Here is a 144179-nt window from a genome sequence, read left to right as displayed (position 1 = left end):
TGATTTTGAGACCCACGCGGACAACACTCACCTCCGGTGATAGACATTGTTGTGGTTAAACGCAGGGCCACGTATTATCTGCCTAGTTAGGTAGCTGATTGCACTTGAGATGGAAGTTTAGCACAGAACGGTTCCTGAACCGAAGTAACGTAATATTACACAGTAAAGTGTGACAGTGAACAATTATTACATTTGAACACTAAACTCAGAGACAGAGAGTGTACAAATGGATACAATAACAGGATTTTACTGTTTATAACATAATCACTATAAGAAGTATACAAAGGTGGAACAAAAGTGCAAGGTCATAAAAAGTGCTGGAAACACGTCAAACAGCATCTAAGATGTAAGTGCATGATGAAAAGCATGCAGTTTCTCCTGATGCCTTTTTAGTTAGACTGAAGGCATTCATTCATTTGCAGTGTCGTCGAGATACAGTACAACATAATACAACATTTTCAAAGCAATAAAGCCAAAGACAATTCCCCACCTTAGGTAGCAATATTTTCAGATGGGGGTCCGCTGCCAAATATATTATCAATTTGGGGGTCCTCGTCTTTAAAAAGTTTGAGAACCACTGATATAAATGATGAGAGAAAAGCCTGTGCTCTGAGCTCACAGACATGCATACAGTAGGTATACTGTACCATAAGCTTCACACAAAGTCATACAATATGCATGTACATTAAGCGTGTTTAGTACGGTAATAAATGTGCTTGTGTGCATATCTGCATAACTGTCAGATCGAATAGCCTTTCAGATAATTCACTATTAAAATAAGTGTCTAAACGCACTATGGATTTCATACCACATTCTGGGAGACGTTTCATAATGTGAATTAATGTTTGGCAGCATTTCTTTAAACATGTATTCAAATTTATTGAAACTATCTCTCCATCACAAATGCCAATATGCTCATTCCCGCCCCTCGTATTAAATATGAATGCGTAAAAACATGACCTATGTGTTGATGTTTAAATAAATTAACAAAAGAGTGCTTGAAAACCCCTCTAAAATGGCAGGCATGGCGATCCAGGTGGGTGAATTTCGAGAAAATACATCGAGTCATCTTCAAATCGACCAACGCAGGAACCCTTCGTGAGACTCTTCACGGTGGTTTAGCGTGCGATTGGAAAAAATTAGATTTGCAAAGTTTAATCACACCCTATTACAAGGCTGCTGTCATCATTGCCTGCCAATGCACAAGTGCTTGTACGCCACTGTCTTAACTAGTTCATTACAGACACTTGTGCTCCTGCGCCACTCATCTGCTGTGTAATTGCATTGGTAGCTTTTCCCCCATAGCTTCCTACACACTCTGGTGCAAATTATTTCCAATACCGGTTTCCCTTCAAGAGCTATATTGCAATTACAGGAATCTGAAAAGAGTGGTAATTTCGTCACACACTTTTCTCATCTGTTGAGAAATGCCGCAACTCTCAGGACCTTTGTTCATGGGAATTGTTCAAAACAAACTTTCCACCCACAAAACGGGTATACTGTATAGAGTGACAGGTGCCGAGTGAAAACAATTAAATGTACACTATAAATGAGTGTTTATCTAACTGAAGAGTGTAGAAATGGAACCATATGGGTCAATTCTTACACTCCAGAGGTCCTTATATACACCAAGAGCGATTATTTTGTGCGCTTAATTCAGATTAATTTAAACTGCTGTTTGTGTCATGAGTAGCCTATACATCTACACAGAACGAGAATTATTATGTGATGAATGAAGTGATACATTTGTTTTTTAAATCAGATAGATTTTTCACCTAAATATAAGCATCAACTTAGTTTGACGAGAAACATTCACCGGCAAATATTCATACAGGCCTTTAGTCGCGGTACGGAAGTTCCCAAAAATAAACCTTGTTCCTAATAAGAATGACGTTTCTTTATCGCCACATTAATATTCAGTTTCTACTCATGACACTATCATTGTCGTGGGGCAGAAACCTTGTAACCCCATAAATGAATTCCCTACTACGTCACACAAAAGTAGTAAAGATAGATAACGTGTGTGCGCTTGTAGATCTGCCATTTTTTGCCAGTGTTGAAAGGTACAATGGTTACGTCTGTCTGTGGATTTCCATAAATATTGAACCAATGAAAGATATTAACAAGCTTGTGACTAAATGATAACTACTTTGGATCCATTGGAACACGCCGACCGTTCCTTTTTCAATTTCCTGAAAACAACTGTTTTGGACATACAAGGTTTCCACCCGACAGCGGCGCTATATTCAGGTGAATTAAATCGCACATAAATGCCCGCCGGTGTGACCTTTACAAACATTTAGAGTTAACCGTTGATCACACACGAAATCGTCACCATAGATGTGTGTTACTACACTTTGCGAACTCAAACATTCCCATGTTCACAGACGTTCAGTATATTGACGGGACATTAATCTCCATACGCCATCTTTTGGCTGGGAAATTCAATTCATAAACAAACATGATGAGAACAAAACAAAAGCCTGATTGTTTTTTTTTTTTCCTCCACCTTTTTGGCTACTGATGATCACCATGATGGATTTATCCATCATTATCCAAGTCTATATCATTTATTTTTCCTCAGCAATCACTCATTGATATTGAAGAAGAAATGGGTATTACTCGAGATATTTTTCAAAAATGGCTAGCCACCCTCCCCCCCCGGCCCTCACACACACACACACACACACACACACACACACACACACACACACACACACACACACACACACACACACACACACACACACACACACACACACACACACACACACACACACACACACACACACACACACACACACACACACACACACACACACACACACACACACACACACACAAATACACACCCACCCGCCCACCAACAAGCCACACCGGCTGCCAATAATTTATCCATTTAGACAGCAACTTCAGAGCCTCTACAAATAGCCAGCTCCTGTGCCTTTGTGTGCGCCTCCATTCATTAACAGCACAAAGCGCTTGATGTGGCTCCTCTGTGCCTTTTCAGCGCTAAGCACCGCGCGCCGTGCGCGGAACCACCCTGTCCATTACAGGCCTCTCTGACACATGCATCCTGGGAGAGAGCCAAGCATGGCAGTGAGGAATGTCAGCGACGAAGAGTTCAATTAGCTAAATCTGTGTGGAACCTGTTGCCCAGCATCTCTGGCAGCAAGGTACAGATGCCATGTGTCGGCCTGGCCCGATATATCCATCGGGAGTCGGGACGATTAATCCGACACTTTTTTACAACATCGGTCAGTATCAATTATGCAGCCGATGTGTAGTTTCTTAAATCTTTAAAAGAAATAACAGATTTCACAAACTTTTAGATTTTGGAATAGGGCTTAACTGGTTAATGTGTACATTAAAAAATAGCAGATGTAAGCTATACGCGTTTGCTTGTCCATTGTATAATGAAAGTTAAAAGGTTATTTGAATTAATTTTACTTAAAGCAGCACTTTTGTGAATAAAATAATAATTTTGTCCAATCTGTATGGTAGAATACGTTAATACTATATTATTTACTTTTGCCTCCTTGGTCTACTATTGACCGAGACATTTAGATTGTGTCAATGGTCATTTCTCACCTAGACACAGGATATGACATGAAGTTTGACCGGATGGTCCAGCTTCAATTCAGCCCTTGAGCAAGCGTTGTGTTTATTTGCTTGCTTATAAGGTAAATGATCAAATGAAGGTTTTTCAAATAGAAATTTTGAATGTTGCATCGGTAATAATCAGTGGTCTAGGTCAGGACTTCAAAATCAAGATCGGACAAAAGGTTCTCTGGCAACAACGGTGTGATTATTTGTGCCATCTTATCCATTCCTTAGAGAGATGTTGTAGAATCTAGAATGCCTTTATCCCCCCCGGCTGGCTAGTGGCTTTGCCTCCATGAATCAGCTGATCGGTGTGGTCAGGTTACGGCCAAAAGGAACTGAAACAGCTGCTTCTCAAATATGCAATTATAGGAACACCACTGGGTCGACTGTGATTCAGAAGACCCAACTCCGCTGGGTCAGCTGTGATTCATACGTTTTATTACAGGGTTCCGATTTAGCGAGAGAAATAAGCAACCTGCGTCTATGGAAACAAGCCTAAAAAGAAGCGAGATAATTGTGAGCTTGTAGATCTGCTATATATATTATTTTTTTATGTGGGGAAAAAGATGGGGATACGCGGACAATTACATATTAATGTGTGACATGAAAATGTTTCAGAACCACTGGTTTAAACAACATTTAGGAAGCAACTACTCTTTAGAAACAAGCCTAAAAAACTGCAACCATCAAGCGACAGAAAAACAAGCCCAAAGTCGCACCACCCCCCATTTAAACAGGGCAGGAGTCTTGCCTAAATGGGGGATTATAAATTGGTCAATGAGAAAAGTGTCTGTGATGGGAAACGTTGTGAGCTTGTAATCAGCTGGTTCTTCTATTATATCGGAACAATTTTGAACAATTCGGAAAGTATAAAATAGGGCTTAAAGTGATTAACACTTATCCATATCGCAATATTACGATATCCAAAATGCCAGATGATATCTAATCTAATTTTACAATATCGATATAATATCGATATATTGCCCAGTGCTATATGTTCTGTGAAATAGGTTACCAACAGGAGAAATTTAGATAAGCAACGTAAGTGAAATGAACTCCCTTTCCCTTTAGCCCTCCCTTTCTCTCCCTCTCTCGATCCATACAAATTGAATGAAGCCGGGCACCGCGGTCTAAGAATATAGTCCCATAATTAATAAATTACAGCCACTCTACTCAATCATTCTCCACTTTGGGGACACGCAGACCTCCCACTCTCTCCACAGAGTAATTGACGAAGTAAGCCCACAGAAAAACACACTTTGTGGCTTGCGTGGTGGCTTCAAGTGCACACATCTGGTGGTCCTCGCATATAAACAGATGCCCAGAGAGAGAGAGAGAAACTGTAGGTCATATCACAGCTCTTCTGGCCCTGTGTGTTTACAACGCAACAAATCAAAGGCATGCCTTATTTCTAGGCTCTGAAAATGTGCCTGGGGAGCGATCCGGTTTCCTCTCACACCATCAATGCTTCCCCAAGGCAGCTGCTGTACACACTGGCTAAGAGCTATTCTTTTACCAAGACGGAATGAGTAGACGAGCCTTAAGGGATGTAAAGAAATATATACAAATTGTCGGCTATTACAAATCCAATAGCCTAATGGAAATTAAGTGCTCCTTCATTCTTTCCTGATAATTATCAATCTCCACAACCGCTTAACAACTTTAAACCTATATGTGTCCCATGAAGCTCATAACGCATTGCTATAGTGGAGATGAGCTGAGAGGTATACAGAACATTGAATTCATAGAACAGTCACAGAACAGTGTTTTGCTCCATGATAGAAGGTGCCTCCATTTACAAACATAATTTATTTGAGAATAATATATTTCGTGTCTCCTTTGGGCCCGACCAGGGCCCGCTTGGAGACTGTCTTAATGACTGTTCAGTCACGGATCGAATATACGGGCAGCTGGAGGGGGGCGATGACCACAGCGGAGTGTCGGGGGGGGCCAGGCAGGCGGGTGGCTGCACTAGAGCCTGTGTGGAGCTGGAGCATGCAAGGGAAGCACCACCAGCTAGGCTTAACATTTAGGTGAGGAGGAGGCTCTGAGGGTGGGTGGGTTTCAATCTGTAATGGATGCTGTGGTTGGGTAATTCCCACTGCGCCGTTAAGGAGGCTGACCTCTTGTCTACGTCTGCTTTCGTTTTTTTTTGTTGCAAGAAGACAAATGTGAGTGGCAGTCATTCCGAATCTGCACCGTAAAGCAGCAGGGGGTAAAAAAAACGAGCCACCACATTTGGGAGTGATAGAATGTGCTTTAACCAGTTAACCGTGTGAAGTGAGGGGCACTCTTATCAACATATACATCACATTCCGTGCTCAGCCAATCAACTCATCACCAATGTCATTCCGGCCAATCACAATTTGTGTCTTCACTTTTCTGTCCTCATTTTTGTCTTCAATTCTTGTGTTTACACAAACACGGAAAACTGGGCTATAGTGCCCCTCAAAGTAATAGAGCTACAAGCTCATAGCGCAGCACAAAATCCAAAACGATTTTCTAGATTTGCACAATTTCTTGTTGTACTACTTGCAGCACATCCTATCAGGCCATGGCACATTTGTATAATGCTTCTTGACATATTTTCCCAAGACTCAAAGCATCGGGGCAGATGTTATTGTCCATACATGTTTAATAATTAGTGAACTAATTAGTGAAGTGCTTCATTTTCAGGTGCATCAATAAAAGTGTTGATAATCAGATTTGGTCTACTCTACTGGCACCTGGAGAGGAAACCTCCAGCACAATCTTGTTCGACCAATTAATTACCATTACCATGCACTAAAACAGCCCACTCTAAATCCCAAACACCAGCCAATTAAAAATAAAAGGTGAATGGGCGCAAATGCTGCTTTTAGACAGCGCTTATGTGCAATAACCTGCCTATTCAATTCATTCAAACGGCCCATGAATGCACATAATGAGCATTTTGCGACCGCATGCAATACTCTTACCTCAATAAGAAACTGGAGGCTTGGAGGGGCTAAGGGAGTCATTCATGCTCAGCGTGCAAATACTAATGGAAGTGATCTGAAGCAGGTACTGTAAGGTAAGCTATAATAAATCATCCACGACCATAAATGTTTGACCAAAGATGTTTGCAGATCAAACTAGATAAAGTGCCCCTCGGGCACATGCAGGTCTTCACCAGGGCAAGTCAGGTTGTGGCCTCCTGGTGGCGCTATAATAGGCCAATGTGAAAAGGGTGCCATTTCTTCTTACGCCTTGGATGGCAATTGGATGATTTGAGGCATTTTGTTCCAAAGATGTGTTTTGCAATAATCCACGTGTTGGTGGCGCTATAACAGGCCAATGTGAAAAGGGTGGGATATATTCCTCAGCCTAGTAGGAAAGTCTGTGAAAGATTTGACATAAATTGCACGCTGCATTCATGATTTGAGTCCTTTTGTTCAAAACGGGCCTATCCTGCAAACTTTGAAAGCCAATGTTAGCCAATTAGGATGAAATATGGAATATCGGACAGATGAACACATGACTATAGAGATAGTGTGTAACGATTTGCAGGATCTTTGGACAGAATCTGGAGGAGTAATATTTAAAAAAAATCAAAAAGAATTGGGGCAGAGGTTCATTGTTGGCATCCATTCCAGGGAGTGTGTGCAAAATTTGGCACACACACACATGGACGGACTCACACACACACACACACACACGGACGGTGTGCAAAACATACCCTCTCCCCATGTTTTCAGCCTGATGGAAACAATAAATTAAACTTCCTAAGTTCCTATCACTAAGTCTTGGTGTCAGACGTGAGGACCGGTAGCTCAGTGATGAAATAACTTCTTTTCTCACTGAGTTGCTGCTCCTCAATCATGTACCACACTCTAGTTCTCGACTATACAGGGTAGTAAAGTCACTATTAATGCATTAAGGAACATCCAGAGAGGTAAACAAGACAAGACAATAAATTGTGAATGATTTGGGATGGGTCGATGCCTGTAACAATTAAGATCACTAAATTCAGTGAGACTCAAATTCCATTTCATTAAAGTGAATTTCTCAAAACTTACAGCACTACTGCCACCTGCTGGTGTTCAGAGCAAATGTAAACCAGGCTTTTTTTCCCCCCAGTGAAGCTGCCTGCCTGCAATATGCTACCCCTTAACCCCCCCTCTAACCATGTCGCTGTTTTGGGCATATCGACCAAAACAAATTAATGTGCTACAGTATAGCACAGGGTTAGCGTGAGCTTGTAGATCTGCTATTTTTGAAACATCATGGACATTTGTTTATATATTTGTTGAATATTTTAAGTCTGGTCCCTGGTCCACAATATTTTGAGATGGGGAGGGGGTCCGTGGCCAAATGCTTATCATTTTGGGGGTCCTTGACATGAAAAGGGCTGATCACCACTGATATAGCGGAGAACAAGCATGAACATCGACTCACTGAGAAACAGGTGCGGGCCGAGGTTAGAACTAATAAAGAACGCTCCAAAACTTAAAAGGTTTTATCAATGTTTCCTTTTTTACACCATGGACGTTAGACTCGCCCTCAGGTCTTTATTGATTAAGGTCATGCGCCACGTCAGAACGCTTCCCGGTGCCAATGAGTGCGTTGTTCGGCGTCAATGATCATGTTGTACAGTAATTTGTACACCATGCATGGGCAACTGGCGGCCCGGGGGCCACATGCAGCCCCCTCCTTGACTTAATGCGGCCCCCAGGTTAATAGCCGAATACTGATAATATTATTCATTTCAGCTGTTACAATTCAAAACTCATGTTTTTATGTCCAATTAATTCAGGATTCCAATTCAAATATATCAGATCTACAAGCTCAAAACGCGTCGCTGTGAGCTTGTAGATCAGCTATTGTTGCTACATTTGTGTGGCATTACAAAAAACAAATCAGCGAAAAAGAGGTTTCTGACCGACGGTATTATTATTATCCAATGTGGCCCTCTGGAGTGTCCCTCTCCATCATCACAGTTTCCCCACCCCTGATCATGTACGCAGCACGAACAACCATCCATTTCTCTCTTATAGGTGCGTGGTGGTGCAGTGGACCAACCCACCTGAGGCGCGTGGCCCAGCAGGGCCCACAGCGTGTCGGCGGACAGGGCCTTGACCCTGGAGAACTCCAGCGTGTCCGTCTCCCGGCGGTCCAGGGCCACATACTGGCAGCTCTGGAAGTCCCCCTTCAGCTGCTCGCCGCCGCGTAGCTTCACCAGGTCCCACGTGCCCACCCTGCTCAGGACGTCCCGCACCGCCTCCATCTGCCTGTAGGACAGGTGGCCTGCCGTGGATGGAGAGACACACAGTTTGGTGGAAAAAGGTACTCACATTTTTTGAGGGGCGCTAGGGGCTCCTATATACACAAACATTAACTTCCCATTGACAATGAATGGAGCATTTTACATCATGATGATGTACGATAAGACCGTCCCTCACTTTTTTTTGTCTATACTTCAGTAATAAAAGTATCAATACTACAAGACAAAAATGAACTTGAGTAAAAGTACAATCCTGAAAATTCCTAAACGGTGGCTCACCAGACAGCCAGGAAGGCGTGAGTGCATCCGACATCCAGGCTACGTAGCCTTCTCTGAAAGAGGCGAGGAACGTGTCCATCTGTCCGTGGGAGACCAGCTCCCTCCTCTTCTTCAGCTCGTCACCAAGCTCACACTCTGGGGAGAGGAAGATGACCTTGGGGAAGAAGAGGTTCTGGCGTATCGCCACTCCATTCCTCTTCAAATACTGACACAGGTCAGCCGTCTTGGTCTGGAGGGGGAGAAGGAGAAGGTGTGATTCATAGTTTAAGTATACTTTGTTGCCGGTGTCGCACACCAGGAAAAGCCGATCTACAAGCTCACAACGGTGTGTGACGCAAGTATGAATCAGACAAGCCGCGCTATTTTTTGGCGCGGTAACAAACCATGGGACTATTTTCAGGGGGATTGTCATGGATCAAAGGCACAAATACTTTGGTGTATGCTCCAAAGGTAATTAAACAATACCGGCAGTGACCGTTGCTTGTTATATTAGGCTATAACGCACAGAATGTGTTAACACAATGTTTGTGTGTGCACAAACCCTCAAAGCTGGACATAGGAGGGGCTAGCGCCCCTCAAAAAAATGGTTTCAGAGACTATGTTGTGTTATTCAGTAAACCTGTCAGTAGTATGAGGTCCACAAAGCTTTACTTTTCAAATTGGATTTCAACATCAGCTGCAATAGGTTCAAGTAGATGAGCAATGTAAATAATAAGGATGATTTTTAAATGATTAAATAAACATATCCGCTGGAGCGGCTATATCCACAACCCGACTCCGATAAGCGGACAAAGAGAGATGGATGGATGGATGCTAGAATGTGTGGCGTATTCTCCTCAGTTGGCCGATTTCTCTGGCCTGACCTGTACCGTGGCACTAAAGGTGCCAAATTACTATTATCTGTACTCTATAATGTCAATCGTATAGAATAGAAGCTGGGCTTTCTATCAGTCAAGTCTGCCGAACTGCAGTGCTGGCCTTGTGCTAAATTCATGATCTATATACCGTACAGTGATGGAAATGTGTGACTCCTCCTAACACACTCAGTCACTTATGGTTAACAGCTACAGGGCACCTGTCTACTTTACTTTGTGTGTTAACATAATAGCCATTCAAATCAAGAGCCCCCATTTCGGAAAGGCTGGCAAGCCTCACTTCCGTGTTTGTATAATGTTATTTCCATATAAAATTGTCTGCGCAACTCGACATCTTTCTTTAGCACAGCCAGAAGCAAATCTAATGAAAACAACTGCACTTTGCAACTACCTTGGAAACAAAACTGTTTGCTTTTGAGTGGCTTCGAATGCCGTTTTGAGCAAAAGTGTGTCATTTTACCGTGATAGCTTTGAGAGGGTCCTCCACCTGCTCGATCGAAGTGTTAAATGTTTGGTCCTGTTCTCGTTGCTCCACATGCCAGCTGAGGCCTTGTGCAGACACTCTGCCTTGCCAGGGCTTCGCATCTATGCAGAACACACCCTGGCCTTCGGGAAAATATAGACAGACAGACAGGAATTTAAAAACAAAACTGTGAAGATATAACTTCTAACCACTTTCAACCAGGCTATTTTTGTCACGTCATCATGATCTACAAGCTCACAACGTGTCGCATCGTGATGCATTATGAGCTGGTAAAACTGTTATTTTTGCTATTTCTAAGTATATAGGGCTTAAGTGATCAATGGATTTCTGATTTATTTAGACAGCAAAGGTGTTAATGTAAAGGTCAAGGTTATTGACCTGAAGTATGTCCATGCCATTCTGACACCAACCTGTGAGAATAACAACACTGATGTCATCTTTGGTTGGTTGAAGCTGGTTAGGAATGCGCAGGTTGAGGAAAACATTTTCCTTTTTCACCCCGGTGAATTGCCTTGAATATACAGTACATACAAGAGGCAACACATGAAAAAAAGTTACAAACAATAGTTCTGAAACCGTATTTACGAGATAGAAGGTTGTCTTTACATACAACAGACTCTTCTGACAACATACCTGACATATTTCATAAAGTCATGTAGGCCTAGTGTTTGTGCAGGCTGCGGGCTCTGCAGTCCTTGGGATATTTGCTGGGCCCCTGAGCCTAAATGAAACTGGGCAAGCCGGCTTCCAAGCTGAAGCATTCTAGGCTATATTTGGAGCAACAAGAACAAAGTAGAAGGGGCAAGGGGATGACAAAGATGTTTGTTAAAGGCTTGATTAAGTTGATTCTGACTTTGAGTTACATAAAGTGTCAATTCAGTTTAAAAATAAAAGTCAGTTTAATACCTAGGTCCTAGGATATGCCAGTACATTGGAAATTGGTATGAATTGAATGCATTTATTATTATAGAAATAATTCGTTTATTTTTCTGCCCCCTATCTCTGGCACTCAGTTTACACAGCTAGGCCTGTAAAAATATATGTTCATGTAGGCCTATGCATTTTTTTTTGTATACAAACTTGAATCAATTATCAGTAAATATATCAATCAAGCAATACAGCACGTCCACTTTAGATGCAGTATCAAGCATGATCATATCCGGTCAATGGCGTTGTTGTTGCTTCGTTTGTTCGTGTCAAACTACTACTGGGCTACATGAAGCTACATGAAGCTGAAAAACAAACCCCTTTTTGGGAAACTCAAAGCTCAAGGCAAAGAAGAACGCCCAGGGCATCAACGGTCCTGCATGCCAAACTCGAAGTAAGCTTTTTTTATCATGTTTTGTTTATCCTTCATCTCACGATGCTGTCGCTGCCGCTGGCCGAAAAGAACAGACCAACAAGCTAAAAATCGCGACACGTTGTTAGCTCTTAGATCAGCTCTTTTCGGCAAGCGACACCGCCGTGAAACGGATTATAAAACAGATTGTTTTTAGAACAAAGAAAAGCATACATACATCGAGTTATTCTGGTAAGAAAATGTTGGCGCGACGATCAAGAAGAAGTCAGCACTTTGACATTTCCCCTGCGCTCAAATGCGGTCCACACTAGAGGATTATTGTTGTTATTTTTCCGTATGATGAGCAGCAAACAAACAGCAATGTACTGTAACTCTAACCAGGAACGCTGTTTCACAATTCCACTATTTTCAGGTCAGCAGAGTGCCCCTCCCCCGCCATCCGACAACACAACACGCTCTCCTGGAAGAAGTAAACAACAGACCACGTGGAGCATCAGATTTCTCCCACGGAACGGCTACGTCACCGACTGGGGAGGCAAGTACCATAAGACTCTTATTTGTTTGAATCTTTTACCAAAAAAGAAAAAAATGGTGTTGCTTTAAATAAGTATCAACTACTGCACTGTATTGGTCCAGAATTCAACATTTTATTTAATTAATTTAAAAGTATTGGCATCAAAATATACTTTAAAGTACCAAAAGTAAAAGTAGCCATTATGCAGAATATCCCATTTCACAGGTTTCAAATTGATCACATTTCATTTTATTTACTGGTTGCCTGTCTGATCATGTACCAGAGCAGCCACGATACAGTGATGCAAGCAGTCATATTATCTTTCGTGTCCAGATATAATTAGCCCAATTCCACAACATGACTGATCTCCGAGCCTAACTCATTATACCCTGTATTAAGTAATTTGGCAGGACAACTGGTCAACAAAAACACCTTTAAGACCTTAACAACAGGAGCCCTCGTACAAGGTTTCTTCGACTATGCATGCACCTCTTAGTACCACAGCACCTCAAAGGCCCTTAAAACAAGGCTCCAGACTTCTGGGTCTACAAGATTCAATACACCACCAAGATGTCTAAGTACTTCCTAAATGTTAACGAAGTCCACACCCACTATACCAGAGGGAGTTCAACAAACCATGTGCAACCCAGATTCGGCACAAACATGGGACTAAATTCATTTTGCTCCTATGCCACAAAAATGTGGAACACCCTACCAACTGTCATTAAGACATGTGAATCCCTTCACTCCTTCAAAACCACTCTCAAAGGGCACCTACCGGCGGCCTGCAATTGGAAACTGGCCCCCGTAAAATGTTCATCCCCCACCCACCCCTTTTTCCATTTACTGTATATGTTTTCCCCCATTTCTACCTCCTTTACAATGATTTCCAGTTTTTGGCTATATAGAAGTGTATGTTTGTAGTACGTTTCTAAATGTTATGATGAATTGAAAACGGTGGACCCTCTTCTAAACAAGTGTAATGCTTTATGGTGTCGTCCACTCACAGTTAACAGTTTTTGTATTGAGTTGTGCTTGAATGTACTGTAATTCTGCAAACTGTTAATACATCAATCAATAAATCAATCAATCACATAAGGTTCTATTAAGTGAGAAACAAACATCATTTAATTCATGTTGCTGGCTAGCACTGAAACGCGTATGGTTACAAAGTAGTCTATTATGTAAGTACACTAGGCAGGCATTACAATTATTGTGGCAGGATGCAAGTCTATCAGCAAATCTATCATGACAATAAATGTCAGCACAGACAAAGCTGCAGCAGGACTTACTGTATGTTCAAGTTCTCAGTCTTCTCGCGGTAGTAAATGGCAAGGGCAAAATGACTTTGTGTTCATAAATCTACAGCACATTGTGTAGCACTATAGTGTTCAGGACTTTAACGCTGAGCTATAGCATGTTAAAATGAATATGCTTCCTTATACAAAGGAGAGCCCAATGATTCCCATTAAATCATTTATATTGGCCCTTAAAACATAAAGTGTCCTGTTTTCACACCACAATAGTAAAGATGAAAGGCCTTTCCTTCTTTGGGAGACACAAAATGATTGAATGGTGCCTCACTGCATTTGCTGGGAAAAGCTCTAATGAAAAATGGTGTATTTGTTGTTTCTGTTTGTAGATAGTCTGTATATAATTTGCCTGTGTGTGTGCAACCAACAGGATACATGCACCTCGCTCTGGCCTGCTAGGGAGGATATTAGAAAAGTGATGAAGATTATTTAATTCCACAGTAAAAACACAGTGAATATCTCAATGTAGCGATAAACAATATCCGGATAACACAAAATGCTATGAAAGAGCTTAATATCATGAGCAGATAGCCAAATCAGCTCGTGCAGGCTCAATGAAAGCCAATAAACAGAGACACTCTGGTGCTTCTGACCTTCACTTCTGGTTTAGATGGGACAGATAAAAGCAGGCACAACCTCAATAAAACCCCAACAATGGAGTCAAATAAATGGATATCAAATTAAAGCAGCGGCGATATTGGCTGAACTGCCACAGGAACTCATGAACGAAAGCTTCTTTGTGAAATTTAATATGGTCTACAATCACCTTGTGATACAGCGCTCGCAATCGTTTTCATCTCTTGGCTCGACATATCAACACGTACAATCATCTTGTATTGGAACTTGCAAATGACTCGCATTAGAACAGAGCCACGTTTATATGAAATTTGATCTGTGCTCCTAGTTTGGCCTTGTCTGTGTGTGGACTTTAATATCAAATCTTGGTTTGGTTCTGAACTTGTGACTTCTGATTCAGTCGTTACGTCAATGAATTCCTCCGGGTATAAAACAGAGTTAAACAATTTAAATTGGGACTGACATTTCAAATTGTAAATGCAGCTTTGGCCTCTATGCCCTCTGTACCCTGACAAACTACCTAAAAAAAGTGAGCGACTCCCAGAGCCACAATACAAGAGGAAGCGAGAACAACGATCTGGTACCACCCACTTTCAATACAAACTCGACAGCAAATTCTCTTTCTACAGCACTGCCTGGCTTTAAAACAGGCCTGAAAATCCACCGCCAAAGGGAGAGGAAATGATTACCCCCCCCCCCCCCCGCCTAGTCTAGTGACTACCCCCACCTCCTTATAACCCCTTCTTTGTACCCCAACCTGTACTTTTTCTGTTTGCATAGAATAGACGCTTGAGTTCGACAAAGCCGGACGTACCGTGGTGGATTCGAACCCACAACCTCTGCGGTGGTGGGCAGGCACCTTACCACTGTGCCACTTCTGATAAAAAACTTTACATAAACCACATTTGATGCTTTATTTGTGACAGATACTGGAATAGAGAGACAGGAAAGTGGAGTGACATGCATGCAGTAAACTGTGCATCGGGTTGAATTCTAACCAAGGTCAGCTGTACAGAAGGACTATATAGCTTAATTTATATATGTGCTCTTACTCTGCGACCCACTGGGTTGCCCTGTCATGTCTTTAAATGTTGTTCCTTATAAGTTTTGTAGGTTGGGCATTATCTATCTCCTCACATGCCACCGCTAATTGCCGATGACTTTACATAACACTCTTCCTATTCCCGGGCTGTTTCCCATAGCTTCGTTTGATTGTCTCATTATTGAGGATTTGTCTCTCACTTCTTTTCACTGTCCACATTACAGAGAAAAGCTTTTCTTTATTTTTTTTTAGATTCTTTTATATTTATATTTATATCTTCAATCCCTCAAATCACAATTCTCATTTGCAGAAGTAATGACCCCATGACATCACTGATGTTGTGCTCACTAATTTCTGCTCATTTCCTTTGAATTATTGATGTGAGAGATTCGCCATATGCTCTCTGGAGATCGTCGTCTATTCATATCAGAAAGAATTATCCATTTTACAGTGAAGGGCATAAAGAGCTTAACTGCCCCAATCAAACAGCGCGATTTAAATCATGTCCAATCTGTTTAAAATGGGGTTGCAGGGTTGCAGCTGGCTGACCTGAAATAAATGGTCTGCCTGGGTCTCAATCCTATAATTGGCACAATTTCACCTGAAAAAAGGCTTTGTTACTATAAGAGACTGCAGACAGAAGCATAACCAAATCATGTGACACAAGTTCACACAACATCATGCATGTAAACATGCTGAATTCAAAATGATTCACAAAACTGAACACTAGTAGCTTTCTCACCTTTCTCATATCCCCTGCAAACGTAAACATTTTCAGTGGAAGTGTGTGGAAAGCAGTTTCAGTATCTTTCAACCTGGTGTCCCCTATTTGTATTATTCTACGTTTAATATTCTTCTACACGCTCCATAAGCACACACTCTACTGTACAAGTTCCACACTGCGGTTTTAGATCGGCTATTTTAGCAATTTTTTGAAATGGGGCTTACTGTAAGTGGCTAATTGTGACTGGCCTGCCTCATTAATTAGTTATGCCATATGAAGAGGTAATTTGTATGCTAAGGTTTAATTGTTCAATTATAACTGACCATGAGTGAAGGCCTTTGTGGCGTTTCATTACGTGTGAGAATAGTACTGAGCCCGCCTGTAATAGTTGACAATTACAGAGAGAGCCCTTGTACTAAGTTGTTTGATGTGCACTGGCCCACTCAGTGCACATGTGTGAACCACTATGCTGTAAAATCCTTAGTATTGATTCAATTCTGAGAATGCACTTCTAATTGAACCAACTGGACCCATTTGGTTCCATTTGTACACGCTCAGAGTTACGAATGGATTCGTGAACACTGATTTATATTATAAATAATCAGATGTATACATGTTGAAGATTGAAGAAGGATTTAAATTATTCAAATCAAGAGTAATCTCTATCTCTATACATCCTCCAAATAATTCCCATATTGTTCTCAGGCTATATATTACATGCCATATGATTCAGGCTGATCCAGTACTTTGGCATTCATTGCATTCACCTGTGATGTTTTTGGATATTCATAGCATTTGATTAATTTCTATCCAGTCGTCACTACTACTGAAATTATAAAAGCTTACTGACAGAGAGCATACATTTGGGATTAAGCAACCTACATTGCCCTTGGTGCAAATTGGTGGTATTCTGCGATTATTAGCTCATGCACTCAGATATGTCTGTGTTTATGCCGATTTGAACTGGAACACATACTGTAAGTGTATCGGTTACCTTTCAAGCCGGGAACACCTCTGCGTGTAGTTGTTGCTATATAGTATATACAGTAAGTAACAACATTCTCTTAGTTTTTTTTATTTATTTTTTGAATACAAATTTAAAACCTCCGGCCTCAAGTCTAAATGAGTTATTGTAAGCTTTCAAGCATAAAAACCTTGCAGGAATTCACTGAGCAAAAGCCTATAATGGAAGCTCTTTTCTCAATGTACTAGTAGCCTATTTAATTCCAGTAGGCCTATAGCTATGCCACAAACCTGGATGAGCAGTCTGTTTTTCCTTAGTTGAATTATGGGATTCTTTATTGTATTATGGGCAATAGGCCTATATATGATTATGAAGTACTTGCATTTTGTCACTAGGACAAAACAAATAGTGCTGTTTTTGTTGTTCAGAATTAAAAATAATAATAACACCAGTGTGAATTGAGGGGCGCTCTTAACATTATAAATCATCATACATCATCTCATTCTGGCCAATCACAATTTGCGTCCTCACTTTTGTCTTCAATGTTTGTGTTTACACACTTTTGACTTGACCCTCAGAAACATCCAAGACAAAGCATGCTGGCAAAACAAGTTATTGCCTTGTTATATTCATTTTATTTCATGACTACAAGAAGTAGAATAAATTAGAATTGTAAACATGCAAAGGAGATGTTGCCACCTAGAGGCCCATATTAGCCAAAACATTTTTATCCAGTACAAAAAAGACAAATGGCATCTCCTTTCAGGCAGAAAGCATGCATGATATCAATCATGTACAATTGTACATGTACACCAAGCCCAAGGAACTCCGACCGGGGTCTCCCAGGGGTCTATACTTGATTCGCTCAGTTTCCCTCCCCCCCCCTCTACACCAAATCTCTGCCAAAACTAGTCGGTGCAACACACCGTGTTGTGACTTGTGAGCTTGTAGATCCCCATCAGGTCATGATGTGATGGCGATCCACAACAGGATCAAAACTAGTAAGGCAGACTAATAATATAGAAGTATTTTGTACCTATTCTGGTGTGCGGGCTCTATCCATCTGTAAACAAGCGCGCCGACTCCGCTCCTATTGAAAAGCATTGTCAGAATCCAGTTTGGCGTGACCGCACTCGTACACCTGTAAAACTGAGATGTGAGTGTGACAATAAAGTTGATTCTGATCTACTATGTTGGCAGTGTGCAGAATAGGGACACTATTGCTCATGTCTTTCAACATAGTCTAAAGCCCAAACCACACCAAAGGGTCGGGTTGGGACAAAACAGTTTTTAAGGTAAACCACACCAATGCAACTCATTGGTTTTGTCCCAACCTGACCCTTTGGTGTGGTTTGGGCTTTAGTCTCAAGCAATGGGTTAAACTAAAGAGAGATGATCAGATGATTACACAGTAAAAGTATCAGTGTCCATTTAGCCATTTATAACTCTGAGAGTTCAGTTAAATCTGAAGATTTGGCAGTGTACAAGGCTCGCTGATACTGTAGTAGGACATTAGGGCATATGCTATTTTCTTTTAGGGAACACAGCATTGGATTAAAACCCTCTTGCATGCCCATTTTCACTATCTATTATCTCCCGTCACCTAGGCACTGCAGGGAGAGATGGTATATGTGTAATAAAGATATTTATCATGCAATTACAGCTCCAGAATCCGTTTCTGATGACCTGAGATGATGACCAATGATTATGGTCCATTGTACGCCTCTCGAGGGCCCAGATGGGGATCTAGTAGACAAAAGGAGACCCCCATTTCCTTCAGCATGGCAGCTTTTCAAGATCCTCATTAGTGTCACAAATTGAACCATATGTGTCCAGTGTCTAATTAGCTCCATTGCATGAGAGGTGAAATGTCATTAATTGAATGATGGACCACCCTCTTGAAAAACAGAAATATGGAGGTGCTGAAATTGTAACATGGATTTTGTGTTGGCTGAACCATGTTGCGGTGTACATGGTTCACATAGACAGGTGCATGAATTGTAATTCCTTTTATTAAAACATTGCTAGGAGTCGGACAATTTCCATAACATTTACATTTATAAACAATACAATATATTTTATTATCCGGATTTGATTGAATGCAGTAGTTTGACCAAGATTTAAGCCAGTTAAAAGCCAGTATCAAAAACGTTGCATGCATTCATGGAGTCTATAAAGTCACCACAGGTCAGGGGGTATCTTCTGCATGATATGAAAGTGACCCAGTGGATGCCATGGGGGAGAATAAGGGACAAATGATGAACAGGTGCGCTCTAAATGGCCACCGTGTATAATTCATGTTTTGTACCCCAAGAAACAGACAAGTCATAGAGATCATGCCTCCTAGGAGAATTGGAGGCACACACTGGAAGAATAGGACATACTCGATGTCAAAAGCCAATAAAATGTAAGAAAATGCCCGTCAGTGTGATGAGGTACAGGGGGGCCCCTTGGCTTGACTTTGGTGGACATAAATAACTGCCGACTCCCAAACGAACTGCCTGTTCCAGCTGGTCTTTGTAGCGAACAGCCAAAGCAGGAAACGCACTCAACTTGAGCTGGGTCGAGTTCAGCTGTGTTTTTGTTCCTCCGGGTCATGTTAGACCCCCAATGGAGCTCACAGACCGTCTGGATAGCTCAGACGGCCTTGTTGTACATTCTCTCAGATTAAAGAAGTGCTCATTCTGGCCCGAGGGAGAGGAACCGCTCAGCTGCAAGAGGGGGGGTATATAGTCTATGAATGGGCACCTTGTCAAACACTCCGACAGGTATAGTAGGCAGTGCAGAGTTCCCCACCTCCCCCACCCTTCTATTTTAGGGGCCTGTGAGAGGTGGCCTGATAGGGTTGCATACTGCCCTTGTCCGTTTGAACTATAGGCTGGTCTCAAAGCAAAGGGCAATGTGGAAAGGTGTAGTGTAGCTCTTTAGCTGTATGTTCAACACACAGTAGGCTACACCTTTTTGAACCCTAGCCTTCCAATTCCATGACATAATAGGCAAACGTTCAGCGAAAATGTAGTTTGCATTAGAAAAATAATTATGTTGAATGCAATGAGGCAGTGTACTGTTTGGCAACTATTATTAGTAAGATGACTTTGACTATCATTTGTAGTTCTGTTCCATAACAATATTGTTCTCAAGTTCAACAACATAGAAACACTGCAGATTTAAATAATAAAAGAACCTTAACCGTTTCATGGGTGCCTTGTAAAAAGAAATGACTCTTTCATGTTTGTCCAACTTCATACGCACAATCTGAGACAAGGGTACAATTGTGGTTGTCACCAAACACTGACATTTTTTCTTTCTTTCCCTCTCTAAATTCCCCATATCATTTCTACACAGAGGAGCAATTTGTCTGTCATGGGCTGTGGGGCATCAGCCCCGCTTTGGGGCTTATTACATTGACAGCACTGTTATTAGCGGTAAGCAGAGCCCGTGGCCAATGAATCTGCCCACTGTTCGGCAGGCAAGGGCCTTTTTCAGTGATTAATTTGATAAATATATTAATTATGAATCTGGTTGACAGTACAATCAGATTGTCGAGCTTCCAGACGGGGGCCTTTTGTGATAAGTCCGCTTTGAGATGGGCCCCGCTCGGGTTTCAGGAGCTGTCATCCCCGGGACTCAGCCTCTTATCAGCACCTGACCCATTCACCCGGTAATTTCCTGTGTGTTGTAATTAAATGGAGGCTTTCTGATTGCAAGTGACTCTCTTTAAGAGGTGCTTCTTGGGTTTCAGGTGACGCTCAATGGCTCAACTGTCTCTCCTGCCCTCTGCAGGACGTCATAAGCATGGACTGTTCTTAACATTATGGCACCATGGATGTGGCCTGCTCTGCCTGCGCACATGCCTTTCTGTAATGTGGCCTGCTCTGCCTGCGCACATGCCTTTCTGTAATGTGGCCTGCTCTGCCTGCGCACATGCCTTTCTGTAATGTGGCCTGCTCTGCCTGCGCACACGCCTTTCTGTAATGTGGCCTGCTCTGCCTGCGCACATGCCTTTCTGTAATGTGGGCTGCTCTGCCTGCGCACATGCCTTTCTGTAATGTGGCCTGCTCTGCCTGCGCACATGCCTTTCTGTAACTTGAAAGACATGAAGATTTGTCTTAATGGCAGCCGGCAGGGCATGGCCATATCCAATAAACAAAGTAAAATTATAGTTTAGGGCCCCCGTGATTGGTTTGGGGGCCACTCACTCCAAGATGATATATTTCCCAGATATTATTTACTTTTTTTTAACCACATCAACTCTATCGTCCAACTCTATCGTCCTCATCCCTATTCTGGGAACCACATTTGGCAAAAATCGATCGGCTAGATCCGTTATTTTTCAGTACAGTCTATAAAGAGCCCTGTCACACCGGTCAACAAAGTACTGTATACAGGTGTACATAATAGGGTTTAAGTGGTTGTGTGAAATATTAAGATTTTAACCCATTCTGACCTGAGATCAGATTCATACGAGGTTTCCACGGGACACACACTGGTCTGATTAACCCATTCTGACCTGAGATCAGATTCTAAAAATGTCAGTCGTTCTTCGAATTTTTCAAAAATAGCAGACCTACAAGCTCGTATCGCGCCACTCGGTGGCGCGATATGAGCTTGTAGATCTGCTATTTTTCAATAGCTAAAGCATAACATGATGCCAACACCAAAATGGGTGCCCGGTCAGAATGGGTTAATACTGTGTCGGACTATCTGTTCTACCATTTTAATATCGTGCAACATGTTAGTATTGCATGCTACCTTTTCATTAATCATAATAGATTCCTCTGCATATTGGTGTCAAATTCACTGAAACGGAGGTCCCCATAATATACTGTAGGTTTTTGGTCTAAGGCTGGCTCTGCCTAATGGCCTGTGCCAGAGGACATATCAGTCCAAATCTGAGGTGAGTACTTGTTGCAGCTTTGTGTGTCTGTCAAGCTGCGTCACTCATTACAGCCACAGGAATGAGAAATATTCAAGCTCACTTTGAAAGCAGTCCCGGCTTAAAAGCGGCATCAAGATTCGGCTGCACCTGAATAATGACGATACAGTACAGTTCTGCACATACGGTAATAACTCCAATATACAGGCAACAAACTGGCGAAACTGGTTTTATAAACAAGTTATTTGAGCTTTCTCTGTCTTGTTGTTGCACATATCCCATTATTAACCCATTTTGACCTGAGATCAGATTCTAAAAATGTCTTCTACATCCTGAAAGTTTTCTGAAACGGCTATGTCAGTGGTTCTTCGATTTTTCAGACCTATAAGCTCGTAGCGCGCCACTCGGTGGCACGCTATGAGCTTGTAGATCTGCTATTTTTCAATAGCTAAAGCATAACATAATGCTAACATTCTAAAGAACGCCTTTCGAGTGCATGCAAGTAAGTGTATAAATAATATACATTTGTACACTCTCAGAGCAAAATTTAGACTCAAGGCCTGTTCATTCCCGCAGTAAGTGACTGGTTTGTTTACTCTGGGACATTGTTTGCCACTAATCCTTCTGCTGCCATGCACCTGTAACTGGGACAAATCAGAGGAGGTGTTGATGGCTTCCTCTATCTGTCAATCCCCACTTGGATATTGTTACACAATTGGCAGTTGGACATCTATGGCTGCCACCTGGGTATGGTCAGTCAGTGAGCCATTATTTACATTTGACCTTTCGTGTACACGCAGTAACACACGTGTGTGTGTGTGTGTGTGTGTGTGTGTGTGTGTGTGTGTGTGTGTTCTTCAACATACTCCTCTCTTGGCTGACAACCAAATCATATCAAATCAATTATTATTTACATTTGACCTTTCGTGTACACGCAGTAACACGTGTGTGTGTGTGTGTGTGTGTGTGTGTGTGTGTGTGTGTGTGTGTGTGTGTGTGTGTGTGTGTGTGTGTGTGTGTGTGTGTGTGTGTGTGTGTGTGTGTGTGTGTGTGTGTGTGTGTGTGTGTGTGTGTGTGTGTGTGTGTGTGTGTGTGTGTGTGTGTGTGTGTGTGTGTGTGTGCGCGCGCGCATGCGTGTTCTTCAACATACTCCTCTCTTGGCTGACAACCAAATCATATCAAATCAAATTGTTCAGTTGAAAGTCTTGTTCACCAAGGTGAACGTAAGTCCATATTTCCAGCTTCTAGTCCGTTTAGCAGCTCAAAAGGTGAACACTTACTGATTTGTTGTGCATTAATACGATGCGGTAGACCCCCAAAACATCGTACCAGTGTTGTTTTTGGCAATAGTTTTCATTTAGTTTTAGTCACATTTTAGTCACCTGGAATGTTTTAGTGTTAGTATAGTTTTAGTCGACTAAATATCATAAGAGTTTAGTCGACTAAATCTACAGTTATCTTAGTTTTAGTCATCATAGCTTAGTTTTTATTTTGTTTCCATTTAGTTTTCGTCAGTGGACAAAGGTAGTCGACGAACATTCTTCGTCTTAGTTTTAGTCGACGAAATCAACAAAGTAGCCAAATAGCCTTGACCTGCATGGGTGTTGCCAAATGACCAGTACATTTCTGGCCCAAGAGGCTGCACATTTGTCATTGGTTTTGTTTTGTCGTTCTCAGCTGGAGGGAACCTGTGTTGTGTTTGTTTAAATTTAAGGGTGTCTTGTCTGTGATTGTCCATTCCCCCCCCGTCCCCCTCCCCCAGTGTACCAGCAAGCCGTGGGCAATATAGCGGCAAATTCACACGCGTGCACAAATTGGCGTGATGCGGCAACGGTGTGTGTTGTGAATGGACGTCAGTCCAGAGCTCAGTCAGCCATTCATAAAATGCTGCATGCCCGTCAGACCCAAACATGCCAGAGTCAGACTGGAGATACGAGCGAGTTACAGGGAGATATACAGCTACAGAACAGAGTGAGAGACTCTCCAACTTATGGCCCAATTACTGGGGAGCCTTGCACTCCAGCCAGTCATGGTGGAAAAGGAGCCATTTGAAAAGGTTTACCACGTGGGCTCGGTGATCGGCTGCGGACGCTTCGGCACCATATATGCAGGCAGCAGGACTGCTGACAGTGCACTTGTCGCGGTGAAACACATTGCCAAGGATAGGGTGGAAAATTGGGGAACAGTCAACGGCGTCATGGTGCCTCTGGAGATCGTGCTTCTGAAGAAGATCGGCGGAACGACGTTCGGCGGGGTCATCCGCCTGCTGGACTATTACGAGCAGCCGGATGGCTGGCTTCTCATCATGGAGCGCCCGGAGCTAGCCAAGAACCTGCTGGACTTCATCATCGAGAAGGGCTCCCTGGACGAGGAGATGGCCCGGGACTTCTTCCGGCAGGTGCTGGAGGCGGTCCGCCACTGCTACGCCTGTGGCGTGCTGCACAGGGACATCAAGGACGCCAACCTTCTACTAGACCTCCGCACGGGGGAGCTCAAGCTCATCGACTTTGGTTCGGGTTCCATTCTCAAGAACACGGTCTACACCGATGTCAGCGGTACGCGCTTGTACAGCCCGCCCGAGTGGATCCGCTTCCGTAGATACTATGGCCGCTCGGCGACGGTGTGGTCGCTCGGCGTGCTGCTGTACTCCATGGTGTGCGGGGAAATCCCTTTCGAACAGGACGAGGAGATCCTGGCAGGAAACCTCCACTTCAGGAAGAGGCTTTCTCCCGAGTGCCAGCAGTTGGTCAAGTGGTGCCTGTCCCCGCGGCCATCGGACCGGCCCACGCTGGAGCAGATATTCGACCACACCTGGATGCGGGCCCTCACCGTTGGTCAGCAGCCCGTCACGGCGGAAAAGGAGCCCTTCGAGAAGGTTTACCAGGTGGGCTCTGTGATTGGCAGCGGGCGATTCAGCATGGTGTACGCAGGCAGCAGGATAGCTGACTGCACACTCGTCGCAGTGAAACACATCACCAAGGAATGTGTGGAGAACTGGGGCACGATCAACGGCTCCATGGTGCCCCTGGAGATCCTGCTCCTGAAGAAGGTGAGCTGCGGAGCATACTGCGCGGTCATCCGCCTGCTGGACTACTACCAGCAGGCGGACGGCTGGCTCCTCGTCATGGAGCGCCCGGAGCTAGCCAAGAACCTGTTAGACTTCATCATCGAGAAGGGCTCCCTCGACGAGGAGATGGCCCGGAACTTCTTCCGGCAGGTGCTGCAGGCGGTACAGCACTGCTACGCCTGTGGCGTGCTGCACAGGGACATCAAGGACGAGAATCTCCTGCTAGATCTCCGCACGGGGGAGCTCAAGCTCATCGACTTTGGCTCTGGGTCGATTCTCAAGGACACGGTCTACACCGACGTCAACGGCGGTACGCCGCTGTACAGCCCTCCCGAGTGGATCCGCTCCCACAGATACCACGGCCGCTCGGCCACAGTGTGGTCGCTAGGCGTGCTGCTGTACGCCATGGTGTGCGGAGAAATCCCCTTTGAACAGGAAAAGGAGATCCTCACGGGACACCTCTACTTCAGGAAGAGGCTTTCTCCCGGGTGCCAGCAGTTGATCGAGTGGTGCCTGTCCCTGCGGCCTTCGGACCGGCCCACGCTGGAGCAGATCTACGAACATTCCTGGATGCAGGCCCGCGCCGTCGGTCAGCCCCAGCCACTCATGGTGGGAAAGGAGCCCAGCACAGGGGTCTTGGTCGGAGACACCCGCCGTTGGACCATCTGACTGGACCCCTCCCTCGTCCAGCACAAGCTCCAGCAAGGAAGAGCCTCTGAGGATTCAGAGATACAAACTGAAGAAGCCCCTCCTCCCCGTACCGCGACCCTATAAAATTAGACCACTGTGTATTTTAATCAATCAATCAATTTTATTTAGTCCTTCCTTGTTTTATTTGATTATTAATGGGCTCTGTCTTTTGAGAGAGCCCATTTATGTTATTTAGACTTTACCACAATTCTTTAGGTATTATTTAGATTATTAGATTTGTTTATTTAGCATGTCATTTATAGACAGATGCTAGGTTTGCATCCTAGGTTCATTGAAGGACTACCTTGTTCTATTTGCACTCTACGTATGCTATTTAATCTGATTTGTAAGTCGTTCTGGAGAGGAGCGTCTGCTAAATGCCTAAGTAGTAACTTGTAAATTGTAAACTGACTTCAAGTCCTCCATAGAGAGTGGGCTGAATAGCAACTTGACCAAAATATCAATGTGGTTCCGTTCACAGTACTCATGTTGTTCTTTGCTATTTTACTTGTCTAGCATGTTGAAATTATTTTGATTTTATTTGTATGTATGTCTCTGCTACCCCAACACATGGCACTCAGTTTACATATGCATTTGCACTCAAAGGATCACAATGAAAATACTGTAAGCTCTCAAGCTTTTTTGTGTGACAGATGTATTAAAATATATGGTCATGTATCATATAATATTTTGTCAATATTAACAATAAATCAACCAATAAACCAACCAATCAATCAATTAAACCATTTGCATTATTTATCATTATTTAATTTATTATTATTATTTGTTTTGTACATTTTAAAAATGTCTCCTTACCTCAACTTTGGTACGCTCTAGCTCTGCCATACTTTCACCTAGAAGCTTTCAAACTTCAAAATGTTTGTCTCATTGTGGGACTTTTTGGATTCCTTTGAAACATTTGATACTTCTTTTTAAGAAACTTTTAAGACATTTTATTTTAGACCATGAGGTTTTCACATGGAACATCTGGCCTACACCTTTTCACCAGGAAAAGTACCCATCTAGTTTTATTTAACACACACACATTTTTTGACTTTTATTTTATTGTTTCCTAACAGGGAACTCTGATCTCTTACTACATGACTACTACATGACATGCGTTAGGTTAACTGTATTTCAATCAGTTATTCTCATTTTTAATATCAAGGACATCCAGTTTGATATGCATTATGCATTTGATGATCTCTGGGGGGGGCGGGAACCCAATATTCACTGTAGAATCCTCAGTGTTAATTTCACAATTGGTCACCCAGAGCCGATGTTGAGAAACCGTGATCTACATGATTGAACATATAGGCCGAACATATAGCCTTCATCTCCCGCTCTGTCTTCCTCTTTTCCTCCTGCCTTGTGAAATTTGTCCTGTATTTAATATTACTGTTGTACTACTACTACTACTACTACTACTGCTGTTACTTTTATTTTCATTATGTTCTGTCTCAATGCCTATTTTCCGTTTTCAGATTCTGCTTTTGTTCTTGGGTGTTGAAATGTGTATTGACTTTCAATGAGGAAAGCACTCTGAAAGGCTTCTCAACTTCCTTCTCTTAATTCCTTCCCTTTCCATTGTTTCTCAATTTTATACTTGCTTTATATTGGGCAAATCATCTAAACTAAACTACACTACATTAAACTAATCAACTAAACTACACTAAAACAAAATAAGATAAAATATACTACTACTCTGTTACTAGCCTACTACTACTACTACTACTATTTGCCCACCTACTACAAGCCTTAAATCAATTAGATATACTGTTAAGTTCTCCATATAATCATAATTTAGTTTAGTTGTAGCAGGTAGCCATGTTGTTTTTGTTATTTTAGTTGTCTTTTACATTGGAATTGTGATAACACACACACACACACACACACACACACACACACACACACACACACACATATACATACTTCTACTACTAATAATAATACTTTGCTTGTATCGCCCACTCTTTTCATTTCTTTACAATATGATGTATCATCTCTCGGTAAATCAAAATAAATATAAAATAAACTTGAACTCTTGAACATTAACAGTAAACTATATATACAGTAATTCTCTCAAACTTAGCTTAGCTTATGGAAAGTAATAATATTCAAGAAAAGGGGATAAGAAAGTCATTTAAAATGGCCAGCTACAGGCACTCAGGGTAGGTAAGTGGAAGGCCTTTAATTCAATGGAATAGATTAAATATATCAACGAGTTTCACCCTGAGGAAACACGTTGGTGTAGTTTAATACATTAATGGCCTTTTGCACTTTTGCGCTTTTCAAACATGTAGCCTTTTATGGCTTTCAGATCATAACTTTTATTTATTTTTTCTCGTTTTATATTTTTGGACTATGGTTATTATAATTTTGAATTCCAATAGTTAGCTTTAAATTTCTATTTAGTTTTGACTTCACCTTCATCAATTGCAATACGTTTTCATTTGTTTTTACAGCAAGTTTGCTAGTTTCGTTTTTTTATTTTGGTGGTGATGATAATAAACTTTATTTTGTTTGTGTGTGTGCTGTGTTATAGTTTCAGCATCCTGTCCACAGCTCCGTGTGCGTATATAGTTCTAAGCCTGTCTGAGGGGAGGGTGGTGAAAAAGGAGTGACTTCTAGGGACTATTGGAGGTGTCTTGAGGTGTTAGAGCCCTGTTTGTGGAGAAGTGGATGCCTCTCAGGTTTGGGAGTGGGAGGCCGACGAGCCACTGAGCACTGTTTCGAACATGATGTGCTGCAGGTATTTGCTGCAGGTGCAACTAGAGTACCAGTCTTGTATAGCACCAGGAAGCTGTCATTAGTGCTGTGGTAGAACTTGAAGAACAGTTATTGCGGAAATGTTGGTTCCACACCCTTAGGAAGGACACAATTAAATAACATCACGAGACAGGCCCCAATAATCAGACAGGGAAAGAGGAAACGGGGTATAGGCAGAGTAACACCTGGAGACATTCCACTCTGTAAGACCTAAGAACATTGGAATGAGCTGGCAGGAAGCAAAAGCCCAAACCCAGAGGAGAGTGAGATGGAGAGCTCTGGTGAACGCCCTATGCCCCTCAACAGGGTAAAGAGGATTAAGTGAAGTTGGTTCCACCTCAGGTTCCTCAGAAAGAAGAGGCGATGATGAGCCTTCTCGACCAGATGGGAGGAGTTCAGGACCCACGGGAACTTGAACCTGGCGGTCAGCCTTCTCCCCCTGTTGATCAACCGTCTAGTGGGCTTAGTATGAGTGTGTTTGGAGCTACTCCCCTGCCAGAGAGACCACCTGCAAACAATCACCAGCGGGAATCAAGCCAGCATTTGCCAGCTTGTCTTGTTTCATGCCAAGCTCTGAAGGCATTTGCCTTTTGCCAAGCCTTATTTTTGTGAATTGATACTGACCGTTGCTTTGTTTTCATATAATGAAGATTTTGTCAAGCCTTTGTCTGTACCTCTGTCTTTCTGTCTGACTTTTCTTTTTTTCAATCTTCGCCAGGGCGGAACGACTGGGAATATGTTTTAGCTCCTTCCTGTCTGTGAGAAGTTAATCTCGCACTACTAGATAGATCGGAGTAAAACTTTGCATGTATACTCAGTAGGCCAAGGAAGATTTGTTTTAAATCAACCTCATGGTGGTGCTATAACAGGCCACCTCACATTTTGGCCCCTATAACTCATACAAGCAAATATCTTTTTCCCCCTGAATTCCTTATGGCACAATTACTGTCAATATAGGCCAGACCCATTCCCGCCTATCAAAGATTTTCTACCATTTTGTGTTTTCTTCTAAACACACTTTTTGCAACTACACTACACAGGTTTTGTTTTGTTCACGTTCTCTCTGGAGTCATGTGATCAAAGTGATCAAAATGGCACAAATCACGAACCCGCCAGTTTCTGATCTGGCCCAAAACACACATTGAGGCGGGGGCTCTATGAGGACAGTCTGACAGGTGTGAGGTGCGCAGTAGGAATGATGGATCGGTTCGAGGTGGGTTTTCGTCAAGGATACGCCCGGCAGAGCCCTTTCTTTATCGTACTAGTAATGGACCATTACTAGCCATTGTGGACTGATGTTTACGGATGACATTGTGAAATGTAGTGAGAGGGCGGAAGAGAGTCTGGAAAGAGTAGAGCAATACAAATCAGCAGGAATAACTTAACACTGTGTGTGGATGAGAAAGGAGGACAGAGGAACACTTGAGTATGCAGGGAGTGGAGGTGGTGAAGTTGAAGCACTTTAAATTGGGGTCAAATGTCCAAAGTAATGGGGAGTGCCTAAGAGACTAAGAGAGACAGCGTAGTGTAGGCACCGTGGAACAGATTGGGAAAAATGTCAGGAGTGATTTGTGACAGAAGGCGAAGGGTACGCATCAGCAAGAGTGAAACAGAAGGTGTGTATAAGACGGTAGAGAGAACAGCTATGCTGTACGGTTTGGAAATAGTGACTCAGGAACAGATGGAAACGGATGATGGAAATGTACCAAAAGAAAAAGATCTCTGGGTAGTTATTGTGTTTTCCCCCTTTTCTTTCAAATGAGTCAATGACAACCAGACCTATGTTATTTTTTGTTAATTACTAATGATAATGACAGAACAATTGTCCCTCAGACTATGACATACACATCCCGCCGGGCTATGGACCAGAACAAGTCAGTCAATGGGACTGTCCAAAGTGTCCATCCAGCTTATAGGATGTACAACACTACTAGCCAATTACAACACTCCTGTCCCTCCGGTTCATGGTGCAGTATGTACTAGCTGTCAATCACAGACATGACATCGGCTGTCGCCTGTCGGTGTCCAGACTGAAATGCCAACTCATCACAGAACTTTGCATTGTAGTTGATATCATGTTTGTCCTAATGATGACAACATGCCACAGTACTAGTCGATGTGTTCACTGTCCAAAGCTTTCTCTCCTATAGCCTGTCTACTCTGGTTGCACTGACTGCATGATTTAACAACAAGCCTGCATTAGTTTAGTAGAACAGCCGGATGGCACCCACGAGGTTCCCAGTTCCATCCCGGGCTCCCCCAGAGTTAGTGTCGAAGTGTCCTTGAGCAAGACTCAGAACCCCGTTGGTGTGTGAATATGGGAAGTGAGGATGCTGGCGTTGACTGTTTACCGCTTCACCTCTGAATTTATGAATGAATGGACCATTGTAAAGCGCTTTGAGTAAGCACTCTGTGCCTAGAATAGTGCTATAAAAATGCAATCCATTATTAGAATGAAAATGTGTCATTTAAATCTAATAATGGAGGCTCTCTGTGGCTCCTCTCCCCGTTTACAATACAAACAATGCTTTATCCCTTTGCACTCGTGGCTTGAGCAAAGAAAGAAACCCACTGAGGAAGGGCAGGCCTCCTGGCAGAGATTTGTGTTCTACTGTGTAGGCACCTTTCTAGGGACTGTTATTTCCATTCTGACACACCAGCGGTAAAACCCCATCTACTCCAATGTGAGGCCTTCGGAAAGCTACAATTAACTGTGCAGTGCAGTCTCGGGAGTGGCTTGGCAGTAAAATCTGGAACGTTCATTTGACTCTGACGCTGTCAAGAAATAAGATGGACATTTGTGGGTCAGTTCTTCCACTTTCTCGGTTAGATTAACAACACATGTTCAAAAGGCTTATCCTCTCATTCATAATAAAAAATGTATTTTTTCATGTGCTAACTAACTAAACCATTAATTCAGAGAGAGGAGCCGTTTATAATATATAGAGCCCCTGGCTCTATATATGGGGGGGGGGGGTTGGCTGTTCAACACTAATGGCCCCCTGTGTGTGTGCCATCCCATGCAGCCATTAATCTCAACGAGGAGCAAAGTGGCTCAAGCCCAGGTGCATTCTCAATGTCCCCCCTATGTTTTACACAGATTAATAGAGTTCTGTCTTTGTGGGCACCGGGCACTTCACTCTAACCTCTTTGGTATTTAAATGGCTCATAACAATGCACTCACCTTTGCTTTGACATTGCTTGATTTCTATCATCACGAATGAGGCATCATTTTGAAATGCACTTTTGCCTTCCCACTCTAAATACTGTCATTTTCTAAAGGGGTCACTTTTTTTTTGTGACTGCACATATATCACATTAGACATTAGTGACACAGTGTGAGTTTTTATATCAAATTTCGGTTTCTCAAGCCAAATGGGGAAAGTCTTGTATTCAAAGATGTCAAACGAATCCAGTTTTATCTTTTATAAAGTAATAGTGTGTAAACATTTTACAGATGCCTTTGTTTAAGCAGCATGGATAATGGATAGTAATGTCAACAGCACTGCTCTTGCTTTGCCACAAGGAGGAACCATTGAGTACAATTTGACTTAGCCCATTGATTATGAAGAATCACAAGTATGGCACAACGGCTTTTGAGCCTTTTATCATTTTGTAACAATTGCACTAGATGGCGCAAGTGCACAATCCTGTAATCACCCACTTTAGAGACTCCATACTTCAAGAGCCAAGTGACTGAACCAAATGAAAGTATCCACTCATATCTTAGTTAAAAGCACCACACAACAGTTGCTACATTACTGTAACTCACATTTCCTTTTAGTCAAACACACATTAGACCGGTTGCTGTGGGCCAAAATCCCAGGTAAACATCAACATGGCCTCGCATTCATTATCACCTAATCAGTTATGCTTATGTAACCAATTGTGCATTGTGTTCAATGCCTCATATGTTTTATTTATGCATCATATCCTCATACTGAGATAATTTAATGTGGAGGGGGGGGGGGGGGGGGTGCACTGACTACAGTACAGGTTCATTGCCGTCTGTGGCAGCCAGACAGGACAATTTCACATAAACAGGGGAACAATAACAAACTCTTTATCATTTAATCGCATTGTTATTCAATCATTTTTTGAAAAGACTGTGCCTTCTTGTCACAATGTACATGCCTAGCCCTCGAGTGTACGCACGCACGAGCGCACACACACACACACACACACACACACACACACACACACACACACACACTCTCTCTCTTTACACTTTAAGGGTTTCTAATTAACATTCCACTCACAGGTGAATGGGGACACTGACGGCATTTCGGGATCTATTAAATTACCCTGAAATCACATTAAACAGAGAGAATTAATCCCTCCGACTGAAATAGATCAGTGGATAAGAAAATTCTCTTTTAAACAAAGAGCTGTGGATTTAGCGGACAGCACTGGGTAATGGGTAATGGTCACTGAAGAATGGGCATACTCACCCTGATACTGATACTGAATGAGTGTAGCTGTGCACATCTAAAATGTGACATCAATAAATTACACTTCAAATCCTTTTTTTTTTGTTGCTACAGGGGAGCCAGCCACATTTTTTTTGTGATAGGATATTCTTTTTTCACATTTACCACTTGAATCCTAGCATCCCTATATTCTGAGGGGAACTTTAGCCAAACATTGCCGATCCATGCAAGCTTGTAGATCGTCTATTTTTGTTTGGTGTAGAGGTAAAAAAAAGGAGCAGACCAAGTACAGAGTGAAAGGTCAGGTTTACTGCAGTAAGTATTTACTGTGTTTACTGTAAGCGACTAGATGTCTGAAAATACCCAATAAACACAATACACTAGGGCAGTGGTTCCCAAAGTGGGGTCCGGGGACCCCCAGGGGTACCTGAGGGAGTTCCAGGGGGGACCCATCTATTTTGTTCATGTTCATAAAGTGCTAAAGTGTTTAAAGCAGTGGTTCCCAAACTTTTTCATGTCAAGGACCCCCAAATTGACACTACTTAGCCCGTGGACCCCCATTTGAAAAGATATGCCAGGGACCCCCATAAGAGAAGACGTACACATTTAGACGTCTACATTTAGACGTACACATTTAGACGTCTACATTTAGACGTCTGTATACATTTAGATGTCTACATTTAGACATTCCTGCAGGAAACACTGCTTGTGGTTGTAAATATATTGTTATCCGTGTTGCGAGGATGAGGGGGTACCTGGAAAAATATCTACCCCAAAAGGGGTACCTGGTCCAAAAAAGTTTGGGAACACCTGCACTAGGGCATTAAGCAACTAGTCGACTAGTTTACTAGTCGACTAGTAAATCCACTAGTCGACCTTGCTGGTACTAGTTGACTAGTAGGCCTCAAAATCAGGTAGATTATAGTTATAGTAACCAATGTACACAGTTTTTAAATGTACAAATATTTATTTCCAAATAATTTACATAGGCCTATTAGTAGTTAACCCATTCTGACCGGGCACCCATTTTGGTGTTAGCATCACGTTATGCTTTAGCTATTGAAAAATAGCAGATCTACAAGCTCATAGCGCGCCACCGAGTGGCGCGCTACGAGCTTGTAGCTCTGCTATTTTTGAAAAAATCGAAGAACGACTGACATTTTTAGAATCTGATCTCAGGTCAGAATGGGTTAATCAGACCAGTGTGTGTCCCAGTGGAAACCTCGTATGAATCTGATCTCGGGTCAGAATGGGTTAAACATTATTCTTGCTGAAAAACGAGAATGAATGGAGAAGATGTGGGATCAAGACATGCTGCAGCATCCGAAGTGTCTGTGATTTGCTAGAGTGAACGCTAAAGAGAAAAAGATCAATACGTTGCAAATTGTGTGTGGCTTCACCGTTTGATGTAGCGCAGACTTCAAAGAGCATCTGCTGACACACCATTGTCAAATCATCTGTGAGAAATTAGAGATGAAAGACACAGCCTAATATTTGAGTTAACAGCGTTTGATTTAGAGATGGTCACCTTCAAAGGTATACGCACAAAAACCTCTGTCTTTTCTTTTGTCGTCTTTTTTTTCTTGCGCTGAAACGTGCCACCAAGAGTTCAACAGATTTTAGTCACTCATGCCCTGAATTTGAGCACAACCATAATATCAATGAGAGAGCAGATGACCATCATTACTGAAGCTATAGCCTTTTCAGAGTCATATGCATGCATAATTAAGAACGGCAAATATTAGCAGAATCGTGCCCAGCCTTAAGATAAGGATCTCAATCAGTTAGCTTTAAGATAATCTGAATATTAATGGACATGTCTGTCAGCAGGCAATATATTGCCAGCATCATTGAACTGATAGTATAGGCCTACTTAAAGGATTCTTTATACAGATCTGTGCTGTGGACAGTTCAGAAACCCATGACATAATCGATGTGGAATCCAAGCTAATAGAAACGGCAGGCTTTAAATTCATGGAAAGTTAGCATGCATGGAAGAAAATAAATGATTTGAAATTGTTTGAAATCTCCAAACTTGCCTATACCGATGATGTCAACGATAGGTGGGTATCTGAATTGTCCACAGCCCTCCTCTGAAACAGAGTGAGTAGACAAAATTGTTATTATAGTTATTATAGCATTAGTGAGTAGATTGAGTCCCAATCTTAAAAAAAAAAAGATTTATATCATTTTGACTACCAAATCCTGCTGGGTCCATAATGAAAAAGCTCTATATAGGTCTACTCCATTGTGGCCTGTCTTTATTAACAATGTGCCTGATTACAAATTGCTGTGAGCTATCTTGGGCTGTGCGCTGGGTTTCCCTGACCTCGACAGAACTAATGTGGAAAGACAGGCTATCAGATTGTTCATCAGTGTTTGGGTGGATGGCTGCCCAGCCAGGCAGAGTTGGCTATAGGCTAGGGAACCAGACATCCCTTATCACCAAGGCTCCGTCTGTAATAAACCTAATGTCTTCTTAACTAGGGTTGGCGGGCAGATAATGGGTTTAAAAGTGTTTCAACTGGTCAGCCAAATGAGATATCGGCAAATAATGGGATATTATTACACTAATTGTAAATATGTTCTTGTTCCAATTGTCACCACAAAGGTTAATTTGACGTTTGGGATACACAAATAAGTCTGTGTGGCCAAAAGCACAAATCTTCTACATGGCAAGGCATAAATTACTACCTAGAAATATTCAGAAATTGTTCATGGAAAGGGAGGGGAGATGTGAACTATGAAGGGAGCAAAATTTCAAACGGCTTGGCACCACTCTGAAGAGCATGTGCATATCTGTCATACTCCGCTGTAAAGCTGTGGAATGGTTTACCAGAGAATGTCCAGCATGTGTAATAATTTAATTCCATTTAAGAAAAAGTACAAGATGTTGCTACTGAAAAAATAGTACTCATTGTGCAGATTTGCAGAATGTACTCAAAGGTATAAAACATCTTTTGAAAATAGCTCAAGCTTATAGATCTGCTATTTTTGAATGGCCAAAAATATAAGTCTGAAGTGGTTATTCTGGTTAATGTAGGCTATGTTTTGTAATAGCCTAATAATGGAAATCTACAAGTAGTGGAGTAAAAGTACAATATTTTAGATGTAGTGTATAGGCCTAAAAATATTGAGTTACTTATAGTAAAAAATACCTCAACGTTTAACTTACAATAAGCGCAGTACTTGAGTATGTGTGCTACTAATGTCTTCATCAATATTTCTTAGCCGTCCAATATTCGATGCGATCAAATAGGTGACAACTATGTAGCGATAGAGAAGGTCCACACGCAGTCTTAATGCTTCCAAAGTTATCTATTTATTAAAGTGGTAAAAACAATGTCTCGGCCACTGCGGCCTTCATCACGTGACCTTCTCCTTTTCTGCATTAATATTACCAGTAAGACTAATGGGCCTTAAATTGGCCACAAGGCCAGTAGAGAAAACATAGCTACTATATGTTTTTCTTTTTTATTCCCTCAGTGCACAACAGTGACCCCAGCTGGAGAGCTGGACCCTGACCTTGGCAAACAGGTACACAGGGTCACCCAGTACAAGTCACTGTCGTCTACTGGGTGGCCATTGGTGAAATGATGCACGCATCTACATGACTTCCCATTGTTGAAGCACAAACCTGTTTGCCCGACTCCCCATTGCTGAATCATGCATGATTTATGTGTTCCTTAGGGCTGGCCTAACACTGGCCTAGGGCTTTACACTTTTTACACGCCAATTGCTCTCATTTCACATGCTTTTTTGGTTAAATCTTTGTTAGCCATGGATGTGTGTGTTTTTACAACACCAACATGCTGTTCCCTTGTTCCAATACCTTAAGTCTACCTCTCTAAAGATTTCAGTTCAGTCCTCACAGCTCTTCATCCCCCCACCCCCACAGACTCTATCCTTGTTAACTACATTAACAAAAAATAAGTCTAGCAACAAAATTAAATGTGAATATACAGTAATTGTCAGTATCTCTTATAATGATATTGGATTAACTGGACTGTGCATATATTCACGCAAGACTAAGTAAAACAAGTCAAAACCATACAGCTGAACCGTTATGTGATATTGCTTACCGTCAGTGGCATTTAGTCGAGGGGAAGTGGCTCAGGGGTATAGCGTGGTCGCTTGGTATTCTATGTAAACGCTTTGGATGAAAGCGCACTATAGCACTTTGAGATTCCGAGGAATGTAAAGTGCATTAGAAATAAAATCCATTATTATTATTATTATTATTATATAAATGCATCACTTACCATTTTACCTGGAAGAATGGTATTCAAAAAGTATTCAAGTTTCTGGTCATTTTGTTCCTTTGAACATACACTTGTGCAAGTACACTTTTTCGTATGGATGACATTAACATTTACCAGAGTACACTGTATGCTATAAGATATAGGAATATAGGACTATATGCAGTGTGTACTGGTAGACAAACGGAGAACAGCTATCCGATGCAAATCCAATGTGGATGCTGATTTGCAATATCTGTCTGGGCTTTTGTGGAAATATGAGATTAACACACTGTGATATACCGATCGATAAGTGTACCTATATAATCCTCTTTGGAGTGAGTATCCTGCCACTTTCAATTACAATTACAAGTGTAACAGACTTCCCCAAGTTCCCATACCACCACTAAATTATCTCCTGAGCTCTTTTTATAGATTAACACTGATACTGATTTTATTTATTTAATTCTCATAATGTGTCACACGCTGTTGATTTAGTAGACTAGGACGAAAAACGACCTTTTTTCACTGTAAAAAAAAGGTAGAACTAAATGACAAGTAATTTTATGTTTGGTTGCGCTCTGGTGAAAATAGCAGATATACAAGCTCAGCGCAACGCGTTGTGAGCTTGTAGATCGGCTATTTTCAGCATGCAACCAAGTGTAGAATCACATTTAAAACTAAACTAAAACATTTCAGATGACTAAATATGACTGAAACTAAATTAGTGAGCCAATTAGTAAATTGGCACACACACACAGAGTGTGCCAAAGTTGGCCTTCGGCTGAATGCCAAGAAAACTGAGGTGATCATATAACCAAACATCCACCTCTCACAACAACAGGAGGCACTGCTCTGAAGGAGGACTTCAAGTACCTGGGCTCATGGGTCAACTCAATAGAGCAAGATCTAAAAGTGAGGAAGGCACTTGCATGGAGGGCCCTGAATAGCATGGCCAGTGTATGGAACTCCAACCTCCCCCACAAATCAAACTCAGCTTCTTCTATGCAACGGTTGAATCTGTTCTCCTATATGGCAGTGAATGCTGGACCCTGAAGCCAACTCTGCAGAAGGCTCTAGACGGGTGCTACACCAGAATGTTACGTGTAGTGCTCAACATCAGCAATAGTACTACGATAATCTGTATGCTGGAATATTCAGGGTGAGTGACAAAATAGCAGCCAGGATAATGAGACTTGCAGGACACTGCCAAAGACACCAGGAGCTGCCAGCCAGCACACTAGTGCTGTGGGAACCAACACATGGGCACCGGTCACGAGGGCGTCCGTCCCATACTAACATAATATGTTCCTGCATCTCTCTTGAGTACATCCACATATTATGTGGATGTACTCAAGAGAGATGCAGGAGCGCAAAGCACCAACAAGCTGGCCGGATGTATGGAGAACCGGGATGACTGGAAGCGACGATGGGAAGGCTCGTTTGAGGACGACCTAGAGAGAAAGAGAAACTAAACTAAATCAAAAGTTGCTGTCAAAACACTGGTGTCACACTTAAATAGTCTTAATGTGTAACTGACGCCTCTTTTTCAAGGCAAATGAGTCTTCTGTCGTATGTCCTTAGACCTTCAGCTCCGTTGCAGCAAGCCAGTCCAGTGTGTCATTGTCTAGGTCAATTAACCCACGATCACCATTCGGTGGCCGGTATATGCGGTGCAGCTGGTCAGCACGTGTTCCACAGTCTGTAATGGATCCCCACATTTGCAGTGGGCACTGTCTGTGAGACCCCATTTCTGCATGGCTGCAGTAAAACGTCAGACACCTGTCCTCAGGCGGTTGAGGGTTGTCCACTCCTTGCGCTCCTTACCCTCCCGCTCACTCAGATCAGCCAACGCAGGGAAGCTGGAAGTACCCTCACTAAAAACGCCGGGACAACACTCCACACGTCCCAAACTCTTCTCCCTTCTGGCTCCAAAACTGTGGAATGCACTTCCCATTGCAGTCAGAACTGCAGCATCACTCCCAATCTTCCGCCGTAGTCTGAAAACCCACCTTTTCAGACTCCATCATGGCCCATAGCACTTACCCCACCCCCTTAGATAGCAATTCTGTAGACTTAGATAGCATTTGATACAGACTTATAGCATGTTATGTAGACAGCATAAGTGCATTGTATGTAGTCATAGCACGTCATAGTACATATGTGTAGCATAGTAGTATAGATGTATAGTTTCATTATAGATATTCCACTGTTACTTTCTTAGCTTACGCATGTTTCATGATAAATGTCTTTATGTGATGTATTCCCATGCTTTTTTGTTCTTGCTTAATGTAAATCGCTCTGGATTAAGAGCGTCTGCTAAATGCCTAAATTGTAAATTGTAAATTGCGGGGCAAGGACACATGTGGGATCCTCGATGTAGTGGTGAAGCCTGGATGGTTCTGCTGCCTTCCACTGGTCCCTCCATCTCGCCTTCACCCAGGAAGCCTTGGAGGTGTCGGCTGGTGTTGTGCGGAGCAGTTCCTGGGCCTGTGTGGCAAAAGGGCCTTGAGGCGCGTGCGCTGTGGTGTCTCCGTGACGACCTTGTGGAGGAGGTGGGATTCGCTCAACCGTGCCTTCTGAGCAAGGGCTAGTGTGGCCGCCTCTCGCCTGACCTCTGCAGGGGCGATTCCAGCAAGTACTGGCAACTGCAAATGAGTAAAATTTGTATAACTACAAAGCGTACAAAGTGTACAAAGCTTGTACACTACATCTATGCTTAAAATCAGACTCTAGCCTGCCAATCTGAGGGAAGTCAAGTGTGGGATTAGAACTGGCAGAAATTTCTAATCCACCCACTGTCACAGCAAAAAAAAAAAAAAGGGGGGCATGCTTCAGGCTCTCTCTTTCTCTAGCTCACTGCCACTTCCCTCAGTATAGTCATGTACTGGTTAAGTCTTCTGACAAGAGGTGTTATCTTCAAAGGTAGATCTGAAGTCTTGTAAGATCTTGTCTCACAGATAGTAAACAGAACATTACTCAAAGCAGTCAAATTTTAGATTATATCACAAGTGCCTGGCCGCATATGAAACGGCCATGAAAAATCAACGACGGCGATGATACAGAGAATTTGGCAAATATTATAACTTCACCAAAGGCATGCATCTCTACGCCTACGGCATGAGCAGAATTGCCTTTTAGGTGAATTATAATTTCTGTTCCTCATTCTCATGATGAATATATATATCTTTTCATCAAGAGAATGGGGAAAATAAATTATATATATATATATTACAACCCACGGCAGCAATAAGCTACTCATGGTTACAATAAGCAAACCTACAACTGTCATATAAGCAACATACGGTTGTCAAATCATATAAAAATCATAATCATTTTCAGAATGTGGCAGAAAGGGGGTTTATTCGATAGTATGGGATGCTATTAGAATTTCTTACAGGAATTTCATAATCCTATAGAAATTCTATTGGAACTTTGGAAAATCCTATAGGATACTATTAGAAAGTGTGTGTGTGTGTGTGTGTGTGTGTGTGTGTGTGTGTGTGTGTGTGTGTGTGTGTGTGTGTGTGTGTGTGTGTGTGTGTGTGTGTGTGTGTGTGTGTGTGTGTGTGTGTGTGTGTGTGTGTGTGTGTGTGTGTGTGTGTGTGTGTGTGTGTGTGTGTGTGTGTGTGAGTGTGAGTGTGTGTGTGTGTGTGTGAGTGTGAGTGTATTTTTACTTTGGCGGTATGGCTTTTATTTATTATTTATTTACTATTGGGGATGCTCCGTGCAGCATACCATGAAGTACACAGCACATGATAACAAACAAGCACAGAGCATTGCATGCATAGCCACCTCCATAGGGATTAATTTACAACTGAAACCCATTCATGTGGATCAGACTAAAGCCTAAACCTTTAGTTTTTTATCTTTGGCAGTCTAGCTACGGGCCTACGGCATGTGCACAAGTCGGTTGTGAGGGGCCTACAAATGGCCGGCCTCTCCAAAAGGAGGGCCAAGCGGTCAGCAAAAGGTACTGCTCAGTATCAGCCATTGCTCAATTTGGAGGAGGCGCTGTTTCCTTTATCCATGATTTAGTTCTGCTGTCTGAGCAGTATGTCAACTATACTCATGTACGTAACAATGTTTTGCCTTCTATGCACTTTGTAACTGGCTGTTCTCCTATTGTCTGACTGCCCTGGCAGTTGTGATGTCCTTTGTATACAATAAGTATTCCTGTACGTCTGATTATGCGGACATAAATTAACATTTCAAATGTCCGTGTAATTGTTTGCTTATGACAGTAGTAGGCTATATTTTGACTTTGGCAGTATGGTTTTACCATTGGTGAGGCTCTGTGCAGCATACCATGAAGTACACAGCACATGATAAAACATGCACAGAGCATTGCATGCATAGCCACCTCAGTAGGGATTAATTTACAACTGAAACCTATTCACGTGGATCAGACCAAAGCGGGTGGAGACTAGGGTGGAGGAGTTTGTGCAAACATCAGTGGCAGCAAACTGCTGCAGTTTCATTACACACATCAGCATATATAGTGTGACTGTGAATGTGTGAAGGCCTCTTGAATTGGCCGCCAAACAGTTCGCTGACGGCCTGACGCAGCATAGCATATGAGCGTTGTGTCAGAACTAGGTTATAGAGCTACTGTAGTTATAAGGTTAGGTTAGAGAAGTAGGATTGTTTATCTTTAAGGTCAAGGTGAGGATCTGGGAGATCAATAATTTATTCCGGATTCGGGTGCAGGTGTCCAGTAGTTCAGCTGGTTTGTGCACATGTCTACAGCTGTGTCATTCGAGAGGACCTGAGTTCATTTCTGACTCTCTGCATGTCTCATATGACTCCATACTCGCTGACCTTGGTTTCCTGTCCCTTTACTACACTACAGCAAAAATAGCAAAAAATAATAATAAAGAAAAAAACTGAAGTAACAGAGAGAGAGAGCGAAGCGACTACTGCATAAATAAAAAATACCAGAGTCAAAATTAACAATGTTGACTGTGAAGATATTTTAAACTTTCTCCACACACATTGCACGCACGCATGCACTCAAATGCATAACATGAATGCACAATTTAGGCATTTAGTAGACACTGGTATCTGGAGTGACTTTTGCACGGCTTTGCATTTGGGAGCAGGTGTTGCGAGTCATGGGCATTTTTGTTCTTGCCTAATGTAAGTCGCTCTGAGTCTGGATTAAGAGCGTCTGCTAAATGCCTAAATTGTAAATTGTAGAAATTATCTCAACAGACAGAATACTTAGAATACTTTTAGCTCAGACACACGCACATGGATGCATGCACTACAGTATACTGCATGGGCAGTCCCCACATGCACACACACGCTCCATCAAATCATGTGCTTCAATATTCCTGATTATCGTGCAGCTTGTTGCACTATTGTTTTGCTTTTAAATCACACCTGTGTGAACTGAGCGGTGGCACTATATATTTATTGTTGCAACCGTAGGTCGCATTTACTATGAAAACATGCATCTCCCGTCCGTCCGTCCGTCTGTTACCCATGCCTCCATATATAGTCATGCCTCATGACATCATGTCTCCATATATGGTCACGCCTCGTGACATCACGTCTCCATATATGGTCACGCCTCGTGACCCTTAGATCTCATACATGGTGCCTTGTGACACATCACGCCACCATATATCCATAACCGTTGAGAAGACTGGATCATCACCTAGAATAGATCTTCATATACTCTATGGAGCCGGCCAGTAACTCTACAGTACATCTGAACTCAAACCCTCTCTTAGAACAGCTGACCTGTTCTGACATTCCATATGTTGATCCTCCCCACCAGTCCTTCCTGTTCTGACATTCCATATGTTGATCTGACCTCATCAGATACGCTCCATATATGCCCATGCCACAGGGCACAGTACTGCACTTTACTGTGCTCTGTACTGTACTGTAGTGTAGTGTACTTTGCTTTGATTATTTTTGGAATTTTATTATTTTAGGCACGTGCCCAGGGTGCCGTGTCCAAAACGGTCGAGAAATGACAGAGTTTCGTTGTGGGGGTCGACTCACCGGGGGGTCCCCGGATCATCCAGACCCCCAGGAACGCGACCAGGGCTCGTACTGACACTGTAGTGTACTCTGTGCCACTTTACTCTGAGAGAGTAAAGGAGACAGACACACATATACTGTACACAAATAGTTGCGTATTGGAGCGGAGGTACCACTCAAAAAGCGAAGCAATTATGCTTTAGTGTTCAAGTTGAATGACACTATGAGAACAACTGGTGTATCCGAAGAACTTAGGGTTTAGACATCGGTGTGCAAATTAAAGACCCCCCCCCCCCCCCCCCCGGCTGCCTCACAGAAGAGGACAGCATGGACAGCTATATTATAGCTCCGGTGTGCATGCACCTTTTATCCGAAGGGCGATTGCTTCCTCATGTGAAACACAATAATGTGGGAGATTGCAGCGGCCACAGCCCCAGCCCTGACAAAGCCTCACACGGGCCCATGCAGGGGTAGTACTGCCTGTCCACTTGGAAATAATAGCCGGCAGCTGGCACGGCTGTCTGTCTGTGTCCAGCAGCCTCCCATTGCTTATAAATACACAATAAAAACCTCGGTGTTAATTACTCAGAGTTTAAAAATGGACCCAATAGAATAACTATCAGCCCCTGATGCACGTGGTTCGAATTACAGGGGGATTATAGGTTTGTTTGGGGCCTGACTCCTCTAATTAAGATTTGGGTGGGGGGAAAAGAGGTCAAAACAACAGGTTAGGGTTAGGGGATGGTCAAAACATATCCTTCCTACTTTTCTGTCATCCCTAAAATGGACCATGCCGTTTCTTAAAATAGACAGTCATTTTCAACCTTATCCAACCCTATTAAAATTGGCTTGGGAGGGCCGGCGGGCATACCTCTGACTCAGCCACGACCATATAAGGAGTTCCCAATTCAGTGTGTTGAAGTGTGTTGCCTAACCTCTATGTGTCTGTGCCTCTCGTTGCTCAAGCCCGCCAGAGCCTCTGAAACTGTAACTGTTCTTTTTGGTTTTTTTGCCCAAGTACTGTAGTCTTTTCTCACCAAGTGGGCAGTGGCATAAAAAGGGCATTAAACTATGCCTAAACCTAGCCTTAAAATAAACACTGCGCTCAGAAGGATTCAATCCCGAGGCACTGGGGTTGAAAGTCTAATGCTTAACGGCGACGCCACAGTGCCATCTGATTTAGCAGGGGTTTTTGGGTGTTATATAATGCGGTCCACTCATGTGATAATGAAAGGCATTTTTATAGCACTTTTCCAAGTGCTCAAAGCGCTTTACAATGGTTCATTCATTCATACATTGGGAGGTGAACCGGCGAACAGTCAACGCCAGCGTCCTCACTTCCCACATTCACACACCAATGGTGGCAAGCTCACCGACCGACTCATTGGAGGCAATGTAGGGTTCAGTGTCTTGCCCAAGGACACCTCGACATGTGGACAGGAGGAGCCGGGATTCAAACCACCGACCCACGGATCATTGGACGACCTGCTCTACCTCCTGAGCCACAGCTGCAGGCAGTTCCGCGTAGGTCACAGAAGAGGGGTGTCGCCAGTTGTGTGTGAGATCAGGGAGGAAAGGTGCGTTCGTGACAGATACAGAGGTACACAGACAGACGCGTACTGTACAACGGGTACTCCCGTAGCCCCCAACACTATATATGACTCAGACATATTGGTCGATTGGGTAGTGCAATGTAGGTGTGAAGGCCGCGGAGGGGCCCGAACTCGGACTAGTCTTCGTATAATTGGTCAGCATTGATGCTCATTATAAGATGGTACCATCTCTGTCTACTTGCTTCGGGTCTTATTATGTCCAAAACCACTGCAGCTGCGCCGCTGCCTTCTTTAGTAACTATCTGTCTGACGAGGAGCAAGAGCAGCCAATTATACAAATAAACGCCAGTAAACTGGGTGAAAAGCTGACATTTCACATATGCGTGTGGGCACACACAAGCGCACACACAGAAGTGCACGCACACACACACACACACACACACACACACACACACACAAGGGATGGGATGTTTTCAATATAGGAGCCATATGTTTTTCACTTCTGATTTAATGGAAAAGATAGGAGTCACTCTAGGCTTTTTTATCCTATGGATGAACGGGTTTTATCTAATCCATTCATTCTGGTATATGTGGACCAGTACCGGATCTCTACAATTGGGATTAAGTGGAATGTGTGTGTGTGTGTGTGTGTGTCTGTGTGTGTGTGTGTGTGTGTGTGTGTGTGTGTGTGTGTGTGTGTGTGTGTGTGTGTGTGTGTGTGTGTGTGTGTGTGTGTGTGTGTGTGTGTGTGTGTGTGTGTGTGTGACTGTGTGTGTGCGTGCACCTGTTTGTTTTTTTTGTCTAACCACGGCAAACTTCACAAACCACTCAGTGCCAAGTTTCTTGTGCATGCTGCCAGTAGGATGTAAATCCCCAGATATTTTTCACATTTATGAATATTATTTTGTGCCCTTGTGAATTTTTTTCATATTTTGTGAAGCTATCTTCTCAGGCCTGTCAAACCGCAATCCCTCCATATTCAGGCAAGTCTGTCTGTATCTTATATCTTTCTTTTAGACTATTTTAAGAACACGGTTCAGGCACAGGCCATGTTGTATGGTAGTAACACATCTGCCTACCTAGAGAGAGAACAAACAGGTGCTCAGTGGAGATGAATGTTGAGTTAAAAACGTAGATTGGTGCTTATAGGATCAACGGAAACCAGAACTTCAGAGATCTGAGCACTCGAAAAAGAATGGAGGAGGGCATAAAATCATTGTACTTCAAATCATGCAAAAGCCTGCCTACCTCTTTGACATGTTAATAGTGTCTTTGGTTCATTGTGTGGGTCTGTGTTTGAGCAGAAATGATGAAGGTACAGTCATCTAGGATCATTAGTAATCTAAGAATCATCCATCTAACACGTAGAATATCCTTACATATACGGTGGAGTCTGAAGAGGTGAGTTTTCAGATTACGGTGGAAGATTGGGAGTGAGTCTGCAGTTCTAATTGCAATGGGGAGTTCATTCCATAGTTTTGGAGCCAGAAGGGAGAAGAGTCTGGGACATGTGGAGCGTTGTCCTGGATAACTCACACTTTTGTAAAACTGCCTTTCTTGTACTGCATGAAAGGCAGTAGAAAAGTCGCAATATTGAAAAATTGCAAAGTGTAGTTTCCGCAGTCACTTACATATAGGCAACTCCCACTAATATTGTCAGCCAATTACAATGTCTATGATTGTAAAACATAGATTGGTTACGTAACCAACAACAACCGTACAAACATTATGCAAAGCTCGGCCAATCACAGCGGAAGTTAGGTAGGTTACTCCGGAAGAAGAACAATTTAAAAAGTGTGACAATTTTTCATGAATATATTTGTATTGCTGTCAAATCTTGCTGATGGCGACTTGGGGGTAGTTTTCGACTTAAACAGAGGGCCCCATATATAGATTAATGTGTTTGACCTCATGGGCCAGCGCTATTGTGAGGGTCTGACTATAGAATACTTTGTTGTGTGGTACAATTATAATATGTTATCAATCATCATCATCATTACGTTGAGGGGCACGCCCTCGTTTTCAATGTAGTCGAACATGTGCCCAACACAAGCAAAATTCTAAGATTCCCTTTACGTCCTGAGGAAAAGTTGAGCCCTCCATTTGTCATTGTATCATAGTCTCCTGATGCGCACACATCATGCACACGCTTCATGTAACATCACGTGATTGCCGATGGCTTCTAAAAGAGCCTTCCCAGTATATGTTTATTTCAGTGTAATATTTTGAAATGTTTAAGCACTAAAACTGAGGAAATATATAGCCGAGGACTACTACAGCTCTGCATTATACTGTATATGTGTGAGTTACCAGAAACAATATATGGCTCATCATGACACACGCACACATGTACGCACGCACGCCGGCCTACACAGTACAATCCTAGGCGTTCGTTTGACTCACATAGTCCTAGTTAACCCATTCTGACCGGGCACCCATTTTGGTGTTGGCATCATGTTATGCTTTAGCTATTGAAAAATAGCAGATCTACAAGCTCGTATCGCGCCACTCGGTGGCGCGATACGAGCTTGTAGGTCTGCTATTTTTGAAAAATTCGAAGAACGACTGACATTTTTAGAATCTGATCTCAGGTCAGAATGGGTTAATCAGACCAGTGTGTGTCCCGTGGAAACCTCGTATGAATCTGATCTCAGGTCAGAATGGGTTAAATGAACATTTCACAGTGTGTGTGTATATTCCACCCCCACCCTGTCATCGCCTGACACGAATACAGCGACACATTAAGATCGATGCGCGGCGCGTCAGAGGAAGATGCAGTGTGACTCGGGGAGAATCCTGCACAGGGTGAGGAAGTCAACGCTCCAGATTATGTTGCTTTTGTGCCAGACGAAGCACGTTATCAGTGGTGTGTAATTTAAAGTAACTAAGTACATTTACTTAAGTACTGTACTTAAAGGACCACTTCATCACTTTTCAACTTATCTTCAGATAATTGGTCCTCATGTTCATAATAAAATACCACAATTCTTTTCATACTCAGTTTGTGTCTTATAGGAGGGCTGTGGACAGTTCAGAAACCCGTCCAGCAGGCCCTATGAGACACAGGCCGAGTAGAAAAAAATGGTGGCATTTTATCATGAACATACATTTTCCAATTTCCACTACTTACTTCTCTACTACATCTCAGAGGCAAATATTGACATTTTACTCCACTACAATAATTTGAAGTCTTTAGTTACTTTGTAGATTTTTTTTATTATTACAAAACACACTTCAGCCCTATATAGGCTAGGCCTATATATACATTTCGACCATTTGCAAATAGGTGTTCTACAAGCCCACAATGCGTTGCGATGGCACACATTGTGAGCTTGTAGATCTGCTATTTTCAAAATGTATTTTGTATAATGAAACTTGAAACGGGACATTCTGCACAGTGAGTATACTTTCTAGTGTTGGTACTTTAAGTATACATTTTGATGCCAATATACTTTTGTACTTTCACTCAAGTACTTTTACTTGTAACGGAGTACAGTTCTACATTGCAGTATTGATACTTTTACTTAAGTAAATAATGAGTACTTTTTTTTCCCCACCACTGCACGTTATAGGCTATAATGCAAACATCCAACCAAGTCAAGCATCGTTGAATGAAAAAGAGAAAAGCACTGTCTTGTCTACCATTGGTGGAAAAAGTACTCAATTGTTCTACTTAAGTAAAAGTATCAATAGGCCTATACTGCAATGTATAGAACTACTTTCTTGCAAGTACAAGTATACTTTATGTTACTTTACATGCACTGCTACAGTCTGAAGCACGAAGAACAGGCAGCATTATAAGCGTCACTCTGTAGATCCTCGGAAACCCAGACGTTCCAAACTTTTTCAAGTCAAGGACCCCCAAATTGACACTTATTAGCCTGTGGACCACCTTTTGAAAATGTATGGCAAGGACCCCACATAAGAGAAGGTTTTTATACGGCTCTATAGCAGTGATTCTCAACCACTTTCATTTCAAGGATCCCTGCAGGCTTGACCTATACGGCCCCCCCATTTAATGGCAGTGTACGAAATGGCAAGTTAATTTAACTCTGAGAGTGTACAAATGGAATCAAATATAGATCCATTTCGTACACTCTGAGTTACGGACCCATATGGGTCCATTTGGTTCCAAATGATCATTTAGCTGGGGACCCCCTGCAGGAACTCTCTCAAGGACCCCTATAGGGGTCCACGAACCCCACTTTGGGAACCACTGTGTTAGATTATTATAATGTCTTCTAAAGTTTGGCATTATGATTAGCACCAGCAGGCAATCAGAAAAACAAAAGCATCAATTTGCAGATAATGCAAGGCAAGCAGCTGGCATTATTTCCATCAACACTTTATAAATCAGCCTATGCATTCTAATCACAAGTGGTGAGCTGGAATGTTAGAGAAAATAGGCTCTTTTCCAAATGTAGCATTTTGTTTTACACGTCAGTAATTGATACTAATTTGCTCTGATGATGATGATGACAGCGGCATAATTTGATAGGTATAGGCCTATAACTCGGGGGACCAAGACCATGCCCTGCAGCAGGAAGAACGCGCAGGTCTTTTAAAACCCGGTCAACTATATATTAAATCCAATGAAAGCCCATCTTCTTGACTCCTATTAATATGCTCTTCACATTGCTCTGGAGGAGCGCGGGGCACAAAGCCCCACAGAGTGGAGAGGAGAGCGCGCGCATCACAAAGGCTTCATCTGCACGGCAAGACGCAGCGTCGGGGTAGATTCTCTCTCTCTCTCTCTCTCTCTCTCTCTCTCTCTCTCTCTCTCTCTCTCTCTCTCTCTCTCTCTCTCTCTCGCACTTTGAGGGGGGGGGGGGGCTGAGGTTACTTCTTTCTAATCTCTCCCACGCTGCACGCACGCACCCTGATACTTCTTATCATGTGGGAATCATTGTAAACCCCACATAAACATAATTTATGTTGGCTCCTGCTGCTGCTGCTGCTGCTTTGGCGAAGATCGAGGAGCGCGGATGCGCAGCTTCAGTGGATCTTCGTGGGGGGATGCGTGGACAAACTGGACATGGTTATACGCGGGCGAAATGTGACAGGTAAAGTAATGTCATTTTTGCAACTGCAAAAAGAGCCTGGATTATCTGGATATACGCCTATATACGCACGGAAAGTGGGAATAACTGAGTGAGTGAGTGGTTTTTTTTTGGAGGGGGGGGGGAAGCCGCGGGGGACACAGACACGCACGATGGACACTGCGGAGGTGCTTGTCTGCGCGCTGGTGGTAGTGATCATCGTGGTGTCGTTGCTGTCCAACGTGCTGGTGCTGATCTGCTTCCTCTACAACCCGGAGATCAGGCGCCAGGTGCCGGGCGTGTTCACCCTGAACCTCACCCTCTGCAACCTGATGCTGACCGTGTCCAACATGCCGCTGACGCTGGCGGGACTCGTCGGCCAGGGCCAGCCGGGCGGCGACGCCTTCTGCCGCGCGGTGGGCTTCCTGGAGACCTTCCTGTCCACCAACTCCATGTTGAGCATGGCGGCGCTGAGCATCGACAGGTGGATCGCCGTGGTGTTCCCCCTGCGCTACCACTCCAAGATGCGCCACCGGGACGCGGCGTTCGTGCTCGGCTACACGTGGGCGCACTCCGTGTCGTTCTCCACGGTGGCCACCTGCCTCTCCTGGGTGGGATATCACCAGCTGTACGCGTCGTGCACGCTGGTGGCCACGAACAACGCCATGAGGGACAGGGCGAGCAGCGGCGGCAGCCGCACTCCGTTTGTCATCTTCACCGTGTTCTTCCACTCCTTCACGTTTCTGCTCTCTTTTATAGTGCTGTGCGTCACGTACCTCAAAGTGCTCAAAGTGGCGAGGTTCCACTGCAAGCGGATAGACGTTATCACCATGCAGACCCTGGTGCTGCTGGTGGATATTCACCCGAGGTGAGGTGGTTGGAATATATATGTTGATTGTGTGTGTGTGTGTGTGTGTGTGTGTGTGTGTGTGTGACTGTGTGTGTGTGTGTGTGTGTGTGTGTGTGTGTGTGTGTCTCTGTCTGTCTGTCTGTCTGTCTGTCTGGTTTTCAAACCTTTTAATTTCAAGGGCCCCCTACCTATCTATCTATCTATCTATCTATCTATCTATCTATCTATCTATCTATCTATCTATCTATCTATCTATCTACGTCCCATGCATGCTGTTCTGCATGCAATAATATGAAAATGAAATAATGGCTGCTTAGTTGTGTTCCAATTAGCATTCACTGTGCCTGCACACAGCCCTTCATAAAATGGATAATCATGTTGTAAGCAACAAAATCTCAAAAGGCTATACGACAAAACAATCGCAAACATTTATATTGAATGCCTCACCCTGAATACTCAAAGAGGCTTTGCCCCTGGGCCTGCTCCCTCTCCAATACAGTAACAGTGCAGTTTCAACCCTTTTCATGTCAAAGTCCATCATTTATTCTGCATTTGAGACCATTTGAGACCATTTGATGAGATTTAGGGCCGATTCATACTCCTATTTTACCCGCTGTTTCGGCGCTGTAGTGCCGAAATGATTTCGGCTCGTCAGAAATTTTCAGTAGCACCGAAGAGCCGACTTTAGGACGGTACCCGCCCCCCCGAACCTCAAATGACGTCAAATTGTAGGCTCTACAGCGGCGAACCGACTTTTATTCGGCTCTAAAATAGGAGTATGAATCGGCCCTTAGCCTCTCAGAGCCAATACTTGGAATATGTTGTCGTCGGATAAGATTTTGTCCATGCACAATTCCCTGCTGTATTGATGTTCAAGGTTCAAGGGTCATGTTTATTTAGTGTCTCCGAAGGGCAAATTGGGTTGCAGCATATAGACGGTACATTAAACAACGAAGCAGTACAAATAAACAAACAGTTCACATAGCAGATACCAAAGTACAAAGGTGCACATAACCATTAAAGTGCTATGCGATAGGTCATAAAAAGTGCATGTGCATATAGACATACTGTATAGGCACCAGATGTGGTACCCTAGGAGAGACTCGAGAGAACATAGGCAAACATTGATCAAAGTAATTATTCTTACATTCTCTAATTGTGTGTAGACTTCTTGTTAATTAGGTAATGCAGATGTTTAACCCATTCCGGGTGGGAACCCATTTTGGTATTGGCACTATATGTTATGCTTTAGCTATTGAAAAATATCAGATCTACAAGCTGCAAGCGGGCTTGTAGGTCTGCTATTTTAGAAAAATCGAAGAGCGACTGACATAGAAGACATTTTTTTAGAATCTGACCTCAGGTCAGAATGAAAACTGTCAGGATGTAGAAGACATTTTTAGAATCTGATCTCAGGTCAGAATGGGTTAACAATAATTTAACTCTTGAGAGCATAAAATGAAACCAAATGGGTCCAACTGTCCATTTATATACCTGGGGACCACCTGGAGCCCCCCCACAAGGGCCACTGGTTGAGAAGCACTATAGTTCAGAATGCTATAGTGCCATGCAGACATTTGAATAGCACTCATGCTACTAGTATTGGCGAGGGATTCCTGGAATCTGATTGTGTTGAAATGCTGCTGTGCCACAGACACAGCAGTAAAAGGCTTCCTGATTAGCACATTACACGTAATTCAATAAAGACCGTGCAACATTATAACATTGCAGAGAGAAATATGTGTTGGTTTGCATTTGCCCAAACGTCGTCGTTATATTGGGGAAGCGTTTGGCAAGTTAATGTATGATATAAACGCAGTGGTGTAAAGTAACTAAGTACATTTACTTAAGTACTGTACTTAAGGACAATTTGGAGGTATTTGTACTTTACTTGAGTATTTCCAATTTGCAATACTTTTATTTCTACTACACCTCAGAGGCAAATATTGTACTCTTTCTCCACTACATTTATTTGAAAACTTGAGTTATACTTATTATAAAAAAACATACATTAACCACTTCAGCCCTATACATTTCAGTCAGCTCTTGCACAAACTGTTGACCATTAATGTCATGCCACAACATATATGAAGTGACTATAACTTAGTGTAGATTTTTTTTTTAAGTCCCCCCCTTTTTTTTAGCCTAGAACTGGAGGTCTAGAACGTGGGGTCATGTGATCAGTGACCATCACGTTGGTGTACTCTTTGGCCCATATAGACATATAAACATAGACGCCTCTCCCGGTTCTGGGCATCTGTATCTCAACGGAAGGCAACAAGGAGGCAACGGCGATATTGGCTGTATAGCTTTCCCAAGATTCCTTGCGAAGCATAGCGGAAGCAAAACGGAAGAACGGAAGGGGACGTTCGGTAGGCCAATCAGAGGCGAGACTCCCTCTTTCTCAGCAGCACTTACTTGCCTTCAGGATTCCACTTGACTTCCTCCTCCCGTTGGAGACAGGTCGCTCCAACGAACTGCAGCGACCAATGAGACATCTATATTTTTTAATATCTGCTTTGGCCTGCAGAGTACACAGATGTGATGTCACTGATCACATGCCCCCAAGTTCTAGACCTCCAGTTCTAAACAGAAGGGGGACACTTGTAGCCTATTATTATTTCCACACAACTCTAAGGTACGCGCAGACAAATGTATGCATGGGCACACACGTTCAAAGACACAAATATGTGATGATAGACAAATGCGCATATTCTCTCTCGTGCGCTCTCTCTGTCTCTCCCTCACAGAAACACAGGCATGCATGCACGCACACAAATGGATGCATACACATGTTGTACAAATAATGAGACATACATGCACATTTCACATCTCTCTCGCACGCACGCACGCACGCACAGTTGTAATCCTGGAAGGTGGGTGGCAGCTTTCATCTGATCAAAGTTGATCATTCATTCTACCCAGCATATAGTTCTATAGACCTCAGAAATCAGCTCTGCCACGTCCTTCCTAATTTACCCCCAGCACACAGCACATAGCCTTTCACATAACATCCACGCACACATGCGCACACACATACTGTACATGCACACACGCACGCACGCACAGTGTGGAGTCTCCTGTGATCTCTGTGGCTGTCAAACCTAGCACATTACAAAGACACCAGGGCTGCTGTACTGTACTGTACTGTACTGTACTGTACTGTACTGTACTGTACTGTACTGTACTGTACTGTACTGTACTGTACTGTACTGTACTGTACTGTACTGTACTGTACTGTACTGTACTGTACTGCAGGGGTATAGGCAACATTTGGCACCGGTGCCAACATTGGCAGCAAGGATGGTGATCAGTCGAGTTATTGCTCTGACTCTAATGATCATTATAACAATGTGAGACAAGTTAGACAACATTTGTAAAAGGAAGGGAAAGGGTTATACTTGTGGACAATCAAAATTACCGGTAGTTGCAATTTTCTGTGTGGTGTCATTAAAATGAACACATGGCAGTGGCACACTGCCTTTAGAAAATACAAACATGGCACTTTGTTTCACTGTACTTTCTGCTGTGCACTTGGCAGTGTTCGACAGCGCTGCTTGGAGGAACAGAAGAGGAGACGGCAGAGGGCCACGAGGAAGATCAGCACCTTCATCGGGACCTTCATGATCTGCTTTGCTCCGTACGTGATCACCAGGTGAGTCGAGGAGACAGAGAGGCCCTCCGGGAGCGTGAGAGGAACAAAGGGAGAGGGAGACCTCAGTGGAACACTGCGGCAAGTCCTTTTGTTGCTGCTGGCATCCCCAACCCTCCCCCCGACACACACACACACACACACACACACACACATATACAGTACACACACGTGCGCACGCAAGCATACACACAACCCCTCTGCCCCCCCCCCCCCCCCCTTGCTCGCTTCACCCAAGTCCAGAGCTGGGAGATGAGATTGGCTGACCTTGTGATAAGTAATATGCCGCCACTCTGCTGTTGCTTGCATTAGCACTTTTGCCGACCCGCCACCCCACCCCCCACCCCCCCAACCCCCCCTCTGGTCCGAGAGATGCACCACTGTAAAGCCTGATTCATGCTCTGGTGTCACACGCCAAAAACATCTGGTCTACAAGAGACACGTTGTGAGCTCGTAGATATAGGCTGGTTTTGGTGACTCTGGTCAGTTTGGTAGAAATCAGGCATAAGTCAGTTGGCGCTCCTCACCTCCCATCAATCTATCCCTGAGCTGATAGAGCAGCTGTCAACCCAGCCAGACACACAAGGGATACATACTTAATTTTTTTTTAACTTTTAGCCTATTGGCCTATATAACCATGCAGTAGGAATTTCCTGTAAAACAACCGTAAGCCCTCTCAATCAGAAGCATTCTCACTCACAATATTGATGCTTGGTCAACCTACAGTACTTTTCACAAAGTTGCGATCATTTAATATCCTCTGCATATATCGGTATGCAAGTAAAACGGTGCTGCGTTGGCAGAAGCTGCCTGGAGTCCTATGAGTTGTGCCCAAGAGAGGCGCCAGTGCAAGCAAGCCATGCGACCCTGACCCTGTTTTAAGCTTCGAGTTCTGTTTGTTTGCATGTAGTTGATGCTGTTTTTGGTGGCGTTTTCAACGTTGAGTGCACATTATGTGTCATGTGACACAGACTACTCTGAACATTTAAAAGTGTCTCTAAGGGGTTACCCAGTGCATTGATCCATGGCGCAAGTGGGTCCTGACCAAGCTTCAGTACATGTCCCGTGTTGGGAGTGAGAATTTACATTACTTATGACCCACTAGAGTTGTGTGTGTGTGTCTGTATATGTACAGAGAGAGACCCTTCCTTGTACCCCCGTTTTCTTATCCTACTTTGATCGGTGCGTTTGACATCGACCTGCGGGCAGTAAGTGTGATTGAGGCGGAGGAGGAGTGTCCGACCTTGTATGTTGTGTTCACAAACCACAAGTGACTACTAGTTTCTTACTCCGGTAAGAAACTAGGCAGTTTGCCAGTTTCTTAACGGATTTACTGTAATACACTAAAAGCACCCGGCGTAGGGTCTCTCCACCGGCGGCTGGCCAGTTTTAAGACTCACACAGTGTGTGGCCGTGTATAGTAAAAGCTTTACTGCGTGGCGATTGGTGAAGGAGCTGACTTATTAACCTCCAACGCTGTGTGTGCATGTGTGTACGCGTGTGTGTGTGTGTGTGTGTGTGTGTGTGTGTGACTGTGTGTGTGCGTGTGTGTGAGTGAGTGAGCGTCTATACTGTATGCGTGTTCAGCCGAGGGTGATGGCTGCTGCTGGGTTGCGTACTGTAGTATAGTATAGCCGACCTTCGTGCTGACACAGCTTGATTGCAGTCAGTGTAATCACACAGAGTGGATATACAGGAAGGTAATGGACAGATTTTACCGCTTCCATGACACCACATAAGTAATAGTATAGCGCTATATTAATGAGGCTAATAATAGGGAAGTAGGAGGGAATGTAATTGGTATTCATTTGCAACATCATACAGATTTTTTAACTGTCTTGTTGATCAAGACTGTAACTATTTTCATACTTTTAGTTTTGAGTGTATACTGTGTGTGAAAGCCAAAAGACGTCTTATTTAAGTTGATCATGATGAAGTAGATAAAAGTCAGATGAATGTAGCGAATAATTTTGTCAGCGTGTTGGCACATTAATATGTCGTTGTCGCTGGCCCATTGTCTTCATCTGTTTTTATTCCTGAGTCACGTATACCGTGCTAACTGGTAAATGATAATTGGTTGCCTCACCCTCTCCACTGCTTCGACGTGTTTGTTCTAGTGTTTGTTCTCCCAACGGGACTGACTCGTTCTTTTCTGACGGAGAAAAAAAAGAATTCTGCTGCAGCAGAAACGGCTGCAACCGGAGAAATGGGAGCAGGGGAGCTTCGGTGCAGATGAAGAACAGCCTCATAAGCCAAAAAAAATTATATATCAGTCAGACGGTCAGGGAGAAGACGGCCCCACAGGGGACAGCTGCCTACCTTCTGTCCAAAGAGTATTGATGTATTGTAGCCTAAAGCTCTAGTGGTTAAAGGGATAGTCTTTTCAGGATATTAAATGAGGAAGGACAGAACTGATTCTAGGAACTTTGGGGGCTGGGAGGGGGGAGGGGGGGGGGCTACAGAAGGTCCCATGTGGCCCTTCTGACCCACCTCGTCACCACAAACTAAAACTTGGACTCAACAATCAATCAACACACTTAGAATAGCACGGTGATGGCTCAGGACTGAGATGCTTGGAGAACTCTTGTAGACAGCCCAAGCCCCAGAAGGGGTAATATAGGCATAGGTAGGTAGGTAAGTAAGTAAGTAAGTAAGTAAGTAAGTAAGTAGAGGGTTTATGTGGTTAAACTGAAGTGATATTGATGATAAATTCCAAATTTTATCAAAGTATTCTGCGGCACCCCTGGACTTGCGTCATGGCTACCTAGGGTGCCACGTGGTGAGAGACTCTGATCTTGTGGATCTTGTCTTATTGAAACCAAGAGAAGCCCATTGTTTGTTTGTTTTACTTTATAATTTTTATCCCACGATTTTGCAACACATTCTTTCACCCAGTGTCAATTATCTAATGTAATCCTGGGCGCTACACTTCCTCTGCCTGTCCTCATGCTTCCTTCTATGCATGAGGAGTCCAAGCCACTTCTTTTCTGGCCAGGGAGAGGTAGTTTAGAGACCAGGATTACTGCATGTTTTTTGTGAGGAGACACGAGGAGAACATGCAAACTCCACACAGAAAGGCCCTCGCTTCTGCAATTTTATTTTAATAGCCACAGTGTGAAATCCTGAGTGAATACAGCGAAAATTATATTATTTTAACAAATCTGTATGCCAGCTAGAGTACGTTTTTTTAAAATGTATTACATAGCTTGGTTGAATGCTTGATTCTGATTGGTCAATCGCTGAATTCAGCGGTGTGTTACTTCTTGATAACAGACCGCTCCGCTCTATAACAGAACACTGCCTAATCAAACCTTCAGAGCACCAGCTGCGCCCCACTTGATTTAATGCAGCCATAACACACACACACACACACACACACACACACACACACACACACACACACACACACACACACACACACTGACACCATTACAGCTAAACATTGCTCTCAAAAATGTTTTTGAAAACATTTGAGCTAGAAATAGACTAGCTGTACCCGAAAATGGATTCTATTTGATCAACTCACTTCCTTGTTTTCCAACAGTGCTCCAGCCCTGCAGCTGGGCAGACACAGCCAGCACGAATACTTTTTGTTGTGTTTTGGATCAATTTATGTTAGGTAGCCATGTAATAATCTGGATAATAGATAGATAGATAGATAGATAGATAGATAGATAGATAGATAGATAGATAATTCACAGACAGGGAGTTTAACCACAGAGGCGAAGCCTAGCCAGATATTATCCCTTACATAACGAGCACATCTGTAGTGGTTGGAAGTGGTCTCCCTGCCCATTGAGAAATTTCGATTTGGTAATATCGATAAAGTTTTGTGAAACACACAGCTCACCAGATCAGATGCACTATATGATCTTTATTGCAGTTCGGACATCGTTGCAATTACCTCTATCCGCTGGGAGAGGAGACAATGGAAATGGGAAAAATAAAACATATGGCTTTAAGCCCTTCCTAGGAGTGGAAACAGAAAATAATTATCTTTCATTGCCACACAGTGAAGTGGGTGATAAAACACTTCAGACATCGCACATGCTTAGGGTACTACTGAGGGGAGAAAGCGCAATACAAATCCAAAGTGTCATTCATTCAAGCACACACTTAAACATTCACGTCACATTCGTAGTTAAATTGCAAAAACAGCCCATTAAACACATCATTGCAAACAAAGGGATTGAAGAAATCAATTGCCCTAGAAGAACCTAAATTAAAATAGCAGACAAAGAAGCAGAACATTGGACTGCATCATTAAAATGAGAGAAGAAGCGGCTTTGACAGGTCAGACGCTCTTTAATTCTTGCGTGAGCTCCAGCTCTGGGTTTTCCCCCAGCCCGGGGCCGTTGGTGGAGAGTCATGTTTAGCATACAGTCAATACAGAGATATTTTGTAGGGTGAAATGTTGCCCTTCAGGGGCCAGGTGATAACATGTGCCTCTGAGGATAGACATATTTAATTATACCAAGAGTCAAGGTACTTTTGGGGAGCACGGTGGCGCTGTCGTTTGGGGACACTGGGGGGCGCTGGGGGTGTGTTCTCTTCTCATCAGTCATCAGTGCCCATACCCTAGGTGGGGTTGGCATGTTCTCCCCGTGTCCCCAAGGGTAGGTACCCTCACAAAAAACATGCAGTAATCTTGGTCTCTAAACTGCTTCCCCCAGGCCTGATGGAGGGGAAAGGAACTGGTTGGAATAACGTGTTCCTTCCACGTGCTATGTCCGGCCGGGGAAACTCCCCCCCGTCAGGTGAAAAGAAGCGGCTTGGATGCTCATGCATTGGATGAGGTCAGTCCGTTGCTCTCCCCAGGTTGGCGAAGCGAGTGTAGAGTCCAGGATTGCATTAGATAATTGACACTGGGGGCTGTATTTTGCGTGTCTTAAGTACCAGGTCTTATTCCCTAACTTGAGTAAACTAAAGACCTGGAGGCGTGATCAATGCCATTTGGCTATTCTGAGTGGCCAAAGAGCATTGATCACGCCTCCAGGTCTTTAGTTTACTCAAGTTAGGGAATAAGACCTGGTACTTAAGACACGCAAAATACAGCCCTAGGTGACAAAACGGGTTACAAAATCGTGGAAAAAAATAATAATTAAGGTAAAGAAGTAAACAGGTGCAACAAGGCCCAGACCGCTGGCGTAGAGGTCCCGTCACAATGTAGCCTGACCCACATTGCAGGTTCGAGTCCCACTTCCGATGGCTTTTGCTGCGTGTCACTCCCCATTTCTCTCTCTCCATTTCCTGTCAGCCTACTGTCCTATCAATAAAGCCATAAAAATCCCCAAAGAATATTTAAAAAAGGAGAAAAAAAGGTGAAACTTGATTGTGTTAAATGGGAAAAAATAGGTGCAACTTGATGGTGTTAACTTGAAAAATAAATCAACGTTAAGTTGTCATGTCCACTGCCAGGGTTATTCTTGTCTTTTACAGCATTTTGATTTGTCTCTCTGCTTCTGCTTGCCTGCAGGATCGTGGAGTTATTCCCGTCCGTGCCTATCAACCCTCACTGGGGAATCGTCTCCAAGTGTTTGGCCTACAGCAAGGCAGCATGTGACCCCTTCGTGTACTCCCTGCTCCGATACCAGTACAGGAAGACGTGCAGCGACATCATCAACCGGGTACTGAAGCGTAGCTCCTGGAACGCCTCTGGACGCGGGCATGAGAACCCAGGGAACAGCATCCAGGCAGTGGAGTGACAGAGTGCTCAGCGGTGGGATATGGTCTGAGGGTTGACATGGCAGCTGTCATGATGAAGGGGTTTGTGACTACTAGTCTACTACTGACTACTCCAGTGAAGAAGGTATACATACGAGCTGTTCCCACGAAAGCCCAGTACAACTTTGCTTGGACAGCACTGTTGTCGATTCCTATACATATAGGAATATTAGCTGTGCTTTGTCTGTGTGGTGGTGTGTGCACGGAACGGATCGTGCACAGAACAGATCGCGCACAGAACAGATCGGTGCAGTGAACTTGTTGCGAGGTGGTATAGCTTGGAGAGACAGATGGTGTCAGAAGAACAGCAAACTTGTGAGCTCATTATTGTAATTAGGGTAGCTCTTCAGGTTTGTAGCAGTCTGTTTATGTTGTGGTACCTCTATAGTTATTTTAATGCACTGTGTGTTCTTGCTGTACATCTGAAAAGGAACAGGTGCTGTTTTACCACGGAGCATATTGTCCATGGCGGACAAATAATTTAACTGTGGTGTATTGAAAAGGTAGCATTGAAAAGTAGCATAAGTTCAACTTGATACAAACTTGAAGTCAGTCCATTAATTATAATAATAATAATGCAGATAGAGATCTGGTATTGAGGAACGCTACTATACTGAAGAGCATGCCTCAGAAGAACTTAATTGTCAGTTTCATTTGACAAAAAGTTGGTGGTATGTCGTGACTATTTTACACAAGGCCTACCAACCATGGAGCATGGAAGTGATTATTTTCGAGTCTTTCACCAATGAGCCGTGTGTGTGTGTGTGTGTGTGTGTGTGTGTGTGTGTGTGTGTGTGCGTGTGTGTGTGCGTGTGTTACTGTGCGCGTACGCACATGCGCTCTCTGTGTCCAGCTGAAGGTCTTATCCGTTGGTCCGTTGGTCCAGTGCACTTTTAATGGGAAAATATGGTCCATCAAACCAGCTCTGCCATGCTGTCGTGACTGACGTGACGTGTGCCCCTCAGGTTGTTTGGTCAAGTGGAGCTTAATTGACAGCACTTGCCTTGGCTTTTGCTCCACCGGGAGGACAGATCAACAAGAACGACTCCTCTGTATTTCTCGCCGTCTTGGCTACACTGAGGAAAATGTACTTTTTGTTCTCATTCGCTGTCTCCTTTGCCTCCATAGGGTAACCAGTGCCACATGTGTAACTAATGCTTGTAATATGAAATTCTTTGTCGCGTGAAGCCTGATTTATGCTTCGTCTTATGGATCGGCTCATTTCGGTGCGCACCACCTTACATGCGATTAATTAGGGATCGCTGTCTTGCGCTCCACCGCCGTGAGATGAATTATAAATCAGGCTTAATGGAGCCAGGTGGCCCCCCACAAAGGAAACTTCAATCAACACTAACATGTTTGGTATCATTACTGTAGCGTTATTAATTTAATGCATAATCTGGTCATTATGCAGCTTTTAATTAGACATAGCCTCCCGATGCTGCCTCTCAACTCTAATTCTCATAATGAACGCATACTTTGTACATATTTATTTAGCTCAATTAGTTGTACAGTACTTTACAAACATTCCTTGGAGACAGCTAAGTCTACGCTATAAGCATCTGATGATTGACAAGGTTTAATCCTACCCACATCATGCCACTTCTGTTTTATTGCTCTTTCAGTTTCTGCGACAGAGGAGGCGGCCATGTCTCCATATCAAAGGGCTTTGTGATTGGGCTTTGATTGTTAAATAGTTGATTTGAATAGAGTGGGTGTTTTAGAATATTCACAGCCTTTATTTAAGCCTTGAGAAATCAATATGCAGAATATATCTGCCAATATTTTCATTTCTCACCTACCTGCTTTTCGGTTTAGACACACTGGGCCCTATTTTGTCTTAATTTCAAGGTCTTATGACTTAACTTAAGACCTGGAGGTGTGGCCAAGCAATGCCACCCATTGACTGCCACGACTGTTCAGGCCCTGTCCATTCATGTGCCAAGGGGGTATTTTAAAGTGAGGTGCCTTATTCAAGGGCCAAAAATGACCCCAATGTATTACCAATTATTAATTGGATGTATGGGCTGTCAATGGGAAATTGCGGCCAGTTACCACCTTGCTGGCAAGATGGCCGTGGTGCGCATATATGGTCAATGGCAGTGAACCGATGGATTTGAAAAGACGGAGATCTCCGTCTATGGCAGTCGGTGGTTAAGTTATACGACCTGGTACTTAAGTCACACAAAATAGGGCCCACTGAGTGGCACTGGGATAATAGTACGGGAATACGTTATACGTCGGAATGCATTAAAATTGTCAAGACAGTCAATTATTTTTACAGATTCAACATGCAACGTGCCAAAGTAATTTTCACAACACTAATTCCACAGTAAAGCTATAAGGATCAGTAGCTACAATACAGGAATGTGGCATCATGATTCATGATGATTTCCACAGTGCTCAAAACCGAATAATAAATCCACATAATGGTATATGTCTTACATTAGTTTGGATCCTCCTTGTACTATAGGGATGAGTTCAACAGTAGGCTACTACTGTACAGTATAACCATCCAAGACAATTAAAATGCCTTAAGTTATGTTATAGCAGTACCATTTTCATTCAGAGATGAATTGAAATGGGGAGAAATGGCGGGGGAAATCTATATTGAAATCCTTACAGACAATGAGTTCAGAGATTACAGTAGATATAGAGCCTGTCATTGCCTTATTAAGTTCCCTTCATTATAGCATTGAACAGAATCTGTTTTCTCTTTTCACATTCTGCTTTCCATGGCAACTTCTTGCTGATGTTTTGCACTGATATAGAATAGAATTATTTTTCTCATTAGCGATAAATATAGTTACTAATGTGTCAATAGTTAGTGAAAACAAATACAACATATGGAAACTAAAACAAACTCACAAAAAGTGGAGAAAGATTTAGGTAAAATATGTGATTAAAGTATTTTTGTGTCTTTTGATATACATGTAATTTATGACAATAATGTATTTGTTAAGGTGTCGAAGAATGTGCTGCTTCTAATGCATTACAGTATTACACTTTAATTATTGTTGATAGTTGACACTGGATTGAGTGGTATTTATATACCTCATTTTATTACAGATGTTGACTTTATGCTTCAAAGAGGTTGATTTTCTTTAGTTTTTGTTTAATTTATTTATGTACCGGTACATCTTTATTTATTCTACCTGGTTGGCTTGATACTGCTGCTGATGCTGCTATGATGAGGACTATGGTGTTCCAACCGAGTTGGCGATGATAATGATGATTATCATAATCCCGCTGATGGTACAATGAAGCATTGGAGAGGTGATTTTAAGAGTGATTATGAAGAGGAAAGGTTATAATGATGATTAAAATACTGTTTTTGTGCTTTTATCTGAATAGTCCAATGCTGTCTTTACTACATATTTAAAATACTTACAGTAACATCAAAGCTGCTTCTTATTACTCTCTGTAATAAAAGCCCCTTAAACATTTGTTTGTTATGTTTGCCACTTACGATAGCCCAGAATTCACCTCTGCAGTGTATCCATGGTGACACCGGAGAAAGCATAATTATGCCTTTTCCCTCAAAAATACATTTTCTTTCCCCCTCAGGAAATATATGTGGAATGGTAAGTGAAGAGTGTGGGTGGGGGGTATGAGAGCCTCAGCCTTGCCCAGCCATTCAGGTTGTATTTTCTAGATATGCTTTGTGCAAAAGAAAAGCTTCCCCCCCCCCCCCCCCGCCCGGTTCACACCACGACAATGCAGGTGGTAATGAAACCTCTGACTGTGGCTGGCTTAGGAAGGCATTGCTGCAAATTACTGTGATTTTTAACACCGAGAGGCTGGAGATTTCCCTTCAGGGGCCACTGGCCACAAGTCATATGGCTTAATCACTTTAGATGCTACCTGTGTGGCTGGAACAGTTGTTGTTTTTCAACCTGCGGGGTCGACCGACCCGGCCCCATAGGTGTGAAACAACTTCAACTACACCTCAGAGAGGAAAGCAAATGTCAATAAATAAACCCTTTGCGACTCAACAAGCAATGGATTGAATGGCATTCATAACAGTTCTCAAAAACAATGAGTGCCTTTCAATATTTCTTTATACTTTGTCGTATAACAAATAACATATCAGCTCTACAAGCTCACATCGTATCAATCACGTTGTAATGTATTGTGATTGTGAACTTGTAAATCTGCTACTTTTGGAAAATGTTCGAAAATCTTGGATTTTGTTTGTCTGTCTTAAATATATAGTTTATAAAAAAGAAGGAAAGAAAATAAAACAATTGAAAAAAGCCTATAATGAGTTGATATGTGCCCCAAATAGGCAAGCCAGGATGAAAGTGGTTAAAACAGATCTATTTTCCATTGCAAGATGAGACACACTATTCATGGCTAAATTATTCGGTTCACGCTTATGCTTTCTGTTGTGAAGTGATTTCAAGAGCCAGTTTAAGAATACAATTCTTTTGAGACACATGGAAAGGCTTATATATAGAAAAATTAATTATGAAATAACCAGACACATAAAACCAATGGGGGACACATTCAATGGAGAAAAGTTCTCTTTTGGCAGTTGGCATTCAGCAAAAACACCAATTTCAACTGCCCACAGAGACGAGCTGTCTAAAAACAGCTTTTTCCACAGATAAACATGTTTTCGAAATGTTAATGTGACTTCTCCCTCAGCATCTCCCAACAAATAGCTTCAGGGCTTAAAAATCTCCAACAACTCTGCATTTAAATGACATGGACAATTACATATTCTATGGCATTTGTGATTCCAATTTTCCAGCACAGAGCACACTTAACCCATTCTGACCGGGCACCCATTTTGGTGTTGGCATCATGTTATGCTTTAGCTATTGAAAAATAGCAGATCTACAAGCTCATATCGCGCCACCGAGTGGCGCGATACGAGCTTGTAGGTCTGCTATTTTTGAAAAATCGAAGAACGACTGACATTTTTTTAGAATCTGATCTCAGGTCAGAATGGGTTAATCAGACCAGTGTGTGTCCAGCGGAAACCTTGTATGAATCTGATCTCAGGTCAGAATGGGTTAACAAAGTTATGTCTATTTCAATGTCCTCGAGTCTATATGCTATATAAGACGTGCCTTTTACAAGAGCTTTCAAAGTAAAAGTACTTTTCAAAGAATAACTTTTTTCTCACCATGCAGCAGCCACCAGACCACAGTAGCATACTGATCACCAAACATGCCTCTTCGCCTCAGCAGAGTTTTCTCTCTGATTGCTTGGTCAGGCAATCAGAATGATTGTAGTGCTTTTCTATATGTGGACCCATGCATGGTTCATCACGTTGTCCTTGAGCTGTTGTGCTGAAGTGTCCTCAAATGCTCATTGTACACTGTATACAAATGACAGCGCTTCAGCAGTTGTTTGGGGTGCCTACCGTGCCTGAGGTGTTATATTTCACCGCTGTCATTCAAAGAACCCTAACATCCATATTTTGGACATTGGTCACGTGAACATCGTAGCCGGAGATTATGGGATGTCTGAATTATGGGCAGCCCCCCCCCACACCACACGTGAGCTTCTAGATCGGCTATTTTCAGCAAAGGAGACCCGGTACAGAACCCTGGGGGATCCTGGTCAATGAAGTATGTAAGGGTTTAAGTGCTTAAGCCCCCGTATGGTTCTTTGGATGTTTTCGGTTCTTCTTATAGGACACATTTGCATTGCACTGCATTCATGTCTCGTAAGTGAACGTGTATATTGTGGCAGTGAATCTGACACCCCCCCCACCCCCCTGTGACGTCATGTGGCAGCCACAGTGGGCGCCCCCGGGCCCTCACTTCACACAAGTGTGATTTTTACATGAATACAATACTCGTTTGGGCCTGAGAGCATGCAACATGCACATATGGATTATCACGCTTGCAATATTCCACGTATAGGATATGATTACACAACGTTTTTCCCCAAGAGCGTCCTTCCCTCTGTTTGTTGATCTGTCCCCTTTGATGTCCTTCAAGTCTACCCGAGCCCCACCATGAGCCTAATCTGCCTTAGCAGCTCAGCAGCGCTGGTGGAAGCTGGGAGGTTAAGAAGAGCTGCTTGAACGCTGCTTCTTGCCACTCCGCTCCTCCGATATCCAGACAGACCATGCGTGCTCACACTTCAAAGGTTGGGACAGACTTCTGAGGAAGAGGCTGGCCTTTGAACCGCAGGCAGGGGTCAGCTGTTCCCTGTGTCTTTTTGCACATGCAGCTATATACAGCAGACACGCTGCATGGGGTTTCATGCAGCATCCTCATCCTCATCCTCTGCCACCAGCCAGCCATCCACGGCACACGCTGCACCTCCCTCCGGGAATCTTATGCAACCCAATGTGGGAGAGAAGGCTGCAGCTCAAGCTGGAGCGTAGAGATTCCTGCATGCCCGGTGATGAGACTTAATTGGGTCCAATAGTTTAGGAAAATCATTAGTTGATTACTCATGTTGATTAGGTGATGTAATGGCGATGTAAAACAAACGGTGACAAAACAATTAATGGCAATTAATGTTTGTGTTAGGGACAAGATGACGTAAATTTTCCCTTCATTGTCAATGGCGTTTTTAAAACAAACATTAAACCTGTATATATAGGAGGGGCTATAGCCCCCCTCAACAACATGCCAGAGAGTTTAGACTCTGGCTCGCCCTGATTTGTTAAAACCCTTCAATCTGGTATTCCATAAAGTATATCTACAATATAAAGTGGCACATCTGTGGCAGCCTGCGGGCGTGCAGATATGGCCATACTGTATATGGACTTCACTTACTTTACATTTGCTCGTTGTCAACGCAATAGCCCGGGCAAAGATGGGCAGGCTAATGGATTGTGAAGCGCTGTGTTATCTAAAAACCCATTATCAACACATGCCTAGTACAGTTTGATGCAGTGCATTACACATGCAGTGTAATGTCACATGCCTCTTTCACAGCTCTTGGGAAGGTCATAATGAGTGTAAAGTTTCACTGTATCCTAACAGTAAGCCTATACTAAAAAGAAGATGCATGTTTGAGAATCATTTAAACCAGGGGTCTTCAACGTCTTTCATCTCAAGGACCCCCTAGCTGAAAGAGAGATGAAGCAGCGACCCCCACTACATAGCCTATTGTATAAAACTGTGTTGCAGATAAATGTTTTCGTGAATTTCATACTGTAGCCTATGTTTTCATACATTTCATACTGTAGATTCATAGATCGTCTCCACCTACAGGAAATGTGTTGCCTGCGACCATGAGACCCGTTTCTGAATCGGTCAATACTCTAAGGTCTCTGAGGACCCCTACGGGTCCCAGATTGAAGACCCATGATTTAAACCAATGCATTACACTAGTACTATACTTGTGTCAGGCTATACTCTCCAAGTTTGGAATCTGGGATTCTATATATCATTCTAATGATTCTAATAATCTGACCATGAATAAAATAATAAAGTTTCCTATGCTATGCCACCATAGTTTGAAGGTTGATAAAATTGGTAGCCTATCCTAGCCTGAAAATGCATTTTCTCTTTTTTTAATAAAGAGTTTGATTGATTGATTGAAATATTTATTAACAGTTTGTAGAATTACAGTACATTTCAAGCACAGACTCAATACAAAGACTGTTAACTGTGAGTGGACGACCCAATTAAGCATTACACTTGTTTAGAACAGGGTCCACCATGTTCAATTCATCAAAACATTTAGAGACGTACAAATAGACATGTAGACTCTATAGCAATGTAGGCATACTATCAGAATATATAGCTATATAAACATTTTAATTAAAGAAAATAACCTTTACCTTTAATATTTGGGCAATAATAGTGGACAAAACTGTGAGTTGAGAAACAAAATAATGTGTTATTGTCAGATACTCCCTGGTGGTTATTTGTAGACACTCCCTATTAAGCAAGCTTCACGCGGGCCCACTACCTCCAGTTGCTCCGCCCCCTACTCCTAAACGCAGTGCAGCCGCGCAAACAGACGATTTGTCACAACTCACAACAAACAAACAATGCTCCATAATGTTTAAACTAAAACTAGAGAACTTGTAATGTAATGTTCCGCCTCATGGAACTTAAGTTGAATAGAGTTGTCAGTGTCGTCTGGAAGTGTATACTGCCGCTGAGTCACTCACACACTCACTGTGACAGCTGAAAGACATTAATTTGCAACTATTCACCATGGTGAGTTATATAATGCAATAGACATCCTCCTGTGTGTATAATGGCGCACTTTCTATTTAATCTCTCAATGTATTTCAAGGCATGTCAGTGTAGCTCTTTTATAATGTGCATGTTTTAACAACAAAACTGAAAACTAAACTATAGGAAAAAGAAGAAACGTATGCTAGGGGAGATGTTTTCTTCTTTTCCTTTACTATTATACCATTTATTTGTTTGATTAGCATTAGCAATGTTTCTGAGCTGTAAGAAGCATCATTTACATCCCATTTCACTTGACTTGTCTATTGAAGGAAAAGAGGCTATAATATCTACACCAGTGGTTCCCAAACGTTTTCATGTCAAGGACCCCCAAATCGACACTCATCAGTTATCACCTTGCAGACCCCCATTTGAAAAGGTATTTTAAGGACCTGGTTGAGCCTCTAGCAGTGATTCTCAACCATTTTAATTTCAATGACCCCCAGTTTGAACTGAATTAGGCTACAGCCTCCAATTGAATGGCATTTCAATCTCTGGGACCACAATGTATAATTGTAAAATCAATGTTAATTTAACTATTGAGTGTACAAATGGTTCCATTTATACACTCTGAGTTACAGACCCATAAGGGTCCATTTGGTTCCTAACTATCATTTAGCTGGGGACCCCCTGGAGCTCCCTCAAGGACCCCCTAGGAGTAGGACCCCACTTTGGGAACCACTGATCTACACTACATAGCCTACAGTATGTCTACTAGAGGCCTAGAGGCTTATATAAAAAGTAGTCTGCTCTGCTCAATCTAGGCAGGCATTATCATTTTCTTTGGTAAGTGCTGTTCTACCAGTATTCTGTATAAAGTATTACACAATTTACAGTAATACAAGCATAAGATTTAAGAATACTATATTGATATAGTATATATAATATTCAAAATAATCTATGAGAAATATAAAGGGTGTGCTATATACATCCCTCTGCCCAAGTTTGTCGGGTGTCAATATCTCATTTGGTTTAGAAGCAATTGAAAATACAAATGACAAAGGGATTTTTTTTCACCAGAGGAAAAGTATTCTCAATGAGGCAATTCTCTGGGCATTATCGTTAGAAGGTGCAGTGGAGTAACTAAAAGTATTTCTTTTCTGGTGGGAAAAAAAAAAGTCGAGAGTAACATAGCTCTAAATGCATCGCATTAGAGCCATGGACCAGAGCTACAAAAGGCCATAGAAATATGACTCCTCAAAACAAAGTTGTTGAGCCACATTTTATATATTGTTTTACATCCCAGTTAGACTACTGCAACAGCAACCTCCATGGCATCACTTCCAACGCCCTCAATAAACTCCCAATATGTTCAAAACTCTGCTGCCTGCGGCAGGCGTGACACTGATAATGGTCTCTGGAGCGGTGAGCAGTGGGCTCAGTGGGCTCAGCGGTGGGCCTGCCCGCCCACGGCCACCACTCCAGAGACCATATATGACACCCAGTCCTGCACGACCTCCACTGGCCGCCTGTCCAACAAAGAATACACTTTAAAATGCTGCTCACCACCTACAGTATAAGGCACTCCACAACATACCTACAGTATAAGGCACTCCACAACATGGCTCTCCCTATACCTCTCTGACCTCCTCAAGTCCCGTTCCCTCAGGTCCAGTGATGCTGGCCTCCTGCAGATCCCCCAAGCCAAGGCTCTGAACCTGGGGCGACATGGCCTTCTCTGTGGCTGTCGCCTCTCTCTGGAGGCCTGAAAACCCACCTGTCAGAATTGCCTTTCCGAGTTGACTTTGATTTCAACTTGCTTTTAGTGTTTTATTGCTTTTTAATTCTCATCTCATTTGCTTATCTGAGTTATTTTCCTAATACGGTTGTTCTCTTTTTTTCCCCCTCTCCCCTTGGCCCCACACATACATGTAAAGCGACTTAGAAAAGCGCTACCGGTATATTAATTCCAAGTGTTGTTATGATTACTGCCATTGTCTCCCGGAACTCCCAGTAGGCGAGGAAAGCACCAGCGAGCCAGATGTATGGATGGAGGATTGACGTGACTGGAGAGACCGGTGGAGGGTTCATTGATCCAGGGAGGAACTATGGAGCGATTCTACTGTATTTCTCTATCCATATGGGTTCCAAAGCCAAATAGAAGACGACTCGAGGTAGGAACCTTTTTTTGCTGCTACTTGTGTTTTATGCTGTGTATACTGTGATTCAAGCTGTTGTACTATTGCTTTTTCTTTTAACCCAATGGCTGGGTGTCAATGAAAAATGCAGTAACTGTTTCTGAGGAGGACCCCTACGGGTCCCAGACAACCCCCCTGTTGAAGACCCATAATTTAAACCAATGCATTACACTAGTACTATACTTGTGTCAGGCCTACTCTCCAAGTTTGGAATCTGGGATTCTATTTATCATTCTAATGATTCTAATAATCTGACCATGAATAAAATAATAAAGTTTCCTATGCTATGCCACCTTTGAAGGTTGATAAAATTGGTAGCCTATCCTAGCCTGAAAATGAGGAAAAAGAAGAAACGTATGCTAGGGGAGATGTTTTTTATACTATACTATATACTATTTATTTGTTTGATTAAATTAATGCATTTACCATTAATGACTTTGTCAAAATCTGCAATTGATAACAAATAGAAGGAATCGATTTTATCAATGTTTCTGAGCTGTAAGAAGCATGATTTTACATCCCATTTGGGCCATTTCACTTCACTTGACTATTGAAGGAAAAGTGATATACTGCATAGGCTATATATGTTATCTACACCAGTGGTTCCCAAACTTTTTCATGTCAAGGACCCCCAAATCGACACTTATCACCCTGCAGATCCCCATTTGAAAAGGTATGACAAGGACCCCCATAAGTGAAGACTTTTACAGCTCCAGCAGTGATTCTCAAACATTTTAATTTCAATGACCCTCAGTTTGAACTGAATTAGGCTATAGCCCCCAATTTAATGGCATTTCTCTCTGGGACCACAATGTGTAAAATCAATGTTAATTTAACTATTGAGTGTACAAATGGTTCCATTTATACACTCTGAGTTACAGACCCATAAGGGTCCATTTGGTTCCTAACAATAATTTAGCTGGGGACCCCTGGAAATCCCTCAAGGACCCCACTTTGGGAACCACTGATCTACACTACATAGCCTTTGTCTACTAGAGGCCTAGAGGCTTATATAAAAAGTAGTCTCCTCTGCTCAATCTAGGCAGACATTATCATTTTCTTTGGTAAGTGCTGTTCTACCAGTATTCTATAAAGTATTACACAATTTACAGTAATACAAGCATAAGATTTAAGAATACTACATTGATATAGTATATATAATATTCAAAATACTTTATGAGAAATATAAAGGGTGTGCTATATACATCCCTCTGCCCAAGTTTGTTGAGTGTCAATATCTCATTTGGTTTAGAAGCAATTGAAAATACAAATGACAACATTTGTAGCCTACTTTGTGGTTGAATATCCGTCAGCTATCCAAAATACAACTGAGTTTACCGCTGCCTTTTTCAGTGTATCTGGCTCTGGGATACTGTGACTCCTTTTCCACCGGTTCAGTTCATTTGGTTGCCCGAAAATTGGAACGTTATGAATTGAGTGGGCTCTCCCTATACCTCTCTGACCTCCTCAAGTCCCGTTCCCTCAGGTCCAGTGATGCTGGCCAAGCCAAGGCTCCGAACCTGGGGCGACATGGCCTTCTCTGTGGCTGTCTCCTCTCTCTGGAGGCCTGAAAACCCACCTGTCAGAATTGCCTTTCCGAGTTGACTTTGATTTCAACTTGCTTTTAGTGTTTTATTGCTTTTAATTCTCATCTCATTTACTTATCTGAGTTATTTTCCTAATACGGTTGTTCTCTTTTTTTCCCCCTCTCCCCTTGGCCCCACACATACATGTAAAGCGACTTAGAAAAGCGCTACCGGTATATTAATTCCAAGTGTTGTTATGATTACTGCCATTAACTCCCGGAACTCCCAGCAGGCGAGGAAAGCACCGGCGAGATGGATGGAGGATTGACGTGACTGGAGAGACCGGTGGGCCGTTCATTGATCCAGGGAGGAACTATGGAGCCATTCTACTGTATTTCTCTATCCATGGGTTCCAAAGCCAAATAGAAGACGACTCGAGGTAGGAACCTTTTTTTGCTGCTGCTGTTGCTTGTGTGAATGAAAATTGCAGTAACTGTTTCTGACTCTGGAATTTAATCCTGATGTGAATGTACGGTTTCAGTTTGTATGTTGTGTTGTGTTTGGCATTGACGGTATACTAGTGAGTTGTATAACGGGGAACAGTATTTGCATGTGGCTCTTGGTCACTTGAATTATCCTATGTGTGTGTGTGTGTGTTTTCGGTTTCGGTTTGAAGTTCAAGCTAGAGGTTTTGACATAAAGCGGCTGTTGAAAGTCGTGATCCGTGGCGTTTCGTGGCTGTATTGATTCAGGACTGGCTTGGGGGATACACCTCTGTTGGGCTGTTTACGGTGCGTGGTATTGGCTGTGTTTGGAAGACTGGCTATATATGGGCTATACGAGTGGCCAGAGAGTCCCCTCAACCGGAAGGGATCAATCACTGAAACCCAGCAACGGTTCATGGACTATAAGAAGGTTGTGGAATTATGAACGAGTACAGGTCTCTTGATAGCCCTTCAATCCTCCTCCCTGTAAGAGAGAAGCTCCAGAAAGTTGGGAGTGTTTATTGCTTATGAGAAGTGTCTGGTCATCTTTTATATTTATATAAATTTTATATTTGTATTTTATAATGATTTAGTACCGGTATCTGCCTTTTCACCGACTGCACGTTTACTGACAAACTATATCCATACTTCAATACCGGTCTTAATGATGGTGAAAACTTTGCTGGAGGGGCAGGCAAACTCCTTCTCTTAATTATAGTGAACACGTATGGTGGCACTGGGATAGCAATTCATCATATTAAATGATAACAATTCATTGTTTCAAGTTGTAATGTTACTGTAAGGAATTATATGTTCTGCTCTGTTCTAGATGGGTTCTGTGCGTGGTCAATATGCCACCATAGAGAAGACACTTATTGCACTGGATGTTGATGTAAACAGTGATGGCATAATTGGAAACATTTAATTAAATGTTATTCATGAAAATGTTAGGCTACACATTCCAATGACAGAAGTTATTACACACAAGTGACACACACACACACACACACACACACACACACACACACACACACACACACACACACACACACACACACACACACACACACACACACACACACACACACACACACACAGAGAGATAACTGACAAATTGCTATTCATGGCTGCAGGCAGGGATATTCTGTATTTGCAGCACTTCATTTTGTAAAGAGAGCCTTGACTGCCTGTTAAAGAAGTCCATTCAGACAAACGGAAAAACAATTATGGTTTATTAAATAATTTGCAAAAAGTAATGTGTTGTATAAAAACCACAAATCGGAGACATTAATGTCACTGAGTCAATAAGTAAATAAGTACTGCTGCCATTAAAAAAGGTCTTGTAACCGCTTGTAAGTTTATATAAAGGTCATTCTCTTCTGTTTTTTTTAGAGGGATTTTTACTTTGATATTCAAAGAGTTCAGTTGAAAGAGTATGGTATTAGTATCTGAATTCAGTGGACAAGACCAGGGTGTGCGTGAGTATGAGTATCAATGGAAAAATAGGACACATTATTAATAGTATACATAATGGCCCTTGAGTGAAACAAAGTCAGACAGCAAATAAGAAAACCAGGTACTTGCGTAACCAGAACACTCCCCCTAAAACACACTCGACCCCATCTCTTCGCCGACTGCTCGCCCCCATGGCTTGTATTAGTTTTACTGAGGTTAAGGTTACAGGAATAAGTTTCAGTTTTGGCATAGTTTCACTGAGGTTAGGTTTTTGGAATAAGGTCAGGTTCATGCATAGTTTTACTGAGGTTACATTTAGGAATACCTGGTGGCTACTGTTTCGAGGCCGCCAGATTTGACCCTGGGCGAGTGCGTTTTGCAGCGAGCGTTATTGTATTCCTTACAGTCACAGAGATTGTGTGCCATGGCAAAACCAAACCAAAGAACAAGCATCTCGTTTTTAAAACCACATAAACCCTAGAGTACCTGTTCTGGTCATGTCATAAGTGAGCATTCACTAATAATGGCAAATCTACAAGCTTACAACTAAGCTTGTAGATCAGCTACTTTTGGCAAAAGGATTTCGTGTAGAGGTGGCCTAGAACAGACCCAATAGACTATTATTCACACGGCGTGCCGTGTTGGCATTTTGCATTGGAAAAAGCGGGGTGGCAAACTGGCAACGGCGTGGCATTTCATTAACTTAATGGCAAGATGGCCGCCGTGCAGGGCTTGACTGGGACAGAAATTCGGCCCGGGCATTTTCGCGTGAATTTGGCCCAGACCGGCCCACCACAACCAGCGTGCAGATAGTCGCGGCACACAAACAAACAAGACCTAATACCACCACTTTTACAGAACAACATAGGCCTAAATGATACAAACCAACAGACAACTGTCCAATTGTTTTATTATTATTATTTTTCTAAATCATGGCGGCCCCCTACGGTCGCGGCCCACCGGGCGCCAGTCCAGCCCTGCCGCTGTGTGAATAATATGGTGAATGGGGGACCCCAGTCAACAAAGAATTCAGGGTTTAAGTGGTTTTTAAGCAGCAGCCAATCTCTGAATGTGTTGCCTGCCTGTAAACGGCAACTCCGTCAAGAGTCTGTATATGCATCGGCTCCCATCCCAGGCTATGAGTCTTGATCACAGCCCAATATGATGAGAGCAGAGAACCTCGTCTGCCCTCATCCCATCCGGTCCCTATGTCCCCGTACGTCTTTGTCTGCCAGTTTGGAGCTGCGCCGGCTGCCTCCCGGGCAATCTGAGTGGCTGCTTGTTGAATCTTTCCATGATCTCCTTGATACGCGATAGGTTCGTCCGGTTAATGGTGAAGTCACACCGCGTGGCCCCTATCTCGTAGTCCACCTCACACTTCTTAATGGAAGAGCTGTAGCCGTCTGCCCTGGCCGTGACTCGGTACTCTCCGGGGTTCAGCAGGCGCCAGTAGTCACCATCAGCCGCTGAGACACAGAGACGCACGCACACACGCACACATGCAGAAGCGTGTGTGTGTGTGTGTGTGTGCACCCACACGAACACACGGCATACAGAAATACAGTGTCAGAGCAAGTTCATGAGAAAGAGAAAGGAGGTGTGTGTGATATGGAGTTGATTTATTATTGTTTATAGGTGACTAAGCCTACATGTATGCGCCAATAATCACAGGCGCATTATTGAGTCGGACTGTTTCCCCTTTTTTAAAGTTAGTATGAACTGAAGTCATGCAGGCAAAAGAAAACATGGTTTCCGGTCTACTCCACAGTATTTGCTGTAAAGAAGTATCCAGTGAGTGATAATCAGATGACAAAACAAACACAATATGATCTACAAATAACCCAGAGCTATAACTAAACTAACTAAATAAAGTATTGCGTTTAACCGTGTAAACATAGACAAAAGCTTGCACCTATAGGGCAGTCAAAACAAACGAATACAATACAATTTGAGTTCTATTTTGCAGAAGTATAATATTTATATATGTCTCTGCTTCGTCTCATTGGATTGACGCAGAGCTTATCTTTGCCCAGCATGTTGTGTGGGAGTCGCTGAGTGAACTTGTGAACTGTGATCCATCGATTCACTCGTGAAAATGACAGCTATACCTCCCCCCAATCAGCGCTTCGCCCACACCGCGCCTCGGCACAACCGCTGAGCCCAATGACATACGATGGCAGTCATGTCAGTGCCGTTGACGTACGGCTTTGCCCCCCGCCCCGACGGCAACACGTGCACACATCTGCATTTGCATCAGTCAGTCGCCTTCCGGAGGCAGAAGGGGGGAAAGCTATACCGTAATTGGTTGCTGTAAACGAGCCAATATAAAATGCTAATGAGTTGTAATTCCGAGCAGAGTCTGGGAAAACATCCTTCAGCATATCGACGTGCATCATTCTCGCCACACTCCCTCGCTGTCTCCTCTCTGTTCAGTGTCTGCTAATGATTCATTTGGAGTGAGAGGCCACTAGTCATATTTCTTTATGCGCGGTCGGGGGCGTTTCTTTCTGGAGGTACGAAGGTAAATACAATGGCGTGCGTACCTTGCTTCCCACACAAAGCCATGCCTCCGTTTTATTGTAGGGAGGCAGTTGGAAATGAGATGCATTTTTAAGAATTCAAAATGTTCTCTTCGTTGGCCGAAGGGGGTAATAAACGATCTCCAGGAAGGAAACGGTGATTCACGCAAAGTTCCAGGAATAATACGGGTCCTGGAAGTCCTGCTGGCCATTCGATTTCACGCTCTTAAGTACAAAAACATTTTGACTTTGAAGGCATGCAGCATTTATTTACTTCTTTTTTTTTTTTTTTTTTTATGAATTGGCAACGACAACCTTGAGGCTATACATTTGATGGCTGGCAAGACTTGGGAGGGTGAGAGGGTTTGCCCGTATAAAGTCAGTTTGATGCCAACAACCTCGAAGTGTTGTTAAGTGCTCTATCTTATGCTGTTCCATACAGTATCCTAGGAATCAGTGGTGATTGGGTTTTCTGAAAAACCCATGTTTCTATGTCAGTCGTTCTCAAGCGTTTTCATGTCAAGTTGCAGTACCCTCAAAAATTGTCTGTATTTGGCCACCGACCCCCATCTGAAAATATGTTGTTCCAGGGACCCCCCCCCCCCCCCCCCAGAAGCAAATATATGAGTTAAAAATGTTGGCTCTGAAAGAATATATATTCAAAGATTTGAAACCAAAAAAAAATCAAAAATAGCAGACCTACAAGCTCATAGCGCGCCACTCGGTGGCGTGCTATGAGCTTGTAGATCTGCTATTTTTCAATGGCTAAAGCATAACATATAATGCTTAGTCAAAACACCAAAGGGGTTTCCCACCAAGAATGGGTTAAGTACAATTTTGAGGTATAGTAATTCCAATTTTCCAATACTTTTACTTCTTCTCACTCTACATTTCAGAAAATATTATACCCCCACATTCTGATGAAGACTGTCTCGAAATGTTAATCTATAAATAATAAAGCCTTGACTACTGGGAGCTTTACAGTGTTACTTCTATCTGTTATATTGCCTTTAACCCATTCTGACCGGGCACCCATTTTGGTGTCAGCATCATGTTATGCTTTAGCTATTGAAAAATAGCAGATCTACAAGCTCATAGCGCGCCACCGAGTGGCGCGCTACGAGCTTGTAGGTTCTGCTATTTTTGAAGAACGACTGACATTTTTAGAATCTGATCTCAGGTCAGAATGGGTTAATCAGACCAGTGTCCCCCCAGTGGAAACCTCGTGTGAATCTGATCTCAGGTCAGAATGGGTTAATATCCACTGTTTGGTCCTGCTGCACCTGCCATCCAGTGGATGTGACAGTTATTATAGTCTTCCTCTAATGGATCCCTCACATCCCCCGAGCAATGCATTTGCATCAACTTGTTATGTGTTAAGTGCTACTATATGTATGCTGCTCCTTATAGTAGGCTACCCTATATAAATGCTCTGTTGGTTGCTGCCTGGAGTTGAAAGTGACTCATCCAGAGGAAATAAGCTCAAATGAAGAGCCGAGGGAATCACTTAAGCCCCGGGGTGCTGTAGCTCTCGCTGCTTTCATTGCAAAAAAAAAAAGAAGCTTACTCACATAACTTTTCACAGACACAAGACAAATAACATTCGCAAGCATACTAGTGCATACTGGACATTGTTAGGTTGAATATGTTTTTTTGCTGTGAACACATTTTGTTCATGCTGTTCTTTGCATAAATTAAACGGGGAATGTCTGCTGAATGAAATATGTATTAATCCATATCGCATAGAGAGTAACACAGCTTCTTATGGTGTAGCGCCTAAGGGGCGAGCCAAGATGTATCCGTATGTTCCATCCGTAAGTCCATCCTTCAGTGTTTGGCCACATGCTAATCGCGCAAAACATTTCTCGTGCAATTTATTGACTGTTGTAATTCCATGACGTCATCAATATGATAATGTGACGTCAGAGATTCACAGGGAAACCAATGAGCCGTTAAGGGTTTAATAACAGCGTCCTGTGGCTGATAGTGATGTGATGAAGTGAAAGTATACCTGTGCGTATATCATGGTTGATTCCCTCGACAGAGATGATGGCGTTGGGAACACCACGACCCTGCAGGTCCCTCACAACACCTTTGATCCCACGGTGCACCTGGCGTACATGGAAAGCAGTATGCCTCATCTATCTATCACCAAGCTGTTTAACATAACTTCGGCTCAGTGGAAAAGGATGAGCATGTACAGTCACAGTATATATGTTATGGTATGCATGTTGTGGTACATGTATAGAAAATGTGGTGGATTTCCCACATCTCCCGATATGCTTGGAAATTAAGGAGAATTCAATATGCTACAATCCCCCTGCAGTACAGTATAGGTCTCACAATAATGGTGTTTTCACTTTGGTCAACAAGCTTAACCTGTTCTGAATCATGTTTAAAACAACACAGGGAGGAATCTGGTCATGTCAACGACTGTTTGTGTGTGTGTGTGTGTGCGTGTGCGCATTTTTTAAACAAGTGACAGTCTATTCTATCCAGCACGGCTTGCCAATCCGGACATCGACACAGTTTTCTGCACCACGAAGGTAGTGACTTTAGCCCTATAGTTTTAGACCGCGACGGATGGCGTGTTCGTCGATGCGCGAGGCCATCGGCTGCTCGGCACGGGCACGCACTCACTCACTCGCCTAGCTGCCCACTCGGGCGTGCCTCACAAGCCTGCGTAGCCTCGATGTTGGCGCGCACATGCCTTGTCTTCCAGTGTGTGAAACAAAGTGAGCACCTCATCCCGCCGGCCCATCCAATCTAGCACTAACCGCCTGAGAGCATTCTGACTGACTGGTGGGCAGTAGTTTTTTTTACTTTGACATGTACCGGTATATATGATGTGTATGTACTGTACAGTATGATGAAGACTTGTGATTTATTAACGTATATCTCAGCAGAACATGTGACAATTCATCAAGATGGTCCCTCATCGAGCGTTAAAATGTAAACACCTGACAGTCAAAGGCACTTTCACTTCAGGGATTTATTTCCAAATGTCAAGAAGGACATTAGTTTACAATAAATCAGCAGCGTCGTGAGGCTTCAAGGAAAGATGCTTGAGCACTCCACAGATAAGAATGCCTCCAGTATTAGAAGTTGGAGCGATAATGCAGTACTTTACACAAAACAAGATTCCAGGTCAGAAAGTGAAGTCACATTTCCTTCCTAAATATAGTTACAAGATGAGACGCAAGCGTGCGTGCGTGTGTGTATGCGTGCACAGCGTGCACGCTGTGTGTGCGTACCTGCTCCATGAACACAAGCAGTGATTCACGATTGTTTTCCCACTCCTCCGGCAGTTCACTCTCATGAGGAAATTTGTCACAGCCCACGTACATCGACAACTCAAAACAGTTGGTGTGCAAGTAGCTGAAATCATTTATACCTGCCAAAAGAAAAGACAATGAATGACCTGTTGGCAAACAACCAAGTTAAGATTCTTGAAATACTTTGTTAATATGTAAGTCATTCAAGAGTTAAAAGATAGACCCATATTTAACCACTTAAATCCTATATACTTGAACAGTTTCCCCCAGGGCTCTGGTCCGCTTCCTTTTTTCTCTCTATAACAAATGTCTTTGTTGAAAATAGCTGAGCTCGCAAGCCGAGCCCAAGCCAAGTCATAACGACGCAGAACTTTGATTGTCTTATTTTCAGTTCAAGTTCAACCCCAGAATAGAGACACTAGGGTTCATGAGGTTCGTTTAACCCATTCTAAACGGGAACCCATTTTGGTGTTCAGCATCATGTTATGCTTTAGCTATTGAAAAATAGCAGATCTACAAGCTCATAGCGCGCCACCGAGTGGCGCGCTACGAGCTTGTAGGTCTGCTATTTTTGAAAAATCGAAGAACGACTGACATTTTTAGAATCTGATCTCAGGTCAGAATGGGGTTAATCAGACCAGTGTGTGTCCAGTGGAAACCTCGTATGAATCTGATCTCAGGTCAGAATGGGTTAAGCAATAACTCACAAGATGCCAGGGTATAGTTGTATATCGCTAATGATGCCCCATATTAGCTGTGATGTATTGCGACATTACTGTACACCGATGCTTGTAGTGGGTTATTGCTTCTATAAAAATGCTTACCAAATAAGGCCAATTAAAACTGGCCTTAATGAATAGTTTAATAACGATGTCATTAATTATTTCATTTTCTACAATAAAGCAGTCCCCGACTGCTGGTCGCTATATGCAAAGTTTACATTTAGAATTTCCTTTAAGTTTGACTATTTTTGAGTGGTGCAACCACTCCTACAACCAGCAATGTCCGTGTACACCTATGTACCCATGTGTGTGGTACAGTATGTACTGTACCTATGTGGTCATGAGCACCAGTATATGACTATAGGGTACCAGTAGGGGGTGTCAGAAACAGAGAGAGGGTTAGTGCTGCAATGTTGCCTGCTAATGAGAGAGGGAGAGAGAGAGAGAGAGGAGCTGCACCACTCAGTTCACACGGGTGTGATTTTTTTCTCTACGCAGAACTATAGAAGTGGTTAAGAAAAAAGTCCCTGCCCTCTGCTTCATTTTATTTTCCAAACAAACCGAACCCTGCAGAGGAACGCTTTTTAACACCCATGTTGGCTGGAAGCGAGCCAGAAACCCGGGTAATACGGTCAGGGTGCCAAAACGGAACGCTAACTAACTGCCTGCCGCCGTGTGCCAGACCGCCCCGTTGATGGTGCCGTCCTCCTTGGCGAAGTCCTCCGTGTGGCAGACGCGCCGGCTGGCGTCGGTCATCAGCCGGTGGGTGGAGGCGTAGGAGAAGGCCAGCCAGCGGAAGACGTGGTCGTCCGGCGTGGGCGTCTGCTCCCGGGTCACGCCCTGGGAGCGCGTGCGGTCGTAGGGGAAGGTCACCACCAGCTCGCCTCCCTGGAGGTTCCCGCCCAGCACGAAGGGTATCTTCTCCATCCATGCCACCAGCGCTCGCGTCTCCATGGCAACCTAGGGGTGTGTGTGTGGGGGGGGGGGGAGGTGGGGAGATAGTAATTTGTGTGAGTACTGAGCCTGGTTTAATTAACTCCGGGGCATTGAAAACAACTTGTTGCTGTCAGGTAGAAACCTTGTATCTCCGTATTTCAAACTTTCTTTTATGTTATCATCACTGCTGTGGTTTCATAAATGAATGCCCTGCTGCGTGATACTACAGTATACCTTCTATTGATTAATGCGCCACGTCTCTGTGTGTCTGTAATCTGTGAAACTCGAGAAACGTTCGCCCCATGCACCGACTTCAAAATTTGACACACGTTCCACACCACCACAGGGAGTGCAGTGCCCGCGGTGTCGAGTCCATTGGATAGCCGGTTGACAATTAGGGATCACCCCTAGATCTCCATAAATACTGTACCCCTAGATCTCCATATATGGAGCTGGCCTGCCTGACAAAGATTCTCTCTCTCTCTCTCTCTCTCTCTCTCTCTCTCGCTCTCTCTCTGTATGTATATAATATGAGCCTATAAGGGACACAGACATAATAACTGGGTGGGTCATGCATTTCCAACTTGCATCGTTCCAAGTAGGCCAGTGCCCAACGGGCACCGCTCTAGTCACACAAAAGTAGAAAAAGAAATCGATCTATAGTACAAGCGCAACGCTAAGCCATTTTTTTTAATATTCTCGAACGTGAAAGTGTTTTAACAGCCTGTGGGTTTTATAAATGTGGAACCAATGAAAAGTATTAACATAAAGAAAGTTAAGACTATAACTACATGGGAACACAGGTTCTCTTTTTCTCCATTTCTTGGAAAGTAACGGTTTTGGACATACGAGGTTTTGCACCCGACAGTGACAGATTGCAATTACCTTGCATTGCGATCTCAAGGGGGGGGGGGCAGGGGTGGGAGTCAGAGCAGTGACATACAATGTTATGGTATCAAACGGGCATGCAGCCATTTTGCCATGAGCACAGTTTAAAAATAAACAAAGCCTCAAAAGTTAAAGACCCCCCATATAGAAAATACCCTGGTGTTCAATCTAAAAAGAGAACAAATAATCTCCAGCAGCCATTGGCAAGCCCTGCATCATCCAGCTCCATATTTGCATTTATATGCGAGCTATAATTAGAAAACAGGATGGGGATATTGCCCGCTTTCTCTGTTATGCGCTCACATTGTTTATACCAGCTGTACTATCTCTAAAGCCCTGGCTGGCTGGCAGACGAACGAGGGCGTTATTTTTTTCACGGCTTCCTGAGCACAGATGAGCATCCCAGAAGCTTTTCATGTCCCCGCAGCTGCAGCAGCTATTCCTGCAGGCTGTGCGCGTGACTCTGCTGCTGCCGTCGTGCTCTCGGCACAACGTCAAACTCACCCGCGAGGGGCGAGTCTTTTAATAGGCCTCTAGGCTTGAATTAGTTCACTGCCGCGAGCTCCGTCGAAAAATACCCCCATCTCTCCAGAAATAGATCACGCTTGAATGACTCAACGCGGCATGCTTTGTTTAACCCCCCCCAAGAGGCGCCAGCACTGTCTTAGTCTGTGTTTGTTGCATTTCTAAAAGGATTATAGTCAATTAAAGCACACATGATTATCAATTACCACACCTGTGTCTTTGCACAGTGAGAGAAATGGCATTCAATTCAATTCAATTCAATTCAATTCAATTCATTCTTTAGTTTTATTTGAATGCTGTGGTTGTTACAGTCATTTTTATACAGCCGTATTCTTTATGGCTCCCCCCTGGCCATTATGTTTTCGGATGGTCTGTCCATCATGCTTTATGGTACGTCCGTCCGTCCGTCTGCAAGTCCCGTTCTTGTGGAGCAATGCAGTATCCTCCTTGAGGGAATTTGATTAGATTTCGCACAAACGTCCTTTTGGACTCAAGGATGAACTGATTATCATTTGGTGGTGATTCAAGGCCACTGTGTGTCCACACACAACATGTTCATGAAATCCCTATAAAGTCTTCACTACACACATATGCTACTGATGAGTCTGGACAGACATGAATGAAAACTGCAAGTGGTTGCAATTATATTACTATATATATACTGCAAGCTTTAATTTGAGCAATGTGCAAATGTGGTATGGCATTGAGATTGTGTATTCAAAGGCCTTGAAGGATTGTGGATACACGCCTGATACAGATCATCAATTTGTCTGTCATCGAAGCAAAAAAATTAAGATTACAAACCACAGCTTGACAGGGTATCAAACTCTTAAGGAGTGAACTACTAACTATACTAATTCGTACCCATTATTAATATAAGTTTTTATCCCACGATTTTGCAACCCATTTTTTCACCCAGTGTCAATTATCTAATGTAGCGCTACACTTCCTCTGCCAACCTGGGGGGGGGGTTACTTCATGCTTCATGTTTTGAAAAATCTTGTTTTTAATGGATTAAACAAAATCAGTGCACAGCCTGCCGGACTGACCGTGGCGTTCTTGGACTGGTACCATTCAGGGATGGGCACGTGGTGGTTCCGCATCCTCCGCGGGATCCATTTCTTGGCCTCGGCCTCCCACAGGATGGAGTTGAGGTCCGGGAAGTTGTGGTGGATATCCATTCCGTCCTGGCTCCATCGCCCCAGGGACCAACCGCTGAGCTCAGAGCCCTGCGGGAGGGACCCAGCCAGCGGCATGCAAACATATGTTGACAACAACAACATCCAAGAGGATGGGGAATGCCAAGCAACTGCGCAAACTGCACTAGTAGTACACTGTAAAAACCCTTGGTGTAAATTTGGGTCCATGTGGTGGTTACATTTGCACCCCCCTTGGAGTTACGGATGGATTAATTTACTGTTGACACAGCAGGCCTTAAAGTGACTTGCTGTCTTTCGATGTGCAGACGTGCTTTTAATCATGGGTTGCTCATTCTTCATCACTGCACTGAAGCATCTCATCACACGGTGATGAGGTTAATTTAGGTTTAATTTATGCATGCAAGTCTGCGCCTGTGTTTTTATATCGGTTCATGTCCTGATGGTTTTCAGCATGATTCTATTACAATGTGTGCAAATGCACTGATTGCACAGTTAATTCTTCAGAGGGGCGTGCATGCGTGCGTGCGTGTAAACCCTGACGAACATGGGTTCTGTGGCAAATAAAGGTTTATAACGCTTACACATGTGCATGTCTTGTTTAGCAAGATAATCTTCACAAATGAGCACCATTTTTAAGTGGTGCAAACCACTTCCTTAAGTGAACTGTGTGTGTGGGTCCCTGCCTGGCTGGGTGGGCGGCTGGGTATGTGATGTGTGAGCACGAAAACACTACGGCATGGTTGTAACTGTCATTTCTCAACCGTTTCGGACGCGGGGCGTCGCGCAGGAATCGGGCCGGCACCCTGGGTGCATTCCTGTGGATCTGGAACCCCCCCCACCCCCCCCCCCCCCCCCTATAAACTGACTAAACCAGGACCTCAACATCATCATCACCACTAATGCTCCGTGTTTGACGTGGTGACATTTAATGTCCCCGACAAGTGGTCTCATTTAGCTGTTGTTCTGGAGACGTTTAAAGCTTTAAAATCCACATGAAGTGGGGTTTTCGCAGACATATTTTTATGTCGTAGAACAAGATGTTAACATCGCTGAAACTCATGTTTAATCCCAGAACCTATAATTCAGGCATTGAAAAAAAGTGCAAAAACTTTCTGGGTTTTTGGACTTAGAAATGAGGCATTATATTATTACACGGTAGTATATTAAATTATGTAAAGTACAGTATATCTTCAACAGAATATATTCATTATTCTGATCCATTTTCATGCAGACACCTGCCATATATACTGTAAATATAGCTACATATAAATTCATAGAGTAACCGTAAGCACATAGGGTTGTGTTTTCCCCCCAAGTACAGTACAGTATAGGTCAGTGATGCCCAGCCGGGGGTCCGTAAGGGTCAGGGTTGTGTTTTCCCCATAAGTACATGCAGTATACAGTAGGTCAGTGATGCCCAGCCGGGGGTCTATACTGTAAGGGTCTCTCAGACCTACCGCTTCAAAGGCTCTCTCGTACCCGTCGGGGTTGATGGACGGCACCAGGTGGATCCTGGTCTCCTCCACCAGGTGGCGCACCCTGGGGTTGCCGGACAGATACTCCAGGCACATGAACTGCATCAGCAGCAGAAGCAGCTCCCGACCCAGAACCTCGTTGCCGTGGGAGCCCGCCGTGTAGCGGAACTCTGGCTCGCCTTGTTTTCAGTGCATGCACAGTACGGGGATGAGGAGAGATTAGGGAATGAAGGAGAAAAGATTAACCCATTTTGACCTGAGATCAGATTCTATAAAAGTCTTCTACACATCCTGACAGTTTTCTGAAAAAGCTATGTTTCCATGTCAGTTGTTTTTTGATTTTTCAAAAATAGCAGACCTACAAGTTCGTAGCGTGCCGCTATGAGCTTGTAGATCAGTTGAAAACAAATTCAAATATTTAAATTTTTTTCCCTAATTAGAAGTTGTGAAAATTGCAGATCTGCAAGCTCGCATTGTAGATCTGCTATATTTTCAGTAGTTTGGGTCCCGGGCAAATTCCTGATTTCGCTTTTGGGTCTTTAGCTGAAAAGTTTGGGAACCACTGTGCTTTACAGTAAAGATTGAGTATATATGAATAGAGACGTTAAAATGTGCTTGAAATCTTTCAGAAAATTGTCATGATTGAGAACTTTTTTTTTTTTTGACGTCGGGCCTAAATGGGTTAATTCCAATTTCCGACCGCTTGAAAATGGCCCCGGCTCGATTTTCACCGTCAGAAATCAGAGTGCTCTGATGTCGTGCACGTGATATTGATCGATGTCCTTTTCTATTTTATGATGAAATGAGTTTTGCTGATATTCTTACCGACTTCATGTTCTCCCGGGTTGTCTGAGATCTCTATGGCGTAGAGCTTGAGGCCGTTGTAGCTCTTCCCTATGTTATAGATCCGTGTGATGTTGGGGCACATGTCACCAACCACCTTCATGAGCTGTGAGAGAAGAAGAACAGTTCGTAATTAGCTTGCATTGCCTTATTGTGTATATTACTTTTGAGCATATCCCCACTACAGATTCTGTATTCACATAAATCTCAACCCTAAAGCCATCATTCAAACTGCAGGCAAGTCTAAAACCCACTCTTTGGGACTGGCTGTCCACACGGTCATCATTTTGCAAGTGATCGCTTTGGATTTTGTATCTGCATTCTGCATGTAATGACAGAGTAAGCTCACTGTATGGCTCAATCAACAGCATCACCACCACCTCACAGTTCAAACTGACTTAAAAGCCAATTAAATTATAACTGGTATTTAAGACTAAGGCGAAACAGAATAGGGCCCAATATGTTCTTAAGGTGAGGTGAGGATACAAGGAGTATAGAAGTGGTGAAGGAGTTTAAATACCATGGGGTCAACTATCCAAAGTAATGGGCAGTGTGGAAGAGAGGTGAAGAGGGTTCAGGCAGGGTGGAGGAAAGTGTCGAGTGATTTGTGACACAAGGGCACCAGTGAGAGGGAAGCTGTAAAAGATGGTAGTGAGACCAACTATGCTTTACGGCCTGGAAACTGCAACAAAAAGACAGAACGGAAGATGGTGACAAGGAGCTAAAAGATCAGAAATGATAGGATCGATCAGCTCATGCAGGTTAGACCGTTTGGGGATAAAAACAAGAGAGATGAGGGGTATATTGGGAGAAGAATGCTGAACATGGAGCTGCCAGGCAAGAGGAGAAGAGGAAGGTTAATGGACGCGGTGAGAGAGGACATGCATGTGGCTGGCGGCCGGGTGAAAAATATATTTTTATAAGTTAACGGGGACGGGCAAAAACATTCCAGAAAACTCTGGATATTCTCAGAGATGAAGATTTTCGAGTCTGTATGAAGCCGAAGTTAAAGTATGATGGATTGGAGCTGGACTATCATTCAAACTCTGAACTCGCCTGCAAATTCCACTGTGTCGGCGTGTCGCGGGTACGACTCCCGATACCGATGAGCGTTGCTGCGTGTATGTCACAACCCGTCTCTCGCGCCACATTTCCTGTCCTACTACCGTATCTATGGAAACGCGGGGATTCTCTTGCATGAAAGGCGGATCTTTCATGTTTGCTTTCCTACGCGGGAGTTCAATCCCTGGTGTTACAGTTGCAATTACCTCTCTCTGTCAGCCTTGTCAGGAGAGGACATAAAACTTACAGATTGTAACTTTAATAGAAACGATCTGATTCCAATCTGAGGAAGTAATTACCTGTCTGCTAGCACTTTGGGAGGGGGGATGCCCCAGTAGAGGCTTGGAGGAACAAGACAATATATCAAAGACAGAAGAGGGAAATAAAACATTTATAGTTATAAATAAATAAGACGGTAACAACAAATGCAGGGGCAGGATAAAACCGTTTTTTATTAGCTGATAGACGACATTCTCACCAACGAGCCAAATCGTTGTTAACCCATTCTGAACGGGAACCCATTTTGGTGTTGGCATCATGTTATGCTTTAGCTATTGAAAAATAGCAGATCTACAAGCTCATAGCGCGCCACCGAGTGGCGCGCTACGAGCTTGTAGGTCTGCTATTTTAGAAAAATCGAAGAACGACTGACATTTTTTAGAATCTGATCTCAGGTCAGAATGGGTTCATCAGACCAGTGTGTGTCCAGTGGAAACCTCGTATGAATCTGATCTCAGGTCAGAATGGGTTAACACAGCAACCGTTGCAGATACAGTAGGTTGACGTGTCTGAATAGTGAATACCCACACATTGGATCTGATCTATAGCCAAATAACACTCTGGACAGCCAGTAGGTTACTAAAGATCTGAAGAAAGCCAGTAAGATGCCCTGAGGGCGAGAAGTGACCTCGCCCTGAGGTCCCCGAGTCCGTGAGGTCAGATGTAGAGTTGCTGAACGGCTCCATATATGCAGATCTAGGTGATGATCCAGTCTTCTCCATGACACGCGGCCATATATGGAGCGTGTCTTGAGTGTACATGGTTTGATGAGGTCAGTTCAACATATGGAATGTCAGAATAGGTCAGCTCCATATATGGATATCTAAGGGTTTGATGACGTTAGACTAACATATGGAATGAATTCTGTACTAGCCATATATGGAGCGTGTTTTGAGTATACAGGGTTTGATGAGGTCAGTTCAACATATGGACTGTCAGAACAGGTCAGCACCATATATATGGAGATCTAAGGGTTTGAGGTCAGATCAACATATGGAATAAATTCTGTATAGGCCATATATGGAACGTGTCACGAGGCGTAACAGACTCGAGATGCAGGTTTTCATAGTAAACAATAAAAGACCACCAGAGATGAGAGAAAAAATGCACCAAAATGATTAATAGTTTTAGCACGTTTCTTCCAACTTAACCTAACCCAAAACAAAATCGAATTGTTTCCCTTATGTCCAGCATTGCATTCTCCGAGATCCAATTCTTCAGTCAGTCTGGATATAATTTTCCCATAACAAATACTGCACAAAGTACAGACCGTTCCCTTGGCGCTCCAGTGAAGCTCTGGCCTCATAACGTGATGACACAGTGTCGTGCATATTATGATGATGTTGTGGCAAAGAGAACAATAACAAAAGGCGCCTTGAGTTAATAATGTTCTGACCAATAAATAAAAAGGCGCCGGCCCGAGCAAAGAGAGAGAGGTCAACGCATGTATTTGGATGAGAGCAGGACATTGTGGAACAGATGGACCACATCCTTTGCAGGTGACTGAGAGCCAAACGGAGATGTCTCCAGTTGCCATGAACTGTAATACTGAATAGAAGTTGTCAAACCCACTAAGTAGAGGTGGGGACAGAGACCCGGTACTACTCCTAAAGGAGACTTTTAACAACCCATTTTGGCCTGACCTCGAAAAAAATATTTTCACGATTTTTCTAAAATAGCAGACCTACAAGCTCGTGAGCTTGCTATTTTTCAATAGCTAAATTATAACATGTTTAAAACACCAAAAGGGGTTCCCGCCCAAAATGGGTTAATTACTGGATCCATCAGTACCCAAAGGGATTGATTAAAGAGCCATTACAAATACAATATACAAATACAAATGCTTCATGCCACATTGAAGGTAAACATGACAGTATTATGAATTGTGGGTGAATTGTGTTCACCAATGAGATACAGCTGTACACTATCGCTTAGCTATTTGTCACTTTCCGTCTGCTGTATTTCTAGTTTGCAACGCTGAGGAAGGCTGGCATGCCGAAACGCGTCCGTTTCTCTAGACTGCTGCTGCTTTGAATACCTATTAAAAAACATTATAGTGTGTGTGTGTGTGTGTGTGTGTGTGTGTGTGTGTGTGTGTGTGCACGGGAGAGAACACTGACATGAAGAGGAATTACATCAGGAAGAGGCTACACGAACACGACACGCAGCATTAATGTTAGACATTTTTGTTTACATGCTCCCATGCATGCACCAGCTGCTGCAGGACATCATTAATCAGTCGGGAGTGATTGGGTTTTAATTGCGGCGTGCTGTTGAACGTAGATTTTTGCCAAGTACAATAATTAAAGTTTTTTTTTTTTACTCAAAACAAGGGAAGACGTGTGAAATTCTTGCCACGTTCTTGGCTAATGGCCTGCTATTCCCTCAACAATTACACCTGGCACATATCGCCGGGAACAATGCATGACTTGTTCCAGCATTATCTGTTTTTACCTACAGTACTGAGCCACTTAATCACCACTTAAAGGCTGTTCTGTCTGTGGGAAGTACCATGAACTTAATGATGTACTTATCAGGTCGTAGTATCTAGGGGTGAATGCTGCCATTAAAACAACGGTTTGAGGGAATCCTGGCTGGCAAAGTGCCATGATAAGGCGGCAAGGCCCCATCCTTGTCTTGAGGGACTGCGTGTCCTCGCATGCTTTAGATTAGAAGAACCCTTCAGCATGACCCTGGCTTTTAAACATAACCAGGGGACTCCTGGAAAGTAAAATGATGTAAAAGACCTTTTCCAAAACACCTGTCAAAAAGCTTCACCTCGGGACTCTGTCAAAGCCACATTGAAGACTTTACTCCCCTTGGAGGCATTTTCTTTAATGGAGTAGATACCGTGAGCTAGTTCCACTATTTTCAGCCTGTGAGGTTTTGGTATCGGTAGAGTTTAAAGTGTGCTGAAGGATGACAGCGGCACTTGGCCTGCGAGTATTAGCCACCTGCACATAGAGCGACATGTCGAGGGAAATGAGGTATTAAAAACACATGACCACTTATGACGCACATTAGCTGCAATTTTTTTTTCTTCCTCTACTTCAAACCTTTTCACTCCAGCTATACACGCTGTTGCATGCAGTCACCCGTACCGTTTAATGGTTTGTGTAAAGTTGTCTCATTGAGGTTCTCTCACACAACAGAGGTTTGAGATGCTGTCCAAGCAGCGGGCTGTTCAGAGGAGCTGCTTAGAGGAGATTATGATTCACTACGCTTTGTACCTTTCATAGCCATTCAGTTACAGTGTTCACGCTGGCTGGCAAGTACACGTACAAAAAGTCTTTGTACTCGGTACAATGTACAAACGGGCAAACAGGCTACCGACAACGGCATGAATAAGAAAGGCCTCGACCCTCCAGAGACGTTTTGGCTTGGTATTGCAACATACAGTCAGTGGTGTAAAAGAACTCTTGTAAGTACATGTATTCAAGTACTGTACTTTAAATCCTTTTACTTCAACCCCACTACATCTCAGAGGAAACTATTGTACTTTTACTCCACTACAATTATATGAAAACTGTAGTAGTAACTACTAACTAGCAACTACAGTAGATTTTGATTATCATTACAAAACACACTAACTAACCACTTCAGCCCTACATTACATATTTCGGCCATTTGAAAATAGCAGATCTACAAGCTTACAATGCGTTGCATCGCAACACATTGTAAGCAAGTGAGCAAGTAGATAGACTATTTTCAAAATGTCCTCTAATACAATTTTAACTTGTGAAATGTGGACATTCTGCAAAATGACTATACTTCTGGTACTTGATCTGTATTTTGACGCAGATACTTTCACACTTTTACTCACGTACTGTACATTTTGAATACTGCACTTATACTTGTGACAGAGTATATATATCTACATTGCAGTATTGATACTTTGATTTCATGCGAGTACTTCTTCCACCCACTGTTGGCGAGACGCCGCATTCCCATCAACCTGCTCTCGCAGAGGGCACGCACAAACGGCTTTGATGGATGAAACGCACGCATCGTTTGAGCAGCTAACACAAAACATCAGTATCGCAACATTACATGTTCTGGTGCTGCTGTTGCAGGATTGATCTACGGCTTGAACTTTTCCCATGAATAAATCATGCAAAAAAAGGCAGAATCGGATATTGCCGGCTTTATTGCAACTTACCTGCCTCATTTCTTTGTAGCTGCGATGTCTGAAGTCTAGGTTGTCTGTAGTTGTGACTTCATTGCGTCTGTGGTAATAGTTGTTGGGGTCTGCAGAGAGAAAACCACGTTATGACATCCTGACGTTAACCAACTTAAACCCTGAATTGGTTTCTGACTATTTAAAAAAAAAAAAAAATTGCAAAGCTCGCAACGTGTCACAACGCGTCACATCGCAACACATTGTGAGCTTGTAGATCTGTTATTTCCACTACTTTTGTGTAACACTCTTGCGTGACGAAATAGGGCATTACCTTATGAAAAAACAAACAAAACTATGGAGATACAAGGTTTCTTCCAGACAGTGACGACATACTGTATTTATTCACAAAATAGCAGATGTACAAGCTTGTACATCTGCTATTTTTGAGAACTGTTCTAAACCACGGCCAACAACACATCTTCTCTTCTGGGCGGGTCCCTGGCACAAAACATTTTCAGATTGGGGGTCCTCGGCCAATTAATATAATTTTTTGTTTCAGAACTACCGATTTAGAAGGCCTTTGTATTTTGTACAATGTAACTCTTAAAGGGTTATACATACTAGGCCCATACAAACCCGTCACCTGGCATGGGACAGCCAAGGATCTCTGCTCTCATGCAGATGCTGCCACCGTGAAACCAGGAACGAGGATTCACACGGATGTACCGGGCGACCACTGGCTTCTGGAACAGGTTCCTGACCGGGATCTCCTTTTCCTTGTTGCCAATGAAGATCTACTGAGGCAAGCGCATACACAATCCATTTTGACATGCGGCCTCTGAATTTCACAGACTGTGATGAAGTTACAGCATTGGTTTGTCGGTTAGCCGATTAGGACAATGGATTAGGCAATTGCAGAGAAATCATTCCTCCTATGTGAGGTAGATGCTGCAGGTGGTTTGGCAAACTAGCCAATCTGAGATATATTTAACCTCTAGGCTATGGGATGTAGTGAGCCTACTGCTTGTGAACGTGCAGCTTGGTTGTCTTCCCGGAGTTAACGCATGTTGGGTGGGAACCCCTTTTGATGTTTTAAGCATTAGGTTATAATTTAGCTATTGAAAAATAGCAGATATACAAGATCATAACGCGTGCCATCGAGTGGCGTGCTACAAGCTTGTAGGTCTGCTATTTTTTTTTAAATCGTGAAAATATTTATTTCAGAAAACTGGAGGATTTAGAAGATTTTATTTATTTATTTCGAGGTCAGGCCTAAATGGCTTGCTTTGTTTATCCCATTCTGACCTGAGATCAGATTCTATACGAGGTTTCCACTGGACACATACATGTCTGATGAACCCATTCTGACCTGAGATCAGATTCTAAAAATGTCAGTCGTTCTTCGATTTTTCAAAAATAGCAGACCTACAAGCTCGTAGCGCGCCACTCGGTGGCGCGCTATGAGCTTGTAGATCTGCTATTTTTGAATAGCTAAAGCATAACATGATGCTAAGCACCAAAATGGGTTCCCGGTCAGAATGGGTTAAATCCACGGATAGATCCTGGTCAGTGCTGAATCACGACAAAACTAAGAGGGGGGAAAAAAGTGTTGACCAGAAAACTGTTTAAAATTATTTAAATAATTCATAAATAATGTATTTCATAGAGTAGTCAGTAACAGATGTTTGACTGAAGTATGGTATGATGAGTCCGCAATATTCAGTTAAATTCCTCGAGAACTAACCTGAAAGAAGCTGAATGCACTTCAAGCTTATTCTTTTTATCCGGTCGTGAAACGGTCTCTTTCACTTTGAGTTATTGCTATTTCATAGGCCTGTTTATCTATTTATCATGGTTCCGGTATCATTTCATTGTATCATAAAAACCTATCCAGACAGGATTAATGTTACTGGGCAACATCTTGTAATGTAATATTCACTGGTGTAATTTGTGACTTTGGCACATGTGCAGGTCAACGTAATTTGTGATTATTTTATAAATATTTGTGTGGTCTAATCTTACACACTAGTAAACTCGTTCATACTCCAGGGGTTCTCAACGTTTTTGGCTGGGGACTCCCGGAAATGCTTTGGCCTTGTCTCTCTTGTCCCTCGCATTTGTATGTAAATTACATCCTGCACATTCTACATTCATTTAAAACTCAGATAATTGACACTGGGTGAAAACATGGTTTGAAAAATTGTGGGATAAAAATGTAAAAAGAAAACTCTGAACTCTGACTGGGGAGGGAGATAGTTGGGTTATTGCTATTGAGTCTATTCATAGTCTATATCATTATAACAATGTGAAAGAAAATATCAAAATATTTTCAAAAAGGCTGCATAATCGCACACACTTCCCACATATTTCACCCCATAAAATCACATAAAGCCCCTAATACTTTTCACATATATCACAACTCCACATATTTCACACCATAAAATCTTTTCACATATTTCGCAACTTATCACATATTCCGCATTTCAACATTTTTCGCATATTTCGCAACTTCCTGCAATTTCACTCCATAAAATCACATAATTATTATTATTGCATATTTCATCACAAAATCAAGGATTTTAGCCTGCATAATCAAGGATTATTGCATGTGTTTTTCTGGAGGGTCTATATATATATATATATATATATATATATAAATTAGAATTATAGAATTATACTATATTAGAATTATACTATATATATATATAGTATAATTCTAATTTAAATGTGGTTCTATTGGCTTAGTTAGCTTCATCTTCAACACTCAAGAAAGTAGTGTAATGTCTTTCTTTAGGAAGTATAGAACTTAATGACAGCTTGACTTTATTAAATCCTCTAAGTGGGATATTTTTTTTACCACCTTTGCCATTTTGAAAGATCATTTGGCACGAAGGTTGGTAGAGAGGGTTGACGTGGGAGGTGGGAGTTCAGAAGTACATAGCATATTTGGCATCATTACCAGAATGGCACATCATTTTAGGCTTAATCAGAAGGTGTTTTTACTTAGTTTTGCTTTCACCATAGCATTGCCAAAAACCTTCAGTTAAAAAAAATAACATTGCACTAATTAACACCTTTTAGGCCTTTAGGGTGATGATTTCCCAGCTGGGTCCTGCATCAACCATGTCGTTCATTATCCCTTGCTTGTCATGCTTTAGTTTAGTCGGTTAAATTCCCAGTCAGAATGACAAACTGAACCCCGTTCTATTTTTTGCCATTCGCTTATACCGAGCCCCCAGTAATAATATAGTTCACATGAGGCGGATGCAAAGATCACAAGATATTTGTCGCTTTGCATATCTGTTGCTCGCACGGTCGTTGACGTCATCAATAAAGTGTGCGTCCATAGTGACGTGTCATTGCCAGTTGTAACGTTGTAGCTTTGCATCTGGACGTTGAACCCAGCTCAGCTTCTTCAATTTGTAGCTTTGTAGCTTTTGCAGCAGCTACAAATGTCGGATGCATCTTTCTATCCACATCTCACGTCTCTGGCTTCCATTGACAATGAATAGTAGACTGCATCTTTGCATCTGCCCGTGCGAACGCAGCTTAATGTTGCGTTCACTTCACGCGTATACGTTCATACCTTCTCCAAATGATACTTCCATTCGTCTTTGCGTCTGCCCGTGCATGTGAACGCACCATCACAGAGAAGTCGCTGTCGCCTGGACGTCAAATCTGGGATTTAAAACGCTACTGTGCCTTTTTTAAACTTGGTGCTCAAGTCTTCTGCATTTGAGCACCAAAATGTGGTGCGCTGGTGAGCAACTTTCATTGAAATGAATAGGTGGGGCCGTCCGCCCTCTAGATACATTATAACTCTATATGGCTTATTCAGTATTTGAACATTTAAAAATTGATTTCTGAATAGACACGTGGAGTGCCCCACTTTATTTGGATGATTTTTTAACACAAAATATACACGTTAGATTTATTCAGAATAGAGACGTAGAGTACCCAGCGTTTTTTGGACGATTTAAAAAAATAAAACGTCTTTGGGCACTCCAGGGGGTTATTATAAAGACATCTGGAGAAGTCCTGGGCATACAATGTTAAAAATGACTGGTTGAAGCAGGCTACGAGGGGAATGATAAGGACTAAAAGTATCTAAAAATAATAATAATAATAATAATAATAATGTCGGGCAATACTTGGCACAAAATCCAATTAGCCTTTAAACCTAATGTCCATCACTCACCAAGTCGTCCGTTCTGTTCTTCAGTGTAACCCAGGTGTGGCTGTCATTGCTCACCAGCACTTTGTATGATGTCACCCAATCACTCCTGGCCGGTGGTAATGAGAGGAGAGGAAGAGAAATGTCTTGTTAGGCTGAGGTGTCCGTGACTAAATGGAGCGGGCGGCACGCCTCCAGACGAGCACCTGTCTCCTCTGATGAATGTTGGTTTTAGAAACAGGTTAGGTGGTCAAACCGTGACCCTGAGAACATTAGTTACAATCTGCCACGTGTCAGTTCAACTAAATGAGAGAGAAATATGTCGAGCGCACCATTCGTTGATCCTATCTAACTAGCTGTGTAATTGTGAAGAGAGAATTCTACTGCATTCTAAATCAGGAATATGCAGTCAAATTCATGTAATTATTTGAATTGCAGGAGTTCTTTACAGCAGATAAGACTTTTAATTCAGTTCATAGTACTGTAGCACCGCAGTAAGGATGAAACAAAGATACAGGTAAGGGTAGAGAACAAGTACCGGAGTAGTAGTAGTAACACTAGTACAAATACTATAGTATAACAAAAGACGAAAGATGGTATAAAGTGGCCTGGCTGTGTAATGAATATATAGGCCTCTGTCTGAATGCAGCAGTAAGGGCGAAAGGCCGCGCTCTGCAAATATGCACTGTTCCGTGATTCCTGGATGTAGTTAGTACATCGGTCTCGAGCTAATTGCCTCACTTTTGGGTTGTCACCGCGCCAAGCCACATTCCTTGTGTGAACCTAACACTTCTTGGCAACAAAATAGTTTCTGATTCTGCCCACAGACTCTGTTCCTTACAGTATAGTAGCAATAGCAACCTTAGAATATTAATCGAGAGCAACTTATTCAGGGCACAGGGAGACATGACACCTCCCAACTTCAAGAACACTCGCTCTCATGCGCATAATTGGAACTCATGCACACACGATGGTACCGATCACTTCATTGCACGTTTTTATATGAACACAGCTACTACTGCACCTGATCTGTCTGGTTATACTGGTAGGGTGACAGATAAAGGCATCACACGGTCAGTGGGCTATTCCGGTAAGAATTCCCTGGCCTGCTAATTAAAAGCTCTAGCTGCTATGATCAGAAGTCCCAGAGCTGTAACGTCAAGACTGCTAACCCAGCCCTAAGACGGCTAATTGCTGGGAAATTCTGTCCCTGCCGCCCAAGCCTCTCCATGTCTTCTGTGCACGGATATAGTGCAGAACTTGAAGGGAAATTACACGCACGCACGCACGCGCGCAAACACACACACACACACACACACACACACACATACTCGCAACACACACATACTTGCACGCATGCGCACGCACGCACACACACAGCACTGCTGTAACTACACAGCAGCAGTTTCCAGAGGTCTGTGCCACCCTTTCCAATTAAGGAGTACAAAGGCCAGAATGTGTCAAATATTATTAGAGGTCAGACGCAGAGTGAACGTAGCTTCTTGGAAAAATGTGATAATCAGCAGAAAGTAAATGGTTTGTTTGGTGAACTCAGGACCTTGTTCCATTCTTCCCCAGATGCAGCTATCTTTTCTTTTTTTACGATCGGATGCTTCAGGAAGGTGTTTTGACCGAAACGTTGAAAATGTAATAAAAAGTCTTTCTTTATTGAGCCAAGAGAAGACCGTGTGCTATAGTGTCTCCTTTTCCTTACATTTTTAATCCCTTGAATGGTCCCTATACACACGATCAGGATGCGAGTGATTTCTTTTTCCCGTGCGATTAATTTGCCTGAAAGATGAAGTGACACAATTTGTGTTCATAACGAGATAGATTTCTCACCGCGATAAATTAAGGCATCGACCTGTATGGACTACCAACTACAGTATATTAATAATTGTGATGCTAAATACTCCCGCAATACATACCCGCAATATCATTGTCAATCCACTAGCCCGATACGTTCCCTCAGTCCCTACGCTCATTCTGTAGCTCCGAGATGAGGTCACGTGTTAATTATTGATTCAGTTAGCATAGAGACTATGGCTTCATTGTAATGCAGAAGGGCTATAATATCTAGTATTATTGGGAGGCAATTTTCTGTATTGTCCCATGGGTCAGTATACAGAGAGAGATGCTGGGGGGGCGGGGGTGCAGTGCGCACTGGGCAGACACTCATACAACACCTTTCCAAAAAATTTGAATATCATGGCAAAGTTTCCATAATTGCATTCAAAAAGTTTAACTTTCATATATTATAAATTCAATGCACACAACATAAATGTATAAGTTTATCTTTACACAATTTTGGCTTCCAGCTCATAAAACCCACTAAAATAGAATTTCTAAAAATTTTAATACTGTGAAGAAATCACCGTTTACTCCTCAGTTTTTGCATCTGTTTTAATCTGAACGTCATATTAGGATCAAATCAATCAAAATATAGTTATTTTGATCTGACCTAAACCCCATTGAGAATCTGTGGGGTATTGTCAAGAGGAAAATGAGGAGCACCAGACCCAAAAACAAGCATCAAGGAAACCTGGTAACCTGGTAACTCCCGGGCAATGCCCCAGGCTGATTGCATCAATGCCACAGCGTATCGAGGCAGTGATGAAGGCAGAGGGATTCCCTTTGAAGATTGACATTTCTGTTTTGAAAGTACCATATTTTGATTGATTTGATGTGATCCTAATTTCTTAATGTGACATTCAGATTAAAACATTCAATTCAATTCAACATTCATGCTCTGCAAAAACCGAGGAGTAAATGGTGATTTCTTCACAGTATTCAAATTTTTTGAAATTCTGTTTTTAGTGGGTTTTATGAGCTGGAAGCCATGTGTAAGGATAAACACATAAAGAATTGAAATCATTTGTTGTGTGCACTGAATCTATAATGAAAGTTAAACTTTTTGAATGGAATTATGGAAACAAACCAACTTTTCCATGATATTCAAATTGTTTGGAAAGGTGCTGTATATATTTACTTAAGTAAGAGTAGCAATATCACACTAGGAATACTCCGTTACTAGCAAAAAGGCCTGTAGGCCTATTCAAAACTTTACTTCACCAAATATCGAGTAATATATTATACACATTATACAACATAAACAAACATAAAACATGTTGTAGCACCCACACTGTGGAATGAACTTCCACAGTGTCAGAGCTTCTCAATCCTTGTCTGTGTTTAAATCACGTCTGAAAACTCACTTGTACTCCTTGGCATTTGAACATACTGATTAAGAGTTGCTGCTTCCACTGCATTGTGTCCTTATGTTGCCTATAAAGTAGGCTACTCAGAGTCATTATGTAGAAATGTCAATTATTGTTTTTATTATTGTATTTGTAGTAGTGTATTAATGTGTTCATCACTTTAACGTTGCTACTGGTAAAGGTTGAGCTTATTTTAATTGCTTTAAAGTTTAAACTAAATGCGATGTGCTGGAGTAGAAGAATAAAGTATTGGAACAATGTAACATACCAGTACTTGAATAACAGCTGTGTGTGCGTGCGTGCGTGCGTGTGACTGCGCGCTTCGGAATGAGAATGTGAGTCTGTATGCATACCTGCATGCAAATAGACCAAGAGATTTATATCCACCACTTTCACAATGGCAGAACTTTAATGGAACAATTATTCTGTGAGGAAGATAAGAAGCCCGGCAGAGAAAGAACTTAAGAAGCAAATAGCGAGTGAATAAAGTTTGTGGGAGGATGGACGACGCCCATCGCTCTGTTCTGGAAGTGCACGAGGGAGGTGCCATGAACACTTGATGTTCGCATTTTTCATGGCAGGTTAGGTTGAAACGCGTCCGATCGTTGCTCAGTCTGTCCATGGAAAATAAAACTAAGTGTGCCTGCTGGCTGTTTTTCTCAGTTTCATGATAATGTTGAGCCGTGCACCTCAAGGCTGTTGTTTGGAGTGTTAATGGCATGCTTATAGGCATTCTGTATTGCAGTGCTTTTGTCTCTGCAGCCATATTGGCATGACATAGTAAGGTAAACGCAAGCCGTACCAAATTATGCTAATTAAAGTTCCGTCCCACTTAATGTGGTAGAGCCTTTCCAGTAAGCCAATTATATTCATATACAGTACAATAGCAGCAACCTGACTCGGGTTGACCTTAAAGGACCACTTCACCACTTTGCAACCTATCTTCATATAATAGGTCCTCACTAATAATCATGAAAAAATTGTGCAAAAATCAGTCTGTGTCTCATAGGAGGGCTGTGGGCAGTTTAGAAACCGTCTTCCAGTGACATCATTAATGGGGAATACAAGCTAATAGAAATTGCAGGCTTTGTAGTCCTGAAAAGTTGCAATGCGAAAATGGAAGCTAGGTTGAAAAGTGGTGAAGTGGTCCTTTAAATGGAACACGACATTAATTAGTATCATTGGCAACATCTGTGTTCAATTTTTATTTCCTGTTGTTCCTGGTGTTTTTAGTTACTTTTCACAGAGATGTACAGTCAAATCCTGAGTGATAATTTAGGTGCACAGACAGAACAGAACAAAACAAAACTACTTATAAAAGGGCCAAGGGCAGGCCGCTGTTCTACATGGTGTGGGAATAAAAGTTTTGTTTTTATTACTCAAGTATATCCTTTAGTTTACATAGTCAAACATTAGCTGGTGGGCTTTCAGTATAATACACTATATACTGCACTAGCTTGAGGGGAGAGAAATGTCTCATTTCAAACGGTGAAGCCAACGCACCGGAGCAAGTCTGTAGGAGTGGATTTGTAGTTGTACTCACGACCACAGCGAGCTCCTGCCTTGTGTGATGACCCCGGTGAACTTGGTGAGCCTCCTGCCGTCCACCTCAAACCACTGGAGTGGGTCGTCTCTTCCGGCACACCAGCCCCCGTCATACAGGTCATCTTCATAGATGCCAGCCTGCCGGGGGGAAAGAAGCAGCTTTAGCTGAGATTCTCTTTCAGACTCATATGCGCACTAGGGCTGTGAATCTTTGAGTGTCCCACGATTCGATTCCGATTCTTGGGGTCACGATTCGATTCAACTCGATTCTCAATCCGAAAAACGTATTCTCTATTCAAGATGATTCTCGATTCAATACATAGGATTTCATCACAATCTACTCCAGCCAACTGAAGTCACTATACTACAGTAACTTGAAAATGACATGATGTTTACTGTGATTAGGGTGAGCTTACATTTCATATCACAAACACCATGTAGTGAAAACTCCTGACACCCCTAATGCGCACACACACATGCATGAACACACATGCCCACAAAGACTGTGCAGGTGCTCAAGAGGCAGCAATTGTAACTTGACCAGGACTCCTCTGTTGTGATACTTGACTTGACCTGACGGAATTGACTGCTTTAAAGCTTGACTTGAGACTCTGAGACTCACTGTATGAATGAGCTCATCTACTGCTGGAGCAATAACCGTATCCAAAGAAAAACAACTCCAACTGTGTCACCAATCACCATCACAGGCCTTCTGTATTTAATCCTATTGCTTTGCGTACAGTTCGGTGTTTGTGTGGTATTTATTTGGAGCGACGTTTTTAGAAAGCGATTGTAGTGATGCGCAGGAGTGGGAACTGGGAATTGAATCCCAGTCTCCCACTCGCCAGATCGACACACAACCTGTTGTGCCAACAGGGCTGAGCACGATTGGCAAGGGCGTTTGTGGGCCGGGTCTTGGCTGGGTGCCACACTAACATGGATATTTAATTATGGGGATGAACAGAGGTGGAGACTTGAGACTTAACCATATCATTGTGTATTGGATAAATGTGGAAAAAGATCTACATGGGTTAATCATATACACTACAATAAATGCTTCAATGTGTGGTTTGCATGTTAATCTGTGAGTAGGAGATGAGCGTACACTCGTTAACATGTTACGCCTATACAGCACTTAAACTCATCTTTCACATTATAATGAGTAATAGTGTATTATTGTGCATCTAGGCTGAGACTACAAAGTGCTACTGTGTGAATATAGGCAAGGTTATTTGGACTGGCAGGATCATGGCAGCGCTGTACAAGGGAGTGAACAGGGAGTGACTAGGAGCAAGGAAAGATGAGATATATATACAGTACAGTAGGAGTGCTGAAAACCCCCCTGCCTGTCACTCTCTGATACAGCTGACTGCATCTCTGAATTTTCTCCAGCAATATGCGGATACAGTGCATTTTCCTCGACGTGTCTCGAGGATACATCGCATCGTGGTGACACTTACTTGGCGTCGGCTATTTAGCAGCTAAAAATGTTAACCCAATTATAATGTGTATCAAGCACCACTCCTCCAAAAAAGGCCAGAACAACTAAGCATAGTGCTATGATGAATTGGGTTTGTTGGCTGCTCACAACCTTAAGAATATGCTGACAGCAGGCTGTGTTCATCCCTGTGTTTTGACAGCGTGAGTTGTAAGTGCATTTTAGCAAATGTATCTTAATCACTGACAAGTCAGCTGTCACGTCACTTTGAGTTATGCCACTCTCCTTTGGTCTTTGCACTTAAAGCCCACCAAAAACTGAATATGGAAGAATCCATGATGGAGACTTTCTTTTGGCCTTGGCCTTAACTTTTCCATGTGTACAGTTGTGTCCACACAAAAGTAGAATTTCAGTTACCAAATATGCGGTATAACTCAAAATATGCGCATGTTCAATTGAGTACCACAGACGAAAAGTCTGTCCAAATTTCATTCTGACCCCTCCACGAAAAGGCCTCGTCCTGAACCCTTATCTATCATTTATACATTATGGATCAATAGTGTGGACTGTTTTTCGTCTGTGGCATTCAATTATTGCTGGTGTTGCATTAATATGGATAAATGTATAGTTTGGTAAGGTATCTCAGGTCCCTTCTGTTGTTTATTGGGGAAGCAGGTGTCAATCTGTTATTAAGCAACCTAGCGGGGTCTTTAGAGGACAGACTGAGAGCGAGAGAGAGCATGGAAACGGAGAGACTTTAAGAGCTGGTTGTAAGTTCCGTAATCTGGGTGCTATCTGAGAACTGTAAAGATACGGTATGGAGTACATTTATAGTTTATTATAGTGAGTGTTATGGTTTGCAGGATAGTGTGCTTCATATGCTGAGCACTACACAAGTTGTTGCAGAGTTGAGGTGCTCAGGACTTGACGCCAGAGAGTCCATTTGTGCAAATTGTGCAGGAAGGAACTGTGATTACAATACTTCCCCTTAGGAGTTCAAATGAGCTCCAACGACGTCGCCAACAATAATGGCACCATGAACTGAGATTCAAATCCCCCAGTATTATTTTTGTTTTCTTGGGGTCATCGGGACATTTTTAGGGGTGGCTCGCATGATTTTGTAATACATACTTTTCTGGTACTACATCCAATCCTTGTGATTTGATAGTCGTCTGTGAAATTAATTAGGTTCATGTGCTAAAACTATGACTGTTTTAAGCTCGCAATAACGGTATACAGTAGGTGTTTAATGAGCTCACCAGGCCTCTCTGTACCTTAACTCTCTTGTAACTCTCTGTGATCTTGTAACAACATTGAGAAAGGCTACAGTATACATCTACATTATGCCCCCAAAATAGTAACTAATCACAGTGAACTACACAACTCAACTGACACTGTCCCGACTCCCCACAGAAGTAGACAACAAGTGAGCATGTCTAACAAATACAATACACGCTCAGCTGTTCCCTCGAGGGCCACTTTTTCTAGTTTAACTGTATAACACTGGTGTGCAACCACGTATGAATCGGGCTTAAAGGTGCATCGTTTGTCTCATGTTTGAGACAAATTCATCATCTGACTATTATATCCTGTCCCTGTTATTAGAATGCTATTGGTGTCTGGAATGAAATCAAGATTGAAATTGAAAAAATTGGATAAAAATGCAAATAAACAGAGCCTATTGGAGACGAGCCTGGTTCAACAAGCCACATCTGCTACCCCTGTGTTTCTCCTGGGGTGCATTATCTCTGTCCCTCCCTGATCCTCGATCTGCACACAAGACACAGACAGCACACGCCCCAACAACGCATCACACACACCCTTCTGTACTCGGAGAGGAGTAAACAAATCAAACTGAACAACGGTGGCTTTGTTTCACTGGTTTTCGATAAACACATTGCACTTCTTGAGTGAATTACATTTGTGTGTGTTTCATTAACCCATTCTGAACGGGAACCCATTTTGGTGTCAGCATCATGTTATGCTTTAGCTATTGAAAAATAGCAGATCTACAAGCTCATATCGCGCCACCGAGTGGCGCGATACGAGCTTGTAGGTCTGCTATTTTTGAAAAATTCGAAGAACGACTGACATTTTTTTAATCTGATCTCAGGTCAGAATGGGTTCATCAGACCAGTGTGTGTCCAGTGGATACCTCGTATGAATCTGATCTCAGGTCAGAATGGGTTAATCATATTGCTCCGATTCGGAGGCTAACCAGACACCGCTCTCGGCTTCAATGTCCTCGAGGCAGAGCCTACAGTAACAGGAAATACCTCTTCTCCTCCCATATGCCCGATCCTCTTTATTAGGTTTGGGGATCTGCCCTTCGCTTTGATGGCAGCAGCAGTGCACTGTTTTCTCTCTGCTTATACTTCCCTCCCGTTCCGTTACACTGTGACATAAACTGAAGCATATTTAATGTCACCCACACTGAAGTGTGCTGACTCTAGGGCGTTCCTTTGGCTCTGTAGGAGGCTATAGCTGTTTATAAAAGATTCTGTCGGTCTGTACATCTGTCTGTATATCTTTTCAATCAGTGGATTTCTTCTGCACAGAGTTGCAGATCATTGTTCTCAAGACTGGGGTGCACTGCCAACTGTCAGTAGGCCATAAAAGAAGCACTCCAGAGCAGTTTCACATTATGTTTTATCCTTTTTGAAATATCTTAATTTTATAATGGAATAAAGATATGTCCGCGACCCACGACCCAGTCCAGCACAACGGGGTTCCACCGCGCCTCAAGCCACATTTAGGCTGGTCTGGTGCATCTCAGGAACAGGACTGGTGTGGTAATATAGTACTGGCATATAGTAGAAGGAAGGCACTGGATCAGTCTCGGACAATGAAAGCCTTTCATTTACAGGGTGCATTCAAACAACGTTTCAATGTGAATACATCTTTGTCAGGTCCTCCCTTGGGGAACCAGTGTCATAGACGTCTGACGCCTTAGATAAGTCATGTCACATTCTGGAGAACCCACAAACTTCTCATGTGGATGCCAAAATCCACATCTGTCAAAATACTTTATCACAACTGACATTGTTCCATGCAGTTAACATCATTTATTTGAGTCCCTGTTGTTATATCAAATAATTGACTTGAAAACTCAAACCAAAAGATAATGATGTTGTTCGACTTAGCGGTATAGAAGGGCCAAAGTGGCCTGTTAGACTGAAGCTCCATCCAGGGACGACTTCGCTGCCACCACAACCAATCACATACAAGTCTGGTTACACTGCTGGGAGCTATGCTGTCTTACAGTTATATTAGGTCAAAGTCAGTTCATTGAATGATTTATTATTCATTAATTCAGTGAATTACCAAGTATGCTTCTAATCATGCCGTTTATTAATTCCATGCATAACATCCATCAATCTACACGATATTCCCCCTCATACAATATGGATCTACAGTAAGTTTGCACCATAAAGCAGCGGTTCTTAACCAGATGTGATGGGGTTACACAGGGGGTCCCCAGATAAATAAGAGGTAGGAAACAAATACCTTACAGGTAATGGAACAAATTAATCCTATTGGTCCCATTATGTGCAGAGATGGTCTGAGGACGGCAGTGGCTCGATCAAGGGTAGAGTCGAAGTGTCCTTGAGCAAGACGCTGAACCCCTAATTGTAGGTTGGTGCCTTGCATGGTTTGTACTATGCACAATCTATGTAAAGCGGCTTGGATATAGGCGCTATATAAATGCACCATTTACCATTTATTTACCATTGAGGACAATTGTAGTTTATGTTCGTTCACATGCCAGCTGTCTTAATCATGCAAGTGGCATTGCCTGGGGTGTACTAAAATTATGCAGTATGCTTGGCATCAGCTTTTTGAGTAGACTCGTGTGGCCAAATTATGCGTAATAGGGCTTAAAGATGGTGTGCCAAAGGACCTATATGTCTGTAATATATCACAATTTAAATTTATTCCCAAAACTGCACATTTAAGTGTTAAAAATGATCTGTATTCATGCAGACACATCCAACAGCTCTATATGTCACTTTTTCACCACCCACTTGTGGTCTCGGCGAAGCATTTCTCTCTCTACCTGTCTGTCCCCGTTGCTAAATGGAACTATTGATCTTTTGAAACACTCCTATTAGTAAAGATTGCTTCACAACAGCGACTAGTATAGCTTATCTAAGACATAAAAAAGCTTTTTAAATGTGTTAAATTATATGTTGTGTAGATTATCAAGGAGATAACTCAGGCATATATATCCCCAAGGAGTGGATTTATGGCAATTAGCTTCTCCACATACTATGAGGGTCGTGGTAGTCTGAAAACCAGATGAATCTGCTAGTGCAATACATAAATGAAAAGCCCTCAGCGGTGACATTAGTGGTGGTGTTGATGTGCGGCCTCCTTTATTTTGTATGGTCTACATGGCATTCTTTTACTCCAATGGATTCTGGTGGCTGTTGGAAATGTGGGGGAGGTGTTCTGTATAATGCTTTTCAATGCCAAATATTGGCATGTTTGGTCAATTGCTAACTAAAAGGCCTTACCTGGATGTTGAGACGACCTCTATGTGCTCCAAGCCCGTATCGTTTGGTAGTCGATGCGTGAAGCTGGAAGTCGTCAATCTTCAGTGTTTCCAGTCCCATTGGAGGGCATTCTAGTTTAAGGACAAAATGTACCTGTTATTGTTGTGGTCATTTCACGTAACGCATGATGCCACTTAAAAATGTTGTGCATTTGCTGTTTGACAATTTCTTTGGCATTGAGGGTAATAATAATATTTTGTAAACCAAAGAGAGAGCGTGATGGAGATACTGTACATGTGAATGGAGACCTGAGACCTGAATGGAAAGTGCTTGACTGTTTACATTTCTGGCTAATAAGGTATTCAATCAATCAGCATCAAATTTTAACATTCCCCTCTGTCTTTCCCAAACGGCTAAACATCTAATTTGATTGGCAAATCAAAACAGAAAAGGTGCATGGACCCAAACGAAGAGAAATGGAAAGTAATTGTGCGACTGGTGCTTTATTCTCCCGAGTCCTGACACGGCTATACATTTCAAAGCTACCCATGTAATTGATAAATGCACTTGCCGTGAAGCTGCCTCTTTTCTTTCTTTCTTTATTTGCATTTCTGAAGTCAAATATGCACACCTGTCACCACGTTCAAACTGCATAGGATAATATATGAGAGCTATTTCAGAGCAGGTTGAAACAGCTATAACATAACTTGGTATTCAAGAAGCAAACCATATAGACTCTTAATAAAAGGAGATGTCCTGGGGTGTTCCCGCGGCACGGTGCTGTGCTGCATGGGGTCAAACCAAGCCCCCAGAACGATTGGCCGACCTTGAAGCTGCCACTACACACTACTGGCCAAAGCTGGAACTGCAGCACGTTCCGGGACGTTCATGGTAGCGGCCCATGACGTCATGTTTAAACAATCAAGACGAGAGGCAATCAATAATTAAATCTAATCGAATGCTGGCACAAACATGTCAGTCAAAGTGTATTGATACCTGCCAAAGTGCTGCTCGAGTAAACAAAATTAAGCTTTTAAAGTGACTGTACACAAACATATGAACCAGTTAACAGTTTCTTGAATATAATTGTATTGGTAAAAAGATCAATTGCCTTCCGTCTGTTAGGTTGAAGGTAAAAGATATAGTATAGTAAAAGATACTTAATTTAAACACTTCAGCTCAGAATGACTATTAACCATTTATTGCAAAGCTATTGCATTTAGTATGGCGGTGTGGCTCTGCTCATGTGATATCATATCACATTTAATATCTCAGATTATCTGTTCATCGAGACACAGCTCTGATATCAACAACAAACCCCAGAGCATTACATAAAGACATTACATCAACAACATAACTTTCAATGCATTCCATATACCACATAGCAGAATAACAGAACTAGATACCACATATACCATAGTACAATACATAAATGTATAATCATAGAATCACGCATTACAGAACTAATGCCAGAGAGTCAGCTGGCATGAAGACTGAGGACAGGGTAGTGACTGCTGAGTGAGTTAGCTGGCAGCGAATGAGAGTGAGGAGAGTTACTTGACATGGAGAGAGACAGCTGATTTAAAGGAACAGAATGAAGGGGGGGGATTATATATTAAGCCTTCTGCCTTCCCTGTCTCAATGAACTATCGCTGCGCTGGATTTGTTCTGTTCAGAATTTATTGTCTCCCGTCTTTCCACAAAATAAAATTCTCGATAGTGGGCTCGATAAGAACCCGGCTCGATAAGCCTGAAATTAACGAGCTCCATCCCGAGTTATAATTGTACTTCCGCCAGTCTTCTGGGTGCTTCAAAACTCCACTGAGCAACCTCTGTTAAAATTAATAGCGGGGGGGGGGGGGGCGGGGCTGTCACTCCTGGTCCCACTCCTTTATAGCTCTCTGGGTCAAACACTGTGCGTTCAGCCGTTCACACTAGCCGATACAAAATATTCTAAATTAAGCTTTGTGTATGGCACCCCCATATCTTGTGTGTGTGTGCTGTGCATCTGTAGCTGAGTCGCTGTTGAATTGTCGATCAACACTCATTGTCGTCAAACATGCGCCCGACAAGCGAGGACAAAGTCTGAGGTCGGGAAGTGACGTGCCATGAGCTTGTACAGTATATCTGCTATTTTTGAATAGCCAAACAATTAAATAAATGGTTAAAATCTATAAAATGACACGGATCCTTTCCCGTTTTTAATGGGTTAAACATGACACAGAGCTGTTTCAATGGAAGCCAGCAACATGAAGTTTACAAAGTAGTACAATTTGTACACTCTCTGCGTTACAAACCTTAAGGGGGCCGCTTGGAATCAATCAATTGCTATATCAATCATTGCACCCCCTGGAACCCCCTCAAGGACTCCTGGGTGTTCCCGGGCCCCAAGTTGAGAACCACACAGACTTCAGTGTGACAGCCTGTCCTTGACATCTCACTGAAGGCTTTCGTCCTGTATAGGATCCATGATCAGTCATGCACGATGATGCCCATCATCCTTATACAGCCCCATGAAACCCCATCAAGGGCAACGTCTTAACGGAATGACTCCCACAGTTTCCACTTCACCCCCGATGATTCTATTGATTTAGCACAGTGCTCTCACCCCATAATGACCCACTGTTTGAGCGACTTACACCACCACGCAACGTTGTTGAGGCTACAGAAATGGCTTTGGCATTTCACGTCGAAAAACAGAATTGAGGAGTCGTGGACCGTGAAACGAGCCCGTGCATCGCTTCACGATGCTTTCATCTTGCACCAGAGGCCATGTGCAGTTTGTTTGACGATCTTTAAGCGATTACAGAGGATGAAATGCTGCGCACCACCAAACTAAGCTCATCGTGTGCGATCAGCTCATCTTTTATACACCACAATGACCATCATCCATGAGTGAGAGGCTAAACAACAGGCAAAGTGATGATTTGACTTGTGAGATCCTGGCTGGCCCGGCCCAGCCCAGACGGCTCTCTCTGGGTCAGATCATAATGTTTGGGTTAGACTTCTCTGGACCAGAGCTATGGAATATCAAAGCAAGTATTTCCGACTGGGCATATAGGTCTGTTTGTCCATGCATGCAGCATGTGCTGCAGATGTCACTGTCCGCAGAGCAACACCAAAAGAACTGTTTCTTATATGAAAGAAGACAGGGCTCTCTAGCTCTGGTCCATGTAGCGTTAAGGAGTTCTCCTTAACGCTATGTTACTCTCGACTTCCTGCACAGCCTGTCGACCGCTGCAAAAATAAAAAGAACGATTTCGCTACTCGACAATACAAAGACGATGTTGTGGCGTCTAAAGCCTACTTTCCCTAGTTGACGCACTCTGAGCCCCCCACCACTCGTATAAAATGCACTTTTTGGCCAGAAAAGAAAATATTTCACCGGAAGGAAAAATCTGGTCAATGGGGTTTTTCTATTGACAAGATCTGTAGAGGCTAGAGGGCACAGTGTAACTTCCAGTGAAATTCAATACTGTAAGTTATCAATTATTTATATTTATATTTTAGACACATGTAAACACAGTTTGAAATCTGTCTGTCCCATTTATGAGTAATTCCATTATATAGGCATAACGGTCTGTAGAGTTAAATTAGCATGCAGGATGATGCTGTGCAGAGACACTGCAACATCCATCCAGAAAAGAGCAAGTACATTGACATGTTGAACAGAGAGAGAAAAACTAATCTCTTCTCTCAGATCCAAAGTCCACATACCATAACGGCGATCTAATTTATGCGCTGTGAGGATTAACCGCATGCTGTCTGCAACCGGCAGACATCTCACTGAAAAGTCGTGGTGTGAAAGTTTGATGAATAGGCCAGGCATTGCGCGAGGCCGCTTGTGTGACCAATTAGTAAAATATTTACAGTAACCCTATACGGCAACGGAACCACATGTGCTGCCCCACTTGTGACCCTGAGCCGAAAAGCCACGTGTGTAGACTACATATTTCGGGCTCAGCCCCTTTAACCCTGGGGAATTTGTCACGATCACCTGGGCCCTGAGCGGAGGGGATCACAACAACCCATTAGGGTCAACCTGACCCTCATAGCAGTCCAAAGGAACAAGGTTAACAGGTGTAAACGGCCGCCGTGCTATCCTGTCAACCATAAATCTTTATCACCCATCTGTATGCCGTTCTCTGCAGGGAGCGTGCTGCAAATCATCCAGCTTTGACAACAATGTAGTATGCAAATCACAAGTGTCTCATCATGTGTTGCTATGACTAGGCCATTGGCCACATCAATGCTGAGGGCCAATATCCAAAACATGAGATTGAAGATTAGTCGGCCATGTGTCACAAGCTGTTAATTCCAGTCTTGAGTTTCATTGCAGTCATAATATTATGATAGATTTTATATGTTCCTTCACTCTATAAACAACGTCCGAAATCTCAGAAATATTTTGTCCCTTGACTAATCGATGCGCATCGTTTGATCGTTTTGAACTTTTGTTGTGCTGCGAGCGTGACGTCAATCGGTTTCACGCACGGAAAGGGAGGAGGCGTCCCGGAAAACTTGTCAAGCCGAGTGGAAAAGAAGTCTAGAAGAGAGCGTTAACCTCTCTGAGTCGAGGACAAAGTGCTGTGCCCACATAATTGACTAAACGAGTGTGACTCCGCTCTGAATCACAGCTCCCAGCGCACGCGGCCAGACAGCTGCACATCTAAAGTGTGTTCCTAAGACTCCATGATCTTTGTGATTTCCCTCATCAGTGGGCCAGTCCGTAAACACAGAGACGTGCTGTCATATATATACCACCACGCATCCCGTCCATACGTGAGCTACTGCTGGCCCTTCTATGGAAACATATTGTTATGACTGGTGTTCCACGTAGGGCTTCTCAAAGTGGGTGTCTTGACACAAGTCTAGGGTTGCCTCAGAATACTTTGATCATATTTGGAATTTATCAATGTCCGCCTGTAGTACACCAAGTATCTTCACCAAAAAATAGCAGATCTTTTTGGTGAATGTTCCTCCCAGAATAGGAATGCTGGGGTTTAAGTGGTTAAGTATAAAAGTTATGTCTGTCCTAATGAAAACAAATATTCTCACCAGTTTTCCTCGTGACATAGGTATACTGTATCTTTGGGGGAAATATTTACGTACCGTGACAAAAGGTCCTACAATGTAATTCAGGCGGTGCCGTGGATGAAAATCTTATTTACAAGGGGTGACCTGAGACAGAAAATGTTCTATACAGCGTTGTGGTTGACCAGCAAAGTGAATAATACAAATCCTTCTGCGGTTGAGTAAATGAATCATTTAATGAATGTGCTCTTGTTCTGCTGTATGCCGGCAAATGACAATTACCCTGTGCTAAAAAATATATGTATTTTCTTTTAATTGCTTATTTTATTTGGAAAGAGCAGTACAGACCAGTATAAATTGCACATTTCTTAAACAGAAAAGTCTTTAGTGTCTTTCCCAAGTTTTTCCCCCCCTTTTCCCTCCCTCCCCCTCCTCCCCCGTACCACCATGTCATCCTTTCCCCAAGTGACTCCATCTCCAATGTCTCTGTATAGTTCTCACTTTTCTTCAGATGCATTACGGTGTTGCACATAACAGGGGCATGCTCACTGATATCATTATTTCGGTGTTACACATAACAGGGCCATGCTCACTGATATCATTACTTCAGAAGGAACAAGAAAAAAGGGCAAAAAAAGACGGAAGAAAAGGAGAAACCACGACAAAAAAAACCTGAAAGTTTTGCTGAGGAGAATATTGTTTGTTTTTTAATACTGCATTTGGTTTTTTGCTCGTTTTTAAGAAGCCTGAAAAAACCTGCACACCTGTGGTGAACTCCACTCCAAGTGTTCTGTGTTTTTACGGCCTTCTTCACTTTCTCACACTATAAAACTTAAGCCCACACGTGTGGTCCAGATAAAGCAGCCGCTCCCAAGGGTCGGAGGCATTAAACAAGCGACATAATTCAGATAGCAGGTCAGTAGTCATCATTTCTGACACGAAAACATGATGTAGGGTCTGTGGCGATCCGTATTCTGGCTGTTTCTTGCTGCAGGGGCTATTAGAAGTGCACATGCTGTGCTGTGCTGTTCTGAATTGTGCCGTGCTATTCTAATTTGTGCTGTGCGGGCTATGCCAGATGATGTCCATGCATGAAGTTAATTCTATTAACTAATTCATTCTAGATAAACCGGTCCAACGCTCTGCTCACAGTCTCCAATCATCTTCCAAATGCACAGTAACTTTCTACCTCCGGCCCCGAGTATCATTCCCAACCCATTCAGGATGGGAACCTGTTTTGGTGTTTTAACCCATTCTGACCGGGAACCCATTTTGGTGTTAGCATCATGTTATGCTTTAGCTATTGAAAAATAGCAGATCTACAAGCTCATAGCGCGCCACCGAGTGGCGCGCTACGAGCTTGTAGGTCTGCTATTTTTGAAAAATCGAAGAACGACTGACATTTTTTTAGAATCTGATCTCAGGTCAGAATGGGTTCATCAGACCAGTGTGTGTCCAGCGGAAACCTCGTATGAATCTGATCTCAGGTCAGAATGGGTTAAGCATTATGTTATACTTTAGAAAGTCGTATAAATGTGGCGCAAATCTTTGAATATATATTCTTTCAGAGCGAACGTTTTTTAACTCAAATATTTTTTTCTTCTGGTAGGTCCCTGGAACAACATATTTTCAGATGGGGGTCGGTGGCCAATTACTTAGAATTTTTACGGTCCTTGACGGTCAGAAAACTGGATTTAGAAGCCTTTTTCTTTTTCTTTTAAGAATCGGCCTCAGGTCTAAATAGGTTAAGCTCTTTGACGTACGGCGGTGTCGTGCCACAAATAGTTCATAATGCACGCCATGCTTTGTGTGTGTGTTTTCACGGCATGGCTCCTATAGCGACCAAGTGCGTGTATGTGTGTGTCTGGTCAAATCACAGGAACAGCTGAACTAACGGTGCCAAATGTCTTGCGCATGCTGCCTGCAGTATAGGCTATGGAAGTACCTCTATATGCATATGTATTTCTCCCCATATGTTTAATATATCTCTGCTGTCAGGAAGAAACCACCTATAAACTACAACATGTTCATTTTTCAGGAAATGAAAAATATGCATTTTTCAGGAAATTAAGAAAACCTTATATTTTTTTTAAACGGAAGCAATACCGGCCTCATCAAAGTTAGTTTTGTGACTACTGACTATACAGTATATTGTCAATTACCTCCGAGAGGGGCAGAGCTGGTGGACTTTGTTGCTTTCACAGACAGTTTGAGGGCCCAATGGAGGTATAAGAGGTTTTGTCTGAACCACTTTTTACTACTTTTTTTTTACTACTGTCATTTATTCACTATTTGTTTAACCAACAACAAACACCAAATGTAGTTCTAAGTGGTTTCCTCCCGACAGCAACGATATTCTTTTTAAATATTTTACCTTACAGTTTATAAAGTCATATGTCATAGATGACAGAGGTCACAGACTGGCCACGTGACGTCTGAGACCAACATGGATTCATGGATCTCAGGCAGGCCCCTGTCAGCCTGTCTTGTGTTCCTTCCTGGGTTGTTAAACACAACGATCCCTTTTACTCTGCAAATCATAGGCTAATAAATTTACTTTATGGGTTCAATCACAGTCCTGGAAGGTTTGAGGTATAGAGATGCTTAAGTTCCAAATCAAGTCCTCATTACAGTAAGTCTGTTTTGTCATTTCACTTGGCTCAGAAGCATGAGGCAGTAAAAAGCAGAATCAAAACAAACGGCAGTGGCCCAGTGAGCCCCAGCTGGACGTTTACCGCAGCATCGCTGGCATCGTCGTGGCAATTACACAGTGATCCATGGCAAACACTGCTTCCTCTGCAACACTGACTTGACTCCGCTTGCGAGAGTATCATCTTTTGTTATTGCCAATATTTCACTCTTAACCCATTTAGACAAATGTCTTCTAAATCATGACAGTTTTCTGAAAAACCTATGTCAGTGGTGCTCAACCTTTTCCATGTCAAGGACCACCAGAATGATCTGTATTTGGCCGCAGACCTCCCATCTGAAAATATGTTTTTCCAGGGACCCAGAAGCAAAGATTTTAGTTAAAAACTTTCGCTCTGAAAGAATATATATTCAAAGATTTGCACCACATTTTCAAAAATAGCAGATCTACCACGCTATGAGCTTGTAGATCTGCTATAGTTCTCAATAGCTAAAGTATAACATAATGCTTAAAACACCAAAAGGGGTTATACCGTCGAGAATGGGTTAAGGAAAACAAGCAAGTATTTCCAAAATGTTTGTCATTCTGAGAAGGGCGAAGACAGTTTTTGCTTTTGAATGATAACTCCATGGAGGGGATCATGAGTGAACTGTATCTCAGTCGGGTGTAAAACGTGTTAACTCACCCTCATAAACGGCGCCGTACCGGCCCTCCTCGCCTTCTGAAATGCTGTTGGGGCTTTTCAAGGCGCCCTTCTTGGTCTTTTCCGCCTTCCTGTTGGTCGTTTTCCCTGCAGGTAAAGGGAAGGACACTTCATGGTCATGGTGCATAATGCAAATACGTTCAATGCTTTCGTCCTCTTTGCATTCAGGCAGTGGTGCGCTGCACACAGAAACGAAGTACATTTGCTTCGTACTAGTATGCTTTTAACCCTGCAAGACCCACGTTACAATAATACGATATAATTTTATTTATTTATGAATTAATTAAAACATTTTTTTTATGTTATCTTTTCACCTAAACATCATCATTGATGTTCACTGCAATGCAATTGGTCATGATATTTGCATATAAATACCCCCCACAGAGGCAGAAATTCACACAACTTAAAAATTTATTTTTATTTACCTTTTTGACCTTTAACCCTGATAAAAGTAAGTAAAATGTCTGTAATATATATATATTTTTTGTGCTCATTAGAATGTCTAGAACATGTTTTATTTATTATTGTGAAATATCCCCCACATGTAAATTATTAATTTATTATTATTATTATAGTACAAATAGTAGTACGGTTGAAATCTCTTTTTAGAAGTAGAAATTTGGTGGTCAAATGCGGAAGTAGCCGGTTCTTCCGGGTGCTTCGAAACGCCACTGAGCAACTTCCACTGAAATTAATATCGTGGGGGCGGGGCTATCGCTCCGGTTCAGTCTCTATCCTTTTATTACTCCATGGTCAGGTCATGTCACAGACTCCATATTTGGGTACAACTGACCACCAGGAACTCCATATATGGGGCCAACTGACATAATAAGGCTGACATTGTGGACTCCAAATTTGGAGATGACATTAGTACATAAGGATCTGTTCTCTCAAAACTGTGGATAATAGGCAGGCTATAATTTAAGCACATTAACTCAATCACTGTAACCAGTGCCTCTTCAACCTTGCAATCATTAACCAAGTAATCAAAATACCAGCTCTATAATATTTAAACCCCTAAAATCAACGAAGAGATGAGTGAGACGATCAGAGTTTCTCTCAGAAACGTCATCTTCTACGTGGCTTTTCTCCGAGCCCTTCCTTACGTCTTAAAGACGCTGGGCAACATCTGACCGTATAGCAGCGTGTCTTTGCTGACCGTTTCAGCGCAGCGTGGACTCTGGACAGAACCCAGAACCACTTTCAAATGGACCTAGACTGGAACTCACCTATGCTTTTTATGGCATATTATATAGGCAGGATCCGCCGGGAGAAACTTTAGGCACAGCTGCTGGACATGAGACGAATTAATTAGAACGACAGAGAGGAGTGTGTGCGTCAATTTAACAAAGAGGATATTTAGTTGTCATTGGATATTGGATTTGTCCACAATTCCATGCTGTATTGATGTTGGTATACCATAGGGTCCATTTGGTTTCACTTTACACTCTCAAGAGTTCCTATCCATTTGGTTACCAACTCTCCAGGACCACTGGTGGTCCCCGGACCACTGGTTGAAAACCACTGTGCTGAACCAATAACACGCAGCCGTTCAGCACTGATCCCATGTATTGAACCGACTACCTGAGGGGTTCAAAGCATTAAATATACCCAGCGTGAACCCGGGGGGTGTGGAAGGGGTTTTTACATTCCTAGAGGAACTATGAGAGCGAGGAATGTGCATTTCACTTGACTGAGTGTCAGGTCATGATAGGCCCCATGCGATAACAATCTTTTACACATCTGAAAGCCCTTATTGTCAGCCTACTCTGCATGCAGGTTATAGTTATATGCGCCGAACAATGCTTTAAGCTGCGCATGTGATTTAGGCTAATGGATTTCGATTGTGCTACAGACGGAGCAGCATGCAGCGATGTGATAATGGATGGCATAAACGCTGACAATATCAGGCGCCAATGAACCTTGGAAAATGTCAGCTTGGCCATGAAGCGTTGCCAGATTTTACATTAAACGAATTAATGTAAAAGATACAATACAGTACACGGTACAGCAAGGAGACCTCTGGGAAGACCAAGGCGCAGATGGAGGGATTACATCGACTCACTGGCCTTGCAACGCCTCGGGATCCCCCAGGAGGAAGTTACTAATGTTGCTCTGGAGAGGAATGTCTGGAGCTTTCTGGTGGAGCTGTTGCCCTCGTGACCCGACTACGGATAAGCGGTTGAAGATGGCTGGATGCTACAGCATAGATTAGTCCAATTTCATACACAGTACATATTAGGACTAAAACATCACCCTCATCCTACTGTTCATGTATACGATCCAGGGATGGGAATAATCGATTAATTCAATCATTGATAACCTTACCGATAGATTAACTGGTTAGTTGATAAGCAACGTTTACAAATAAATGAAAAAAAATCTGAGAATTGAATCCCTCAATGTCTAACATAAAACAAAGGGGATATTATCTTCCTTAATTAATCAAATATGTGTTTGACCAGTTGCATTGCAATACAGGGCCAGGAAATGGCATATTTTTCACGAGGAATAAAATGAAATGAAAAGTGCACCGTCTTGTCTGTCACATCACATGCAAAAGCAGAGACGTTTCTGTGGCTGCCAAAGGTGGGGGAGGGCTTTTTGTTTTAACTCGCCCACTCGCGTGTGCAGACAGCATTACAGTCACAGAAAACCTCCCAATGGTGGAACCGCAGACTTTTCTGTCAAGTTTAATTGAATAATCTGTTAACAGCTGTTAATGGAAACGGATGATAGCATGACGGTCACAGTCACATCACCTTTATATATCCCTAATTGGATCAGATGCATATAATTTCAACATGGTGGCTTCCAGACTTTCCCATGTCAAGGACCCCCAGTTTCACATGCATTAGTCTATGGGGTATGGACCCCCATTTAATGGCATTTCCATCTCTGGGACCCCCAATTTATAAAAAAAAAAATCTAAGTTAATTTAACTGAGAGTGTACAAATGGAACCGGGTCCCTTTTAGTTCCATTTGTACACTCTCAGAGTTACAGACCCATTATGCCTCCATTTGGTTCCGAACTATCATTTAGCTGGGGATCCCCTGGAACTCCCCCAAGGACCCCTGGGGGTCCCCGGACCCCACTTTGGGAACCACTGCTTTAGCAACTCTCAACAATGACGAGGAAGCTGATTAAGCGTCTTCCTTCTCGAGTCACATACACTTGCAGCAGGTGACCCTGAGGCTTATGGATGCCTGACCCATTAAGTCACTGTCCTTGCAGCTGCTTCAAGTTATCTGCCATCGATATACTGTATAGGACTGCAGACCAACCCTATACCTTCATGTTATCTGCCATTGGTATATAGGACTGCAGAGCAATGCTCTACCTTCGTGTTATCTTCCATTGGTATATAGGACTGCAGAGCAATGCTCTACCTTCGTGTTATCTTCCATTGGTATATACCGCAGTGGTTCCCAAGCTGTGGTGCGTGCACCCCTTGTGGTGCGTGAGCGAGCGCCTTCTAGGGGGTGCGCAACATGAAAACTCTAAAGGTTTTATTTTAAATATATTAACATATTATGCCAATATATGTCAAGCAATGCAGAATATAGCCTATGCTGCATGCATATATTAAGCCATATTCAGGTTCATATACATATATGTGGATAAATAGGAAATATATGTCTCTATATAGCTTATGGAATTTATATTTCCATGTGGGGGGGGGTGTCAGCTATAGGTCGGGAGGTAACATGGGGTGCATGGCCAAAAAGGTTTGGGAACCGCTGTTATATATAGGACTGCACACCGACCCTATTCCTTCATGTTATCTGCCATCGTTGCGACGCATTGTGAGCTTGTAGATCTGCTATTTTCAAAATGTTCAGATACAAACTCATACATTTGAAAACTTGAAATGGCACATTCTGCATAGTGAGCACTTTCTACTTTTGGTACTTTACATACATTTTGATGCCAATACTTTTGTACTTTTACTCAAGTGCATTTTGAATTCGGGACACATTTACTTGTACAGTACATTGCAGTATTGATACTTTTACTTTATACACTAAAAAACTTTTTTCCAACCAGTGCCCTCAATAGTACCTTCATGCCTGTTAGCAACAGCCTGCCAATCAGCGGGCCAGGATGGAAACCTGCCTCCAGACTATGCCCGTATCGTTGCACACGCTGCGAGCGAGCCCCCTCTCAGGCTCATGACAGGCTCCTGCCATTGCTCGCTGCCTTTAGGGGGGAGGATTATGGAGCTCTGCACGTGTGTTTCGCGCAACACGGTTTCGCTAATGCAATCCTTACCACCGCTGAGCTGCAGGCAGTTGGATAGGCTTATTATACTGTGGAGGCCACACAGAACCCTAGCTGGCTCTGATCGGTGTCCAACCCATTTAGACCTGACGATGAAGATCTGTGCATCTGTGTCACCTTAGCTTTTAATCACTTTAACCATTATTTTATACTCTAAAATAGCAGATACAAACTCATTGTGAGCTCTGTCAACACCCCCACTCCAACTCTGCCTCCCTCCCCCACAAGAACCTTGAACCTTGTGCAAATCTTTGAATAATATTCTTTCACAGCAACCGTTGTTAACTCATATCTTTGCTTCTGCGGGGGGTCCCTGTATGGAACAACAGATTTTCAGATGGGGGTCGGTGGTCACTTAAAATTTGCGCGCGGGGTCCTTGACCTTGACATGAAGTAGTTTATGAACCACTGATATAGATATGTTTTTCAGAAAACTGTCGAGACATTTTGTCGAATCTGGTCTCGGCCAGGTCTTCATGGACTAAGGAGGGGTGAGGTATGACTATACCTGGGGCTATTATATTGTTTAGTTTTCTTCTTCTTCTTCTGCACATCCATCACCGTTTCAATTGAATTCAGCTGGTCCTCTTGAGTGCCTAGAAGACACCAGGGTTCTGTCTTACATTTTCCATTTCGATTCTTCAAGCAGTGCGAGGGTGTCTGGGGGGGCATGTCAGTTCACTTTGGGGATGAAAGTAGGCCGTCTCCTCCATGCCTTTCATGAAATGAAAAGCTGCTATTTGAACTGCTTTGATTTTTGACTCTGAACAACTTTATCCTCTTTAAATCATATTTCAAATGCTCACGCAATGTGCTAAAATAACAATACGATACACAATGCCAGGCATTCCCTTTCATTCAGTGTTGTGCCATTAGTCAGCAGCAGAAACATTGAATCAACAGTTAATCGACTATTTTTGTCCCATTAATATTTATATCTAACATTATTATACAGTTTGATAGCTTGGGAAATTAAGTGAGAACTTTGAGTTCTACTTTTATAGACTTCACTATACCCGATAAGTCCCTTCGGTGTTCTTAAATTTTAATGTTTGTTTATTAAGTTTCTCACAAAAATTTGAGCTGTGCTCTTTTTTTTTTTTAATTTCTAGCACAACTTTGTTTTTATAGTTCGTTTTAAAGAGTGCTATATGCAAATAAAGTTTACTTCATTGTTACAGCATTATTTGGCTAGTAATAAAAAAGCTATACAGTATGGCATCTCGTGACAGTTGTCATCACAGTCAAGTAAGAGTTTTATTATCCTAGAAGTTGTGCCCACACACAACTTCCTTGTCACAGACAATGTCTTATGATTGATTCCCATGGTTTAGACTAGGGTCTTTTGTATGATTGCTTTTTGTACAGAATTTGCACAGTGGGGTGAATAGGCTTTTAGTACACTCAAGACCATAAGGCTGAAGCGTGGAGTGAAAAGATAACACATTTTATTCCATCGTGCTGAGCACTGCACGTAAAAATCCTTAGTCTTAATAAAGCCCAAACTACACCAAAGGGTCAAATTGCAACTCATTGAGCTTTATATGTGTCACCTTAGACCTTAGCTTTTGGACTTTAGCTATTGGAAAATTGCGAAATCTTTAAATATATGTTCTTTCACAACGAACATTTTTTTAACTCAAATCTTTGCTTCTGGGGGATCCTGGAACAATATATTTTGAGACCGGGGGGTCGGCGGCCAGATACATGGGTCCTTGACATGGAAAAAGTTGACTTTGAACACTTGGCTGCAGTGTGGAAGTGCCTTTATTTACCTGGCTTGGGTTCAGTGGGCGTTTTACCCGTCTTCTCGCTGCGGACCGCCTTGCTCTTCTTGGGCACTGCTTTCTTCCTGAAAGGCCCCTCCTGCACGCCATCGGACACCGAGGCCACAGGCTGCGGCTGCTCCTCTGGCTCCTCGACCACGCGGTTGTACCGGTCTCTGGAAAGCAGTTCCTGTATGTAGTAATCCTCGTCGTCCGCGGCGTGGCCCTGACCCAGGGGCCCTGCGAGGATCCCCAGCAGCACCAGGAGAGCGAGGGAGGAGACGGGGCTGAGGCGCCGCCGGCGTCTCGGTGTGGTGGTGGCCCCGGGCGGCGGGGTCGTCGTCGTCATCATCATCATGGTCGGGTCCTGGAGTCGTCGTCTACTGCCGTTGCTGCTGCTGACAGGCTGCATCCCATCAACTGGCCTCCCCCTTCCTTCCCACTCCGACACGGGGAGTTCACAAAGTTCTCCGAGTGCTCCTAGGCAGCGGAGCCAGAGGGTCCATGGAAGCCTCAGACTGGGAAAAATGCAGGGAGGGGGGGGGAGCGATACAGAGAGAGGGGAAGACGGATGGACGGACGGACGGACTGAGAGGAAAGCAGAGAGAAAGTGATTTTCTTCTTTAAATGATGTCAGGTGGCTCAGGTTGTTTCTTTTTCTCAAGTCTTAAACAAATGTTGGTCTACGGAGAGAGACCACACAGTGGTTTTGTGGAGTGAGTATGGGTATACTAGTGAGACACTGTGTATAGGCATATGAGGAGGCTGTCTGGGTTGTGGTGCACATTGACACTTTGCTCCACAGGATCTGCTTTCATCTACGTGCCCTCCCACTCGGGGTCTGGGGCAGGGACTGAGTTTTGGAACCGGAGTAAAGTTTGCTCTTTTCCTGGAGGAGGGGGGGGGGTTAAAAGTTCCTTTACCCATTTGCAATTCAGTAAAGCACCCCAGAGGGCTCTCTCTAACTCATGTCAATTTATACCTTTTTTGCGTTGACAGATGCAGCCTGCATGGATTCCCCCCCCAAAAAGCAAAGACTGCTGTGAAAAGCATTGGTTTATTTGGTTGTCACCAGAGCTGCCAGTTCCGCTTCACTTGGGTTTTGAACAACCGAGACACATAAGGACACACAGCAATTATACTAGTCTACACGGTGTACTCGTGGCGCAGAAATGTAAAAAAAAACACATTATCCCGGCTTCCTCTTGTGTGTGTGTGTGTGTGTGTGTGTGTGTGTGTGTGTGTGTGATGCCCAGACCTGTTTGGACCTAGTCATTTACACATTAATGAGCAGTCTTAAGTATAAACGGAGCGACTTTCTCTTTCTCTCTGTGTGTGCAGCAGCATCCAGGCATGCTGCAACACAGAGATGGAACTATGCCCTGTGTGTCAGGGCTCATCACATCAGCGCTGTCTGTTTCTCATCCTACCTCGCTCCACTCTCTGCTGGCTCTCTCTCTCTCTCTCTCTCTCTCTCTCTCTCTCTCTCTCTCTCTCTCTCTCTCTCTCTCTCTCTCTCTCTCTCTCTCTCTCTCTCACTCTTCATCCACACAAACGCCCAAGCATGCTGGCATACTACAGGCTCTTTCTCCCACTGTGTCTGTCGGTCTCTCTCTCTCTCTCTCTCTGGAAGTGCGCACACAAATTATTCTGCATGCCAGCAGCAGAATATGTGCTATATAGTATACAATACTGTATATAATATGCTGTATAGTCTCAACATAATAGTTCATATAGTCACACCCCCCAATACAATAACAAAGGCTAAAGTCAAAGAGTCCTTATTGCACAACGCCTGAGTTTAGTTAGTTACATTTACCCACCTATACCTATATACAGTATACTTCCGTGGTGTGTGTGTGTGTAGTGTGTGTGTGTGTGTGTGTGTAGCCGCCTGCCTTGCAGGCGTCAAGTAATTAGTCATCGGGAGGAGTGCAGGGATTCCACGGAGCAACTTGCTCGCACAACCAAATAACTATACTGTATGGGAGCTTGACATTTCATCAACCTGAGGCAAAGCAAATTAACCCATTCTGACCTGAGATCAGATTCATACGAGGTTTCCACTGGACACACACTGGTCTGATTAACCCATTCTGACCTGAGATCAGATTCTAAAAATGTCAGTCGTTCTTCGATTTTTCAAAAATAGCAGACCTACAAGCTCGAGCTTGTAGATCTGCTATTTTTCAATAGCTAAAGCATAACATGATGCCAAAACGGGTTCCCGGTCAGAATGGGTTAAGGGGAAGATCACAGCGGTGCGGCGTGGCCTCGTGGCGCCGCCGGCTCAGTGGGCTTCCCGCTCACCGCTGAGCCTCTGCACGGAACACTTTGAGCCTATTGGTTCATTAGCGGCGGTGGAGGAAGTACTCGCATTTTGTTTACTTTTAAGTAAAGGTATATCAATACTGCAATGCAGAAGAAGTACACTCTCCAGAAGTAAAAATTTACACGAGTAAAAGTATATCAAAAGTCCCACTTCATGTCTAAACGTCTTTTGAAAATATCCGATCTACAAGCACACAATGTGAATGTTTTGTATTGATTGAATGTATGGTTTGTCTCTATCTCTATACGTCGTCCTCAGACGAGCCCTCCATCTGCGTCTCCAGTCATCTCGGTTCTCCATACTGTACATCTGGCCAGCTCATTTGTGCTTTCTGCACCAGCATCTTTCTTTAGTACGTCCACATAATTGTAATAATTGATAATTGAAATTAGAATTACTCAAGTAAAAGTACAAATACGTCAAAATTGTATACTTGAGTGCAGTACTTGAGTAAATGTTCATTAGGCGTACACCTTTTTTTCTTTCGGGGGGGGGGGGGGGGGGGGATACAGTGTGCTGCTGGGTAGAGGGGGGTTGGACGTTGTGCTCAGAAAAGGTCGCTTGGAATTTTTTTCTTCTACGCCCCGGTGTGATCAAGAGGCGTCAGCCGGCTGGACGGGTTCTGAATAGAGGCAGGAGAAGCCAGGGGGGGGGGGGGGGGGCAGAGGGCTTGACGTGGGCTTAACGGGCAAGCGGAGTGGAATGGACGGGATCTTAGTTGTGGGGGCGGACAGATAGCTGGATGAATGCTCAGCTGGCACAATCCCCCCCTAACCAACCATGAGGCAGGCACCCACTCCTCATTTACAGCACGCCCATGTGAGCTCCCCATCGGCTGAGCTAAACTGCTGGGGAGGGAGGGAGGAAGCATGCAGGGTGCGAAAAGAATCCGGGGGGCTGAGATGAGGACAGCAGCCATAGCGCGTGTGTGTGGGGTGGAGTGGGGGAGAAGAAGGATGCTTTGTGATTTTGACACAGAGGCGTCGAGACAAGATACATCCTCCCACTCTGCACACCTTAACCCATTCTGACCTGAGATCAGATTCATACGAGGTTTCCACTGGACACACACTGGTCTGATTAACCCATTCTGACCTGAGATCAGATTCTAAAAAATGTCAGTCGTTCTTCGATTTTTCAAAAAATAGCAGACCTACAAGCTCGTAGCGCGCCACTCGGTGGCGCGCTATGAGCTTGTAGATCTGCTATTTTTCAATAGCTAAGGCATAACATGATGCTAACGCCAAAACGGGTTCCCGGTCAGAATGGGTTAAAATAACTATACGGCTTTGCAGAATGTCAGCCTGCTCCCAACCAATGCACGACATACTGGTGAGGGCGGTGCGGGCGAGAAAGCCTGTATTACTGGAGCAATTAGAATGGCTGCCCAGTGTGCGCTGCCTTAAAGACTCCACCACGACAACCACCAGAACACAAGAATCCCCCTCTCTGTGCTTATAGTCAATTAAAAGTTAGCCATATGGAGATTTGAGCTGACTTTGCAAGATCACTTCTTTCAGTTCCCCCTGCAGTGTATACAGTATGCTGACTGAATGCATCTTTACTTAAGTATTTACTTATATTGCACTTTAATGAAGACGTGTGTCCGTCTGTCCTCTACATTGGCTGTGGCATCAACAGATGGATATCTTCACCTTCACCAAAAAAGCATCACTGTCGGGTGAAAAACCTCATGCGTCCAAAACCGTAGCTTTCTATAGCTTTTTGAGGGACGCTGCCCCTCCTATGTCCTGCAGCTTTGAGGGTCTGTGTAAACACAAACATTGAAGACGAGGCTGAGGACGCAAATTGTGATTTGCAGGCGTGATTGGGTGGGGGATGTGCCATTGGTTGAGAGAATGAGTTGATGTATGATGATTTCACTTGTCTATCCTGTATGGCTTCTCTCTCCTGATTGGATAAAATTGGTATCCCAACCTGAAAATATCTTTTAAGATCTGGAAGGACAGGGAGACCCCCGTTACTGAACAGCAAACACTCTTTATGATTAAAGAAAATACAGTGTCACTGCACCTTTTTAAGGTGGGCTCATGAAGTAAAGATAATTATGTAAAACGTGTTGCCCGAGGGGGACAAAAATAATAAGTGGACAAACCAGGCACGCCTTTCAAGCGACAAGGCCAAGCACACGGCCCGGGAAGCAGGGACGTTGGGACAATGGCTGTCTTTCTCACAAAAGAGCACGCAGGGCAGCGGAGTGACAGCGTCTTGCTCCCTCCATAATCTCTCTTAGAGAGGAGAAAATCCCTGGCTGGATTCTCATTAATTGGGTGTCGGGGAGTGAAGTGACAGGTTAGAGCTGCTGCAGTCGTAGTTAAAAAAAGAAGAAGAGAAAAATCCCTCACCTTATAATTAATGAACGGGGAAATCTGCTTTGATTCATGAGGGACTGCATGGGCTTTCGGTACATTCAGTACCGATATAAATCTTTAGGGGTGGAGAGAGAGAGAGAGGGTGAAATTAGTCACAGGTTTTTGGGGAAATGAGAAAAGTGCACCAAAATAGAGCACTCTTGTTCTTCTGAGCCCAGAATAGTAGATTGGTGGACTGATGGGTTTAAATTGAGATGTTGTACAACTCGGGCTGATTGTAGAAAAGTGAGGTCTTTCCCCCACCCCCACCCCTTTTCTGGAGTGGAGCTACTGGTAATGTAGGATGAGATGGAAACCTGACTGTGAAACAACGCGACCTTATAGTGTCCCAGATTTCGACTTAAGCTGCTGCCGGTGAAAAATGTGCAGCTGAAGTGAGACTGTAATGAACCCAGAGTTCCTTCAAAACGCTGGGTACAGGCCAACTACTATTAGCATGAGAGTGATGGTATTGGTAGCCCCCCACTCTCCTTGACGCTGCTAACATATGTACACGTGCACACACATATGCGCGCACGCGCTCTCACACACACACACACACACACACACACACACACACACACAAGCCTGAGTTATTCTCCATTGCACGCGGAAAATAACCGATCCACAAGCTCACAGCACGTCACTGCATGACACGTTTGTGAGCTTGTAGATCTGCTATTTCTGGTGCATGACACCATTGTGCAACAGAATATAAGTCGTACGTTATGCTCACATATATTTTGTGATCATCCATCAGATAAAACCGTGTGCGTGCGTGCATGTGTCTGTGTGTGTATGTCAAACTGGCTCGCAGCCCAGTCTGTCTAACGAATTCTGATGTTGAGAGGACAAACAGATCCCTTCCCCCCCCCGACAGGGACACGCTACCTCGTATCATTTGTTATTTACATGTAAAATAAAAAATAAAAAAAATCCAATGTGACATATTCATGGATCCATAACAAAGTTTCCATATTACGACCTTGGAATCTGCCTTAACCCATTCTGACCGGGCACCCATTTTGGTGTTGGCATCATGTTATGCTTTAGCTATTGAAAAATAGCAGATCTACAAGCTCATATCGCGCCACCGAGTGGCGCGATACGAGCTTGTAGGTCTGCTATTTTTGAAAAATTCGAAGAACGACTGACATTTTTAGAATCTGATCTCAGGTCAGAATGGGTTAATCAGACCAGTGTGTGTCCCATGGAAACCTCGTATGAATCTGATCTCAGGTCAGAATGGGTTAAGTCTCCTCCAGGCATGTGCATTTCATTATAGGGGTGGGTGGGGGGGATCTCAACTACTGGCATTATCTACATCTGGGCAGGCGATACAAAAGAAAAAACGAAATCCGTTGAAGAATGGCTTCAACCGCTACTGCGTGCCGGATGATCCCTCAAGGGTGACACACGGGGTGTGTACTCACATTTAAAAACTGTCACTGTGCATACATTTTAGAGACAATGTGTGTCGTGCTGACTGGTGGTAACAGCCTGTGCTCTGGAAAAGGACTACAGGGCAGAGTGCCAACTTCACTTCATTTTTATTCTTCTCAGGGAAGGAAAAAAAAGCGAGTCAGAAACTATAAAAATGCAAAACTTCTGTAAATGAGCTTATTATAAAGTTCACATCCTCTCCAAGCAAACATCATCAGAGAGGCGCCTTTGGTTGACTTCGGGGCTTCCTCGAAAGCCCAACTCAAACAGATAAAACAGATACAGTTTAATTAGGCACAGGGGAGCCCATGGTACCCATGGTACCTGTGCTCTTAAAACAGAGACGGGGGAGGTTGCAGAAACCTGGAGCACTTCGCCGATAGGAATACATGCACCATGCAGTGTCACGAACCTTTCTCGACCTGATGTCGGTTATTATCAAGAATGTGTTTTTCTGTGTTCTTCAGAAAGTATACTTGCTCATAAATAATAACACACTGCCTGAGAAAGAAGTTGTGCGAGTTGCTCAATATTGATTCATTTCACATTTGCAAAGGCTAATTTAAACGGTTGTTAACAATCATTAGCGGAAACCTCATCAACATTATCTAGATGCTGATGTTGTCAACTCAACGTATTTAATTTCATGGTCTAGTAGTACAATGTGATAACAAATATAACTGATTCCCACCCTGTCAGTATGCACATCGGACCGCGCTAAATCAACAGCGTGGCTGTCACTCAAACACTCAAAGAATCATAATTATTTTCTCGTGCAACAGGTACGATTTTGATCAGTAGATAGAGCAGTGGTTCTCAACCTTTTCAAGGTTTCCCAAAATAAATGTACTTGTACAGTACAGTACAGATGACAGTTTTTGCGTGGTGCTAGTCACTCCAAGGAACAGCAATGTGGGTCCCTATATGTCTCCAAGTCCACTTGAGTACGGAACAGTACGAGTAGTACAGTATGAGTAGCCTACTACAGTACAGTATGAGTAGTACACTACAGTACACATAGTACAGTACAGTATGACTAGCACAGTACACTGAGAGTAGTATGAGTAATACAGTACAGAGTACAGTACGTATAGTTGCACCACTCAGTTCACACAGGTGTGATTTTCTTATAGTAGTTTGTTGATTACTGTCATCTTGGGACCCCCAAAGAGGAGACCCCCTGGGGGGGTATTAAAAAAGGTCTTTAAAGTCCTTACATTGTCACTTTACTGTCATCTTGGGACCCACAAAGAGGAGACCCCCTGGGGGTCCCACTCCCAACCCACAGGCTGAGAACCACTGAGAACAGGTCCTTGGTTATTGTCAACTTTGTGCTATATGCCGGGCCCTGGGCCGTGATTCTAGCTGGGCCCTGGGTCGTGATTCAAGCCGGGCCCTGGGCTGTGATTCTAGCTGGGCCCTGGGTCATGATTCTAGCTGGGCCCTGGTTCGTGATTCAAGCTGGGCCCTGGGTCGTGATTCTAGCTGGGCCCTGGACCGTGATTCTAGCTGGGCCCTGGGTCGTGATTCTAGCCGGGCCCTGGGTCGTGATTCTAGCTGGGCCCTGGACCGTGATTCTAGCTGGGCCTTGGGTCGTGATTCAAGCTGGGCCCTGGGTCGTGATTCTGGGCCCTGGGTCGTGATTCAAGCTGGGCCTTGGGTCGTGATTCAAGCTGGGCCCTGGGTCGTGATTCTGGGCCCTGGGTCGTGATTCTAGCTGGGCCCTGGTTCGTGATTCTAGCTGGGCCCTGGGTCGTGATTCTAGCTGGGCCCTGGGTCGTGATTCTGGGCCCTGGGTCGTGATTCTAGCTGGGCCCTGGTTCGTGATTCTGGGCCCTGGGTCGTGATTCTAGCTGGGCCCTGGGCCGTGATTCTAGCCGGGCCCTGGGTCGTGATTCTAGCCGGGCCCTGGACCGTGATTCTAGCTGGGCCCTGGGTCGTGATTCTGGGCCCTGGTTCGTGATTCTAGCTGGGCCCTGGGTCGTGATTCTGGGCCCTGGTTCGTGATTCTAGCTGGGCCCTGGGTCGTGATTCAAGCCGGGCCCTGGGTCGTGATTCTGGGCCCTGGTTCGTGATTCTAGCTGGGCCCTGGTTCGTGATTCATGCTGGGCCCTGGGTCGTGATTCTAGCCGGGCCCTGGGTCGTGATTCTGGGCCCTGGGTCGTGATTCTGGGCCCTGGGTCGTGATTCTGGGCCCTGGGTCGTGATTCTGGGCCCTGGGTCGTGATTCTAGCTGGGCCCTGGGTCGTGATTCTAGCTGGGCCCTGGGTCGTGATTCTAGCTGGGCCCTGGGTCGTGATTCTAGCTGGGCCCTGGGTCGTGATTCTAGCTGGGCCCTGGGTCGTGATTCTAGCTGGGCCCTGGGTCGTGATTCTAGCTGGGCCCTGGGTCGTGATTCTAGCTGGGCCCTGGGTCGTGATTCTGGGCCCTGGGTCGTGATTCTAGCTGGGCCCTGGGTCGTGATTCTAGCTGGGCCCTGGGTCGTGATTCTAGCTGGGCCTTGGGTCGTGATTCTAGCTGGGCCCTGGGTCGTGATTCTGGGCCCTGGGTCGTGATTCTAGCTGCGCCCTGGGTCGTGATTCTAGCTGGGCCCTGGGTCGTGATTCTGGGCCCTGGGTCGTGATTCTGGGCCCTGGGTCGTGATTCTAGCTGGGCCCTGGGTCGTGATTCTGGGCCCTGGGTCGTGATTCTAGCTGGGCCCTGGGTCGTGATTCTGGGCCCTGGGTCGTGATTCTAGCTGCGCCCTGGGTCGTGATTCTAGCTGGGCCCTGGGTCGTGATTCTAGCCGGGCCCTGGGTCGTGATTCTGGGCCCTGGGTCGTGATTCTAGCTGCGCCCTGGGTCGTGATTCTAGCTGGGCCCTGGGTCGTGATTCTAGCTGGGCCCTGGGTCGTGATTCTAGCCGGGCCCTGGGTCGTGATTCTGGGCCCTGGGTCGTGATTCTGGGCCCTGGGTCGTGATTCTGGGCCCTGGGTCGTGATTCTGGGCCCTGGGTCGTGATTCTAGCTGGGCCCTGGTTCGTGATTCAAGTTGGGCCCTGGACCGTGATTCAAGCTGGGCCCTGGGTCGTGATTCTGGGTCGTGACTCATCAAACTGCCTGGGCCGTATTTTGTGCTCCAGGTCTGCAGCCACCCCCAGACAGACACCCCCATCCCCCCATGAGTCCGCTTCCACTCACTGCAGTTGACAAGCAAAGCCAGAGGGGAAAGCAAAGCAGCACTGTTCTGTTCTCAGACATAAATAGAGGAGGCAGGCTCCTCAGACCCAGCTCTCTGTCTCTGACTGTTCTCATATCCCAGTACGCTATGGGAGGCCTGAGAAGATACAACATGTACGTTGAATAATTACGATTTTAAAGTCCTGGTGAAATGGGTTTTTTATGGTCATTTTATTTGGACATTTCAGTCTGAAACTGCCTCGCAAACCAATCAGGAGGCGACGGTCCCATACCTTCAGGCTATATGAAACGATGGAATCTCACTAACTGAAGTTGTGGCCGCAGAGGGCTATACATTTTGAATATATTATGTAAATCTTCTCTTCTGGGGGATCCCCATGGCACCGTCCAGATTGGGATGTCCGCGGGCCAAATACATAATACAATTTTGGGGATCTTTGGCACGAAAAGGTTTTAGAAACCAGGGATTCCGCGGCCAAATCCAGATAATTGACATGAAAAAAGTTTGAGCTCCACTGGCCCGTTTTTCAGAAAACTGTCAGGATTCTTTGTGTATAATCTGGTCTCAGCAGGTCTTAACCCATTCTGAACGGGAACCCATTTTGGGGTTAGCACTATGTTATGCTTTAGCTATTGAAAAATAGCAGATCTACAAGCTCATAGCGCGCCACCGAGTGTACGAGCTTGTAGGTCTGCTATTTTTTGAAAAATCGAAGAGCAACTGACATAGAAGACATTTTTAGAATCTGATCTCAGGTCAGAATGAAAACTGTCAGGATGTAGAAGACATTTTTAGAATCTGATCTCAGGTCAGAATGGGTTAATGGGTTAATCCGCTGACCTTCTGAATACCGGCCCAAGTAGAATAATAAAAGCATGAGAAGTATTTGATATTGCTCCCATGTGTCTATGGAAATTGGAAACCATGTTAGACGTGGCAGGTGGCCGCTTCGTTCTCTCCTCCTGATGCAGACACATACACACACACACGTGCAAAGCAGTATGCTTTGGAGTCCTGTTAGCTCTGTTGACAGCTTTTGGCCCATGTCCGGCTTGGAGCACGGTGCGCTGTCAGCCAGCCCACTAAATGAAACACTGTATATGTATAGCCTGATTCTCAGTTGTGTAAAGTATAACTTAAGTGCATTTAAGGACACTTCACCCTTTTTGCAAAAAATAAATAAATGTTAATGACGTTTAGAAGATTTAGACCACTTTCCTGTGGGTCTTTATGTGTGTAATATCATATGTGTGTAATATATTGAAATGAGACATTCTGCATAATGACTACTTTTACTTTTGGTACTTTAAGTATATTAAAATATTTCTAAATTGCAGTATTGATACTTTTACTTAAGTAAAAACAGTATAGCCGATATTTATCGGTTGTTGATAAGCATACATTTTGCGTTGGCTATGTTGGTAACTGGGTGTGTTGGTTATCTGCAGCCTACTACTAAGCTAAACAAAAAAAACTAAATAAACATTTATCGGTATCAGTATCGGCTAATCGCCTAAATTGTTATTTTTAACATCGATATCGGCCAAGAATTTCAATATCGATGCATCTTTAGTGGTTTTAATTAGCTTGATTACCGTCTACAGATCCCAGGCTGCATGGAAACCAGACAGGGTGAACGCTTGGCATGCAGATGCAGGTGTTTGTTCGATCTTGTGTAATGCAGGAGTGGGTTTTGGCTTTATTCACGAATAAAGGTCATGTGAGGATATGAAATTGAGTTGAGGTGCACTTTATTTGATCGGTGGAGCAGGTTCACAAACAGTTTGCGGGCTTATCCTGTTTCGTCTGATGGTGTGTTCTGGAGAGGTCTCATATCCCTAATACTGATGAGTACAGCACAATAGCGCTCATTGCTTTCCCCTCCTCCTTTGTTATTGGACTGACCAGGTACCGAAACATTAGCCTCTAGTTTCCGATTGCATGTTTTCTTGAATTACTCTGCCTTTGTTGGCAGTTCAAGTGAACAGAGAATGTAGGCTAAAGCTGCGGCCAGTGATAGAGTGAGACGGAGGATAGTTTAGAAGTCTGAGCTCGGGCTTAAAGAGCGAGCGAGCGGTCTAATCAATACAAGGAACGTTAACGGCCAGCTGGCCTATGGCTGGTATTTCTCAGGCTGCAGAAGATGATGTACAAAAACAGCTGAGTATGTGCGAGATCTAAAGTGGAAATAGAAAGGATATTCTTCCAATGCGAGGTGCATGGCTTTGTTCGATCTCTGACGGCACACAACTTAGACATATAAATTGGCAACGGCGATTTGTGATTCAAAGGCTGTTTGCTGAGAGAGACCTGTTGACACAAAGCCATTATGGACTTGCACAGGCCTGCAAAACTGCTCTGATAAACCCTCCAATGACAACATCATATCTCTGTCGAGTTATTATGGCTTCCCTAGACGCCCTCCCTGCAAAAGCGATATTGCAGCTGTCAACGTATCTGGAAAACCATTGCTGCCTGCTGATAGGAAAGGATGTCGAGGACGTCCGGACACTATGCGTACTTGTCATCTTCAGTTAGCGTACAGCGGGTGACCGACAGCAAAGGCTCTCCCTCTATTCATCACGCTGTTGGAGGTGTTCGCTTTACGTTATGCTAAGTGGTGGCCTGAGTCTCGGTGTGCTATACCGAACGACCCCCATTTTCCTCTTCTCCTGGACACCTGTGTTCCTCTGCATTCCTTCCATACTGGTTGTAGCTGGGATGAGCTCCAGTTGGATGTGATGTGACCACACCTAAACAAACCATGATGTGCGTGTCAGTGAACTATAGAGTGACTAATTGGAAAGGCGGAATGTGTCGGGACGACTGTTGCCCAGGTACTTCATTTAGCATCTCTCTTCAAATGCACTTTGAAGAAGAAAGTTTTTGACACATTTCATGTGTCAAAAACAAACATTTTCCCCAAAGAAAAGGTCAAATTATTAGGCAAGTTTATAAAACAACTTTATACATATAATCAACTGTCTCTTGCACACCATCAGTGGAGTATACTGTATGCACAGATAAAATAGTTATAAAAAAAACCCACCTGCACATCTTTCTCAATAAAGAAAAGGTTTCATAGACAGCGTTTAGGTCAAGGACCTTTGTCAGACATAATCATAAATGTTTAATAGCACAACGTTTTGGTCATGTTCATGGCATCTGAATGACTTGACGATCCTTGACCGAAACCTTGCGATATTAAACTTTTCTTTATTGAGCAAATGTTCAAGTGTTTTGGATTATTTTATCATGACATAATACTCCAGGGGTTGACACTAAGGTCTCAGTGGCACTTGCCTGTCAGGCAAGTACAGGTCACAAATGTTGATATGTAAAATGTAGACTTGTAGAACAAATTAAGATTAACGACAGTCACTTTGAAAAATGGAACGAGCGCAACTGCTAATTGTAAAAAAAGGTACCATCGTTCTTCATGAATAGCCCAGCGCTCAGGACGGAGATTAATAAAAAGGACAGATATTTATTGATATCAAAACCGATCGCATCGCTCCCCAGGCTCCCCAGGCTGTTGGGCAACATTCGATGTCATTTCCGGTTGGGACGTCATCCAAAATGTTCTCCCCCATTTTAGCGGATCAGATCGAAAATCTTAAAACGTGAATAACTAAAGATTAGGTCCATCGCGGTCCCGTCGCTAGTCGTGTTAGAATGAATCATACCTCCCGTTGTTGTCATTCGCCTCTGGGGTGTTTTGGCTACATCTATCTAGTTTCAGCTACAACCGGGATAGCACCTGGTGTGTCGCTATTTTGTGCTCCGTTGCTGCAAATCGCTGGGCGCTCTGATTTAATGGTCCTAAATACCTGAATGCATTTGCCCGTCGGTGCAACCTGAAAGCAAACTCCACTGCAACATTACATTTACTTGTCATGCCCTGCAGGCAGTCGGGCAACCCCTGAATACTGAACTATATATTATATGGAATATAATATTGTCCAGCATGAGTTAAGTGCTACTGGGCACGACAGGAAGCACAAGGTTTACTGTATGTATGCCGGAGTTGGACACTGCTGATATCCACGGGCTGTATAGCTTACTGTACCCACGGGCACCCTGAAGTACATCTGGTCAACGAGTTGTTGGGAGGAAATTATTCACCCAGGCTGCACAGATGCAGTCGCATCAGAATTCTGTGCAGCGCTTTGTTGTGAAGCACTTGGCTGAGGTCTGAGATGCGAGCGGATGAGGAGCATTGACCCTGGAGAGAGACACACACACACACACACACACACACACACACACACACACACACACACACACACACACCTACCTCACGTAGCTGCAGTAACAGAGCACACAACAGCAGGAGGACAAGAGTCCTGGGGAAAGACAAAAAAAAAGTACAAGTTCACATCAGGATTAGAACATCCTCCACACAGATAGAGATCCTGGTCCAATAGAAACAACTTCAGTACAATCAATATCTAGCCACAGGGGAGACTCCCAACGACTAGACAAAACCATGTGTTTGCACAAAATAAATAGTGATCTGATTCGGAATGTTCCATGCTTAGGTTACTGCAGTCAACTGTGGCGTTTTGCCTTGCTCTGTGGTTGTTTGATTGTGATTTATCCTGTACATTTTGTTTTATTTGTTTCCTTTGCATTGAAGCGAAAACCCACTAAATGTGGCCGATTCAGAAGTCGACAGCCTGAGCCTTTTTGAGCACCACAACTATGTCGAGACATATTATTCTGAATCTTCGGCCTATATACTGTAGGGCCCATTTCTACAGTATAGTGTCCAAAAGGGATAACATTGCATAGTAGTTTATATCACAAACAGATGCTCCGGGGCGGAACCTTTAAAATAAAAAAGCTATACCACAAATGTTGGACGGAGAGAAAGGACGACCCGACCGGGGATGGGGCTTCATGTTGAACATATCAAATCAAATCAAATCAAACTTTATTTATGAAGCACGTTTTAAAACAACCAAGGTTGACCAAAGTGCTGTACAGATCAGTGGCAAAACAGAGACGGGCAAGAGAACACAGAATCAGAAATGATGACAAAAATATAAGCATGAAAGGTTGAAATAAGCAAAACAAAAAAGAGCTAAGATAAAGCAAAACCTAAAATGGACTCAAGAGGTATTGAAAGCCAGGGAGAAGAGATGAGTCTTAAGGTGAGACTTAAAAACATTAATGGATGGGGCAGATCAGAGCCTGGGAGCAAACATATCAAGGTATATGGTTCCTGTTAAACCATGTTTAAAATTGGCATTATGGTTAGTGAGAAATGTCAACCTTTTCTCTCTCTCTCTCTCTCTCTCTCTCTCTCTCTCTCTCTCTCTCTCTCTCTCTCTCTCTCTCTCTCTCTCTCTCTCTCTCTCTCTCTCACACACACACACACTTTTTGTCTTTTCCGTTTTTCTGGAGATTTCTCAATTATCCTGTCCTCACGGGGAGTTGGCAAATTTAATTTAATGAAACGCCGCATAGTCGCAATTTAAGGATTTCACGGAGTGATGGAGGACAGCCTTTATCCGAACGAACGCTGCCCTGTGTTGTCTCACAGTTGTCATTGATTAATGGGGAGATTTCCAAAGCTATCAAACAAAGTTCCTGAATAAACCATTTTCTGCCGCAGGCATTATGGCGATGGTATCTTTAGATACTCAATAGGCACTGCGTGTGCCTCCTCCGTCATGCCCCTGATGATGGAGCCAGTTGTCGTGCATGGAAAGAACAAGCAAACCGATCCTCAGGAAAACTGTACAGCCTTGATTGGATAAATGGGAAGGTCAGGTTGTTACTTTTGGGCTTGCCATAGTGTACAAACAAGGCTACAGTTTCATGAAGATCTGTTGATTGATTCTTAAGTTAGTTATTTCACCGCTCAAAAGAAGGGCTGTGTGTGTCTCTTATGTCTGTCTGTTTAGATGTATGACCTATTTGACCCCTGGGGATGAGTGGGGTCGCATTCAGGGCACACTGTTGAGCAGCTCACTGAGCAGTCAGCTAATTGGGGTCACATTCGAATCACACACCACACACACACACTCAGTTGCTCAGTTCACATGTGTGAGATTGTTTTTTTAATGCACAATGGCTCATAAACTGCTTTATTTAGGAACTGTGTGAGACATATGGGCCACAGAGTTTGCATAACAGCTGTCCCCTATCTGTCACACTGTGAAGTCCTTTGCAACAACGTGTTTCATTAAAGTTTAATTCTCCAACTCCATGAGGACGGGAGAAGTGAGAGAGCTGCACAGAGAATGAGACATCGAGAGAGAGAGAGAGGGTGACAGCAGAGAGACCTCAATTCAGAGAGTGATTCTGCAAAAGAGAACAATAGAGAGACACCAAATAGAGCGATAGCACCACAGGGAGAGAGACACGGCAAACAAGAGAGGGAGAGAGAGAGAGAGGATTTAATTGAATTGGAGGATTTAATTGAATTTTTGTGTTGCACAATTAATCGAAAAAAAGATCGCGATCTAGATGACCTATGCGATCTCATTTTGTGAAAAATCGTCTGGCACTAGTTGCCTCATGTCCAATTCATTTTAGTTACTATTATGTCTTTGCTACAAGAGAGAGACGTTAAGCTTTAACCCATTCTGACCTGAGATCAGATTCATACGAGGTTTCCACTGGACACACACTGGTCTGATGGACCCATTCTGACCTGAGATCAGATTCTAAAAAATGTCAGTCGTTCTTCGATTTTTCAAAAATAGCAGACCTACAAGCTCGTAGCGCGCCACTCGGTGGCGCGCTATGAGCTTGTAGATCTGCTGTTTTTCAATAGCTAAAGCATAACATGATGCTGACACCAAAACGGGTTCCCGGTCAGAATGGGTTAAGTCACATGGCTCCTACACATATACACGATAAGAGTTGTGATACCGGTAATTATTTATTTGTTTCTTATGTCTTCTAATTAGGTTCTTCTAGTCAAGCTGCACCTGGTCCAGCTTCACTGACAACCCAACCAGAACCATCATCACATTCCCAGGATGCTCCTGATGCTGCTGGTGAGAAAAGTAAATCTGCTTCACCTTCACTGACATTTTTTTCAGACTGGCTAGTGTTAATGATGTCAGTTTAAAGCCACATGCAGTAGTTGGCTCCAGGTGCCACATTATTTATGTAGTAATGTTCATCAACTACAGACAAAATACTATAAATAATATAAATCATAGAAAAAAACGTCAATCGTGTGAGAATCGTGATCTCAATTCTAGTCGAGGAAAATCTAAATTCACATTTGAGCAAGAATCGTGAATTGAGAGAGCAAACCAAGAGCCAGTGCAACTGCAATAGAGGGACTGAGAGAGACTGAGGGTATAAGCTTGCTTGGATAGGCGATAGCATGAGAGATTTGCGTCGAAACAGAGAGTGTTAAAATAAAATCTCAAGTTGTGGGAGCAACGACAGCTTGTTTGGCTAAAGCCCTCTGCCTCGAGTCGAAGCTTATCCAACCTGACAAGGGAAATATTACGCTGTGGGAAGAAGATATCCGCACGCCACATCCAAGCTACCTGCAGTGTTGATTCCCACAAATCAGACCTGAAATGGCCAGGCGGTGCCTTCACCTCACCGGCTCACAAACACTGTCTTCCACCCGAGCCACATTCCAACCCTATTACAGTATGTAAGGAGGTAGGCCATGGTACCGCCAGGTACTGGGAGAGAGAGACACAGAGGGAGAGAGAGAGAAAAGGTGAGAGAGAGAGAGAGAGAGAGAGGGGAGACTACTTTCAAGGGCAGGTGTGTGATCTATTGCATTGTAAGAGAATGCCTCGTGTGTTTTATCTTTTGTCCCTAAGCAGCCTGAACAGCCGTGTCATCACGGAGCCCACAGGCACAGGGTATCCTGCTGCTCCGAGAGGAGGAGTACAGGGGACTTGCACTTGATTCATTGTCTCTTTGTTCACTGAATCACTGGGTCCACTTATAAGGCGTATAGAGTTTTGTAAAAACAAAACTTTGAAACTGGAGATTTCCCCCCTTTTTTTTTTTCTTGTTTTGCAAGCTGCAAAGTTTGGTTTCTCGCATTCCTGAGTGACAAGACAATCATTCTACAATCTGTGGGACAGTTAACAGCACACCGCCAATAACCGCCAGCGTACTGAAGGACCATTATGAAATTTCCCACATACGAAAAATTGGCAATTCAAAGAAAGCACGAATGTCTAATTTCCAACAAACGCTGAAACTTCTCAAGTCGCTTTTCATATAATGTTATTATATATGTTCTGACAGACATAAAGGGTAAGCTGGGGATTGAAGGTGGTTGGAGCGCTAATTGGGGCAGAACGTCGTCGGCAAGCCAGCTGGCTCTTTCACATCAAAACAAAATATGCAAATAAGTTCAGAGGCCTTTTTCCCCCAATACTATTTTCGATGTTATGAGAAGAAAGAACAACAACCTCGATTCAGATTTTCTCTAATACACAGCATTCTGCTATATTCTGTTAAAAGACGAGGCACAGAGCTAAAATAATTATGTTAACTCCTTAACTAAAATTACCTCCCCTTCGACTGTGGCGAACTGTGGGCGACTGTGGCTCAAGAGGTAGAGCAGGTCGTCCAATGATCACGGCTCCTCCTGTCTAGTGTCTACATGTCGAAGTGTCCTTGGGCAAGACACTGAACCCCAAATTGCTCCCGATGTGCTGGTTGGTACCTTGCATGGCTTCCGCTGCAATCGGTGTATGAACGTGTGTGTGTGAACTGTGAATGGGTGAATGTAATGCACATCTATGTAAAGCGCCTTGGATAAAGGCGCTATATAAATGCACCATTTACCATTTGTGTGCCCTAAAGGACTGCTGAGTTTCATTGCGATTTTCTAATCACAGATTTGTTTATCATACCTTGGACACCTGAATACATGAATGCAATTTGGCAAATCGCCTGGTTGAATAGAAATCAGAGGACTGGAGTGCAACTGAATGCTGTTATGGATGGAGTATAGGATGGAAATTCAAACGGGACAGAGAATATGGTATTTGTAAGTGATTGCTTTCTGCCCTCTGGTGTAGAAAATGGATATTGCACTTCAGTAGCCTATGAGGTTCCACCAAGCTCTCTTGTTGTATAAATAGACTATAAAATATCTGTGAGCCTCCAATCAGCTACGTCTAGCCCTCTCTTGCCCAGATTCTTATGCTCTCCTCTCCTCCATGTATGTATAGTGACAAAGCACATTAGACAATAGATATGGCACAGATATGAAGGCCTATTGTAGATCGGCTCCTACAAGTTTCTTATATTAAGGAGTTCCCATGTTCCATCTGCTGGTCATTACACTGGTGCTAGAAGTGGGATGATAAAAAAAGCGAATAATTCCGTTGGTTGCAGCAGGTCATTACTCTGAATGGTACACAGTGTCGGCCCTGCACAAAAACAGTGAGGTTGTCTTTTGCTCCACTACACAATTCATTGAATACTTTAGTTTTCTAGTTACTTTGAAGATTAATAGCTTATTATCACAAAACATATACATTCAGGAAGGAAGTGGGCCCAGTGTCCATGACATCATGGACACTTTGAAATTCTAAAATGACTAAAGACACACATTACCCACATAAAAACCCCAGTAAAAAAAATCTTGTCTCCCAAACATCATTAAAATAAGACCTGGTTGCAAAAGGCGTGAAGTGTCCCTTTAACCCATTTTGGACTGAATCTGATTCTAAAAAGCCTTCTAAATCCTGACCTAAGTTTCTGAAAAACTTCAAATATTTATATAGCAGCATCAATTTCATTTTTGAATACTGTACATACTGTACAGAACCCCAAGAGGGGTTCCCATCCAGAAGGGTTAGAACACCAAAAGGGGTTCCCGCCCAAAATGGGTTGAGTAAAGACATTTTCCACCACTGCCAAACAGAGGGACCACATGGCCGCCATGAAGTACCTGCCCAGTTGGACGTTGCAGTCGAACTCGAGCAAGTTGACTTATGGCTATTAATGAAGGCCTATAGAGCACCGAAGTTTGACCTCAATATCGGTAGAGGACACTAAGTCCACGGGTCAATGCACTTTTTATTTGCATTGTAATCCCCATATGGGAATTTTAGATCACCTCATATAAGAGCTGTGATTAAAAAATAAACATGTCATCCCGGCCGTTACACTCATATGGATATGAAGAATCAACTGACTGAGAGAAAACGCTATTGTTACTGCTACTGAATTAGTTCAATATTTGCTAGAAACAGACTCATATCATATATGAGTGGCTGACTAACTGTCGCAAACGATACAGAGACACCTCCCTGACAATAACGCAGAGACAGCTTGTTTATTTTTGTACCACAATGCTTATATGAAACGATTTTTAGATGACCCCCATGTTATTCTCCATAGAGAAATTACTTCCGTGAACCAGCCAGGGGATGAGCGAGTGACGTCAGGACTTCGGCGCTCTATATAGGCAAAGTGGAGAGTCGAGAGAGGTATAGCAGAATTCAGCACCATGGACAGCACTCTGACAAGCTGTAACATTAACAGTCAGTTGGTCAATCAAATTTTTTACTAGCTGTATTGGGAAGGAGAAGAAAAAGTACCCGCTTGTGTATTTTAATGGCATTCGGTGAGCCTTGAATTGTACAAATGCTCATGCAATGTTCTAGAAGCGTGCAGTCACAGTGTCACACAACATTACAAATTAAACAAGGTTTAATTCGAGTTCTTTAAACACCGCTGCACTTTCAAAATGGTGGCCATTTGAATCACTATAGCAGTGGTTTTCAACCAGTGGGTGGTTCCAGGTAACCTGACTTTGCCAGCTGGGGGCGGTATTGGGTAACCATGTTCCCCAACACCGCAACCCTCTGGGATCTCTCAGGGAGTTGAGCTAACACCGAACAGCTCCTGTACCGAACCAATCAGTGTGAGCTAAGGGCGGGATATGTGCGAAACCGGATGTGAAGCTATATAGACACGTCAATATGATTGGTTGTGTTTGCACGCCCACACGGTGATAGACAGACGGTCCCATCCAATCATCTACCAAGTATCTTGAAAAAAATAAACAGCCCCGTCATCGAATTGCCTCCCGAGATCCCAGATTCCAATAAGCTGTGAAACAAACTTGTGTAGCAAGCTTCTTGGATCTGGCAGCGTCAGGTTAGGTTCCAGGTGGTCCTCAGAAAAATGATGGAGCGTTGCTAACCAAATGGACCCTTATAGATCTTTAACCATCACCTTATGGGTCTATTTGGTTTCCTTTTATGCTCTCAATAGTTACATTATTGTTAAACATCTGCATTACTTAATGTGTAAGAAGTCTACACAATTAGAGCATGTACAAGAATTGTTATTTTGATCAACGTTTGCCTGTTATCTCTCCTAATGGTACCACTATACCAACATCAATACAGCATGGAATTGTGGACAAAATCTTATCAAGTTTAGGGTCTGAGAGGCTAAATCTCAGCAAATGGTGGTCCGTGGCTCAAATGCAGAATAAATGATGGACCTTTTTGTGAAAAGGTTTTCTCCGCCCCAACACCCTGTGAAAGTGATTAAAGCTGTTGAATTTGCCCTCAGATTAGAATTTCCTCACGCTCCAGGGGGAAAGTCTTTTCAGTCCGAGGTGTCGGAAAGTCTTAATTTTAATTACACAATTCATTTGCCAGACTTTTAATAGTGCAAAATCAAATTACAAAAAACTTTTAATCCATTCGGTTCCTTAATTGGCAACTGCTTTATGAAAGACATCCACCAGAGGAGAGGAAGTCATTACACAGACTTGATCCGGGTAATTACATGGTTATTGCCTCACAGCCCTCAACACAATGCTTTAATCTCAGGGTCACTTACTGCATTATGAGAAAAGTCAAACATTAGGAACATGTAACTGCATGTACACATCGCCACTTTAACAATTTTACTTAAATGTAGCCTAACGTGTCGCTTAACCCATTATTTATTAATTACAGCCTAGCCCTAAGCTTTACTGGAGCCAGCCAGCTTCGGTGCTTCTTCAATGCCATTATAAGTTGGGGAAGTCAGAATGTTGTGATTTCAAAATGTGATGGGCGAATTACACACACTTTTATGTATTTATATATATATTTTTTACATATATTCATACCTACTAGTCCTTACCCATTTGAATATATGAACACCAAATTATGTATACAGTGCGGGTAATGCGATTTAATACATCATATTTTTGTTGTAGGCCTATGTAGTTTGAAGTGTAATCAAGTAGTACAGGAAAGGTGCAATTCTGGGGAATTTACGTGTGGTTAATTCAATTTGGCTCGATGGCACATACATACACCTTCGGAAATAAACTCCCCTCCCACTGATTTAGTTAGCCAATTACATTATCATGTGTAAGTAATTAGGAGGGGATTTATGCCCCAAAAATAATGTTTTTGCAACAAACGTTTCCCTGAGTTATGTTTTATTGGGCGATTTTGATAACTTTTAACTAAGACATACGAGCTTTTCCGCGGCTACTTTGTGACACATCTCACGTTTGGCTCTCTGTTGATTACACCACCCTCGTGTGTTTAATTGGTCTTTTTGGGTGGGTTGGACAAATTGCTTTGTGGCATTCTTTGTCAAATATAACACTAACTTTAAAGTACAATATTTGCCTTTGAGATGTAGTGGAGTAGAAGTATAAAGTATAAACTTGAGAGTGCATGCACCTCTACTAATCTTTACATCACTGATTTTAACCCATTCTGACCGGGAACCCATTTTGGTGTTAGCATCATGTTATGCTTTAGCTATTGAAAAATAGCAGATCTACAAGCTCATAGCGCGCCACCGAGTGGCGCGCTACGAGCTTGTAGGTCTGCTATTTTTGAAAAATCTAAAGAACGACTGACATTTTTTAAATCTGATCTCAGGTCAGAATGGGTTCATCAGACCAGTGTGTGTCCAGTGGAAACCTCGTATATGAATCTGATCTCAGGTCAGAATGGGTTAAAGCAGCATCCCTGACTATGACCATTGTTTTTGTTCTCAGTGTGTGTTCTCTTCTCATCTGAGAGAGTGAGAGATGGCATTCTAGTAGTACCCCATAATAATAGGCTAGCCTAGTACTGATGTTGTCTTGTGCATTGTGTCATTTTTATGTTGCCAATAAGCACATCCACCAGTAGATGGCGGTGTTGGTATACAAAACACTGCTACCCAGCAGGTATGCACACGCTTCAGTGGTGTGTAGACTGTTTTGTTGTTTTCACGCTTTGTATTGGGCTTATATAGTTATACATTCACTTGTACTTTTATTGTGAGCGTGTAAAAAAATAAATAATTAAAAAATAAAATAAATGTACTCAACATTGGGGCTAATATTTGTCAGCCCTAGAGCCTATAGAAGGCTCTGCTCAGCCCTCTGGCCCCATGAGGTGCACTGGCTTTTGACCAATGACAGCTCCTCTACCAACACCTCTACGGTGGATGAATTCTAAATTAATTAATGAAGTTCATTATTTACTTCCTAAGCCGTTTTCTCCATGTCCGTGGGGGCGAGAAAATTAAGTTAAGAGATTGGGGCATATATCATCCAATGGATTAAAATAACAAAAAGAAAGAGACGGGTTTGAAATTCTTGCTTTTTGGGGCAGAGACAGACTGCATGGACACAGGATTAAGGTTGGACGGATTAACCCCCACGAGGGCCCCTGGGCTGGTACATTTTGCAGGGCCCCGATAGCGAGCGTGCACGCAACATTTTCGTGATTTTTTTCCGTGTTTTTATCATTTTTTTTTACCTAAATGTAACAATCAATGGCCAATGAAGGGCCCCAGGAGCCTTTTTCAGGGCGTCACACCTAGTACCGCACGGTCCACTTGCCCCGAAGGGCCCCTGAGAGCCAAGGGCCCCTGTACCACGGCCCCACTGGCCCGGCTAATTTGTCCATGGGTGAGGGGTGCGTTAAGACGACCGGATTAAGGCTGGTGAGGGGTGCGTTAAGGGTTGGGAGAGGGTTAAGGTTAGGTTTAGGTGTGCTGCCCCGTGGGAGAGGGTGAGGTTGAGGTTAACATCGGTAGACAACTTGACTGCGTGTGTGTGCGTTTTGTTTTAATTTGTGAGTTCCCCAGCCAAAAACGTTGAGAGTGGTTTCTTTCCCCCCCGACCCCCCCTTCTTCTTCTTCATCGTCTCCTTCATCTTCTTCCTCGTTCATTTAAATATGCTTCGAATGGTTCTCCCAGCT

At 43.2% G+C, this 144179-nt stretch overlaps 5 protein-coding genes across 5 annotated transcripts in view; 2 read left to right on the top strand and 3 right to left on the bottom strand.

The window, feature by feature from the left end:
• LOC308332926 (uncharacterized protein) overlaps positions 1 to 12259 on the bottom strand; it is a 20782-nt gene extending 8523 nt beyond the window's left edge. The window contains exons 1-6 of the mRNA XM_080789070.1: positions 12004 to 12259; positions 11120 to 11253; positions 10897 to 10997; positions 10463 to 10608; positions 9128 to 9356; positions 8651 to 8871 (exon numbers count right to left, since the gene is read on the bottom strand). Of these exons, the coding sequence (XP_080645196.1) occupies positions 8651 to 8871; positions 9128 to 9356; positions 10463 to 10608; positions 10897 to 10997; positions 11120 to 11247 (825 nt within the window). The 5' untranslated portion in view covers positions 11248 to 11253; positions 12004 to 12259. The remainder of the gene's footprint in view (positions 1 to 8650; positions 8872 to 9127; positions 9357 to 10462; positions 10609 to 10896; positions 10998 to 11119; positions 11254 to 12003) is intronic.
• An 11526-nt stretch (positions 12260 to 23785) lies between these two features.
• Positions 23786 to 25531, top strand: LOC308333143 (uncharacterized protein; the record flags this gene model as incomplete). Its single annotated transcript, XM_080789338.1, has 1 exon — positions 23786 to 25531. The coding sequence occupies one exon, from the start codon at positions 23786 to 23788 to the stop codon at positions 25529 to 25531; it is 1746 nt and encodes a 581-aa protein (XP_080645464.1).
• A 24217-nt stretch (positions 25532 to 49748) lies between these two features.
• Positions 49749 to 59782, top strand: LOC308332595 (G-protein coupled receptor 26-like; the record flags this gene model as incomplete). Its single annotated transcript, XM_080788567.1, has 3 exons — positions 49749 to 50443; positions 53967 to 54080; positions 59554 to 59782. 3 exons carry the CDS (start codon positions 49749 to 49751, stop codon positions 59780 to 59782), a joined length of 1038 nt encoding a protein of 345 aa, XP_080644693.1.
• Positions 59783 to 73223: 13441 nt separating this feature from the next.
• On the bottom strand, positions 73224 to 121427 carry cpxm2 (carboxypeptidase X (M14 family), member 2). The gene is made up of 14 exons (XM_080789706.1): positions 120688 to 121427; positions 114612 to 114716; positions 106264 to 106373; positions 100307 to 100446; positions 95570 to 95654; positions 92015 to 92165; positions 91411 to 91499; positions 85893 to 86016; positions 85050 to 85246; positions 83482 to 83661; positions 80746 to 81043; positions 79341 to 79480; positions 78098 to 78197; positions 73224 to 75033 (listed from the first exon to the last, which is right to left on the bottom strand). Exons 1-14 carry the CDS (start codon positions 121088 to 121090, stop codon positions 74774 to 74776), a joined length of 2382 nt encoding a protein of 793 aa, XP_080645832.1. The 5' UTR covers positions 121091 to 121427; the 3' UTR covers positions 73224 to 74773.
• Positions 121428 to 144149: 22722 nt separating this feature from the next.
• LOC308333142 (carbohydrate sulfotransferase 15-like) overlaps positions 144150 to 144179 on the bottom strand; it is a gene marked incomplete at both ends in the record, with an annotated part of 15516 nt that continues 15486 nt past the window's right edge. Inside the window, one exon of the mRNA XM_080789337.1 lies at positions 144150 to 144179. This exon is cut by the window's right edge and continues 173 nt beyond it. Within this exon, the coding sequence (XP_080645463.1) occupies positions 144150 to 144179 (30 nt within the window).

This window comes from Protomyctophum bolini (assembly GCF_963924005.1).
Source record: "Protomyctophum bolini genome assembly, chromosome: 18".
In the NCBI taxonomy this organism is placed as follows: Eukaryota; Metazoa; Chordata; class Actinopteri; order Myctophiformes; family Myctophidae; genus Protomyctophum; species Protomyctophum bolini.
This window is presented reverse-complemented; position numbering and strand designations above follow the sequence as displayed.

Bases quoted from the DNA above. Each gene is read 5' to 3' on its own strand.
- cpxm2 (XM_080789706.1), bottom strand. From the start codon at position 121,090: ATGCAGCCTGTCAGCAGCAGCAACGGCAGTAGACGACGACTCCAGGAC. The intron at 91,500-92,014 runs GTGACGGGTTTG...TTCTCTCTGCAG, and splicing joins CCTTGGCTGTCCCATGCCAG to ACCCCAACAACTATTACCAC. The intron at 86,017-91,410 runs GTAAGTTGCAAT...CTTCTCTCACAG, and splicing joins GCTACAAAGAAATGAGGCAG to CTCATGAAGGTGGTTGGTGA.